Source organism: Pantherophis guttatus, chromosome 7 (assembly GCF_059756535.1).
Source record: "Pantherophis guttatus breed Tessera chromosome 7, ASM5975653v1, whole genome shotgun sequence".
Taxonomy (NCBI): domain Eukaryota; kingdom Metazoa; phylum Chordata; class Lepidosauria; order Squamata; family Colubridae; genus Pantherophis; species Pantherophis guttatus.
This window is the reverse complement of record NC_142069.1, coordinates 410735-529169: the sequence shown is the minus strand read 5'-3', so window position 1 is coordinate 529169 and position 118435 is coordinate 410735. Positions and strand designations below refer to the sequence as shown.

The 118435-nt window shown below is 57.0% G+C and overlaps 6 protein-coding genes across 8 annotated transcripts; 2 read left to right on the top strand and 4 right to left on the bottom strand.

Moving 5' to 3' along the window:
• Nucleotides 1-9088: 9088 nt before the first annotated feature.
• On the bottom strand, nt 9089-13992 carry GARIN1A (golgi associated RAB2 interactor 1A). The gene is made up of 6 exons (XM_034430035.3): nt 13770-13992; nt 13254-13432; nt 12243-12504; nt 10270-10385; nt 9637-9701; nt 9089-9454 (listed from the first exon to the last, which is right to left on the bottom strand). The coding sequence occupies exons 1-6, from the start codon at nt 13947-13949 to the stop codon at nt 9228-9230; spliced, it is 1029 nt and encodes a 342-aa protein (XP_034285926.2). The 5' UTR covers nt 13950-13992; the 3' UTR covers nt 9089-9227.
• Nucleotides 13993-20095: 6103 nt separating this feature from the next.
• IMPDH1 (inosine monophosphate dehydrogenase 1) lies at nt 20096-45686 on the top strand. 3 transcript variants are annotated; one of them, XM_034430076.3, is made up of 15 exons: nt 20096-20374; nt 30214-30312; nt 34151-34199; nt 34570-34671; nt 34840-34914; nt 35174-35380; nt 35679-35766; nt 35923-36122; nt 36757-36847; nt 37815-37910; nt 38451-38594; nt 39079-39223; nt 39571-39714; nt 40604-40687; nt 44969-45686. In XM_034430076.3, the coding sequence occupies exons 1-15, from the start codon at nt 20190-20192 to the stop codon at nt 44988-44990; spliced, it is 1731 nt and encodes a 576-aa protein (XP_034285967.1). In that variant the 5' UTR covers nt 20096-20189; the 3' UTR covers nt 44991-45686. The 3 variants fall into 3 exon arrangements, with proteins under 3 accessions (XP_034285967.1, XP_087729664.1, XP_087729665.1); XM_087873538.1 differs by lacking the exons at nt 20096-20374; nt 30214-30312; nt 34151-34199; nt 34570-34671 and adding an exon at nt 44056-44072 and having other exon boundaries at nt 34728-34914; nt 38337-38594; nt 44969-45063; XM_087873539.1 differs by lacking the exons at nt 20096-20374; nt 30214-30312; nt 34151-34199; nt 34570-34671 and having other exon boundaries at nt 34730-34914; nt 38337-38594.
• Nucleotides 45687-46900: 1214 nt separating this feature from the next.
• On the bottom strand, nt 46901-65218 carry PRRT4 (proline rich transmembrane protein 4). The gene is made up of 6 exons (XM_087873483.1): nt 64829-65218; nt 57773-58395; nt 57117-57540; nt 51706-51830; nt 49992-50128; nt 46901-49288 (listed from the first exon to the last, which is right to left on the bottom strand). Exons 1-6 carry the CDS (start codon nt 64948-64950, stop codon nt 47459-47461), a joined length of 3261 nt encoding a protein of 1086 aa, XP_087729609.1. The 5' UTR covers nt 64951-65218; the 3' UTR covers nt 46901-47458.
• On the bottom strand, nt 53248-55638 carry LOC117672974 (adenylate kinase 8). Its single transcript, XM_034430080.3, has one exon. It carries the CDS (start codon nt 54805-54807, stop codon nt 53368-53370), a length of 1440 nt encoding a protein of 479 aa, XP_034285971.2. The 5' UTR covers nt 54808-55638; the 3' UTR covers nt 53248-53367.
• A 6538-nt stretch (nt 65219-71756) lies between the features above and the next one.
• On the top strand, nt 71757-79660 carry RBM28 (RNA binding motif protein 28). The gene is made up of 18 exons (XM_087873526.1): nt 71757-71996; nt 72099-72248; nt 72352-72431; nt 72544-72619; nt 72975-73067; nt 73813-73887; nt 74330-74432; nt 74625-74761; nt 75358-75430; nt 75673-75782; nt 76011-76084; nt 76191-76326; nt 76543-76607; nt 76833-76994; nt 77560-77694; nt 78043-78117; nt 78420-78742; nt 78909-79660. The coding sequence occupies exons 1-18, from the start codon at nt 71840-71842 to the stop codon at nt 79240-79242; spliced, it is 2358 nt and encodes a 785-aa protein (XP_087729652.1). The 5' UTR covers nt 71757-71839; the 3' UTR covers nt 79243-79660.
• An 8878-nt stretch (nt 79661-88538) lies between these two features.
• LEP (leptin) lies at nt 88539-94055 on the bottom strand. Its single transcript, XM_034430037.2, has 3 exons — nt 93927-94055; nt 91564-91721; nt 88539-90520 (listed from the first exon to the last, which is right to left on the bottom strand). The coding sequence occupies exons 2-3, from the start codon at nt 91705-91707 to the stop codon at nt 90161-90163; spliced, it is 504 nt and encodes a 167-aa protein (XP_034285928.1). The 5' UTR covers nt 91708-91721; nt 93927-94055; the 3' UTR covers nt 88539-90160.
• Nucleotides 94056-118435: the final 24380 nt, after the last annotated feature.

Below are 118435 nucleotides of genomic sequence, written 5' to 3'. Positions count from 1 at the left end.
ATAATGTCACTCTGTAAAGCAATAAACACCACCTATATCCTCAACCTTTCTGTGTGTGGTCACTCAACACCATATGCACCCCACCGTCCTCCTCCACCTTCCCCCAGGAGAGGCGGCCTGCTGGTCAAGCCAGCCCCAGGTGGAGCTTTTCAAAACAAGAGAAATTATTCAGGACAGACAGGGGTGTAGACAGCACAGAAACCTTAAGGGTGGGGTGGGGGGGGGCTCCCACTCTATTTAACCTGTGCAAGGGTGAAGGGGGAGGAGGCATTGTCTATGTGCTGCTTAAACCATCTCTTGCCTGAAAAACTGCCCAACAGACTGAAGTGCTCTTTGGTTCCTCCCAGTGACCCATGTGATTGGGGTCAAGGTCCTGAAGTGCTCTTGTCCTGCCATGATCATCCCCAGTGGAGCCTCCTTCCCCCTGGCTCCTCCAGCATCCTTTCTCTGACTCTGCCCTGCCAAATCGACTCACAGAGGTTCACAAGGCACATCAGCCTCAAAAGCCAACATTCAGGAAGCCAATAGCAGCGCAATGATGATCAATAAAGTCAGACAACTATTTATGGCAGCCTAATCCAAGCAGCTCATCAAAGGCCAGAAGCAGCCATTGCACAGCAATACCAGGGGGGCTGCAAATGGAACATCTGGGAAAGCGTTTCCACAGGGTGGGGGTGGCTGTGAAAAAGCTCTCGCCCGGGGCCCCCAACTTCTCCCTTACTCAGTACGTAAGGTGGTCCCTGGAATCTGGAGAAAGCAGAGGACAAACTGACTCTACCTGGAGGAGCTGATGGTCCTGAAGAAAATATTTGTTCTTTAGCTACTCTTCTCTCCAGCTTCATTGGCGGGGGGAGGGAGTGTCAATATATCAATACATAAAAAGTATATTTAAAAAACCTCTAGGAAGTTTAGCCTTGTGCCCCAAAGGTGCTTTTACAAAAGGCAGCTGGACTTTGTTTTTCCTTGAAGACGTGTCGCTTCTCATCCAAGAAGCTTCTTCAGTTCTGAACTGAGGAAACATCTTCAAGAAGGTCCAGTGGCCTTTTGGAAAAATACCTTTGGGACAACCTTGGCCTGGATGACCAAGAATCTCCATGGACATTTAGCCCTGTGCCTGCTGAGGTCTCTTTGGGACCCCAGTTTGCCTCTCTGAGGATCAGTCCATCTCTTTTTGAAGTTCCATCAACATACCAATCTCCTCTTTGATCACGTTTCTCATGTTATAGAGATGAATTGGTGGGCTAATGTTGTTTATCTTGCCTATCAGCATGTTCTTAACTGAGCTCAAGTTTTTTGTGTGTGCTTCGGATGAAGAGAGACAGAAGGTCTCTGCACTGAAGTTGGCGCAGAAGTTTCTCTCAGACTTTCCTTCTGTAGCTGCCCTCAAGTCTGCCATCAAAGGCTTGGTGGTTTCAAGATAAGGCTCCAAGATGAAGGAATGGCGACTGGCCTGCAAATACCATCACTGGCACCATCATTGCTCCCCCCCCCCCCCCGCAGTTGGCTGTAGCTTCCTTCCAAACATTAGGATGATGAGGCGTTTTCTCTCCCTTCTCAGTTGTGAGAAGATAATGCACCAATACGGCACCTCTCAGCTCTCCAAAATATCAAATTTTGCTGTCTTGTTTTAACCCAGGACTAATCCAGAGAGCCGAAAGCCACCGGATCCCTCAGAATCTTCTCCTTGGGAAGCCAAGATGGTCTCTTGCAGCTGGAAGCAAAGTGCCACTGGTCTTCAGTGCCCCTCAGTCAAACCGTTTCTGCAGGAAGCCTCTACCTGAAGGTATTTGACCTGTGCACAAGATCTCCTGAGCTCAGTCAGCCCCGGGCCATGGAGCAGTCCCAGCAACATCTCCAGAAGGTCTGAAGCAACATCTCTGCCACCTGTTTAGCTTTCTTCCGCTTGTCCCAAAGGTGCTTTCCAAAAAGGCAACTGGACTTTCTTGGTTTTCTTCCTTGAAAATGTTTCGCTTCTCATCCCAGAAGCTTCTTCAGTTCTGAAGAAGACTGAAGAACTGAAGAAGCTCCTGGGATGAGAAGCGAAATGTTTTCATGAAAAAAACCACCGCCAAGTCCAGTTGCCTTTTGAAAAGCACCTTTGGGACACAGCCATGACCCGGAGGACCGAGAGTCTCCCCAGACCATCTTCCACTTCTTTTCTCAGGCTCCCGGGCTGGCCCTCTGCCCGGCTCAGGATGGGTTAACTTTGGGGTCCATTTTAATCACAGAGCAGATGCTGCACCCCCTGCCAAGCCTGACTCGCTGGGGAGGGGGCTTTCTTCCCACAAGGGGGTCTGCAGTAGCTGTTGACCGCCTGAGCCCACTTTGGGCACTTGATTGTGCCCCCTCCCCTTGCAAGGGGTCGACGTGGCTGAGATGGTTCCAGGCTCCAAGATTCAACCCCATGGAATACCTGAACTGCACTATTGCTCAGTCAATTATTTGCCTATCATCCAAGTCATAATAAAGGACAGACATGATACAGGTAGTCCTTGACTTACAACAGTTTGTTTAGTGACCATTTGAAGTTACCACGGCACTGAAGAAAGTGACTTATGACCATTTTTCACACGCATGACCGTTGCAGCATCCCCACGTGGTCACGTGGTCAAAATCCAGAGTCTTGCCAACTGACTCATATTTATGATGGTTGTAGTGTCCTGTGGTCATGTGACCCCCTTGTGTGACCTTCTGACCAGCAAGGTCAATGGGGAAGCCAGATTCATTTAACAACTGAGGCAAGAAAGGTTGTAAAATGGAGCAAAACTCACTTAACAACTATCTCGCTTAGCCACAGAAATGTTGGGCTCAATTGTGTCCGTATGTTGAGGACTACCTGTATATCAAGAATCTTTTTTTTTCCCCAATTTTTTTTTTTTTATTTTTCAAAACACAAAACATAAAATACATCTTTTTAGAGCAGGTGCTTGTTCCGTCATATAATAAGTACAATTATTAAAATTCCCCCAATCAATTTTGTTCCCATTGTTATCCAGTTACATCTTTTTTTAAAAAGAAAAAAGAAAAAAGATCTTATTCTAAACATTTATCATTTAATTACTTCGCCCAACATTCTAGACTATAAACATTCTAAATCTCTATCATTTTAACAATCAATATTTCATATACATTTCTCAATTTAAGACCCATTACACCAAATCTATATTTCACCTCTTCTTGATCACAACTAATATCCAAATCTTATCAAAAATGTATTTCTTAGTAGTTCATATCACTCCAATCTGATTATTTAACTGGTTCACAGTTACATTATTATTCTCCTGTAAAGTTTCTTCCGCTTCCTCCTAATTTTATTTTTTAGCTGGTTCACATCTTGATCTGCTGCTTTCCAGCAAGGTTTACCTCCACTCCTGACCTTCAATTATTTTGGCTGGTTCACAGTATGATTTTTTTTTTTAATTTTTTATTTATTTCTTTATAACAAAATATTTATTCACAATATGATTTTAACTGCACACCAACCTTATCTCCTTCACTCCTCCTATATTTATTTTATAACTGGTTTACAACTTAAATACTGCAGTTGTTTTCCAGCAGCGCTTTCCTCTATATCAAGAATCTTGAGGCTGCATGGAAGCCGCCTAGACCAGACCTTTCCTCCCACCCTGGCCATCCTGGTGCCAGGAGAAGCGCCCCCCCCCCCGCCTCCTGTTCTCCCTCGACCGGCATGGGGAGGCCAGCAGCATCTGGTGCTGCAAACAACATGTGGCCCAGAAGCCTCTTTGGCCCCCGGATCCTCCGTTGATCTTCATTGTCTCTGGTGGAGGCGGCCCAGATGGCCCCGGCTGGCTCTTGTGGGAGCAATTCTAACGATGTCAAATATTCAGAACTTGAAGCAGTCAAAGCTGCTGTTTTGGCTTCCTTCTTCCCTTCAAAAGAGCTGCAACAAACAAATGGTTGTGTGCTCTCCTACTTGTTTTGAACAATGGACGGGGGAGTCGGCAGCTCTTTTGGACAAATCGTCCCCAAAGTTCCATGGAGTTTAATGAGGTTTACTTTCAAGGAAGCCTAAGGAAGGGGGCAGCCCTAGAGCAACAAAACATTGCAATCTTGTTTCAAAAGTCATTTTCTGCAAAATCCCTTCATTCTGGGACCACTGTGGCAGTTTTCCTGGAGACCCTAAATCAGCCTCCCAACCATTGGTCAAAAACACACAACTGCCACCAACTGCCACACCCTGACAAAGCAAGTCAGGGACTCCCTGTAGGCAGGATAAATGTAGAGGCATTCCCAGGGCAGAAACCCCTTCTTGGGGTCCTGACATGAGGCTCGGCCCTCTTGAGGGAAAGGGAGGAAGAGGAAAGGTGGCTGCCCTTTGGACGGCTTCTCTGGGATGAACCCTGGAGGTGCTCCCCGGTGCTTCGGGGCTCACCCTCACACCCCACAAGTGGCAAAGCGCCCCAGAGCCCCTCTCCAGTGTGGGGGGAGGCAGCTGAACAGGAGGGGAGCCAAAAACTCTGCCTTTCCAGCTCTTCCTGACTTGGACAGGAGGGAGATTGGGGGGGCTCTGTGCACAAGAAAAGGGGGAGGGAGATGCACACACACACACACACACACACACCTTTGGCACCGGAACCTGCTGGCAGGAGATGCACCCAGGCCTTTGGCTGCCAGCTCTCCCGTCACATGAAACGCCCGCACTTGGATCCCTGGCAAGAAAACAGGAGGGGGAGAGAAGGGGAGCAGGTGGGGGTCTTTGGGGAGCCACTTCAGCCATGCTCTGCTGCACATCACAATTGCAAGCGCCCCCATTTTTCTTTTCTTTTTCTCTTCCCCTTTCCCCATTGCTTTCATTTGTACTTCTGCATTTCATGTTTTCATAAACTAATAAAATACTCAGACACACAATTGCAAGCGTCCCATCCCATGACATGGTGCTTGGATTTACTTTATGATTTGTCTATTTATGTACTTGTGTCCTGCCTTCATTGGGCTCCTGGGAGGATCGATCCAGCGTCTCTGCTTGCTCCAGAGCGAGGTCCTGCCCTCCTCCCCCGCTGCCCCCACCCCAGAAAGGAGGAAGGAGGTCCGATTCCCCAGCGAAGGGAGCCAGGTCAGGTCTTCCTAGCAGGAAGGCTTTGCTCTCAAGGATAAAATCCATCCAACTTGACTTGGCGGGAGAAGAACAGGAATGCTGCACTCTGAGTTGCCAACTCGCAAAACTTGGGCTCAAAACACAACCAAGAATGTGCAGCACAAACACACCCGGTTTTATCCAGCCAGAGGCTCTTCTTTCTAGGCAACAGTTCTCATCCTTGGCTGCTTTTGGTGGGCGGACTTAGAATGCTGGCTGGGGAATTCTGGGAGTTGAAGTCCAGCCACCTTGGCTGAGAAACACTGTGCCGTGTGACTCCACAACAGCTGGATTCTCGGCACTCTGAAGCCAGGAAGGGTCCAGCTTCAAGATGTGCTGCTTGATTTGGCAGCAGGAACAGCTGGATTGTCTTTGCGGTTTTAATGTGGGACAAGTTCAGCTAAAGCGATTGGTGGATTTTTTCCTTCCTGCTGAGAAGCCAACCCCCACCCCCTCTGCCTGGGGGGAGGGCAGGACACGGTGGGGTGTGGTGGCATGGATAAGTGGAGGTGGGTGCTGGGAACCACCTGCTTAGCCCGCTGCCCATATCCATGCCTTGGTCCATTCTGTCCAGCTACTGCTGAAGATGGGCACAGCCCCTCCTGAAGGAGTCCAAACCCAGCCTGGCTCACTAGCTGCAGGTTCTGGGTGGGGGGAATCCCCTTGTTTGGGATCAGCACAGCTTCCCAAGGCCTAACCCCACCCCCAACCCCAACAGGCCCGACCAGGACTCTCTGTGAGGGCCACACCTGGACTTGATTTGTGATCACAATTAAGGACAACTTTTCCACTGCTAAGCAAGGCATTTCTTCAGTGAGTTTTGCTCCATTTTATGACTTTTCTTGCCACAGTTGTTAAATGAGCCACCGCAGTTGTGAAGTTAGTAACCTGGTTGTTCATTGTCCCCATTGATTTTGCTGGTCAGAAAGTCACAAAAGGGGCTCACAGGACACGGCCACCGCCATAAGTACGAGTCAGCTGCCAAGCGCCTGAATGTTGACCACGTGACCCTAGGGAGGCTGCAGGGTTGCCAGTGCTGTTGTAACTTCGAAAGGTCACTAAATGAATGCTGTTGTAAGTGGAGGACGGATCCCAGACAATCAGGAAAATCAGGAGCAGCAGGAAGCCCTCCCCCTTCCCCAATTCCTCCCTCCCTCCCCTCTTCAGGAAAGAGACCAGGAGGGCAAGTAGAAAGGCCCACCTCGGGGGCTTCGCTCTGGAGCCCTCCTTTAATTGGAAGGAGGCAGGAGCAGGTGTCTATGGGGAGCCTCAGTCATCCAGGTCACGGTTGTCCCACAGATGCTTTTCCAAAAGGCAACTGGACTTTCTCAGTTTTTTCCTTGAAAAGGTTTGGCTTCTCATCCAAGAAGAACTGAAGAAGCTTCTTGGATGAGAAGTGAAACGTCTTCAAGCAAAGAAACCAGAAACATCCAGTTGCCTTTTGGAAAAGCATCTTTGGGAGAGGCAAGAACAAAAATGAGCCAAGTGGCCAGAGGTCCCTGTGTCCCCGAGGGAGAGGCTCACCCCCCCCACCTCCGAATGAAATGCAGTAATTTGGATTTGGATGCTCCACAGCATGTTTGTGCCAAAGTGTGGGAGATAAATGCTCTCCCTCAAAGAGGTGGGGCAGCTTCCCTCAAGCTGATGTGCTCCAGATGTGCTGCTTCAGGATTCTAGGAACTGCACACCAGCAAGCCTGGGGGCACCAGGAGGAAAACAGCCCAACATTAACCCCAGGTGAAAGGTGAGGAGACAGGAACGGGGTGTGGGTTCTGCCCCTGTTGGGAGGGTCCCTGTCCCCATAGATGCCTCTCCAGTAGCAGAGAGGCAGGAGGGGCTGATTAAAGGCTGGTTAAAGGTCTGGAGACTAAAACCTATGAAGAATGGCTGCAGGATTTGGGTCTGGCTAGTCTAGAGAAAAGAAGGACTGGGGTGACATGATAGCAGCATTTCGATATTTGAGGGGCTGCCACAAAGAGGACGGGATAACCTCTTCTCCAAAGCACCTGAAGGCAGGACAAGCAGCAGTGGATGGAAATTAATCAAGGGTTAGGGCTAGGGGGCTGGACTAGAAGACCTTCAAGGTCCCTTCCAGCTCTATTCTGAATCTGAGTTGCTTTCGTGCCAAAGGCATGGAGATTGTCAAGGGAAGGCAGATGGCTCAGCCTGAGACCAAGAGAACATGGGCGGTAAAGGGGCAAATGCTGGAATGCACCGGTCCAGTCACACAACCTGCCTGAGGCATAGAAAGGAGAGATGGAGAAGTGTGGGGGGGTCTATTTCTGAGGCTGCTGAAGAGGTGCCCCCCGCTTCCTCCTCCTCTTCCACCCGGGAGTAGGGTTGGCCCCGCTTGACCCAGCCTGCCACGTCTGGAGATTCCATCCCCAGGACGGGGAGGAAGGCCAGAAAGACGCCTGGAGCAGCTTGTGGGAAGAGCAGAAGAGCAGGAGAAGGGCCCATCCAGATGCCTGAAGGGAGGGAAGTTGCCAGCTGAAGGCTCTGCGTGGCAGTGAGGCAGCCGGGAGAGAAGCCGCAGGCTGAGCTTTCAGGCAGCAGCTGCAGGTGCCAGCTGACCTTGCTGGCCCAGGGGAAGGTCTGCCCCACATGCAGAGGGGCCTGGGAGCGCCTGCCGCCCCTTCCCGAACTGCAAGCCAGGAGGGAGCCAGGGAGCCAACATAGCTGGCATGGGGGGGGGGGTCTGGCTGGGGGGACAGAGGGGGGAGGCTCCCGGTCAGCCAGGACCATCCAGCTCAGCTGCAAAAGCTGGAAAAGGCAGGAAGCTGGAGAGCTTTGCAAAGCCAGAGAATTCTTTTCGGTGCCTGTGCAGACGGGCCGTCCTCTTCAAAGGCAGGAAAACCCTGTTCCTTTCCTCCAGGTGCGTCTTTGGGCTGCCTGCGGTCACTCCGCTGAAGGTGCAGCGGTCAGCCCTGCCCCAGCCTGGTCTCCTAGGAAAGCAAGACTCTCGACTCCATTTGCAGCACTTTTATTCTTTTTATTTCTTTTATTTTTTGAAAAGCCAAGTGGCTACAGTAGATCAAAGCCAGAACTGAGGTTTTGCACACAAAAAAGCTTCCAGTTAACTTTCCCCTTCCTGTTCCACCCCGGCTATCTCCCGCTTGTCCAGTTCACGGTAAACGAAGTGGTTTTGGTAACTCTCCCTGCGAAGGAGGGCTGGCTGCGTCTCGAGCGTTAGGTTCCATTTCCAGGCCCCTGACCTTGGGATGGTGAGCCAGTGTCTCAGGGTGGCACTAAGCTTCCTGAGCTTCTCTCTAACTGCTCTCAAGGCACAGCAGGCAGATGCAAACCCTGGTTTCAACTTTGCCCCCAAACTGGTTTGACCTTCCTTTGGATTACTGGGGGGGGGGGGGAATGAAAGGGAAGGGGGGGACCCTAACCCTCAGGTTCTGGCCATGGGGACTCTTCCAGTCATGGAGAAAGCAGCATCTTGCTCTTCCAGCCACCCTTCCCCAAATTTGGACCCCTTCATCTGTGGGGGTGCCACGCTCAGCCCCTGCCTCCAAAGCCAGGCCCCCTCCTGGCCCCCCCAATCTTCTGGGGGATGCTCTGGATGAAGCCTCCCCATCTGGCTGCAAGAAGCTGCTCGCCACCAACTTCGCCCCCACCCAAAAGCAGACCCTGGAGGGGGGGTTGCCCCCTTGGTGGGCACCTGACACCTGTTCTGGGCAAGTGAGGGACCCCGACACCGAGGTGCTCAGTGGAGGGCCCCAGTCCACTTAGAGGGCTCCCCCTCAACAGTTGATGTATCATTTCCAGGTGATGGGGAGAGGCTGGTAGGAGGAGGGTTAGGGGGGGTATTAGAAGCCCCCCACCCCCTCCCCGCCTTGGCTGTACCCATAGACATCCAGCAGAGTTAGCTGGCCCCGAGTGCATTTCCCTCCCCTCTGGGTGGGGCAGGGCGGGACGGGGGGGGGTCCCTGCTCCCGGCGTCCGCCCCTCCCCGCCTCCTCTGTAAGTGGGCGCCACTCCCGGGTCGGGTCCAGCCGGCAGCTTTATTTATTCCTTTCGCGCTTTGGCCCCGCCAGTCGCTTCTCGTCCCGCTTGGGCTGCTGCTGCGGCGGGTGTCCGGGCGGCCGTGCGCCCCAGCCGGGGTCCCGCCCCGGCCCGGCCCGGCCTATTTCCAGCCGGCGGCGGCGAGGCTGCTGAGGCGGCAGAGAGGCTGCAGCCAGGTGGGCGTCTCCTGCTGCCAGAGGCCGTGGGTCCTCCGGTCCATCCAGGGCGCCAGCTCCACGTCCGAGGCGGCGGGCCGGGCGTCCAGGCGGCACTTTCGCGGCTCGGTCCTGGGCAGCCGGCCCTTGCAGCGGCCGCACACCAGCGGCGGAGGCAGGTCGTAGAAGAGGACTGCCGGGCAGAGGAGGGGCCGGTGGGTGGGTTGGGAAGGGGGCGCCCCCGGGTGGCTGTCTTGTGCCACTGCAGAGGCACTCCCGCCCTTCTGGGGCCGGCATTCGGGCAGGAAAAGCCCCCGCTCCGCCGCCCCCCGCCCGGCTGTCCCGACGCCTGGGTGCCTGGCGGGCAGCGCTCACCTTTAATGTCGCTGGAGAGGCCCGACGTATCCTCCAGGCTCCGCTGCTGCGCTTGGAAGGAGACTCTGGCGCAGGAGGAGAGGCCGGTCAGGAAAGGGACCCTCCGCCCGGCCCGGATTGTGGCGGATTGCCACGGGGGCCTTTCAGGGGGGGGAAGTGAGCCAGCGCTGGCGCTTGCTTCGCTAAACCACGTCCTGGGGGAGGGGGGCTTGCCTCTCACCCAACCCCCCCCCCAGGCCTCCTCCCCAGGAGGGCCCACTCCCACGGCCGGCCCTTCTCTCCTGCCAAGGGGCCCCGTCCCCACCACCACGTCAATTCAGATTAAAGCAAATTTGGTAATAAACACAAGTAGAAGTCTCCGCTAAAAGGGTGTCCTGCTTCTGTTTGGAGACCTCCAGCTCTCAGGGTCAGTGGCGGTCCTCTGAAACCACTCTGGCCCTCCACAGGGCATCCAGCCTGAACCTGCCTTCCAGACCCGGCCTCACAGTCCACCCAGAGGGGCAAGCAAATGATAAGCAGACTTTAGCACAAAGTCAGGAGAGAAGCTGATGCAAATCAGAGGTTTGAGCCTGACCCAAACAGACCGGGCGAGGGGGAGGGGAGGAGGGGTGGCTGGCTGATCTGCCCACTTACCTCCGAGGCTTTTCCAGGTTTTGCTTGGGACTTGGGGAGAAATGGGTGGTGGTGCCCGACACCTTCTTGCCCACTCTCTTGATCACCCCTGCACTCCTTATCACCGTATCAGAGCGCTGTGGGTGGGGAAGAGGCTGGTATTAGATGGAGACCCCCAAATTCCACGAGCCCAGAGAGGAGCAACCAATGCCCTGCTCCCCCAAAGGGCTGCAGATCCCCCGCCCTGCCTGCAATTCCACCCCTGTGAGGTGGAAAGGAAGGTGACAGCCGAGGGTGAGGCTTCTTCACACCATAACTAGCTCCAGCTAAAGTGGGGGGGGGGGTGTGGTCTTGGCTCAGCAGCAGCCAGGACTAGGCTGCCCCATTAGAGAGGTGGGGGGGGGAGTGCTATGATATCCATAGAATATTTGTAGCTCAGGGTTGAACTGTGGGGTTCCTTGGTGCTCTCTGAGCTGGGTGGTTTTCTCGCAGACGATTCATGACCCAATTAAGGAACATCATCAGTGCTTGACGGGAGCAGGGTTTGCTCTCTGTTTACACCCCAATCAAGAAACTACCCACTCAGACAATCAAATGCTAAGCAACAGCCTAATGAAGGAACAACCAAGAACACTTCCAACAACACCAACAGGATAAGTCAGGGATGGCTAACCTTTTTGCCGTCGCGTGCCAAAAACGGGGGGAGGTTGCACACATGCGTGCCCACACCATAATTCAATGTGCCCCACCCCCCACATGCGACCCCCCCCGCTCCCCACGCTTTTGGCAAGTGGCACGGATGGGCCTGGTAGGCCCATTTTTTGGTCTCCCCAGACTCCAGAGGCTTTCTAGAAGTCTGGGGAGGGTGAAAACAGCCTTCCCCACCCCTCCGGAGGCCGAAAATGGATTGTTTGCCGAGTTCCGGTGGGACCGGAAGGCCTGAAAATCAGCTAGCTGGCAGGTGTATGCATGCCGGAACTGAGCTAGGGCAACACTTGCGTGCCCACTGATATGGCTCCGCGTGCCACCCGTGGCACACGTGCCATAGGTTCGCCATCATGGGGATAAGTGGTATATAAAGCAACCCCCACTGCCTGTTTTAGCACTGATGATGTTACGTAGTTGGGTTATGAAAAGTCTGCAAAAAAACCACCAAGCTCAGAGAGTACCAAGGGACACCCCCTCCCCAGAACCAAGCAGCCTTTCAGCGGAGTATTAGTACCACTTTATAAAGCCGTAGTAAGGCCAGACATGGAATCCTGCATCCAGTTTTGGGTCACCACATTACAAAAAAGATGTTGAGACTTTGGAAGAAGTGCAGAGAAGAGCAACTAAGATGATTAAAGGCCTGGAGACAAAAGCATACGAAGAATGGTTGCAGGAATTGAGCATGGCCAGTCTAGAGAAGAGAAGCACTAGGGGTGACATGATAGCATCTTCCAATATCTGAGGGGCTGCCACAGAGAAGAGGGGGTCCGCCTATTCTCCAAAGCACCAGAGGGCAGGAAAAGGAGCAACGGATGGAAACTAACCAAGGAGAGAAGCAACTTGGAATTAAGGAGACATTTCCTAAAAGTGAGGGCAATTAACCAGTGGGACAGACGTTGTAGGTGCTCCATCCCTGGAGGTTTTTAAGAAGAGACTTATCTCAGAGAGGTTATCTGTAGTGGAGTTAAGGTTTCAGTGGGGGAGGTAGTACTTTGAGGATAAGTAGATTAATCTAGTTTATGTTTGATTAAATGAAATACCTTGTATTTTGCTCTGGGAAGTCGGCGGGGGAGGGGGGATGAAGGGAGGAAAGGGTGGGGGGAACGGGGGGGGGAAATTTTTTGTATTTCTTTTTTGTAAAACTTTTCAATAAAAAAAAAAGAAGAGACTGGACAGCCATTTGACTAAAATGGCATGGGGTCTCCTGCTTGAGCAGGGGGTTGGACTAGAAGACCTCCGAGGTCCCTCCCGGCTCTATTCTGACTGGCGTTGAGGGGGCTGCCTACCTCGACCAAGGGCCCGATGCTGGAGACGCTGCTGCTACGGCTGGAGACCAGGCAGTGGTGGATGGGGATGGCCGGGTCCTTGGTGGTGGTGGAGAGGCCATTCTGCAGGATGTTTGTCAGGCGGCTCCAGAGCGCAAAGACGGCCTCTGGGTGATCGTGGTGCAGCTGCAGGTAATACACCGTCTTGGTCACCGTCTGGAGACGCAAAATGCGCTGGGAGGCGCTGTGGACAGAGAGCCGGACGTAGCGGAGGGGGAGCAGCCTGGGCAAAGCAACGGAGGCAGTCAGGGACGGGCTGGGCCAGAGGTTCCGGTAGTGGCGGGCGGGGCTGGGAGGTGGGCAAGACCCCCCTGGGGTGGGCCTGGGGGACTCAAAGTCCAGCAACTCTGGGGAATGCTTGGCTGGGGACAGAGGCTTTGGCTGCCCCTTTTTGCAAGCACCGAACCCCTCCCGAGTCTCAAAAATCGGCTCCCTGCAGCCGGTTTCAGTTTTTTAGATAAAATTCCAGGAAAGGATTCGTGGAATAAACCCTGGGTAAGCATGTCATGCAAACACAGCTGATGTCGGGCATCAGCCCCAGTATGGGTCTGCAGCTGCAGAGGACTTGAGGTGGCCCAAGACGAGGCTCTGGATGGGGTCCACACACCCAGCTCTTGAGTTGCATGTGTGAAGCAACCTGGGATTACACCTGGCCCAGTTCCTCCTCCTCTAGAAGAGCAGATGGAGGGGGGGGCTTTGCACAACATTGGGGGGGGGTCCATTCACATGATCGCACTCCTGTTAGACCAAACTAGCAGGTGGCCATTTCGGACTTGGGGGGCACCCAGTGTTCCCTCAAATGTTGTGGGAATGGTGCTACCACACGACCCCATTCAGGAGGTCCCAAGGAATACTTAGCGGTGGGAAGGTCCCATGAGCCTCTCTGGTGCCAACCTGCTTCCCTTCCTGATCCGGCCCAGGCAGGGACAGGCCCGGCCCAACGTCTCCCTCCTGATCCTGGCCCCACGTCACCTGGTCAGATCCACTTGCGACAGCCGGGGACTGCCAACGTGGACCCTCTGAAGTGGGGCCCGTTGGTTCGCCATCAGGAGCACGTTGGGGAGAGGGAGGCAGGGATCTGAGGAGGTCACTGCCAGAGTCACAATGGTGGGTGTGTGGGTGATGTCCATCCATTTCCCCTTCTTTGTGACCTGTGGGAACCGTTCCCCGCCCACCCGAGACCCCTGAGTTAATTGAAGGGCCAGACCCTTCTTGATTAACCCAGTCAGTCCATTTGTACCAAATCCAGCCGCCCCCCTTGTTCGCACCAGGTAGTGCAGCCGGCGAGGGTACCCTCCTCACTCAGTCCAAGGCTTCCCACTGGCGTGCTCAGCAGAAGGAGTGACCAGTGCGCCACCCTCGCTGCCCAAAGGTGAAGACAGAAGGCTAGGTGGGCATCTTGGGCTCAGCACCCAGCCTAGCCTGCCTCCTAGACCTCTTCAGGACAAGGGGAAGGGATCCTTCTGGTAACCCAGCCACCCCACAAACCTGAATGAAGTTGCTCTCAAAAACCGCTGAGTTGGGGAACAGATTGTAATCTGGGGAACGGATCAGCTGGCAGAGCAGCCCCCCCTCCAAGCCGAGTGTCCTGCCAGCATCTTGGTTGCTGCCAGTGAAGAGCCCTCCAGTCATGGGGCGTGGGGCGGCTGGGCTCAAGGAGCCAGGCATGCCCAGGCCCTCCCTTAGCTGGCCAGGCAGCAGGGGCCAGCACTGACTCAGCGAGGGGGGGGGGAGCTGGCTCAGCAATCCGTGGAACAGGTCAGAGCAGAGCTGTGTGCATCACAGTGGCATTGGGGTGCCACCTGGAAGAAGCTGTGATGTCACACTGGCAGCGGAAGTGCTGGCTCCATTGAGATGGCAGAAGAGCTCAGAGCCCAGTCAGCTGCACTGCACGCTGCCAGCCAGGCATGGATTTGGTTGTCCTTGGAATTCCCCAAGTGGCAGGGAAGGCCGATGGCTCACCGTCCCCCCATCCCGTTAACATGCCCCTAATGCCGTGTGACATTTCATGGGCATCCATAGACATCCTGGCAGTTTGTAAAGGCTGCGTTTACACAACAGGTTAACCCTAAACTCGGATCCATAAAAGATAAATGCTGTGCTTGTAGAACATGGACCATGTTTAAGCTAAGAAGGTGATCAGGTTCAGGACTTATAGAAGCCAGTATGGAAGGGAGCACGAGGATCATCTAGATCGGGGTCCCTAACCCCCGGGCCCCGCTCGCAACCGGGCCAGGGCAGCCAGGGCATGCCCTCACTCTCCCCTCCCCCCCGCCTCGAGTCAGAGAGATTGGAGATCGCTCAGAGAGATGGGGAGTTCTGGGAGTTGAAGTCCACAAGTCTTCAACGTGCCAAGGCTGGAGAGCCCTGATCTAGACCAACCTCAAAAGACCCTTCGTTCAGCTTCTTCTGGCCGAGAGGGCAAACCCACAGCCTCTGTAGGGAGACCACTCCCCTCCCCTTGTAGGTCTTGCCTACAAGGAGTTTCTCTGTAGTTTTGGACAATAACCTATGATTGTTACATCTGGTCTTAATCTGGGGAGGGGGCAAGGTAAATGGTTCAGTTATTGACTGTATATTGTATACTGTATATATGACCCTCCTGCTCAGTGGTTCTGGGTGACTCTCACCTAACCCGGGTGACTGAGAATCTCCATAGACACTGCTGCTCCGGTGGGTTTCCTCATGTCTTGACCCCCGAGCCAGGCTTCATATCCAGTCTCCCTGTCATGGCCCATTCACAGGGTCCACAGACAAGACCTGCGCCTTATAAGAAGACACTCAGAAAACTAAAGAGAGAAAGCATCTATTTCTGTGTGCGGCTAGTCCTCAGTGTTATACTTTGCAGCAACTCACGTTAAAAACCAAATTGCGGGTCCACCCTTCTCCTCCCCTGCCAGACCAGCAGCAAAAGGGCAGGCGGGCTCAGTCGGTGACGACCCAAACCTCACCCGCCTTCTAGGGCAGGGGGGCCAAAGTCTCTTGTCACTAGCAGGAGCAGGCCACGCCTTGTGGGTCCAGACCACCCATGAGACCCTCCCCTCTTCTGGGCAGGGTGCCACCCCCCCTTCCAGCTGCTTTGCGAACGAGTGAGGTGCCCGAGAGTGCCACCCACCAGCCTTTTAAATTTATTTATTCAGTTGATAAAGCCTCCCATCTCAATCAATGATTCCAAAACGTTTTTTTAAATATTTTAAACCCAATCGTGAAAACATTCAAAATAGATGGACACAAGATACTCAGCCGGTTAGCCCTAAAGCCGAGTCACGGGGCCCTCGACCCCTTCTGAGCCACAGGCCCCGGGACACGGCCAGCTTCTGAGAGCCTTACAAAAGGCCAGCGGGGTTGGGCCAAGCCTGATCTCCCTGGGAGCAGGGATCCCAGCAGCCTCCTCCATTCCCTTAAATCTTCACTCTCTCCCTGCCACTAAATACAGGCAGTCCTTGACTTAACAACAGTTTGTTTAGTGACAACGGCCCTGAAAAAAGTGACTGATGGCCATTTTTCACACACAAGACCATTGCCCCATCCCTGTGGTCATGCGATCAAAATTCAAACCCTTGGCAGCTTGCATGTATTTATGAGCCACGGTAGCGCAGTGGTTAGAGTGCAGTACCTGCCGGCTGCCTGCAGTTCAGCAGATCGAATCTCACCAGGCTCAAGGTTGACTCATCCTTCCGTCCTTCCGAGGTGGGTAAAATGAGGAGCCAGATTGTTGGGGTTTGCAAGAGGCTGTGACTCTGTAAAGCGCTTAGAGAGGGCTGGAAAGAGCAGCAAAGCGATATAGAAGTCTAATCTAGTGAAGTACCAGCAGTACGCTGATGACAGTCAGCTCTACATCTCCACCCTGGACCACCCCAATGATGTCCCGGTGCCTGGAGGCCATGTGGATCTGGATGGGGAGAAAACAGACTCAGGCTCAACTCATCCAAGACCGAGTGGCTGTGGTTTCCGGCGTCCCGATATAGTCAGTTGGTGCCATCACTGACTATTGGGGCGAGTCGTTGGCCCCCACGGACAGGGCTCGCAACTTGGGTGTCCTCCTGGACTCACGGCTGTCTTTAGAAGAGCACCTGATGGCTGTGGCCGGGAGGACTTTTCGTCAGGTCTGCCCGATTCGCCAGTTGCGTCCCTTTCTGGATCGGGACTCCTTACACACAGTCACTCATGCCCTCGTCACTTCCTGCCTGGACTATTGTAACGCTCTCTACATGGGGCTCCCCTTGAGGAGTACCCGAAGGCTCCAACTGGTGCAGAGTGTAGCCGCGCGGGTGGTTATGGGAGCGACGTGGCGCTCCCATGTAACACCTCTCCTGCGCAAGCTGCACTGGCTTCCAGTGGTCTTCCGGGTGCGCTTCAAGGTTTTGGTTACCACCTTTAGAGCACTCCATGGCTTAGGACCTGGATACTTACAGGACCGCCTGCTGCCACCAGTAGCCTCTCACCGGCCAGTCTCACACTCTCATAGAGAGGGGCTCCTCAGGATGCCGTCGGCCAAACAGTGTTGGCTGGCGGCCCCCAGGGGGAGAGCCTTCTCTGTGAGGGCACCTGTCATCTGGAATGAGCTCCCCCCGGAGATACCGAGGATCCCGGATTTACTCACCTTCCACCGTGCCCTCAAGACCTTTTTATTCCAACAGGCTGGCCTGGCCTAACTTTCTCTTTTAAATGGCATATGAGAAATTTTAAATTTGTTTTAAATATGGGGATGTTTTTTAATTTGTCTCGGGCCAAATTGTTTAATACGTTTTAAATTTTATAATCTGTGTGTTTTATCTTTTTGGCTGTTCACCGCCCTGAGTCCTTCGGGAGTAGGGCGGTATATAAATCTAATAAAATAAAATAAAATAAAATAAAATAAAATAAAATAAAATAAAATAATAAAATAAAATAATAAAATAAAATAAAATAATAAAATAAAATAAAATAAAATAAAATAAAATAAAATAAAATAAAAAAAAAAGTAAGGGCTATTGCTATTGCTATGGCTATCATGGTCTCAGTGTCCTGGGGGTCACGTGGTCCCCTTTTGTGACCTTTTGATAAAAAAGTCAATGGAGAAGCCAGATTTACTTAACAACTGTGTTACTAACTTAACTGCAATGATTCATTTAATAACTGTGGCAATAAAATGGGGCAAAAATCATTTAACAACTGTCTCGCTTCGCAATTTTGGGCTCAATTGCAGCCATACGTCAAGGCCTACTTGTACCCCAAATCCTCTCCTCCCTGACGACAAGCATTGCTGGCCACCAAGACAGGCAGGCCGGACTTTGAGGAAGGTGAAGCTGAAATAAGGGAAAGGCCTGGAGACCCCAAATGAGCTCCTCCCTGGCTGAAAAGAGGCCGTGGCTGTCCCAGCAGCCCAGACCCCCTACACAAACCTCCTTTTCTCTAACAGTTGAGGGGTTCTCCATGCCCCGTCCAAGTTATCTGGTTCTTCCTGTCTGGCCTCAATATCCTGACCACAAATCAGAGCTCAGGCGGCCATTCATGCTTCTAAAAGGGTTTTTTTGCTGCTCCCTGTTCCCCTCCCTCTGAAGCTGGAATCTGATAAGTGTTGAATTAAATTAAACGGTCAGTTGGTTATTTTTCCTCAGGATGTTCGGAATTATCCAGTTTCCACACCTCCCCTCAGCATCCGTTCTTAAACATTTGCAAATAGAGATCAGAAGATCTGCTGATGCCACCCAAAATGACTTCTCTCTGGCTACCTCCTGAGAACATGGAACCACCAGCAGTTTGGGGGTGCAGGGGGGTCCCTCCTGGGTCGAAAGCCAAGCTAAAGGGACGCTTGCTGAGATGTCTGCAAGTGTGTTCATCCCAAAGCAGTGTTTCTCCATGAAATGGCCAAAAAAAGGATAGCCAACAACGGATAGCCATTCCCCAATTATGTGGCTGAAACGAGAGAGCTCCGGTGCTCCACAAGCCACATTCTGTTTCATTGGGGATGACAAACTAGGTTAAGTCCTGCTTGACTGTTTTGAGAGGCCTGCTCAAGTCTGCCACCTGCTGCAGATCAGCTGCCATCACAGGTGGGAGGTTCTGTGTTGTAACCGCAGGAAGACCAAGAGTTGGGCAGCTCAGGAGTGGGTCCTCGGCTTCCCCCCGTCTTTGGCCAGGCAGAACTACTGGCCCCCAGGTCCTGCTCTTCCCCCTTTGCTCTGGGGATGAGACTGGGGGCTCCGGGTGAGTTCCAGGTCAGCCCTTCAGGGAAGAAGGGCTGCCTTGTCTTGAGGGTCCCACCAGCCAGGCCCAGCAGAGAACCAACCACGGGGAGAGGAACTCAGTCTCTGACTCTTCTCTCCCTTCCCTCGACCTCCCGCATCGTCTGAAGTGTGCAATTTGGTTATGGCCCGTCTCTCGCCCCTGCTTGCCTTTGGCGGAGGGGGGGGGGGCTTCAGGAAGCAGAGCCAGCCTTTTGGCTCCGAACCTTCTCATGGGAATGTGGGTACAGGGGAGGACAAAAAGCCTCCTGATCCTGATGCGGGCTGGGGCTCAGGCAGACCCGGCGGCTGGGGGCTTTCCCAATCCTCACAGTCCGGACATTGACTCCACCTTCTCCCCCCCCCCTTTTTTTTTTTTCTTTTTTTTATGCTGGGCGCCAGGAAAGCCAAACAAGGCTCCTGCGCAGCACCCTGGCCCTCGCCCGCCCCCAAGGCGCAGCTCTCCCAGAAAGCCGCCTTCGATGCCTCGGCCGCCCCATCTGACGAGGGCGCTGAGTGGGGCTCCCGGGCTCCCCTCCTCCCACTTCCACGGCTATGCTGCCGACGGGAATGCTCGGAGCCACGGACGCCGCCGGGCTGCTAGTAGAGCCCAGCGGCCTCCCAACTGGTCCCTGCGTGCCCGCAAACAGGCAGCGGGATCCAGAGATTTGCTGGGGGGTGGGCAGGAGGGACCTGACGGACGGAGGGGGCGTCCGTGTGTCCGGGCAGCCAGCCGACAGGGGCACCGGCACTTCCCGCTCTCCGCCGGCGAGGCGCTTTCGAGGGGGCGGCCACCGGCCGGCATCGGAGTTCTGCTTAGGGGTTGCCCAGGGTTTGCGGGGGGCGGCCAACGTTATTTCAAGCAACGGGTTAGAGGTTTGCTGGGGAGACAGTCCGTTGCGGAGCGCAAGCAAAGGAAGCGAACACACAGTTCCGCCCTTCTTCCCCGGGCAGCCCTACAAGCGCGGGGAGCCCAGAAGGCCCCCACAAAGGGCCCGGATGCTTGGGGGTGAAACGGGGACCCTGGCGACTCTGCCGGCCTCCTGCTGCCTGACCGGGAGGAAGGAGGCAGGCAGAGCCGGAAAGGCAACGGGCGACCTTGGGGCCCTACCGCGAAACGTGGCAAGAGCCAAGAGAAAGCGAAAGGGCGCGCGGGGGCTGACGCGCCCTGGACATCTGCCGTGGGGAGATTTGCTCGGGCATCGAGGGGGCCTTGAGAGCGCCGCGGTCTTGGCTGGGGTGGAAAGAATCAAACATCCGCGGGACGATGAGAAGAAGAAGAACAGGTCCTACAGCAACATTTTTCCCTGCTTCAAAATCGGGCGGGAGGGGGCTCACTCCCTAGGTGACTCGAGAGCCCTCGGGGTTTCCAGGCAAGGAACAGCCTCCGGTGGGAAACGAGCGCCCGAGCTCAGGGCAGAGAGGATTCGCACTTTGTCCATGCTCAGAGGGCTGGCTATGGTTCGCCCCGTCTGGGGCCGGTCTGGCCGGGTCGCCAGCGGTGCTCTAGCCGGACCGAACTGAGCCGGCAGGCAGCCCTCCTCCCTCCATTGCCGGTCCGGGAGGTGGACCGCGGGGCGGGGCGGGGCTGGGCGCGGGCGTGGAAACCCTCCCGGGCGCTCCCGCCCAGCGCCACGCCTGTCGGAGCTCGTCTCCCGCCGCCGCCGCCTGGGCTGCCCGGAGCCGTCGAGTGGCCGTGGCCATGGACGGGCAGGCGGCGATGGCGCCCTACGATTACAGCCTGATCGTGGGGCCCCTGCAAGAACCGGCCAGCCCCAGAACACCGCGCTTCGACTCCGCCGGCTGTGCGCCGCTCCACACCGGGCACCGGACCGCGGCGCAGCGGTACAACGCCCGGCTCTGCCAGGCCGGCCTGGAACCCGAGAGGTGAGCGCAGCCGAGCAAGGGCGGGCGGCGGACGGGACGGGCCCTCCGGGGCCCCTCCAAGGCACGCGGCTCCCGGAGCGAGGGGCGGTGGGTGCGCGTCGGGTCTCGCGGGGGTTCTGCGCCGCCGCTTCCAACCAGGGAGAGCAAGAGAGGCGCTGGCGGCGCTGAAAGCAGCGGTAGCCTCCCAGCCACCCGGCCCGCGCTTGCCCAGCCAGCCCTGCAGAGAATGGCTCTCCCTGGCAGGCCTGGCATCAACGCCTGGTGACGCCTGGGGGGATGGACGGCCTCTGCCGGAGCGGATCTCTCTCTTGGGCATCCGCTGGGCCGAGGAGCTGCCATCTGGGATCACTTTCTCCTCTACTTAAAATATTCGAACTTCACCAGAGATTGGATCCTGCCTTTAAATCGACATTCTGGATTTAGGAAGCATATTATAATCTTCACTATATTTTCCTTGGATGAATGGATCCTCCCTCTTGGGGAGCAGTCTATCTCTGAAGGCCAGCTGCTGTGAAACCGGGAGTGAGTGGCTGCTGTCTCCCTTCCCCCCTCCAGCCTTTTCTGGGCGGAATCCCTTCTTGGGGAGCAGAGGAGACTCCCCCCTTCCCACTCCTTATATTTTGCAGCTCTTGTTGTGAAGGGGGGCAGAAGTCCTCCCCCCTCCCCAAAGGTTCAGCATTAGGCCAAGCAAAGTGGGGCTACAATCGGGTTTGACCATCCTGCCAAAGGGTGTGCGATGCTGTGTTGTAGCCAAGAGAGCTTTGTTTGGTAAATGGATCCAGGAGAGACTGGCTGCTCTCTGGGTGTCTCTCTCTGCATTTCAGGAGCTTCAGGTAAGAGAGGAGGCAGCCCCCCAAATTACACTCTGTTCCGTCATTGTTGAGTGCAGCTTTTGCTCTCCTGAAGAGCTCCAGCAGCTCCTCACCCAGCTCCCTGCCGCAGATAGTGGCCTTGGCAGAGCTGGTCCTGATATGTGACTGCCAGCCTGGCCCCAAACCGGTGGCCCAGAAATCAGGCAGACTAGTGAGCAAGAGGCAGTGCAGCCCCCATGCCTGGGAAGTGTGTTTGTGTGTAGGTGTGAAAGGACAGGATGAGGAGGGGAGAGGCAGGGCCCTTAGGCCTCCTTTCTGCCTGGGGCACTCAGGGGGAGAGGAGCTGGTGAGCTGCTTCGCTCACTCGTGCCTGGACTGCACCTGGTCTCCTTGGAGGGAAGCACCTGCCTGGGGTGGGGAAGCACAAAGAGAGTCAGAGGAATCACAGGGGCAAAAGGAATCTCTCACCTCAAGCCCCCCCCCCCACTTTCTCAGCTGCATGAAGGTTTGGGGTGCAAAAACCAGGGCTGGGGGTGGTGGTGAAGAATCAAGGCTGGTTCAGGTGAGATGTGAGTCCAGGCAGAAGCAGGACTGGTAGTTTACATCAGGATAGGTTTGTCTTGGCAGGTTACCTGAACTAGCAAAGGTGCTTCGTTAGCTGGCTGTGGGATTAACTGTATTGTGCGAGCCCAGCCACGGTGGGTGCAGGTGTGCTTGAAACTCTGGGTCTGCCCACATTGATGGGCCATCCACATGCAGGGCACCAGACTTGGGAGCCCCCTCCTTGCAGCTCAGTGGACCGGGAGGTCCAGGGCCCACTGGCACCCAAACCACACCGTGGCCGGTGCCCCCTTCCTGTTGTGCAAAGGAGCATGACCTGCCTTGAACCCTTTGGATGGGGCAGGGTCAAAATCCCGGCCATCAGTAAACCTTTGCTGGGGTTGTTTGTGCCAGCGTTTGGGCTAACTTGTCCTTTCAGGCTGGACCGAGAGCCAAGCAAACAAACCAGGTGTATTGTTGTGTTTGTAAACTACCAAGAGTCCAGTGGAGGGGCAGCTGCAGACACGGGGGGGGCAGTCTGGGTCAGCAGGCCTGCAGGAGCCCATTGGGCTCACACTGGGGGGAGGGGAATGTCCTCTTTTTCTGCAGTCCTGTGGAGATTGAATTGGGGGTGAACGGAAAACAGCAAAATTGCCATTATTAAACAAACAGATGTATTTGAACAACGTCTGAAATTTTGCTCCCCTTGAAAATCAGCCTAAGAGCAAGTAGGCAGGATTCTGCTCGGAGGCAAGATGGAGGCCTTGGGAGTTAATCCTGGGACGGGGTCTCCAAGCTTGGCCCCTTTTAAGACTTGTGGACTTCAACAGTTCAACTCCCAGAATTCCCAGTTATGCCAAGTTTGGACAGGCAGCAATCCTTAAATGTCAAAACACTTTGGTTTCAAAGAGCTGGTTTGATGAACATTTTTTAAAAAGATTTGCTATCTTGGAATTCCCACAAGGGGGAGGGAGGTTTCCCCTGGAATTGGCTGCAATTAAAAAAAGGCAAGTTTGGTGACTAGTTAGAAACAAGTTGAGTTCCTTTGGCCTATAGAAATATCAGAAGGGGGGCTCTGATCCACCACCACCCCGCAGTGACAGTTGCTCATGCACCAAGCATAGCTCTGCAAACCCCCGCAAGGTGGATTCTGCCCCCCCCCCCCCCGACAACCAATTGTAGCCCTCCTGTGCTGTTGCATGTGTGAATGTGTCCGTTCTGCAAGGGGAGGGCAGGCATTTGATGCTGCTTTTCACCAAAGGCCCACACCCTCAAGCCACATCAAGTCAAGGCCCAAAGGGCGTGGCCTGCCTGGCTGCCCTGGGGGGGGGGGGGAGCTGTTTGGGCCACAGCTTAGGGCCAGGGTACTTACGGGACCGCCTTCTGCCACCAATAGCCTCCCACCGGCCGGTTCGCTCCCACAGAGAGGGCCTCCTCAGGGTGCCGTCGGCCAGACAATGCCGGCTGACGACCCCCAGGAGGAGAGCCTTCTCTGTGGTGGCACCTACCCTATGGAACAATCTACCCCCAGAGATACGAGTGATCTCCGACCTTCGGATTTTTCGTCGGGCCCTAAAAACTTATTTTTTCCAGTTAGCTGGTCTGTCTTGATTTTAGGGTTAGTTTTAAAATTTTAATATTGATTTTAATTGACAAGTTTTAAATTATGGGCCAATTTTATAAATTATTTTAACTTTATTTTAATTGTGATGTTTGTATCGATGTTTTTATCTTGGCTGTTCACCGCCCTGAGTCCGAAAGGAGAAGGGCGGTATAGAAATTTGAATAATAATAATAATAATAATAATAATAGCACCCAACTCCTCAGATCCATGCAGGAGGCGGGGGGGGGGCGCGCGAGAATAATGGCGCACCTAGTTCAGAGTCAGCCAAGCTGCACGTCCAACATTGAAGAAGGGAGAGCGATGTTTTGGGTCTAAGCCCAGAGGGCAGAGCTGCTGAACCCTGCCCTGGCCCAGGCCGCCCCATTAGTAGGCCCATCTCCCTGGTGGAAAGGGACGGGGGTGTTCCGAGAAGGGCCAGGCCTCTCCTGCCATCTCCAGTCTTGAGATCTGGTGATCTCTGTCAATGGCAGGGCCCCAAGAGAAGCGGATCAGTACCCACTGGGGGGGAGGGGGGCATCACAATATAAGTGTTCAATCCAGCCTTGGTTCAGGACCCCAGGAGGCATTTGAAGCTGCTGGTCCCTGTGATTCACACTGTGAACGTCAGACAACAGCCAGACCCAGAAGCAGATGTGCAAAAACACAACCATTTGCACACGAGGGGTGTTGCAGATGCCTTGACCTGACAATGCCCCCCAATTGCCCGTTTGGGCTCCTGCAGATCTCCACCTCTAGCAGTCCTTGCCCGCTGTCCCTTGCACACGTGGCCTGCCCTGGCCTCACCCCGGGCACCTTCCCACGGGCATTGGCTCTGAGCGGCTGGTGGCCCAGCCCTGCCCTGCAAAGCGGCTTCCTCCAGGGGCTATTTCTGCCTCAGGACAGAGAGTGACGTGCAACCGCTAATCCCTAAAGCCCTAAAGGGACCAGCTCAGCCGCAGGGAAGCCCAGGGCAGGAATCGCAGCTCAGCAGGGGGGGAGGGCACTGGGCCCCATTCTTCTGCCTGCCGAGGGTCCGCAGCTGCCCTTGGGAGGCAGTTGGGGGTCCCACCGCTTAGTTGAAATGTGGCAAACGTTGAGATCTTTGCCATCCAAATTTTACAAGCGTCTGTTGTTCCTCCTCCTGGGCTTTGCCAGCTTTTATTTATTTATTTGTCTTCCTAAGCTGCCCGATGCCATCCGCGGCCAGTCAGGGACAGAGACAGAAGCCTGCCCAATTCCCCCCCCCATTAACCCACAGCCCATCTGCTTGGCTTCAAAGCTGAAGCAGCCCTTTTGCAGGCAGCTCTGGGGCTGAGTCTATGAGTCCCCCCAGTCTCTGGGCCCAGGATGCCCCCCTGAACTCAGTGCCCCCCCCAGAAGGGCGGCCTTGGAGCCACATCACTCTGGAGGGCTACACAGCCACCCGGTGCCTCCCTTCCCTGCAACGATGCTACACAAACAGCAGCAGCCGTGGTTGCTGGGCCCCGAGGCTGTTTTGCTGGCTCTGGGGGGTCCCTGGGGGTGTAATTACCCTAGGCAAGTTGTTCAAGGCAACAGGGTGTGTGTGTGTGTGTGTGTGTGTGTGTAGACATGAACTGCTGCCACCTGCAGGCTTTCAGCTAGTGCCTCCCCATCCCCAGCAGGTCAATCCAGCCAAAGCTTTGGTGGGGAAGGTTCAGGAGGGAGGAGAGTGGCCTGGAGATCACGTAGATCCTTTGGAAGTGGGGGGAGGGTTTGTCCCAGGAAAGGAGGGGCAGCCCCAAAGCTCTCCCCAGGGCTTTCCTGGCTGCTGGAGGAAAGGCAGGGCCTGCAGGGGGCTTTGCTGCCAGTTTTCAGCAGCCTCTCAACTGAAGCCCAGGGCTGCACCCAAGGGAGTGCTGGGGGCAGCAACAGCTTCAGCCCCTCCCTCAATGAAAAACAGGGTATGAAAAAAAGACTGTTCAACCTCAGGTGCTCAAAAGGCAGGTGTTTAAAGTTGCCTCAGGAAGGACTCACCTGGATTTCTTTCCTGAGGGCAGAGGGGGCTTAAAGGCCTCTTCCAAGGGAGGGGGAAATGCCTGAGACACCCCCTCCCCTGCATCATCTTTCAAAGGTGATCCTGAGCGTAGACTTACACTGAATACGGAGTCAATATCTGTGATCCTTTTGACCAGCCACGGCCAGCTAAGACCCTCCATGCCCCCTACCCCCAAAACAGACTCTTCTCCAGTTGGTCACTGCTCAGAGTTGTACTGGGAGAGCTGGACTGAGGTTTTCAGCTACACCAGTAGGGGGCAGCAGACACCCAGAGCCCTGCTAATAGTCCTGAGCAGATCAATGTAGGGCAGAGGAAAGGCTGGGGAATTTTGGGAGTTGAAGTCCACAAGTCTTAAAAGTTGTCAGGTTTGGAGTCCTCTGGTAGGGTAGCCCCAAATCAGGAGGAGCCCCATCTTTTTGGACAGAGCAGCTTTCATCTACTGCAGTGAGGATGCCCAGCAGTTGGTCCATCTTGGACGGTCAGGGCTGCTTAAGTGCCTAGCTCCGATTCCGGCCCCAAACCCACCCCTCTTCCTCTCTTCACAGGCCACAGTGACGCAGAACCTTAGCTGGCAAAGACTGCCTTACAAAAGATTACACAAGTACACATTTGATTAAGGAACCCTTTTAATTCTTCCCTTCCTTCCTTTCTCGTGCCTTCAGTATGAAATTTAGCACAGAGCATACCAACCGCCCTCCTCCAGCAAATCACCAGGAATTCTTAAAAATTGGATTGACGCTTAACTCTGGCGATTCCTGGTGGCTTCCTTGATCCCACTGGCAAAGTAGCTGGCCGCTGCCTTCTTCCGCTCATAGCCCTGAGATTCCTGTGGTGTCCCATCCAAGCACAAAGCCTTCTAATAAATTAAAGCAAATTTGCATCCTTGCAGCCTCTGTGTCCTGCCCTTCCCTCCCTCCTTCCCTCCCTCCCTCCCTCACATTGTCCCCTAGTCCAAGTGCTTCATTGGCACTGCTGTTTTGGAAGTATAAACCTCGTCTTTTTTTCAACACAGACCAAAGATTTATGCTGGTCAGAAGGTGATTCATATTTATTTCTCTTCCAGATATTTAACAATTCTCCCATCATCCAGGTCATGGTTATCCTAAATGTGCTCTTCCCAGAAGGCAACTGGACTTTCTTGGGTTTTTTCCTTGAAACTGTTTCACTTCTCATGCAAGAAGCTTCTTCAGTTCTAAATGTTCTAAATAACTTCAGTTAAAACAGAAGCAGCGTCTTGGATGACAAGTGAAAAATGTTCAAAGAAAAAAACAAAGAAAAAACCAAGTTGCTTTTTGGAAAAGCACCTTTGACATGACAATTGATGTTTCTTTCTGTAGGATACATATGGGATAATCTGACAAATATATGGTATTCGTATGTATGCATGTATACGTACATATATACATGTATACATAGCTACCTACCTACGCAGGAACGAATCGTGTTCCTACTAACGTGAAGGGCTATTTCCCATTCCACGGGTTGATTAAATCTTCACCATCCACCAAAGAGGCATTTGAGGCCTAATCAGGAGATGCACTTAATTTTTTGCCATGCAAGAAACCAAACTTCACGGAAGGGGAATTAGAGTCCCTCCTCAGCTGCTGCTCAATCTGTGACCGGGATTTTTCAGCCCAATTTGCTGCTTTTTTGGGATGCCAAATCACAAGATGAAGCAGCAACCCCAACACACAATGAGGAGGGGGAGGAGGAGATGCCAGCAAATTCCAGCCTTGGGGAGCAAACGTGGGGATCCTTCTGAGTGGGGCATCTTTTGAACAGTCCTGAAGCTATCCCCCATCCCCCCCCCCCATTTTGAAGATCCTCAGAGGCCACCAACTTGACCTCAATGGGATAAAGGAGGCCTCTGGGGGCTTCCAGGCTCTCTTGCTCCGGCTTGGAGCCCAACAGTTGGGATGAGCCACTGCAGAGCAGCCTGTTCTGCCAGGACTCAGCCTGGGGCTCCAAGTAGGGGTGGGCGGCTGGGGGTGGGCACCAGGACAGGCTTTGCCTGGGCACAGCAACTCATCAGGGTTTGTGGGCACCAGAGCTCCCTTGGACCACTTGCTCTGCACTCTCCAAAGCAGAGCAGCTGCCACCCACCCACCCTGGGGGCTTTCGTTCAGCCAACCAAGGGGAACTCCGCATTGTCAAACTCCTGGTGTGTTTAGTAACTGTGTGTGTGTGTGTGTGTGTGTGTCGAAGGGGAGGCACAGCTCCCCACTTGCCAATTCCTGGATTTCCAAATTGCTGCCAGCAGTAGGACTAGGCTTCAGGCCAGCAGAGGAACAGGGTCTCTGAGCATGGTCAGAGTGCCTGGCCTTTTCTTGCTGAGGATTTTAAGGCACCCTCGGAGTACAGCCAAGGTCGCCTGCCAGGTTGGGGGGGGGGGTCAGGTCTGTGGGGTGAACCAGCCCTCTTGCTGTGCTGACCTGCTTCCTCCCCAACCCAACTGGGGCCGAGGAATCTCTCGTGCAGAGGCAGGGGGTTCAAAGCAAGAACCTTGGCCGTGGGGCAGCCATGTGGGCCTCGCCCCTCAGCTGCCTGCCTGCCTGCCTGCCTGCCTGCCTAATACAGTCCTCGGTTGTATAAACAAGAGGCATAGAGTCAAGATCACGTGTGTTAGTACTGCCTTACAAAGCCTTAGTAAAGTCACCCCTGGAATCCTGCGTCCAGTTTTGGTCGCCCCGATATAAAAAAGATGTAGAGTCTCCGGAAAGCCTGCAGAGAAGGGCAACTAAGACGATGAGGGGACTGGAGGCTAAAACACACGAAGAATGGCTGCAGGAATCGTGTTTGGCCAGTCTAGAAAAAAGGAGGACGGGGGGGGGGGGAGGTGACATGTATTCCAGAATTTGAGACAAATACTGGCACAAAGAAGAAGGGACGGGGGGTCCACCTTTTCTCCAAAGTACCTGAGGGCAGGACAAGAAGCAAAGGATGGAAACTAACCAAGGAGAGAAGCAACCTGAAATTAAGGAGTTCTTTACTGACAGTGAGGACAATTAATCAGTGGAACAGATGTTGCCTTCAGAAATTGTGGGGACTCCATCACGGGGTTTTTTTAAGAGATTGGACAGTCACTTGTCTGGAATGGTACAGGGTTTCCTGCTTGACCAGGGGGTTGGACTAGAAGATCTCCAAGGTCCCTTCCAACTCTGTTCTGAATTGAATTGAAAACTTCTGGCTCTTCTTCCTGTCCCATTCAGGTGGGAGCCCAGATCAGGGCTGGGCTGGGCTGGGCTGAAGCTTCTCTGCTGGAGTATCCCTCCAGCCGTCCTTCCTCCCATGCCATGCCAAAGTGGCTCCTTCGGCCAAGGGAGTGGCATGGCATGGGCTCCTGTTTTGCCACGCAGGAGCATGATGAGAAATGTGGCGGGTGCCTTAAAAGCACCTGTTCTTTCAAGCAACTCTGCTGGAACTACAGTTCCCAGGATTCAACAGGGCAGCAATGGCCTGCCCAGCCCAGGATTTGGAAAAGGCCCTTTGCTGCCTGTTGCTGCTCTCTGACACCGGCTAGGCCTGCACCCTGGCGAGCGCTTGCTCCCTTCTGCCCCCCCCCCCGAGTGGCACCCGGCCCCAGCCCCAGCCCAGCCGCTCTTGGCTCCACTGTGCGCTCGGCCTTGGCCTTCAGTCCCCTTTGGGGAAGCAAGGCTTCTTTCCCCCCACCCCACCCCCGCCTTTTTCTTGGCAGATGGAGACCCCCACCCTGTGGCAGCTCAGCCCCCCACTCCAGGCACCTCAGTGCCAGCCTTTGCATTCACTGGCCTCAGCCAGGCCTCCCGGAGGGCGTCTCAGCTGGGGGCAAATTGGAATCACGGGGCTGGAAAGGCGGGCAGGCGTTTAATTGAGCCTCGCTATCATGCCCTGGTCAGGAGATCCGGATGAGCTCGTGGGTGGGCACTGCCCATCAGGAAGAGGGGGGTGAGGTCAGCTGGGGTTTGCACCATGAACCCCGAGGTGGAGCACAGGGGGAGAGGCCAGGCCCTGCCCTCCTCCCCTGATCCTGGGCTGCTGGGGCAAAGCATAACCGCTCGGCCCTGCAACCGGAGGGTGGAATGAGGAGGGGGGTTCCTGGGTTTCCCTTCTGGGTTCACTCAAAGGGGCTGCCCAGAAGAATGGGGAAAAACCTGATCAAGGCCAGTCAAAATCACACCCAAAAGTGCATTTGGCCTGGAAAGGGCTCTTCCTCCCCCCCTTTCCTGGGAAGCCTGCCCCCCTGCAGCCACGGGGGGAGTAGCGGGGAAGGGCCCGCAGGAGGAGCCCCAAGGCCGCCTCCCCAAGGAAAGGGGGCAGCTTCAGGGGAGGGGCCGCCTTCGCCCAGCTGATCGGAGGTCGCCGACCGAGCCCCCAGTTCCGGGCAGGAAGCTGGCCGTAAGCAGAGGCAAGCCCCGGTCACGAGCCCCGCTTCCCGGCCGCCCTTGCACGAAGCCCCCGCGGCCGCCCGGAGCTCGCGCCTCTGCAGCCCCGGGCGGGAGCGGCCCCCTCCTTCCTTCCCCGGGCTCAGGTACGGCCGCGGGGGGGGGGTCGCGGGGGGGGCGGGCGCTGCAAGGGACGCCGGGACTGACGCGCCAGCAGGAACTGAGCCGAGCGATGCGCGCGGGAGGCGGCGGGCAGCGGGGCAGCCTTCGCACGGCCCGTCTTCCGGGGGGCGCCGCGCCCAACCGCAGCCCAGGCGGCCGGGTGGGTGGGGGGCGGGGGGGGCGGGCGGAGCGGGGCCGGGTCCTCCTCCGGGGGCGGCCCGAGCAGCCGCGGGGCCAGCGGCGCATCTCCCGAGCCCGGGGAGCCGCCCAGGCGTGGCTGGGGGGGGTCTCAGGCTGACAGCCCCTCCCTCCCTCCTTCCCTCCCTCCCTCCTCCCTGCGCAGCATGGCCGATTACCTGATCAGCGGCGGCACCGGCTACGTCCCCGAGGATGGGCTGACGGCGCAGCAGCTCTTCGCCGTGGCGGACGGGCTCACCTACAAGTAAGCGGCGCCCGGGGCGCGGGCGGGGGTCGCAGGGGGCGGCCGCCCGGGAGGAAGTGGCGGCGCACGTGGCTCTGCCCGGCTGCCTGACGCTCCGGGACTTGGGGGGGAGGGGGCGCTGGGGGGCGCTGGCCTTGCGCGAGCCGGGCAAGGGGCTCCGGGCGCGCACCCGCCTCTCCCCCTGGCAGGGAGCCCTTTGCTGGAGTGGGCAGAAGCTGCCCCCCTTTGCTCAGCTGATGGTGCCTCCCCCCCCCCCACCTCTCCCAGACCTCTAGCTAAGCCGCGGCTGTCGCCTGTTTCTGGGCCGATCCGTGCAGGCAGGCAGCAGGTCAGGGGGTCTCTGCTGGGCTTGTGCAGAAAGGGTGGTGAGCCATAGGAGAACCTCTGGGCCTGGACCGAATCGGGGTGCCCCTTGAGCCTGCTTGGCAGCGCCCTCCTCCCCAGGGGCTGCTTTTCTGCAGGGGGATGCCGTGGCATGAAGGGGCTCTGGCAGAAACCTTGTTTGGGACGGGCTTTTCTCCAGGGCGTCTTGGAAGGCGCCCGGGGCGTTCATGAGGGATGGGGTGCTGCCTACCCCGAAGGTGCTGCTTACAACTGGGTCCAAATGGCTGCTGGTGCAACTGGCCCCCGCCCCGCTGCATACCTGGGGCTGCCTGAGCCTCCTGCCCCTCGGCTGAGGGGTTTAGTGCCTTTTCAAGGGCCAGTGCTCTGAGAGAAGGTGGGGAACCCCAGAATGGGAAGGGGCTTCACAGCCCGCTAGCAGCCTCTTCATGCCGCGATCTGGCATGCCTGAAGCCAGGGCCGGGCAGGTCTCAGCCTGGCTCGCTTTCCTCTTAAGAGGCCCTGCAGGGGCTCCGCAGGCAACAGGGGTGCCTCCTTTGCAGCAAGGAAGGCTGCTCCGATGGGCCCAGCATTGCGTGCCTCAAGGCGGGTTGGGGGGGCTCCTGCAGGGTCAGCACAAAACTATGGAAGTTGGGAGGAGGAGAGAAGCAAGGCAGGACAAGATGCAGGCTGAGCAGCCTCTTAGCTTTGCAGGTAATTGTGCAAACTTTGTGGGAGGGCCTCTCTTTCTTGGCCCTGGTTTTGGGAAGAGAGAAGGACCGAAGGATTTCTCCAAGGGTGAGATGCGGGGAGTGAGAGCACAAAGGGGTGCAGTGTGGTTCTTTCTAACTGGTGCTGCTGATTGTGCTAAATGCCTGCGGCTCCTTTCAGCCCCCGTTCCCTGGTTGGCCTTCACTCTCCAGCTGTTTGGGGGCCACTGCAAAGGCCGAGTCCCTCCTCTACCCCTGGCTGTGCGGGAGCTTCCTTTCCAGGGCACTTTTTCCCCTGTGAAAACTCGGTTTCTCTTTCAGTTCTGCGCTCTCTTCTCAGCCAAACAAGGTTTATAATAAAGCGGAAATTTGTTTTGTTTCTGACACAGAAAACCAACGGTTAAAATGAGCTCCTTCTGAACCGCAAGAGCGGCTGGGTCCAGGGACCGGAGAAGCTGGGGGGCTCCCTTCCTCAGACACGCCCTGCTCTCTTGCATTCCTGAACCTGGCAGGGGGGGCTGCATAGCCCCTTCCCACTCTGCAGTGGCCCATTTGGGCTCACATTCCATGGCTCAACCTCCTACCTTTCTTCAGGAAAAGCCTTCCAATATCTCTGCCAGCCAGCCTGCTTCCGTGTGAGGCTTGTTTACCTAAGTCCTACCAATAAAGTCCCTCCTTAATTGCAGGGTTAAACAACCGCAGAGTTTAACCTGCTGAGCTACCTGGTTGCTTCTTTTCAACAGTGCATTCTGTTAATATTTAATGACTGAGCATTGCCTGCAATCCTTTACGGGACAGGTGAGGCACTGAGGTTTTGAACAAAACAGGGGTTTTGGAAGCCGGCAGGTGGCCTGCCCAGAGCCGCCTCTTTGAGGGAGCTTTTATTCCCTCACTCACACAAGCCTGGGGGTCCGGCAGTCGTCCTGGCGCATGTGGGAAGAGGGCCTGGGCTGGGTCAGGCTTTGTCCCAAATGAAATTGGCATTTGTTTGCGCTTCGTTTGGGCGCCTGCAGAGCCTTGGGGAACGTGGCACTTAAATGCATTTGGTTCCCATTTCAAGGAGAGGATGTGTCCCCACAGGTCAGCTGCTGTTGCAAAGGCTCTGCTGGAGGTTACGGGTGGGGCCTGTGGGCGGGGTTGAGCCAGGCTGGTCAGACGGGGGGAGGGTGTCTCTGCAGGGATAGGGGAGCAGCCCCTTGGTCCCTGCACCAAGGAAGTGTGCCCGTCACCACCAAGTGCCCAGGGAGAAGGCACGGTGCTTTTCTGCCTTAAAGCTGAACACGAGGTCAAATTGAAAAGGGGGCGATGCTGTGTTTTTGGAATTGGGGAGGGGCTTTGGGAAAGCTTCCCCCCAGGTTTGAAAGCCCGCCTTGGATCAACTTTGTTTTCTAACGGAAACCTTGGCAATTTTGATCTAACAGGATTTACAGTTTGTTTTGCCTTGCTGGCATCATCTCTGGTGTATGAACTCTGTGGGACAAAAGTTGAAAAGTTAAATAAAAGTTCAAAGCCCTTTGGGGGTATCCCCAGTTCAGAGGTGTCGCCGCCTTGAATTCCACCCAGTGGATAGAAACCACCGTGGGAAGCAGAAAAGGAGAAATCACAGCCCAGCTGACGGCAATGGCCTAGTTCAAAGCACAGGCTGCGTGGGATAGATGAGCTGAAACAGCCCCCAGCCCTTTACGGCCTTGTAAACTGCACCGCTGCCACTTGTTTCCTGTTTGTGCTACAGGAGAGCAGCTGAACACACACACACACACACACACACACACACACACACACACACACACACACAACAATGTTGGTGATGTCTCTGATTTGGAAAGACTCTGTGGCTGACCAAGAGCCTTGCAGCCTCCTCCACCTCTGCTGCCCACCAGTTTCCGGCTGGGTTCAGGCCAGGTTCCTTTAGGGTGTTGTGACCTTTGGAGGGCTGGCGGTGGAGGTAGTGTGGCCGTCCTGGCCAGGGGTGAAATGCTCCCGGTGGTAGCGATGGCGGCAGGTGGTTCGGAGAGCCGGTAGCAAAAATCCCTGCGCCACCCACCCACCCACCATGCCCAGCTGAGCCACAGGATCATCAGAGGCTGTTTTTTGTTTTTTTTTTTACTTTTAAAAGCATTTTTTCTACAACCTCTTCCAACGAAAAAATGCTTTTAAAAGTAAAAAAAAAAGCCTCTGATGATCACGCAGCTCAGCTGGGATAGTCAGAAGCTTTTCAAAGCATTTTTTTCTGCAACCTCTTGGCCAAAGAGGTGGTAAAAAAAATGCTTTGAAAAGTGACGATCCCAGCTGAGTTGCCTGATCCGCAGAGGCTTTTCAAAGCATTGGAAAAAATGCTTTGAAAAGTTTTTGGAAAAAAAAGTTGGCCACGTCCACCCAGTCACATTACCCCACCTACCAAGCCACGCCCACAGAACCGGTAGTAACAAATTTTACATTTCACCCCTGGTCCTGGCTCTCTTGGTGGCTCTCAGGACCATCAGCCACAGTGTCCCTCTGGCTGGCTTCAGGGCTTGGAGGCTTCTCCTCGCAGTGGTTCCCTCCCTCCGTGGCTGGTGCCCCTTGGTGGGTCCAAGTAGGGAGAGGCTGGGGCCTGACATGCTCTGGATGGATGGATGGATGGATGAGAGAGGAGGGGTCCAGGGCTGCGTTTCATGGCTGTGGAGCTGCCCGGACTGGCCTTTTACAAGGCAATCAACCTTATCAACCGTTGGGCTCCGTGTGGTGCCAGGCGAGGGCTGGTTTGCCTCCCGCTTCCCATTTGGGCTGCATCGGGCATTGGGTGACCTCTGCTTCTCTCCCCACAGTGACTTCCTCATCCTTCCCGGCTTCATCGACTTCACGGCAGATGAAGTGGTGAGTCTGGCAGAGGGCCTCTGGGGGACCCCATCAAAGGGGGAGGGGGGTCACAGCTGTCCTGTTCAGCTCCCTGGCCTTGAGAGCCCCAGCTTGGCTCCCGGGGCAGAAATGGGCTTTGCTCGCCCATCTGCATCCGGCGGGCCGATTGCTCGCGCTTTATCCCAATGCCAGTGAGGTGGGCTCAGATCGGAAGGGCCCAGGACACGGACACACACAGCTTCAGGTCCTCCTGCATCAGCACAGCTCTGCCTTCTCGGCAAGGCTGAACTGGGGGGGCAGCCTGGCTCCCTCCAGTGGAGAGGATTGTGGGGGGCGGGAGACACGCCTGGCTGGCAGAACTCGGAGCTGTGGCCCTCTTTGCTTGCAGGACCTGACCTCCGCCCTGACCCGGAAGATCACCCTGAAGACCCCCCTTATCTCCTCTCCTATGGACACCGTCACCGAGTCAGATATGGCCATTGCCATGGCGGTGAGCCGAGTCCTCTGGGGCTGGTGGGGCGCCTGCTATGGGTCTGCCCAGGGTTGAGCTCCTCCCGGGGCCCCTTTCCATGGGGATGCCAAAGCAGGGGCCAGAGGGCAGAAGGCAGGGCTGGGGTGGCCTCGGGACTTCAGGGCTCCCGCCTCTCTCCCTCTGCAGCTGATGGGAGGCATTGGGATCATCCACCACAACTGCACCCCAGAGTTCCAGGCCAACGAAGTCCGCAAAGTCAAGGTGAGTGGCACTTGGAGCTGTGGAGTCCGGCCTGAGGGCTGGGCTGGGCTGGCTGTGGGGCTGCAGGACCAGCCCAGGGACGCTGGCGGGAGAGGCCGCTCAGATGCCCTGAGGCTGGCCTTGCGTCAGGAGCCCCCTTCCCAGACTTGCCTGCCAGGCTGCCCCGTGGAGGAAGGGCGGGCATGGGAGCAGATCCGAGAACGCGAGTGGGGAGGGGGCAGCTCTACAGAAAAAGCCTCCCCTCTTCCTCGGGCCACAGAAGTTTGAGCAAGGCTTCATCACCGACCCGGTGGTCCTGAGCCCCAGCCACACCGTGGGGGACGTCTTTGAGGCCAAGATCCGGCATGGCTTCTCGGGCATCCCCATCACTGAGACGGGCAAGATGGAGAGCCAACTGGTGGGGATCGTGACCTCGAGGGACATCGACTTCCTCTCTGAGAAGGACTACAACACCCCTCTCAGTGAGGTGAGGCAGCGACCCGCCTTCCCTCCTCCCCCCAAGGGTTCCCGGGGGTCAGAAGCCCTCTGGCAGTGGGGGGAGGGGGGGGCCTAGCAAGAGCCAGCCCCTCCTCTGGGGCAATCGCCCGGCTGGATTGGTGCCCTTGCTGAGCCCAGTTTAGGAGAGGCTGTTCTCTCCCACTTTGCCCCAAAATGCAAACCAGCCTGGTGGCCTGTTCACCCCGTGCCTAAAGCAGCAGCTGCCCTCCTGCCGCCCCAGGGTCTGAGTGGGCCGGCTGAGCCCCTGCCACCCTTCCCTTCTTCAGGTCATGACCAGGCGCAGTGACCTGGTGGTGGCCCCGGCAGGCGTCACCCTCAAAGAGGCCAACGAGATTCTGCAGCGGAGCAAGAAAGGTAGGAGGGGCCGTGAGATGGGGGAGGGTCTTCCTGTGGCCTGCGGGGGGGGGAGGGAGGGGAGGGAGGGAGGGTCCTGCCTGGCCCAGCCAGCTGCAGGGCGGCTCCCTTCCCAGGCCGTGGCCTGACCGAGCGACTGGCCCTCCTGCCCTGCAGGCAAGCTGCCCATCGTGAATGAGGTGGATGAGCTGGTGGCCATCATTGCCCGCACCGACCTGAAGAAGAACCGGGATTACCCACTGGCCTCCAAGGACTCGCGCAAGCAGCTGCTGTGCGGGGCAGCCATTGGCACCCGGGAGGACGACAAGTACCGGCTGGACCTGTTGGTGCAGGCCGGCGTGGACGTGGTAGTGCTGGTGGGTTCGAAGCTGCCCCCCCCCCCGGGCAATTTGGATGGCAGGCTCTGAATGGTGCCCGTATCCTTTGCTCAGCACCCCCAAATTGTGCCCCAAAACAAGGGAAGCCAAAAGGCCGTTTAGAAGCGAAGCTGGCATCCCTGGCAGCAGTGTCTCCACTGAATCCCCCCTCCCAAAAGCAGCCTCTGAGGGCCTAAGCCCCACCCCCCAGGTGAAAGCTAGCCCTGAGTGCCATCAGGAGCCTCTGGAACGCAGACTGAGCTCTGCTCCCACCTGTGAGGTTTACGGAGGTTCCCTTCCGCTGCTCGGGAAGACGAGTCAAGGGCATGGAAGCCCCTGCTGGAGCACCCCCACCCCCCACCCCCATGGCTTCCTGGATTTTGTCTTTAATTTAAGGCCGGCAGAAGTCTGCAGCCGGGATCCTGGTCTGTTTCTCTGGAGGAGAGGGGATTCCCATCCTGGCCCCCTCAGGGCTACGCTTGGCATGGCACCCGAGGGGCTGCTGCCCCCCTGCCCTTAGGTGTCTTTCCTTTGTGGGTCCGCGTGTGGCCAGGCGACCCTGCTTGCCTTGTGCTTATTTGGGGGGCCTAATGGTCCTTTCCTTTCTTTTCCTCCTCCCCCCTCCCCCCCCCAGGACTCATCTCAGGGAAACTCCGTCTACCAAATCAATATGGTCCACTATATCAAGCACAAATCTCCAGAGCTGCAGGTCGTCGGGGGCAATGGTGAGCGCCTGAGGGGGGCATGGCCTTTGGGGTCTCCCTTTGGCCGCAGCCTCCTCTGCTTCCAGGCTGCTTCCCCAGCTGAAGGGGCCCCGCAGGGTCATAACTATGAAGCAGCTGCCAAGCCTCTGAATCTTGATCACGTGACCATGGGGCTGCTGCAAAGGTCGTAACTGTGAAAAATGGTCATAAGTCAATTTGTCAGTGTCGTAACTTTGAATAGTCACTAAACAAACTGTTGTAAGTCAAGGACTAGCTCTACTTACCTGTCACCCTATCGGTGGATAAACCAACCCTCAGATTTTTAACCAAAGTACCATGAAAAATGTGGGCGGCCTTATCCGTGGGTGGCACATTTTTCACAGCGTGTTTTGGTTAAAACTTCAAGGGTCGGCTGATCCGCCGATGGGCTTATAAACAAGTATATGCGGAGTTATCCTTGGAAGACCCTGGCAGAGTTAAAGTTTCCTCCCAAAACCTCCGTTTGTTTAGAAACTTCCCCATGGGAATTCTCACGGTCAGGGGAAAACAACTTGGTATCAGATTTTTTTCTGTCTGCGACTAAAGGTGGATGGACGGACGGATGGGCAGGTGGATGGAGGTAGACAGAACCCAGAGTGGCCTCCTTTGTGTTGGAGGCCATTGTGTACCTTTGGTGCAAGAAGGACGTGCTTTGATTCCAGCATAGAGAGATCGGCTTTTGTGCGTAGCTGTTTCTGGAAGTGGCTCCTAAGAGCTTCCTGGCTCTTTACAGTCAGTGACTTCGCAGAAATTCCTGAATTTACATTTTCTGGCTTTATTTTGCCAGAGGGAGGCAGGCTGGCTGCAAAGTGGAGTTTGGGGGGGGGGGGGGGGGCATCTGTACCAGAAAGGTGCCTTAGTGTGGACCGAGGGCCTTTGGGGGGGAGGGGTTCTTTGTTGCTCAGGGGTCTTATGGGCCCTTCTGCTTTCTGCCCTACGGGATGCACAGTGGTGACAGCTGCCCAGGCCAAGAACCTGATCGATGCTGGCGTGGATGCCCTGCGCGTGGGCATGGGCTGTGGCTCCATCTGCATCACGCAGGAAGGTGAGTCTGGGGTGGGACCCCCAAGGGTGGGCACTCCCTGCCTCGGAGGAAGCAGCTTCTGAATTCTTCGCGGCATCCTGGAGGTGGCTCCTCTGGGCTTAGCCCCCAAACAGCCCTGGTGACCCTCTGGGGTTGGCCTTTGCCCAGCCAGCAAGCGAAAGAGAGAGGCTGTCCCAAATCCCCCGCCCCCCAGCAAAGGCCAGATAGCCCCTTCCTTGGCCTTTACCTCCATACTGGTCTGCCAGTCAGCAGGGCTGGGCGAGGCTGAGTGAAATGCTCAGCCATTCTTGCCGTTGGCACTGGGCCCTGCGGGTGGAGCCTGGAGGTGCACCAGCTGCAGAGTCCCAGGAGCTGGGAAGGTTGGCGCTCCCATGCCCGGAGACTGCAACGCAATCACCCTTTTTTCCTCCTTGGGTCTCCGCTCAGAGCTGCCTGCGCTTTCCTGGCTGCAGCCCGTGGCTCTCTGGAGCTGCCGGGGGGGCCGAGGGCTGGGCCGGACCCTCGGTGGGCCCTTCCTGCCTATGACTCTCCCTCCCTCAGTGATGGCGTGCGGCCGGCCTCAGGGCACCGCAGTCTACAAAGTGGCAGAGTATGCCCGCCGGTTTGGGGTACCTGTGATTGCGGACGGTGGGATCCAGACGGTGGGCCATGTGGTCAAGGCCCTCTCGCTGGGGGCCTCCACAGGTGAGGGGTAGAAAGACCTGAGCCATCGTGGTCCGCGACAGGGAGATCAGTGCTGCCACAATACATTCATGCACATGCATGTTCTCTCATGTTCTGCAAATGGGCATTGCATGCATACCTGCCACCAGAAAGCGTGACTGTTTTGAATGAACTCCTTGAATTTCAGTTGTTTGAAAATGATCTCTGGATCTTTTTTCCCTTGAGCTCTTGATTAATTGCCTCACTTTGGGCCATGAAGCCCCCCACCCACCCTCCAAATCCTCAGCACAGCTCAGAGGGGGCTTCTCACCGCTTCTTCCTCAGTGTCCCTTGAGGCTGACTTGAGAGAGGGTGGCTGGGCCTGGCCCACAATGCCCCCAGGGAGCCCTGCCGGAGGGAGGCTTTGCCTGACACGGTTTCCCCTCCCCTGCCCCCGCCCCGAAGTGACAGGGCCCCCTTGGCTGCCAACCCCAGCCCTACCTCCGGCCCTCTCTTCTTCCCCCAGTCATGATGGGGTCCTTGTTGGCGGCCACCACAGAGGCCCCTGGTGAGTATTTCTTCTCCGACGGAGTGCGGCTGAAGAAGTATCGGGGAATGGGCTCCCTGGACGCCATGGAGAAGAACCGCAGCAGCCAGAAACGCTACTTCAGGTGGGGGGGGTGGAGGGGCAGGAGGTGGGAAGGGGCCCCCATGGCAACAGAGGCTCTCCGAGGCCAGCTGGGCCTTGAGCAGGAGGGGAGAGGCAGGAAAGCCGGGCACAGCGGGAAAAGGAGGGGCTGCCCCAAAAGAGCCCCTGTGAGGGGAGGGGCCTTTGTCAGGTCTGGCAACTCTTCTGCCAGGGCCTGGGGGCTCCAGGTCAGGCAGGGAGGACCCCTGGCTGGCCAAGAGTGCCACAGTCGAGCTGCCGCCATAGGATGGGCGGCTCAGCCCCACTTCTTTTGGGGGGGAGGGGGCTAGACAGACTGCCCTCCAGCATCTCCCCTGCCGTGCCTTGCAGTGAGGGGGACAAGGTGAAGGTGGCACAGGGCGTTTCCGGCTCCATCCAGGACAAGGGCTCCATCCACAAGTTCGTGCCATACCTGATTGCTGGTATCCAGCACGGCTGCCAGGACATTGGCGCCAGAAGCCTCTCCGTTCTGCGGTGAGTCCATGGGGGGGGGGGAGGCTCCCCTCTGGGACCCCGGGGCTCGGTGGGCCGCTTTGGGCGGCAGATGGGAGGGGAGGAAGGGAAGGCGCGAGGGACCGCAGGGCACCCAGGGAGGCAGAGGGGGAGCCTCCTGCAGCAGGAGGCCCTGGCAGGGGCCCTAGCCCAGCAGAGTCCCCAGTGGAAATGCGAGGAGAACGGAGTGGCCTGAAATCCAGACAGCCTCTCTCAGGCCCAGGGAGATCCCCATGGCGCAGCCTCGGCCTGAGAAGGTTGTGCCAAGGCGGCCACTGCGAGGGAGTTCCCGCTTCTTCCTCCCCAGGCTGTCTCTTAGCACCCCTCCTGTAGCCAGCTTCCTTCCTCCTCACCCCGTTTTGCCCCCCCCCCATCCGTACATACGTTGCCAAAGCTCACTGTCCCCCCCCCCAAGGCCTGGGCTCAGGCCCTCGGCTGGGGCTCCCCCTTAGACTGGGCACCATTGATGCACCCCTCTTTCTCTGTCTCTCTCTTTTTCTCTCTCTCTCTTTTCACTTTCTCAGTCTCTCTCTCTCTCTCTCATTCTCTTTCTCTTCACCCTTTCTCATTCTCTTTCTCTGTCTCTTTTTCTTTCTCTCCTCTCTCTCATTTTTTCTTTCTCTCTCTTTTCTCTTTCTCATTCTCTCTCATTCGCTCTTTCATTCTCTCTCCCTTTCTATTTCGCTCTTTCATTTTCTCCCTCCCTCCCTCCCTCCCTCCCTCCCGGCTGGGAAGGTTGAGCCTCTGCTGCAGCCTCTCTCAGACCCCTCAAATATCCCCCCCACCACCATCTGCACTAGGCCCAGAGCTTCTGGTGGACTTAGGGGAGAAGGAAGGCCCCCTAAGCCCCCTCTCCCTTTGCTCTTGCCAGCTCCATGATGTATTCAGGAGAACTAAAGTTTGAGAAGAGGACAATGTCAGCCCAGATTGAGGGGGGAGTCCATGGCCTCCACTCGTAAGTCTCTCTGCTTCTTTGCTGCCCTGAAACCCCCCCCCGCCCCCCTGCTGTGTGCCCCTTGTCGTCGTCCCCCCCCATGTCCAAACCTAGCAGGTCCGGTGCAATGGGTCGCCCTGCCCTTCCGCTTCCCCGGTCTTTCCCTCCCTCTCCCCCCCCCAGCCCAGTATTTATTTATTTATTTATTTTATTAAATTTGTATACCGCCCTACTCCCGAAGGACTCAGGGCGGTGAACAGCCATAAAATAAAACATATAGATACAAAATTTAAAATAGAGATAAAACTAATTAAATAAATTTGGCTGAACCATTTTAAAACCCCAATAATTTAAAACCAAATTTAAAATTCCATTTAAAAGAAGAAAAGTTTAGGTCAGGCCGGCTTGATGGAATAAGAACGTCTTAAGCGCGCGACGGTAGACTCCAAGGCTGTCCTGTCTCCCACCCAAGACGTTCCACCCAGAACATCTGTTGCCAGTTGGTGCCTCTGGGTGCCTCCTCCCCCACTCACCCCTCGTCTGCCCCTCTCTAGGCCAGGGGTTCGTGAGTGGGCAATGGGAGGACCAGAAGGAAAAGTCCCCTTCGGCTTTTGGATGATGTCCAGGCCTTTGCCAGGCTTGAAGGGGGAATAACGCCCCCCCCCCCCCCCCCCAGAAACCCTTGTCTCCCCCTTGTGTGCTTGAGTGGGGAAGGCCTTCTTGGCTACTCGTCCAGATCCCCACTTTGGGACATATGGGGGGGGGGGCTACCGCTTTCCCTTGCCCGGTGCACTCGGCCCTTCTTCCAAGTGGAGCCTGCAAGGGGGCGCCTTCCTCTCGGTTTGCTGGCCAGGGGAAGGCTGAGCTCCCAGGGTCCATCCTGCCAGCTGAGGGCCGAGCAGCCCCTGTGGGTGTCTGCTGCTTTGCGGTGGTTGTGTGGAACGCACACCCCCCGGCTGCAGAGGGATTGTGGGTCTGCATGAGCAACATTGCTTGGGGGGCGCTTGGCCTGAGCCAAGGAAAGAGAGGTGCCCCCTTCCTCCTTCGGCCTGACTGAGCCTTGCCAGAAGAAAAGACCCAGGGGGAGGGGTCTCTTTCAGAAGATGGAGGGGCAGGTAGGAGGGCACCTGCACACCTGGGACGAGCGAGAAGAAGCCTGCCCTTTTCCCCCTCTTCCTCCTCAGCTGGGCCTTATTTGGGGCACTTCACCTGTCTTTGTACCAGCTGTTTAGGTTCTCCGGTCTTCCCCCGTGTCTGAAGAGATCATTCCAGAAGACAGTTCACCCTCCACTTGGCTGTCCGTCAGCCAATCCTTTTCGGGAACGGCTGGCACTCCCCCCCCCCCCCCCGAGCTCCCAGATTCAGGGCTGTCCAGGGCAGAGCCATCTGGCATTCTTAGGTAGCCCTTCAGGCAGCGCCTTTTGGGGCTCGGGAGCCCCAAGGGCAAAGGTCTGTCCCGGGCAGATTCCCTGCGAGGCCCCAGCGCTTCCCCTGCATGCAGAGCTTCCAGGGAGGGACACCCCCTGAGGGTGGGCTCACCTCACCCCACCCAAGGGAGAAAGAGAGAGAGAGAGAGAGACTGGAGGGGTCACACAGGTCTCTTCTTCAGCCGTGCTCAGAAGGGGGCAGAGGTTGGTGTGGGATCAGACTAAAACGGAAGAATTTGAAAACCGGCACAGGGTATCAAAGTGTGCTGGTTTTGAGCCGTGGTGACGCAGTGGTTAAGAGTGCAGGCTGACTCTGTCCACTGCCAGGAGTTCGATCCTGACCGGCTCAAGGTTGACTCAGCCCTCCGTCCTTCTCAGCTCGGTCAAATGAGGACCTGGATTGCTGTGGGCAAGAGGCTGACTCTGTAAAGTGCTATAAAGCAGAGAGGGCTATAAGGCACCGTGGAGCGGCATAGAAGTTTAAGGGCTGTTGCTATTGCTAACTTCCTGCATTTCATGTTTTGTCCTTACTTTACTTTGGGTGAAGTTTTTCTCCCTAACGGCAGAGTAAAAATCTAGGGAACTTTGCCCCAAGGCCTTTTCTCCATATGGGCACTACATATCCCATACCGTGAAGCACATGGACCCCAAAGCCCATCAGGTCCCAGAAGGAGCTTCTTTTCTGCGGTGGGGGGGGGGGGGAGCTCATCTTGCAGAAGGTCTGCACTGGGCCTTCAGCCTGGCTCCCCCGGGCAGCTCCGGGAAGCGCTGCTTGCTTTGACAGTCTTATTTTGGCAGCCAGTTTGGGGGCCAAAGGTGCCGCCAGGCTCAAGCACTTGATGGTGACCCCAGGCTCAAGCTTGGGGGGTGGCGTTTGGAGGGGGAATTGCTGGAAGCCACCTTCCAGCAACTGGATTAGGCAGGTCCTGGCAGGGCAGAGAAATTGGGGTTTGCAGGGAGGGTTTTGCTGGCCGGGCACGGAGACGGTGCTGGCCCTGGTCCCACCTTCCTCCCCGAGTGGAATTGGGGGTGTCTGAGGGGAAGAGAACCGTTACCATTTGTAAAAGGAACCAGCAGCGTTTCCGGTGGCTTGATGGTCGGCCTTTCTGCTCCCCCTTTCTCTGCTGTCTGTAGGAAGAGACCTCGAGAACCCTAAAACGTTTGCATCCTTTGGGGAGCTGTTTGATTATCCCCTCGGTGCTCGAGCTTGCTGCTTGGCTGACACACACACACACCCACTCCCTAGATCTTTGAGGCCTAGGAAGCCCAAAAGAGCTGTGAGGCAGCCCTGTCTTGGGGGCCACATGTGCAAAGGAGCAGGATACGGGTGGGGGTCTTTTTCCTCTTGATCTGTTCCTTTTAGGGGGGTATGGCAATGGGTAAAAGGGGGGAGCTGAGAGAGAGAGACTGACCAAAGTCCCGTCCCCCCCTTAGACTCAAACCTGGCTCTCCCAGCCCTCATCCCACCCCCAGCCAGTAGCTGACCCTGTTTTGGTGACCACTGGAGGTGAGCAGCTCTGAGGCTGTCCTTCCAGGGGGGGCTTTAGAGACCCTCCAGGTGCATGCCAGAGCCCTGCAGGGAAGCCCCAGGGGCCCCGCCCACCCTTTGAGGCACCCCAGGGGCCGAGCTGGCTTGCACAGGCTTTTCCTTGCTCTGTGCTGGTTGGCTTTGGGTTCTGGCGGAGGGGTGCAGGAAGGGTTGGGGGCTTCCCAAGAGGTCCTTGCTCTGGCCTGGGAAAGAAGGGAGGGGGCTGCAGGTCAGGCTGAGAGACTTCTGCTAGTTGGGCAGTGCTGGGGGCCCCCGTGTGTGGTGTAGGCCTGGCAGCTAGCAAGCAGGTCGGTGGCTGGTGTGGGGACGGCGAGGTGGCGGCGGTGGTGGCCTCAAATGAGGGGAACACGTTGACCTTGTCCCTTTCTCTCTCTCTCCCTCCCCCCGCCCCTCCCCCCACTGCCTTCCTGTAGCTTTACGTTTCTGCCATGTAAGTAACTGACTCTGAGCCACTCTGGCTGTGCTAGACGGGGGACAGCGGCACCTCCCGCCCATCCCCACAGGATGGTGGGTTGGGCGCCTTGCACAGCCCATCTCCTCCCTCGCTTGGCCGGCTGCTCTGGGCCAGCACCCCCACCCCCATGTAGGCGGGGTGCCCACCTTCCCCACAGCCCCGGTCTCTGCCATGAGCCCCTCCTGTGGAGAGGGGAGCCGGGGGATGCCATCTGCAGTGGGGGCTGGTGATGTCAGGCGTGCCAGGATGGCCATATCGGGGGGGGGGGGGGGAGAGATGGAGGGAGAGGAAGAAGCTAAGCGGATGCTGTCTTGCCCAGGCCTGATGCCTCCTCTACCCTGAACCTGCCTGGCCAGGGGTGGGCTCCCTTGGCAGGGGCTAAGCCCAAGCTTGCTCCTTGTGATGCCTGGTGCCCCTTGTGGGCCATGGGGGGGGTGTTGGTATCACTGAGGGATGCGAGGGGCTCCCCTATCCTTTTGGGAGGGCTCATGGCTTCTCTTCTTTCCAAGGGAGTGGCCCCTGGTCTTTCTCTTATGGGCTGAGGGTCCGAGACCCGCAAGAGCCCCTTTTCCTAGCTTCTCATACTGACCCTGCGAGCTGCCTCTGCTATACCTCCCCCCACCCTCCTTTTGCTCCCCGCTTGGTTTGGTGTCTCCCTCTCCTCCCCTAGTTCCCTGGTGAGGGTTGGGGGTCCCAGCAAGCCCCTCTGGAGGAGGGCTAGCAAGGGGGCTTGCTTGGCACCCTGGGGTTTCCCTCGGGGCCAGTTCCACCTCGCCCCCCCCCACCGCCTCTCCCTCCTTTGGGGAGACTGATTTCAGGAGAAAAGCTGCCGGACGGGGGCTGATCCTCCTCTCCCCTCTGCCCCCCTGCAGTTACGAGAAGCGGCTGTACTGAGGACAACTTCCAGAGCAGCGGCCAGTGACCGCTCGGGCCCCCCTGCCAGGGGCCACTGCTGAAGCGCACCCACCTCTTCTCTCGCCCCGGTTTGGCTGTGGCCCAAGACTTGCACTTCGGGCTGCCCTGCTGGCGGCACATCAGGCCTCTCACCTGGCGCTGGGGCCATCACCGACTCCATTGGCTGGGCAGAATTGGGGGTGGGGTGGGGTGGATGCCCCTCTTGGCCTTTCCCCTAGTGCCTGGCCTCCAGCCTGCAGGTCTCCTGGTCTCCCCCTCCTGGGTGCAGCCTCTCGCCAAGCAGCTACAGCTGGACCCGGCCTCCAGGGCCTCGGGGTTGGCCCTTGGGTAGCAGCCAGGGAGGAGTTGCTGCCCTCCCACTGGTGTGGGGAGAAAGGGGGTGGGCCCAGGTGGAAGGAGCTGCAAGGGACCAAATCCAGCTGCAAAGGTATGGGGGCAGCCTCTGTCCAAACCCTTCTGGCCAGCCCCTGGCCCTCTTGTGCTGGCTCTCCAGCTCCCACTGCAGCCGCCTCCGTGCTTCTCTGGGGAAGAGGATCTTGGCTATGGGGGGGGGGGGGCAGCTTTCACTCCACCCCACCTGGGATTCCCTCCCAATGCGGTAATCTTTGCGCATGCCAGGGCCCCACGTTGTGTCCTGTATTATTCGTAAATAAAAGCAGCAGAGTGTCATTTCAATGGCTCTGCTGGTTCTTCCGCTGGAATTGGGCTGGGGGGGGGGAAGAAATGAGGTGGGGGACCAGGAGTTAGAGGCTTTAGCCCCGACTCTTGGCCAGATCTCTCTCTCTCACGCACACACGCACACACACAGGGGGAGCCCCTTGCTGCATTCAGCTGGGCTGCCAGGGATAGGGCCTTTGGGGCCCCCATCCAACCTTCCCCCAGCCCAGCATTTGAGTTGATTCATCCCACCTCTTCCGAATGAAGCCCTTGGTGGAGCGGGGGGGGGGGGGTGTCAGAATCTCCTCAATCCGTTTTGATGGTTCGTGTTTTCCTAGGGCCGCCTCCAGTTCTCCATTGGGATAGGGCAATAGGCGCAGAGGGAATACAGTCAGTCTTTGACTTACAACAATTCATTTAGTGACCAAAGTTACAACAGCACTGAAAAAATGGGAGGAGAAATGCAAGTCCGAGTCATAATGACCCCCCCACCTTGGGACTCCCCCCCCCCCCCCAAAGTCAGGACACGGCAGGCCCCACGGATGCTCTTTCGGGGAGAAGCTCTCGGATTGCTTCAGAACCTGACAGCCCCCTCCCCAAATTCCCTCCCAGGGACCTCTATGCCACCCCTGGATGGAAGGGCAGTAAGACCGCCAACTTTCCACCTTCAGGACTGCAGCATCCTCAGCCTGCCCAGCTCTTGTCCCCCCCGGCCAGGCTAGCCCCGTTTCTAGAGAGGCCAGCCGGACCTCAGCAGCCCCCCAGGTGGCCGACCCCAACCTGGCCAGCGCCCTCCAGTCCCATCCTCTGGGCGAGTTAGACGCAGGCAGGAGAAAAAGGCCTTTTCCTCCTGCCTGAATCGGATGGGTTGGGTGGCACTCCGGGCTGTGGGAATTCGGCCTGGTTGGGCCAGCAGTGGCTCAACAGGTGGCAGGAACTAAATCTGAGCCATTGGCATTTTGGGGAGAAAGCAAACCTGGCTGCTACCAACCTCACCTCTTCAGTTTAACCTGCCTTGTCCAAACATTACTGGGGGATGGGGGGGAAGGTGACAAAGGCTGTCCTTTGCCCGTTGGGCCCTGAGGCTGTGCCGGACAAAGCGGGTGCCCAGCTGTTCATGTGAAAGGCCTCAAAGGTGGGTACTCGTGGGGTAGGGGAGGCTCTGAGCTCTAAAAGGGGCGGGACCAGTAGAGGAGCCCTTCCCCCTCCAAGCACAAAGACCAGACAGCCTCTCCATAAAATCCTTTTATTAAAATTCCAGAGCTTCGGTTCCCTTCTGGGGAAGGAGGGAGGATTTGGATTTTCTCCCCCCACCCTCCAAAGAACAGAGTCACCCGCTCTTTTTGCTGGCTTTGAAGATTGGGAAGGGGGGGTCATTTCAGTGCGACCTTGGCTGGCCCCCAGCAAGGAGGGGATGGGGAAGGGGCAACCCTTTTCGCTAGCAGGAGGGGAGGGGGTGGCTGTGCAACGGCAGAACCCCAACCCGTTGCTTCTGTTCCCACAACTTAAGTGAGTCCACTGAAGACCCAGCATCTGTGTTTGCACAGGGAGTAGCTCGGTGAGTTTTAGAAACCGGCCCTTTGTGCAGAGGCAGAATGATGTGGGAAGAGGCAAAGTGTGCCTCCCGCTTGGCCAGAGACCCCTGCCTATCTGTCCCTCACAAGGAGTGAAGCCACTGCACAGCCGCCTGGGAGGGAGGGGCCACCAAGCTGGGCACCCACCCGTAGCAGACCCACAGTGAGCTCAGATCCGAGGCTGGGGCAGGCGTCCATCCTGGGGGTTCCAGGGGGTTATAAATCTATGGTGTCGCTGCCAACACTGACAGCATCGGCCTGCCGGCTAACATCCACCGGCTCCTGTATGCGGGCTGCATCCTCTCTGGGCTGCCCCACCGAGGCCAGGGACTCCTGGTAGTGCTCAGGCGGGCCCCCGGGTGGGTCTCCGGCAGCTGGAGAAGCTGGGAGCCAGCCTGCCTGGCTTGGGGAAGGCCCCGCAGCACTCCTGCTGGGGCTGGAGAGGGAGGAGGGCCGGGTGGCGGCCCCATGGGGTTGCAGAGCAGCCACCCCGTCGTCCTGCGGCTGAACCAGGGCCAGCTCCAGGCAGGAAACGGTGCGGGGCAGGTGGTGCTCGGTGGGCGAGACCAGTGAGAGGATGCTGGAGGCGGAGAAGGCACCGCTGCCCTGGAGGAGCCCTTCGCTGGACAGCGCCTCGTCGATGCTACGACGCAGGTCGATGGGCGAAGGCGGCTGGAAGTCGGCGGTGGGATCCGTTGCCTCCACAGCCAGGCTGAGGACCGACCAGGTGGGTGCAGTGCAGCGGGCATCAAGGGGCCCCTCTGTGGGCACAGCGCACAGCGGGAGGTAGTCAGACTGGCTGCGGACCACCGTGTCACTGCACACAGCCAGTTTCTCATGCTGGGACAGCGCCCAGTGGAGGCTGCTGGGCAGCACTGGGGCTTTGGCAGCGGCCTGGCCTGAATGGAAGGCCAGGCGGTGGCAGCAGGCAGTGGCAGAGCAGCCGCAGGTGAGGTAGAGGCCAAAGGCAGCCAGTGGCAGCCCCACGCCTGCCTCGCACAGCCGGCACGAGAGCTGCAGTGCCCACCAGGGCCAGGGCCCAAAGAGTGCCGGGCTAAGCCCGTAGCCCAGCACGTGCAGCACTGAGTAGGTGTGAAGGCCGGCGCTCAGCAGCCCGAAGGCAGCAGCAGGTGAGGCGGCGCGGGCAGCGCGGCTCCACTGGCGGCCGCTGGCAAAGGAGCCCTGGCAGGCTGGCGGCGGCGGGGCGTTCCGGAGGTCGTAGATCTGGGCCACTTCCCCCCGCACCAAGCAGGAGCAGCCCAGCAGGGTGGCCGAAAGCAGCGCAGCCAGGAGGGCAAAGAGCCCCCGCGAGGCCAGCAGCAGCACTGGCAGCCGCTCGGCAGCCAAGACGGCGCCTGCAGCTGCTGAGAAGTGACCCAACAGCAGCAGGGCCAGAAGGCAGGGTGGGCGGAGGCCAGGGTGTGCTGAGAGCTTGGACCGCGGGCGCCGCAAGAGCAGCAGCAGGGCAGCGGCCAGAGCCGAGGTCAGGCAGGGCAGCGGAAGGTCACGCAATAGCCGCACTGCCAGCGCAGGGAGCCGCTCCGGATGCCGCCCGTCAGCCTGGCCAAAGAGCAGCCCGGCCCGAGCACTGCCAGCCCCCAGTAGCAGCAGGTGAAGCAGGCCCAGCAGGCGGCCCTCGGGGGCAGCCAGGCGGCGACGGCAGGGCAGCGCCAGCAGGGCCAGCAGGGCCAGTGCTGCCAGCAGGGCGAAGAGGGTGCCAGCGCCGTAGACATGACCTTCCCAGGCTGGCCCCCATGCAGCCAGCGCCGCCATCCAGTCCGAGTGCAGGGGCACAAAGAGGGGCCCACCAGGCAGCAGCTGGGGTGTGCCGGGTTCTGGCCGAGGGGAGCCGCAGGCGTCGGGCCGGTCGGGCAGGCAGGCGGGCAGCACCATGAATGCCTCCTCACTGCCTGGCGGGGCTGTGGGGCTGCCACTGGACTCCAATGGTCCTGGGGAGAGAAGACAGGAGGGAGGGTTAAGCCCGGACGGGAAGGGCTGCTCCTGCCCCGATGGCAGCCGATGACAAGCAACCTTCCCTCTGTCTTCCTAGATCTGGCCTGCCCTCTGAGGGCACAGCTGAGGTCCAGAAATTGTGCACCAACTGCATGGTATGGGCAAGGCTGGCAATGGGGCTTCTCTTCCCTCCTTATTCAGATGTTAATTAATTGAAACAGTTCTTTGCTTCCTTCGGTTTCCTGATTCTCAGCAGCTTCATGCCAAAGTGCCCTGCCCCTTTGCACCTGCAACACCACCACACGCCCATTGCCATCCTTCTGTCCTCCAGACCTCTGGGCTCTCCTAGCTTGGCTGCCACTCAGCAGCCACCCTTTTTCTCCTGAGGTATGGGGCAGTAGTGGTTTTCACTTACCTTCGCTATCGGTTCGGAACTGTGAGTGCGCGCATGTGCACCCGTTCACTTTGCTCATGTGCAGTGCTTCTGTGCATGGGAGAACCTTCTGCACATGCACAGAGCATCCGTGATGATGTCCAGGCAGTGGGTGGAGCCTCCCGCCGCTACCGGTTCACCTGAACTGGGGTGAACCGGTAGAAACCCACCACTGGTGTGGGGAGGGGGACCCAAGGCTGGGAGAAGCTGCCTTGGGCTGCCCGGGCTGCCCAAGGAACAGGGAGGTTCTCCAACCCAGTCACGATGTAGCACTGCAGCCCCAGGACCAGAAGCAGCCAGACTGACAGATCACTAGTGAGCAGGAGGACTGGGGAGGGGGGGGCTCCTCCTGCTCCCACCCACTCCAGGGCTGCGATCCATCAGCTGGGCTGAAGCACCCGGAAGAGAAGAGGGTGAGCAGAAAGGAAACACCCTGAGGAAGATCCACTTTGGGGGCTGCACAGTAAAGGCAGTGGCACTGCTGGTGACCCAGAAATAGCCTGTGGGGCAGGTAAATCATAAAGGAGCAGGCAAAAGAGCAGGCCTCCCTGCAGTGGCCAAAGGCTTGGCTGTGCAAAACTCCCGGTGAGTAGAAGCCACTGAGAACCCTCTGTTAATGACGCAGGCGCTTAGGATTCTGGGGGAGGCACTGCAGGATAGCAGTCTCTTTTCCTGCCATGCAGGGCTGTATACATTGGATTAGGATGATGATGATGATAGATAGATAGATAGATAGATAGATAGATAGATAGATAGATGAATGAGAGAGAGGGAGAGGGAGAAAATAAGTAAGTAAGAGACAATAGCAATAGCCCTTATATACTGTTTAGAGCCCTCTCTACACAGTTTACAGAGTCGGCCTGCCCTCAACAATCCAAGTCCTCATTTTACAGACCTTGGAAGGATGGAAGGCTGAGTCAACCTTGAGCTGCTCAGAATTGAACTCCTGAACAGAACAAGGCTGGCTTCAGTTAAGTGTGTTGTGCGAATGCCACCAAACCCATTTTCCTTCTGCAATTTAAGAGATTGTAAGAAAAAAACGAAGCAGGAGAGGCAGCCTGTCTCGGTGGTGAAACACCCTCCCCCCATTTCCCTTTTCCTTTCCCCAGAAATGCTTGTTGCCCAAATCCCAAGTACCAGCGGCTCCCACGTGCCGCGGCTTTTGGGCATTGAGGGCCCGGGTGCAAGGCAGGGGGGATGGGGGACCTTCCCGAGAGAAACCCCCCCAATCTACATGAATATAAACGCAGGAGGAGGGGAAGCCCATTCACCCTTGCAAGATGATGTTACCGCAAGCAGTCCTTGAAGTACAACCGTTATTGAGGCCACAATTACAATCGCAAGCCACAACGGTCATTAAGCAGGTCATCATATGACTGTCCTCGGTTTTACCATGGTTTTTTTGCAATGGTGGTTAAGCGGCTAGAAAGCAAAGGCGGCCTTTTTAAGCGAGCCCATCGTTCCCTACGGGCCATTCATTGACGGAGACCGGAAGCTAACAGTGGTTTCCGGGAAAAACATCCTAAATTGTGGTCACGTGACTATGGGTCGCCACAAACACTATAAACACCTGCCGGTTGCCCACTGACCCAAATGTGGTCACATGATCACAGGGGAGAGGAGAGGATCGTAAATCTAGGCAGTCCTTGACTTAACGACCACAACTGACCCCAAAATTTCCTTTGCTAAGATAAATGAGTTTTGCTCCACTTTATGACCTTTCTTCCCCAAGATATTAAGTGAATCACTGCAGTGCTTCAGTCAGTAACATGGTTGTTAAGTGAATACAATGGCTTCCCCATTGACTTGGCTTCTCAGAAGGTCACAAAAGGGGATCACGTGACTCCAGGCCACCACAACTGTCATAAATGTGAGCCAGTGGCCGAGCATCTGAATTTTGATCATGTGACCTCAGGGATGCTGCAACGGTCGTCGTGAAGTTCTTTTTCCAACGCTGTTGTAATGTCGAAAGGTCATTAAACAAAATGTTGTAAGTCAAGGACTGCTGTACTTTGCATACAGGTTTATCTCCCTAGAAGGGGGTCTTCCCTGGAGCCTCTTCCCTGGTCTGATTTGCCTGGTGGGGCTGGCAGGGTCTCTGCGGTCTCCTGCCTTTGACGGGGTTGAGCCAGAGGACCTCTGGGTTCCTTCTCGTCCTGGGATTCTACGATCTCTGGGCTGAGGTCGCCAGCTCTACCGTCACTGCAGGGGACGAACAAGTGAGCAACCTGACAAAGGGACTGGCTCTTGTGAAGGCTGCTGCCCCAAGAAAGCTGCCCCCTCTTGGGGCTTTTGTGAAAGGGTGACGGAACCGGCGGGGTGGGATCGAGAGCCATCTGGAGGGACGCCCAGGCTGCCCTCTCTGTGCCCTCCAGGGTGCCGCATCTTCCACTTCGCTCCAATATCGCAATAGTGCGCCTGGGCAGCATCCTTCCCCGTTTCGGGAGAGACTCCTGGTTTGGCCGAGGCACCTGGCTGAGAGGCCCATCCAGCCTCCTTTGCCGGCTCTCCGAAGGGAGAAACATGGTTTGGACGCTCAGATCTCCTGAAGGCACCTCCGGCCTTCAAGAGCTCAGCCTCAGGACCCTCGTCCTGGGCAGCAGCCGGTCAGGGAGATCCAGCAGGGACCGTCCCAGGCCAGTAGATCCTCTGGCATTAAGTGGGTGCCACGTAAAGGATGGAGAGGCTGGAGCCAAGGAATCTTCCCGGCTACCTTCAGGTGGAAGGTCAGCCGGGAGGCTTCCAAGAGGAGACTGGACGGCCATTTGTCCAGAATGGTGTGTAGGGTCTCCTGTTTGAACAGGGGGCTGGGCTACTAGAAGACCTCCAAGGTCCCTTATTGGGAGATGGGGGAAAGCGGAACAAGGGGCCCACCCAGGGCCATCTGCAGAAGCCCAAGGGCCCTCAAAAGCATCCAGCCCCCACCCCCCCAAGATTTGAGGGCAAAGCAAACCCTCCGTTATTGGAACAGATGCCCTGGAGTGGACAGGCAGAAGAGGAGGGCCACCCTAAAATGCCTTCCGGCCTCCCTCCGGTTGGCCTGAGAATTCCACACCAGCCAGCCAAATGGGGAAAGCTCGGCTCTCCCCAAGGACAAGTCCACGCTTATCTCTGTGGCTGCCAGTGGCTGCATCAGCACAGCCTAACTGAGGAGACATGGCAAATTTGGAAAACCACTCCAGCTTTTCTGTGGTTACCTGCCCCTCCCTCTACAAAATTAGGAAAGGGGGCTGGGGGGCAGAGAGGATGGCAAGGATAGTCCGATGCTCCCTGCTGTGATTCGGCCCTATTCCTTCCCCATCAACTGGACAGAGACCGCCCCACCTGGACCAGCCTGTGCTGAAGGGCAGGTGCCCATTTCTTGGGCCCATCCTTTGAGGTTTCAGGGGAGAGATGTGACTAATTTCTAGGGCAGGTATCCAAAACGCCGCTATGAGCCACATGGAGGGTAGAGGAAGGGTCCTAAGGCAGGCAGGCAGAACGAGGCTCCCTTCTGTCCCCCCAGCCTGCTGCCAAGTGACAGAGATGGGCACCAAGAGCAGTGACTTGCAGGAGCCGGGCATCATGGCGGACCCAGGGCAAGGCATTTCTTAAACAAGAAACAGAGATGGCTTCCACATGAAAGCAAAATATTTTTATTCTCTCATTAGCGCTAAACACACTACCCTCCCCGCACCGGCCATGCTGCTTGCTGCCAGGGCGGTGCTGGCAAAGCCATGGGGGGGGCACCTCTCAGCCCTTACAGCTTGCAGAGGGGCAAGGGCTTGACCAGGCAGCTCTCGATGTACTCGAAGACGGTGTAAGGGTCCTGGTCGGCGTTGAGGCAGATGGAGTCCTCGTAGTGCTCCTCTAGGTCGGGCAGCTGGTGGCTGTAGATGTCCGTCTTCCGCTCCACCTGGAGGGGGTTGTCCTTGGGGTGGCGGCGCAGGCGCTGGTGGACTTCCTCCTCCACAGGTGGCTTGTAGATGGTGTGGTATCTCTCCCCGGTAAAAGGGTCGGTGGCACGCTGGCAGAGGCGCTGCAGCCCCACCTCGGTGGGCAGGTTGAGGAAGAAGACTCGGTTGGGCTCGACGCCAATCTGCTGGAAGAGCAGCGCCTGGTCCACATCCCGAGGGAAGCCGTGGAGCACCCAGCCGTAGGTGCGGCAGTCAGCCTGTTCCAGCCGCTCCTGGAGGACGTGCAAAGCGATGTTGTCGTTCACGGGGTACCCCCTTTCAAAAAAGGGCTTGATGAATTCGCCCACGCCCATGTTCCCGGCCATTTTCTCCCGCAGGAGGTCCCCGAAGGCAATGTTGACCACCCCGTATTTCTGGGAGAGCAGAGCTGCCTGCAGGCTTTTGCCGCTGCCCGGGGGCCCCAGGAGCAAAATGCGGGGAGTGAAGGGGGCGTTGGAGCGTGGACGGCTCTGTACAAAATTTAGTGCTTGGGCAAAGACGTCAACACAGGGCTGGTCGGCGTTGATAGCCTTGTGGCAATCCTGGTAGGTCTGGATGATGCCGGGCATGTTGCGGTGGTTCTCCAGAAGCCGCCGAGCAGTGGCTTGCTCTGAGGTGTCTTCCGGCTTCACCAAGCGCTTCTGTACGGTGAAGTCGACTGGCCAGTCAAAGGTGGTGTGGTAGACCTCCTGGGTGAAGGGGTCCACACGCTTCCCCAGGTTCCTCTCGATTAGCACGGTGTCTGGGGCGTAAAGGACCACGAGGTGCCGGGGGAGGACACCCAGGGTCTGGAGCTCCAGGGCCTGCTTCCTGGTCTGGGGGAAGCCATCCACCACCCACCCCAAGGTCTCACAGTCCACATCACTCATGCGTTCCTGCAGAAGATGAACCCATAGCTCATCGGGGATCTTCTCCCCACGTGCTTGGTACGCCGCGGCCTCCCTGGCCCTCTTCAGCAGCTTGCTACACACGAGCTCCTTGGGGCAAAGATACGTTGCACTGAGGTGCTTACAAATCCAGCGGGCGATGGTGGTCTTCCCAGAAGCCGGGGGCCCCACAATGAAGACCTTGGGCACTTCCTCATTGTTCTTCTTGAGATGTTCTATCATGAAGTCAATGGGGTTGGCCGGCCGGGACACGAGGAGAGCTTCCACCAGGCCCTGCATGACCTGGAAGATATTGTGCTTTTCAGCATAGATCCCCATCTCTGGGGGGATCTGGTGGGGCTTGCTGGTAGCATCCATCTCTAAGGGTTGGAGAGTGCCCAGTAAAGCAGGTTCTTAAACAGACTTTGCGTTCCGAGGTTGCCAGGCGCTTCTGATGATGGAAGCAGCCCGTAGAACCTTCAGTCACATCTGTCCAGTTGAGTCAGAGAACATTCTCCCCCATGGGAGTGGCCCCCACCAAGAGAGCCCAGGGAACTTGAGGGAGACCTTAGGGGACCTTCCTCCCTCGAAGGTCACCTAAGAGGCCAGAGCAAGGACAATTCTGGTCTGCCTCATCCTCCGCATTTTTCACTTTTGCTTCCCGGCACTCAAGAAGCCTCTGCTCAGAAGAAGACAAACGCCCGGCTGCCTAGAAGCTCTCCTCCCCTTGGAGCAGCCACGTAGGGGCTGCCATCCTCCATCAGGCTGCTCACGAGACAGCTCCTACCTGCAGTGACAGGGTTGCAGGTGGCACTCCTCTGCCAGCTCTAGGCACCTAAGTGGCACCGGCTGCCTGTTTTGAAGTTGATGTCCCTTGGCACCCATCGTCCAGGATGAGGAGGGCTCTTGTGGAGCTCAGGAGAAGGGCAGCTGCTTCCTTCGGTGGGTGACGTGCCCGCTTGACTGTTAGGAGGCTGCATGCCAGGTGGTGCCTCACTTGCTATTTCCTTGGACCAGGCTGTTTTCATGGGTTGTGGGTTCTTATATCGCCTTGGCATGTATTGTTCCCTGCCCAGAGTGATGCGCTTAAGATGGGCAGCTGTCTCTACCTTCTAAATAAACAAACATCAGTCTTCCTGCAGGCCTTGCCCACCTGGCCTTCTGGTGACCAGGGTTGTTGGTGCTGATGCCGAAGAGGCTTTGGATTGCGGTTCCCCTGCCCTGCATCGGACCCCCTTTCATGCACACACAAGCAGAACCCACCCAGGTTTTTTTACTACTGGTTCTGTGGGCATGGCTTATTTTGTGGGCGTGTCTTGGTGGGGGTAATGTGACTGGGTGGGCGTGGCCAACTTTTTTTTTTTTACTTTTAAAAGCATTTTTTTCTGCAACCTTAAGAGGTTGCAGAAAAAAATGCTTTTAAAAGCCTCTGACGATCTCAGCTGAGCTGCACGATCATCAGAGGCTTTTTTTTTTTTTTTTTACTTTTAAAAGCATTTTTTCGGCCAAAGAGGTTGTAGAGAAAATGCTTTTAAAAGTTAAAAAAAAAAAGCCGCTGATGAGGTGGGCGGGGTAAGCGACCGGCAACCCGGCCGGGGACTGGTTTGGGGGCGTGGCCAGCCAATGTTATTACTGGTTCTCCAAACTACTACAAATTTTTACTACCGGTTCTTGCGAACCGGTGCGAACCAGGAGCAACCCACCACTGAACCCACCCCACTCCAGTGTTGTTGCATAGAAGGGCCGCAACAATCCAGGGGCATGAAACCCCAGAACCTCCTGAGCCTGCACGCTTGAGAATTCAGATCCAGCATTCTGAAGCTTTCAAATTCTGCTCTCACCTGAAGCCCCCCGGGGATTCTGTGCTGCCTGGACATTCTTCCTGAGGAAATTCCTGCATGGCCAGCAGCCCCCCCTCTATCCCCCTCCCCCAACCACAGAGGTGCAAAGCCACTGAGGGGCAGGAAATCAAGGTGCATTTGCTTGGCTACCCAGCAAAATCTTCTTACAATGGTTCCTGGAAATGTAAAAAGCATGAAGGGACATTTTGTCATGTAGTTATGAAAAATCAATGATGATCCAGAGTTTTAAAAACTGGCCAGCAGAATTCCTCTTCCTAAGACTTTCGGACAGTCAGTCAGAAGAGGCAATGCCTGGATGCAGCCAGGTTATTATGTGCAAAAAGTCAGAAGGCAAAAATACCCACAATAGAGGAATGGAGGGTGAAGAACTTGCAGAAATGGTTACATCGACATCTTTCTTTATTTTTATAACAGACCAGGAGCCTTTTACGGACTTTTTGCTAAAAATGAGTAAAAATGAACTTGCAATTTGTGGAATTGCTGAAGAATAAAAGTTGAATACAGGACAAGGACCCACATTATTAATTCAGAACCAAGGAAGTGGCTGTAAGCATGTCTGTAACTGCTTTAAAGAAGATCAGAACTTCCTTCTTTAACGGTTAATTTTTTCCTTTGCTTTCTATTGTCTTCTTTCCTGTCTTCCTTCCTTCCTTCCTTCCTTCCTTCCTTCCTTCCTTCCTTCCTTCCTACCTACCTACCTACCTACCTACCATTATCCCTGTATCTTTTGACTTTGGAAAAAAATATTTGAATTGAAATTATTTTTAAAAATCTCAGCAAATCTGAAGACCACTTTTGGGAAGCCTCCCTGATCTTTGAAGTCACCCAAGGTCTGATTTCCAGGCCAAGGAAGGTTTCCAGGGAGCCCCTGGAGGAAGAGGGCCCCTGGGGGGTGCCCCAGAGGCCCCTCGGGTGATCCACCATCCAAGGGGGAGACCAACCTTGCTACCATCTCCCATCTGGGGTCCTGCTGTGTTGCTGGAGAACTTCCTTGACCAGCCCCCCCCCCTTCCCCACCCAGGAGCCTCTTCCTCCAAGCAGGGCAAGACTGACAGCCAGGAGGAGCCCCACCAAAGAAGCAAAGGGGGGGAGCGGCTAGGGTTGCCTGGCCCCCCAGTTATGCTGTTACCTGGCTCCGGGGTCCCTTCAGCAGTGGAGAGGAGGTCCTCGGGTTCTTCCTCGGGGCTTCCCGTGACATTCCACTCTGGGGGCTTCCACAGCTCAGGAGGCAGAGTGAAGCCAAACAGACCTGTTAAAGGACCAAGGCGGGGCCGGGATGAGAAGGGGCCTGGGGTCCTCCCTCCCGGGGGACTTGGCCAGAGACTCTGCCCACTTCTTCTCCCTCTCGTCAAGACCTTCCGGGGCCTGGTGGGGGTCCAGCCATTCCCGCAGGGACCCTCGCTGGCAGCCCCAAAGCTGGATCTGGCGGGCGCCGGCTCTTGGCCTCTCCCCCCCCCCCCGCGGTCTTCAGCAATACTCACCGGGCGCCCCTCCTTGGCCGGCCATCCCCAAGGCGTCGGCCAGGACAGGGAGGAGACTGCCGCCGCCGCCGCCGAGCCCCGCGCCCGGCTCCTGGCCCAGCCCGGCGCTCAGGCCGATGTCCACCTGGAACTCGAGCTGGCTGCTGTGCTCCCGTGGCCGGAGGGGGGTCGCGGAGGCCCGGGGAGCCGCAGGGGCGCGTGGCGAGGAGGAGCCATTGCTCGCGCCGGCCGTGGGAGCAGCGAGCGGCTCTTCAGCCGGCCCGGCGCCCGCGGAGCTTCCCGCGGCCCCGGCTGGGGAGTGAGCGGAGGCGTCCGGCTGGCCGCGGGGCGGGGGCGGCCTGGTGGCGGCTCTCGCGGGCCCTTCGGGGGGCTGCCCCTTCCCCTGGCTGCGCACCTTCACCTGGACGTTGAGCCCCAGGTTCAGGCGCAAGGCGGGGGCTTCGCTGTGGCTGGGCAGCAGGGGGGAGGGGCCGGGGCTCTGCGGGTCCGGCCCGGACTCATTCTGGGCGGGGGGCGGGGGCATTGCCGAGCCCGGCGGCGGGGACAGGCCCAGCAGCAGCAGCAGCAGCAGCAGGAAGCCCCACATTGGCCTCGGTGTGAGTCTCGCCGCCGGCAGGAAGCACCTGGGGAGGGAAGGGGAGAAGGTCAGGCGGAGCTGAGGTCCCCGAGGAAGCGTCGGCTATCTAGTCGTCTCCTGCTCAGCTTCCAAGTCCTTGCCTGGGTAGAAGCTCCCTCTGGAGAGCGAGGAGGGGCCCACCGACTCAGAGCCAGCAGCCGCCCCAAATGCCTCCTGGAGTTGTGGCTCCTTCCTTCCTTCCCCAGGGCTTTGCCCCGTGTTGCTCTTGGGAAGGTTCCACCCAACTTCGGACAGAGCAAGGACGGTCCCCAGGACCTCAGCCAGGGAGGAAAGAGTTAAATCCTCTCCTGCCCATGTTTCCTCCTGATAAATGCACCCCACACATTTTATGCACATTTGAAAACCTGCAAGTCAAATGCAAAACCAGCCGAGCCCACAGATGAGATGAAATAATGACAGTTAGCCTGCTCAGCACAATGGGAGTCCTCAAAATTGAGCCCCGTCCCAGGGCTACGGGCGGAGGAGCCTCTCTGGCGGCCATCACCACAAGGAAGGCGCTGCAGACGCCGCCTTCCCCTGGCCAGCAACGGGCAAATGGGCAAGGACCAGGCCTGGGTGGCACTCGGTGCACTGGGCAAGCGGCGCTAGTGAGTAACGCAAAAGGAATGAAACCAGGACACAAATTGGGGCTGTGGAGCAGGAGGAGGCGGAGGAGATGCACAAGCGGGTCGAGATCTTACACCAATAGCAAACACGTAGGAAGCGTAGGGGCTCTGCACACCCGCAAGAGAAATGCCGTTCCCAGGTCAAAACCTGTGTCAGCCACATCCTACAGGCACAGCAGCATGGCGGATCTTCCCCTCGTCCAACTCTGGCAATTGTACACCTGTCACCTGAAGCACCTCAAGGGGAGCCATTTTGGTCTGACAAAACCCCCAAGTTGCCCCCCCTCCGGCTGCTCTCACACAGCAGGATCCTATTCTGCAAGGGGGCCGATGCTCAGGGCCACTTTGGGACGGAGGGAGGGAGGGAGGGAGGGAGGGAGGGAGGGACGGAGGGCGTCCACCCCGAAGCCAGGCTGCTCTCACCTGGCCAGAGAAACCTCCTCCTCCTAGAGCAGAGGTGGTGAACCTTTTACTTACCAAGTGCCAAGCAGGAACACGCTTCACACCCTGTGCATGCTCACTTGCCATCCGTGGTAACACGCGGCCCCTCCCCATGTGCTGTGCGCACAAATGCACCATCTGCACATGCACAAAGGCTTTGTGCATTAGCACTAGCGCACTAGCGCATGCTGCGCATGCAACCGCACCATATCAGCATGCGCACAGCTTTTGCGTGCGCAATGCATGTGCGCAAACACTGCGCATGTGTGCACAATCGCACGTGCTTGCGTAAATATGCTGCTTGCGCAGGAGAGCTTCGAAGACCAGCTGGGTCCCCTGAATTGCACGCATGTGCTCCAGAGGCCTGAACACCAGCTGGGGCGCGCGCATGCGCAGTTTCGGGTAAGCTTGGCAAAGGCTCGCGTGCCATAGGTTCGCCGACATGGTTCTAGAGCAAGGGGCAGCCCCCAGCCCCCCTTGTGTCCCCCAGCACTGAGGGACCCAGGTGAGCTGTCAGAGGAGATCCTGCAAGCCCAACAGGGACGCAGCCCGTGTGAGAAACGTGAGAAAAAGACGGGCAGAGCGAGACACACGAGAAGCGACACTTTCGGCTCGGGCGTCCAGAGCAGCTCCTGCAGCAAGGGCAGATGAGGCGTGAATTCTCCTGAGCCTGGCACGTGCCCTCCCCGCTGGAGGGAGCCGCTTTGTGACAGCCTTTTGCAACTGGGATGAAGTGAGCTGAGAGGGGGAAGACCACCCACCAAGGGGGCCAAGGCCACCCCGGCAGCCTGCAACGGCCTGGGTCAGAGTGGCTGGGAGCTTGGGGGAAGAGCTGAGCATCATGCCAGTTGGAAAAGGCCATAGGAGGAAGTGCCAGCCTCTGGCGCCCCCCATGTGGCTCCCCAGGGAGACCCTCTGGCCCTTCTTGGAGGGCGTCAACCGAGATGCCGGCCAGGAGCACCTTTAAGAAGGGGGCATAGAGTGACCTTTCTCCAGCCTCTGAACCATCTGGTGCTTCAGTTCTCTCTGGGGAAGGGACACCCCCCACCCCATTGGGAGGTGGGAACTAAGTATAGATAGTCCTCAACTTACAACCATTCATTTAGTGACCGTTCAAAGTTACAACCACACTGAAAAAAGTGACTTATGACCGTTTTTCACCCTTACGATCTGGATGGGGGGGGCGTCCTGGGATCAGGGTGCAGGCTCCCCCAGGCTCTCCAGTCAGTTGGGCTGGTCTGCCTTGAGAGAAAATTCTTCCCTATAACTAGCCCCCCTCCCCCACCCACCCAGGCCACCAAATAGCAAAGTAGTCCCAGCCAGCCCCCCCACTACCCACCCATGGACAGAGGAAGGGAGAGGAAGGCTGTCTTCGTCTCGCCCCAGAACTTCCCTCCATTGATGGAGATGAACTCCCGTGAGCCTCCATCACTGAGGACGGGGGGCGGGGGGGGAGGGCTGGGCCCCTCTTGCTTACTCCCTGCATTTAAGCTGCCTGGGCCCCTTCCTTCCCCAAGTGGTCTCTTTTTCTTCTTCTCCCATCAGTGGCTTTCTCTGGGGCCTTTGGGACAGAAGGACCCCACGGCTGCCTCTGGACCTGCGGGACCACTCTGCCCAGATCTGGGATGCCCAGTGAGGAAGTAGGTCTCGTGGCCCACCTCGTCTTTCAGGAGGCAAAGAAACGGGGGCATCAGCCAGCCTTGGGCACTCCCGTGCTCAGAAGCCCCCTCTCCGGGATGTCACAGCAGCTCAGCCGAGCCATGTGAAGCGATGGGCTCCAATGCCAGCTGGCATCTCCTCCGCCTTCCTCTCCGGGCACTGGTGGCCGACAGATGAAGAGGCAGGAGCCAATGGAGCTGACAGCCCAGCCCAAAAGGAGCTGCTCTTGCCAGACCTGGATGCCTTGTGGGCATGCTGCTTCCAGGCGGGCACCAAGGAAGCCTCTTCTGCTGTGTGCCCTATGAGGTTGTGTGGCAACTCCATTGCCGGTGCCAACCGTTTAACACCTCAGCGTCTGCAAAGACTGGAAGTCTGGCATGGGCCCAAAGGCAGTGTCAGTTTTGACTAATTGATTGATTGACAGAATAACAGAGTTGGAAGGGACCTTGGAGGTCTTCTAGCCCAACCCCCCCTCTCGAGCACAAGACCCTGTAGGATACCACTCCAGACAAATGGCTGCCCAGCCTCTTCTTGGAAATCTCCAGTGTTGGAGCACCCACAACCTCTGGAGGGAAGCTGTTTCATTGGTTAATTATTCTGACAGGAAATTCCTCCTTAGTTCCTGGTGGCTTCTCTCCTTGGTTAGTTTCCACCCATCGCTCCTTGTCCTGCCCCCCTCAGGGGCTTTGGAGAATTGCTTGACCCCCAAATCTTCTTTGTGGCAGCCCCTGAGATCCTGGAAGGCTGCTATCCTGTCTCCCCTGGTCCTTCTCTTCACTAAACAAGACCTACCCAGTTCCTGCAACTGCAGGCAGCTTCTTTCCCAGCACAGACCTGGGTGCGGTGGGCTCTTATCCAAGGTGCCCCCCTGCCCCCCCCCATGGTTGCAGCTGAAGAGCCTTTTGGGGGGCTGAGCCGGAGGGTCTGTGGGCTTATGGCTCCACGGCTGCCTACAGGTAAGTCGGAGGTGGGTTTCTACCGGTTTGCCCAAATTGAGGCGCCCACCGCCCAGACATCATCCCAGACGATCTGCGCATACACAAAGCGCCGCGCGTGAGCGAAGTGAGCGCGCCCTCACAGTTCCGAACCGGTAGCAAAGGTAAGTGAAAACCACTGCTGTAGGTAGTCCTTGACTTACAGCAGCTCATTTAGTGACGGTTCAAATTACAACATCACTGAAAAAAGTGACTTATGCCCATTTTTCACACTTACGACTGCTGCAGCATCCCCATGGTCACATGACCAACATCCTGATGCTTGGCAATTGTCTCATATTTAAGGCGGCCCTCTGGGGGAGGGTCACGTGATCCCCTTTTGTGACCTTCTGACAAGCAAAGTCAGTAGGGAAGCCAGATTCACTTAACAACCATGTTGCTAACTTAACAACTGCAGTGATTCACTTAAGAACTGTGGCAAGAAAGGTCGTAAAATGGGACAAAACTCACTTAATGAACATCTAACTTAGCAATAGAAATTTGGGGCTCAATTGTGGTCGTAAGTCAAGGACCGCCAGTATCTCAGAAATGGAGTTAATGCCATTTACTTCTTTCTTGCTTCGCATGCATGTTGAGTCACATGCTGCTCAAAGAAATGGAAGTCATAGAAGCTGCTAAGCCACAGAAAAGTTAAAAAACTGACCAAGATTGATACAGGGCTCACACAAATCAATACATTTGATTATTGAATTATCCCCTTTTTGGGGGTTACCCAACAAGCTGAATGCCCCACTGAGGTTAACCATCTAATTTCACTCTGGCTGAACAGGTAAACCCCGGGTGGCTTCACACGGCGGCCTGCCTCCCACTGCATCTTAAAACCCGGTTTGCATCCCCACAACCACCCAATCCCGCTTGGCCTCGTTAAGTGCGTTGCCAAGACCCACAAAATGTGCTAAGCCAGCATTGCAAAAAACAGAAAGGAGGGAGCTGGAAAGCATCTCATCTGATGGGGTGAAGGCAGCTGCCTCGTTTTCCCAGACCCGGTGGTGAGGTCGTGCAACCTGTCTGGTGCGACTCAACCAGACCCCCATCAATAACCCATCAGTGGAGCATCTCAGTCACTGGGAGATGGGTGGGGTCCCAGAATTTCCCAGCCAGGGTCTCCCTAGAGATCATCTAAACATCTGCATAAGAGCATCAGACCCATCTAGTCCAGCTGTTGGGTCACTTGTTGGCCATGCTGGACTGGAGGTCAACAGCCTCCCCCCGGCGCCCCCCCAGACTATCTCCCCACCCCAGTTTAGCTCCATTTGTCTCCTGTGCCCCAATCAGCCAGTCTGGGCTTCTGGGAGGTGATTGTGACTCCAAATGGATTCTCTAACCCCAGCCAGGACTGCAGAGTGGGGGGTCCCCCAATATCCATGCCCCCAGGCCTTGGCTCGGACTCTGGAGAGGGAGAAACAACCACCGAGGCCCAACTGCCTACGAGCCCTTTCCATCATCCAAATCAGCTTGGAGGATAGCCCCTGGCAGCAGATCCCCTTTCCTCCTGCTAGCCCCACATTGAACTGACCCAGATGACCTCGGGGTCTAACAGGCTGATCTGTCATCTTTTCCTCCACCAGCCTGATTCTACAGAAGCAGCCCAAGGGTCTTTGATGAAAGCCCCCAATGAATAAGTCCCTCAAGGAGGGAAGGAGCTCTGCTGACTGAGGGGGGGGCGGACAACGATCCAGCAGGCCTAGCTTATCTGAGGCTTCAGCCTGAAGGAAGGGCAGCCCCTGCCTGAGCTCCGTCTGATCCAAAGGAGAAGGGCCAAGGTCAAAAAACGGGTCCCCAGGAACGCAACGTCAGCAGCCAGATGGAGGGCCAGAAGGACCCCTTTAGCTTCAGCCCCTCCCTCAGAAAATGTGATGCTGCCTCTTCCTCCCAAACGGTGGGTGAGAGGGATAGCATGGCAGTTGCATTGCATCGCTCTCCACGCACAGAGTGCTTTTCAATTGCCAGAGTTGCTCCCCCACCCAAAGTATATGAGCCCTTCTTCACCAGGAGGCCAAAGGGAGGGGAGGGGAATGCCTACCCACAGCCCCTCTGCTATTAAAACTATGCAGCTCAGGAACATCCCTGCCTCACTTTCCTTGGGGCTCCTGGGGGGGATCCCAAAGGGAGGTGATTGGGGGAGGCAGCCCAGCTGCTACTTCTCCAGCCCCCCCCCCCCCCGCCCACTTCTGACAAGAGTCTCTCCTCTAGCCAGGTTTGCCTTTCCGCTGATCGGATCCCTTGAAGACCTCCGGGGGTCTTCAGCCCAAAGGCTGGCTCTGAGACTTCCTGGGGGTTTTATCCGCCTCTCACCTGGGCCTGATCCCGGGAGCCTCTCCGAGACCGGCCACTAGCTCCTCCCCCACGACAACCTCGTCGGTGGAGTTGCGGAGTGGGGGGGGGCAGACGCCCCCGGGGCTTCTTAACCTGGCCCTTCCTGGGGGGGGGAGGGGGTTGCTGCTCCACAGAGAAGTCATCGCAACTCCTTTCCGCGATGCGCTGCGGTTCCACAGCGACCTCCCGCAATCTGGCGTCTCCCGAGGTCCGGGGAGGAGGGGGACGCAGCTCGACTTTTTGCTCCGGAATCCGGACCGCCAAACGCAGCAGGCGCACAGGATCCGGACCTCCTCCTCCCGCAGGAGACCCAACGGAGGGAGCCAGGAGGGGCCTCACGCCAGCCGGCCAAGGGACATCGTGCCCCCCCCCACCGAAGCCAACGAACGACGCCGCAGCCCACCTGGGAGGCTCACTTCCCGCAGCGACAGAGGGAGTTTCGGCCGGTCCCGAAAGCCGCAAAAGCAAGCGGGGGCTTCGGAGGGTCGAGAGCAGCTCGGAGGACCCGCAGGGAAGGCGCCGCATCGTCCGGGGGCAGCCGCGGAGCAGAAGGAAGCCGCGCAGGGAAAGCAGCGGCGGGGAAGGAGAACTCGCCCACGCGCGCGCATTGCCCGCCGCCTCGCCCGACAGCGAGACCCACGCGCGCACCCTCTGTCCTCGGGGCCCGGGGCCCGCCTCGCCTGCTCCCCCGGGGCCAGGGCGCGGGCTGAGAGCGGCCCCCGAGGAAAGGCTCCCCGTCGCCCCCGTCGAGGCGCGGCCAGGGGGACTCAGCAGCGCCGTCGGGGCCCGAGGACGCGGCAGGCCCGGAAGTGCTCACCTGGCCCGGCCCGGCCGGGCTGCCCTGACCAGCAGCGGCCCCAGCGCGGCTCCTTCCCTCGCCTCCTTCCGCAGCAGCCCAGTTGGCGCCGCGGCGAAGCAGCAGGGCGAGCAGCCCGAGTGACAAGCGGCTGCAGCGGCGACTCCTCCCCGTTTGCCGTCGGAGGGATGCGCCCGGCGCCCGCCCCTTCCCCCTTCCCCTGCCCACGGGGAGGCGGGAGCCGCTTCGGATTCGGGGCGCATCCAGGCGGCCGCCGCTGATGGCACGCGCGGACCTCCCCCAGGCGGAGCGGAGCGGAGGCGGCGGAGGCCCCCGCCCGTATGGTGCCAGCACAGTGGCTGCCAAGCCGCCCGCCATCCTGGGGACACCTGCTGGCAAGTCCTGGCCGGCGAGGGTGATCTGAGCCCCTCGAGACCCCCTCCTGCACTCCTCTGCCTCGGCTAGGGGTGCCTCCCAGCCCAGGACCTGGCTCAGCTGGGCAGCCCAGCAGGAGGGGCCCCGGAGGCCCCTGGCCCTCTGCCTGGAAGGCGGGGAAGGGGCTTAAGGGGACTCCAGCAGCAGGATGCTCTGGTCCCGTCAGCGGAGGCTGCTGGGATAGGATGGGTTTGGTCTGATCTAATGGGGCAGCCAGGCTCCCTTCAGCTGCAGGCCTCCACTCAAAGTGCCTCCGCACCCCACCAGCCTGGGCACTCAGGCTGGCCTACACTGCAGGGCTGCTGTTGAGCAGATGCTGTCAGCCCTTCCACCATGGGCAGCTCCTGATGTCAGCCAGTCCGTGGCTGAGACACAGACCCACAAACGTGCCCAGACAATACAACTACAACTAAGTTTGCAGATCCGTAGTGGACCTAAAGCCTGGGAAATGGAGACAATCAAGCCCAGTCACCCCATCAACACTGGCAGGGCACCCCCCCCTCCCTCGCAGCCCAGCAGATGCTACCTAGCCTGGCAAGGAAATCTCTGGGAGGCAACTCCATGGCTCAGCAGCTCCAAGGGCCAGAGAAATTCACCCAGCAGGTAGGCCTCACCCAGGGTTGGCATGTGGCAGCTGCCGCCCTGGGTCCTGGCAGCTGTCCCTGGGATTCCAGTGATGGAACAGGAGCCCCTCGGCCTGGAAGGAATGGCTAAACTTGAACCATGGCCTGGAATCCACAATCAAATGCCAGGCTCCAGAAGGCACTGACCACCATGGCATTCCCCTGGCCCCTCTAGGCAGAAGAAGGCACCTGGCCCGGAGGTGCTTCAGGCAGACCATGTGGAGCTCAAGGTCTCCCTGAACCTCTCTGCCCGTGTTCCTATTGCCCATGGGCTTGGGTCTGAGCGGAGGTGAGTGGGGACTCCTGGCACCTTTCCAACTCAGCCCAGGGCAGGGGGAAGTTGAAGGCCAAGGAGGGAAGGTCTCAAATCGGAAGTGGTGCTAACAGGGAGGTGGACATGCAGGTCACTGGCCAACAGCAGCACCCACAACAGGGGACCTGGGGAAAAAGAGAGCCACACAGGCCCAGAGCCTCCAGCGGGGGTTACCTGGAAAGGTTGCAGGCAGAAGTTTGATTCCTGAGCTGGCTAAGCTCCCTGAGCGTCTTCCAGCCAGGCTGGGCCAGCCCAGATCCTTGCAAGCCCCTCTGCTTGTAGGAGCATCCAGGCCAGATTCAAGCGGCCTGCTTTCTTGGCAGCAGAGCCCCTCGCACAGCTCTCCTGTCACAGAGGCTGGAGGCCTGCTATTTGGGGCGCCTTCTCCCTTCATCTCTGTCCCTAGTTGCTTCTCCAGGTGAGGGCAGTGGGAGATGGGCAGCTCCGCTTGTCCTGAAAGCAGCAGCCCCTGCCAGCCAGCAGAGGGAGGGAGGGAGGAAGCATTTCCCTCCTCCTCCTCCTCCTCCTCCTCACATCCTGCTCTCCAGCCCCCACCCTTGCTGGCCATGGCTTCCAGAGGCAGCAACCATCAACTGCCTGATGCAGACCTGATGGGGCTCAGGACAACTCTCCACGGGGTCACGGTGGATGCAGACCACCAGTAGCCGATGCATCACTGATGGGAAAGGACCCCCCTGGGATTCTCTCATCTGATGAAAGGATGAGTAAAGGTCCTTCTCAGGTCCTTGGGATCTAATCCCTCCTGTGGCTGCTGCTGTTGGCCAGTGACCCCCATGTCCACCTCCCTCTTACGACCACTTCTGGCTCGAGGCCTCCCGCCCTCCCTGGGCTGAGTCAGAAAGGTGCCAGGAGAGCTCACTCACTTCTGCTCAGAGCCCTGGGAAATGGGGCTGAGGGAGAGAGGCTCAGGAAGCCCCACGAGATCTGCCTGAAGCCCCTTTGGGCCAGATGCCTTCCCCCACCAAAGGATCCTGGGACAGGAAGAGGGCATGGAAGCCGCTCAGCCTCTGTCCGAGCACCAGAACCTCCCTCCCTCCCTTCTCCCTTTCAGCCAGTCTGCCATCCTGCTTCATCAGACCGTCATGCCCCATCCTGACCTTGGAAGGAAGGAAGGAGAGAGAGAGAGAGAGCGCAGGTGAGCCCCTACCAACCCTGCAAAAGAATCCCTTCCTCTCTGATCCCCTTCTGGCTACTGCGTCCGCACAGCTTCTGGGCCCCCGACTGAGGGGCTGCGGGCACTGCCAGCGCGCTCAGCCTCACAGCCTCTCCTGCTGGGTTGGTCAGAGACCTGATGGGCTCTTCCACACACCTGCTTGCTACAGGGAAGCCACCTGGCTCCTTGTTCTGTGGGACGCAGGAACATGTAAGCCTAACCCTCCGCCCTCTTTCCTTGCTCTGTATCGAGGCCAGCATCGGCCAGTAGAGGCAGAGTTGCGTGTTTTGTGTATAATGTTCCATTGTATGTGGCGTGCACCTCCTCTCCCACCGACTGTGGCCTTTGCTCTCTGGTGGCTGCCCCCTCCCCACGGCCAGTACAGAGTCTTTTGCTCCGAAGCCCAACAGAGGCTTCCTTTGCAAGGTATTTCCTGAGGCCTAACAAGCAGTCCTCTTCTTACAACTGTTCGTTTAGTGACCAAAGTTACAGTGTTACTGAAAAAAGTGACTTTGCAGCATCCCCAGGGTCACGTGATCCAAATTCAGAGGCTTGGCAATTGGCTCATATTTATGACGGTTTCAGTGTCCTGGGGTCACGTGATCCCCTTTAGCGACCTTCTGACAAGCAATCAATGGGAGGGCCAGATTCACTTAGCAACTGAAGTGATTTACTTAACAACCGTGGCAAGAAAGGTTATGAAATGGGGCAAAATTCACTTAACAACTATCTCGCTTAGCAAGGGAAATGTTGGGCTCAATTGTGGCTGTAAGTCGAGGACTATCTGTATACGCCTAATATATAACAGGAGGCTCTGAGTATTATAGAACAGGGCAAAGCCTTCAGTTGGGGGGCAGTCAGTGGGGCAGCTGCTTTAACCACACTGCCCCCACCTGTTGTCCTAGGCGTCACTGTGGTGAGGCTCCGGTGGCATTTTGCCTCCTCTGATGCCAAGGGGTTCTCTGGTGCCAGGCCCACTTATGCTGCTGCTGGGGTCCTGGGTGGCTGGTGGCGCCCGCAAGAGTTCTGCCCCACCTCCCTTCCGAATCAGGGCCAAGGGCTGGGGGAAGAAATTGGGGGGAGGGATGCATGAAAAGGGGGCGGGGCAGGGAATCAGGGGAAGGCAGCAGGTGCCGAGGGCGTCCCTGCACAAACGGCAACACACAAGGGCGTTGTGGTGGTTGAGCAGCTGTGCAGGTGCTTGACGTGTGTTTGAAGATGCTTGCAGCTGTTCACCCCAAAAGGGGCTGGGCGGAGGGGCAGCTGGGGCAGTGATGGTCACAGCCTTGGGGACTCCTCTTCCTTGAACCCGAGGAAGCTGCTGCAGCCATGAAGGGTGGCCGGGCTCTAGGAGAGGGGGGATACGGCCAGGGCAGCCCACTGGGGAGCGGGGGACAGGTTCAAAGACAAGGCTTGAGGAGGCTGAGAGGTCAAGGAGGGTCAAGGCTTCAATTCTCTCTCGAGAAAGAGGTAAGCAAGCCAAGGAGAGCCTGGGGGGCCCTTCTGCCCCCTCCCCCCTTGTGGCATTCTGGATTGGCAGGCAATTCAGAGCCATTTTGGGAGCCAGCCAGCCACAAGGACACTTCTGCCCCCAGAGCTAAGTGGGGAAGCACAGGATGGCACCAGTTCAACATCTGCCAGGAGCAGACGGTGGGCAAGGCCAGGTTGGGGCCATTTCTGTTCGTACCCATTTCATGTATTCTTAATCATGTTTATACTTTTATCTGTTATATATGCTTGACAAAATAAATAAATAAATAAATTGTGCAGGCGGGCACAGGGTATATGTGCTCCCCCACAACCCATGTTGCTTAGTAACTGGTTTCACAAGACTCTGCTGCCCTCTGGTGGACGCTGCTGAGGCTGGCAGCAAGCTCTGCCTCCCTCCGGCCCCCTTCTGAAGCTGCCCATCTTGAGCGTCTGTTCCCAGCCAGATTCCAGGCAGATGGCAACCCAGCAGGAGCTCAGTTAGAGCCCCAGATTGGCAATCCAGTCAAACAGATACAGGCACCAGGGTGGTTTTGCAACGGAGCCATCCCTGCTGCCCACCTTGTCTCTGACTCATTCTCTGCAGCAAATCAGCAGCTGAGGCTCTTCCACAACTTTAAAAATGGCCAAGATGGGGAGGGTGTTTTCAGAAGACACCAATCCTCCTTAGAGGACAACGTGGGAGGAGGAAGGCCATAGCTGAGTCCTTGTGTACACAGGACAAGATCCGGGGTCCCAGCTGCACATGAGCCGGCAGGGGGATGCAGCATCTAAGAAGCCAAATACCATTAAGCAGAAGCACTGCAGCCAGACGGGCAATAGTTCCATTGGCCTTCGGGAGGGTCCAGTCTCTCTTCTCCAGTTTGGCCACTAGACTTAAAAGAGACGATCAGGAACTTGAACACCAACCCTGCGAGGAAGCCTTAAAGGAGCTGGGAGGCTGAACCTGCCCAAGAGGGGGCGGGAGAGAGGAGGGTCTGCAAACATCTGAGGGCTGTGTTGGGCAAAAGGATGCAGATTCTTCTCCATGGAAACTGAGAGAAAAAGAATCAGTCAGTCCAAATGAAAAGGAGGCCGATTCGGTGCAGCGTCAGAGATTTCTGTGGTGCAAAAGCTGTAAATTAGCACCACCTTCTGCCGGAACGGTGGCTTCCCACTCATCAAATGCTTTCCGAAGTGTGTTGATTGACTGTCAAGGATTGTTTGGATGACCTTTAAGTGCCTTTCCAACTCACACTTTGTATGAACCAGTGAGGTCAATGTTGGCAGCACTCATCTCTCTGTCCCTGGATAAATGGACGGCCACACTAAACACTGCAGGGGGAGGGGTGACATCAGATTAACTTACCAATAGAAAGAACACTCCACTCCACTGGAAGCTTTTCCCCTAACAAAATTGCCGGCTTCTAATTTTAAAAAAATCTGGCATTGTTTCATACAGCAAAAGGGATGTAAACAATTATGGCTACCCACAAATATATGAGGAAAGGAAGGGCTGGAGGAGGCATGAGCCAGCCGTGTGCTGCAGCTGCTAAAACAGCTAATGTGATCTTGGGCTGCACCAACAGAGGTAAAACATTGAGATCCCAGGAAGGGATCCGTGCTCCACGCTGCCCTGGTCAGATTAGCCCTGGAATACTGTGACCGGTTCTGGTCCCCACAATAAAAGGAGGACCCTGAGGACCTGGAAAGAGGGCAGAGAAGATGGGGAGGGTCTTGGGAGCTAAAGACCCTACGAAGAAGAAGAACCGGGTATCTTTAGCCTCCAGAAGAGGAAGGCCTCCCAGCAGTCTTCCCAGCCTTGAAGGGCTGCCCCAGGGAAGGCGGTGGGGCTGTTGTTTTCTTCTACTTTTATTTATTCAATGTTTATGCCGTCCATCTCTCCTATGGGGTGATCCTGGAGATCTTCTCCAGAGCTCCTGAGGGCAGGACAAGACCCACCCTGGCAGAGAGAGACCCCAGCTCAAAATCCGGGAGAATCCCTTGGCTCTGGGGGTTCAACCCCACAATCCGTTGTCTGGGGTGGTCTGAGGATCCTTGTGCCGGCAGAGGGCTGGGCTAGATGACCCCCGAGGTCTCTCCCAACCCTAGAAGTCTCACACGCACAAAGGAGCCAGAGAGAAGGGCCACTTGGACTCGGTCCGGGCAACGGTTGGGGGAAAAAATGCTGTTTTTGCAGCGTGGCCCACGAGACCCCTCCGCCCCCGGCCTCCTGGCTGACCCCCCTCCCCCCGTTTCCCACATGCGCGTGGGGGGGGGGGAACCAGCCGGGCTGGAAGCGGAGCAGCCCCCGCTTGAACCCCGGACCTGCCAGGCGGAGACCCCTCCCCACCCGCACCGCCTAGCAGGGCTTGCGAGCCGGGGAGTCCTAGGCTCCGCCCCTCCCGACAGGCCCCTCCCCACTCGGGCCGGTCAAGGGAGCCCCGCCCCCCAGGCTGCCTGCTTCGAAGCCTTCCGCGAACGAGGGCCCGCCTTCCCCGGGCATGCGTACTCGCGCCCCCCGGCAGTGGCGCTCTTCCCCGTCGCGCCTGGAGGGGGCGCCCGCACTTCCGGCAGGCCCGCCCTCCGTTTCCGGGAGGCGCTAGATGGCGGCGCCCGTGCGGCGCGCGTGTCTCCCGGGCGGCGGGATGGGGCGGACGGTGCTGGTGCGGGGGCTGCCTCCCTCGGCCCGCGCCGCCGACCTGGAGGGCGAGTTCGGGCAGGCGGGGCCGGTGCGGCGGGCGGTGGCCGTGACGGCGCCCGGTGAGCGAGGGGAGGGGAGGGGAGGGTTGGGGGGGAGGGGGGGAGGGGGGGGCGGGGGGCCCTCCTGGTCCGGGGCCTGACGGGGCGGCGTGGTCGTTGCAGGGGGCGAGGCGTGCACCGGGATAGGCTTCGTCAGCTTCTCCCTGCCGGAGGACGCGCAGCGGGCCCTGCGCGAGATCCGCACCTTCGGCGGCCGCCGGGTCAGCCTGGCGTTGGCGCGGCCCAAGAAGAGGCGGAAGGCGGGAGGCGGAGGTGAGCGGGGGCCTCGGTCCCTTCTGGGGGGGGGAGGGTCTCCCCGGGCCGCCTTCCTCCCCCTCACCCGCCCTCCCTCTCCCTCTCCCTCTCCCTCTCCCAGAGGCCGCCCCCGAGGCCCCCCGGCCAGCGCAGGAGCCCCCCAAGAAGGCCCGGCTGATCGTCCGCAACCTCAGCTTCAAGGTAGGAAGGCGGCGGCTGCCCTGGGCGGGTTTGGGGCGACCGCACCGCTTCTTCTCCCCGCCCCCCGCGCTCTTGGCCCTTGAATCCCTTTGGCCTTGTCGGTTCCTCCCAGTGCACGGAAGACGACCTGAAGAGCGCCTTTGCCCCCTTCGGGACGGTCCTGGAAGCCTCCCTGCCCAGGAAGCCCGGTAGGTGTGCCGGGAGGGAGGGAGGGAGGAGGTCCGGGGGCCCCTGCGGGACAAGAGCTCCTTCGAGGCATGAAGGCTTTTGCTGGACCGTCTTTGTTTGGCTCATCTTACATGGACCAGCTTTAATATATTAACATTTCACCTCGATTCGTTTTTACTAATATGAAGGTTGAAAAGATCTGTGTTGGGTGGGGGAATGCAGGAGACTCCCTGCTCTGGGTGAGGGGCTGCTTTGCCCCCATCCCTTTGCTGGGCAGAAGCTGTAGCTCCTGGGATGCAGGGAAGCAGCCGGCCTGGGGAAGGTGTGAATGCAGGACGTAAGGGGGGGCTTCTGGCCTCGATCTTTGCCTTCCAGATGGAAAGCTCCGTGGCTTTGCCTTCGTGCAGTTCAGGAATGTCCTGGAAGCGGGAAAAGCCCTGAAGGGGATGAACATGAAGGAGATCAAAGGTGAGTCCCTGCTCAGGATTTGGGTGGGTGTCCGTCATCTCGTGCTGAGGTGCTCCCAGAGGGGCAGGAAGGGGACCAGCTGCGGCTCAGCAGATGCCAGCCTTGGGGGAAGAATTTGCCCACTTCCTGCGCACGCCGTCTTCGTTTCCGTGCAGGCCTGAGGATCAGCAGCACGAAGGTGTCCTGGATAAAAGGAACTCAGGCTAAATACTGAACGACAGTGCTTTATGGGAAGGAGGAAAGCCATGGTTTTTACAGAAGTTGGGGGCTGCAGGACGGAAATTCCTGGGGAAGCTGGACAGGTTCTTGTCCCTGTCCCTGAGCAAGTTCGATGGTTAGGCCAAATGGGAGGGGCGGCATCCCTGATTGAGGAGGGAAAGCTGGGCTTTCCCTTGGGCCATGCTGTGAGGACTTGCAAAGGGCTTTGCCTGCTGCAGAGGAGGGTCAGTGTGAGTTTGTGGGCAAGGGGGGGGGAGATGGTGATGACCCTGGTCACAGGAAAGGGGGCAGTAGTCTCCGTGGAATCTGCTTCCTCCACTGCAGTGGCACTTGCCATCTTGCTGAAGCTTGGCAGCTAAGTAGGGCAGCCGTTAAGGTGGTTGAAGGCCTGTCAGGGTTTTAAAAGCAGGCAACAGGTGGACAACCTTTTGGTCCTCCCGTGTAAGCGTCGCCTGGCTCTGGGGCCTCTCGCCCTGTATTATCCCCCACTTCCAGCCAGCCTCAGCGGTCTCCTTACTCTCTGCAGAGCGCCCGGTGGCTGTGGATTGGGCTGTGGCCCGGGAGAAGTACCAGGCTGCGCAGGCAGAAGGCGTCCCTGCTGGTGAGTGGCCATCTCGTGTGAATTCGGGAGGGACGGGGGGCGGGAGGAGGAATTTGTTCTGCTCTTCCATTCTTCATGCATGTTGCTGTGACCAAATAAGCCCCATTCTGATTTGGCCCACAATTTTTTTTTTTTTTTTAAATTTGATTTATATGCCGCCCTTCTCCGGAGACTCAGGGCGGCTTACAATGTGCTCAGCAATAGCCTTCATCCTTTTGTATATTTATTCAAAGTCAGCTCATTGCCCCCACAACTGGGTCCTCAGTTTACCTACCTTAGAAAGGATGGAAGGCTGAGTCAACCTTGAGCCTTGGTGAGATTCGAACCTGCAGTAATTGCAGGCAGCTGGTCTTAATAACCAGCTTAATAACAGGGTGCCTTAGACCACTGTACTACCAAGGCTCTTACACAGTGTCTCTTTACGTCCTTTGTCTGTGCTCAGAGAAGAAAGTTGGGGCAGAGAAGAAAGCCCAGCCAGAAGTTGTGGATGGGAGTGAAGGAAAACGAGGGAGGCCAGAGGCTACTGCGCCAGGAAAGCCCAGCAGGTAAGCCTCAGGGGGAGCCTGGGGGGGCCTCGTGGCAGAAGCGTGAGTGCTTGTGGTCAGCCGGGGCTGCCTTCTCGAGGGCAGTGGGCAGTTGCAGCTTCCTCTCCTCGCCCAAAGCCAGTGCATCCCCCCTGGCTTTGCCCCCCAGAAACACTCGCTTGCTGATCCCTTCTGACTGGCCTCTCCTCCTAGGGACCCTCAGCCTCCAACTCCCCCTGTGGAGAGCGAGGACGAAGATCAGGAGGTCAGCTCTAGGGACCAGGAGGAGGAACCGTACGAGGCTGGGAGTTCTGATGGGGAAGATGAGGAGGAGGAAGAAGGAGGAGGAGGAGGAGCAGGTTGGTTGGTTCAGATGCTTTGGGGGGACAGGGTGAGGGGGGCCTGCACAGGTAGAATCAGCCAAGACTTGAAGCAGCAGGAGACCACCCTGTAGAGGTAGTCCTCGACTTATGACCACAATGGAGCCCAAAATTTCCATTGCTAAGCAAGACAGTTGTGCGTTTTGCCCTATTTTGCGACCCTTCTGGATCATGTGATCACAGGGATGATGCAATGGTTGTAGGTGTGAAAAATGGTTATAAGTCACTTTTTTCAGTGCCATTGTAACTCTGAACAGTTCCAAGTCAGGGATTCCCTATATTAGGCTGACAGGGGGTCCTTCAAGGCGATTCCACCCTTGCTGGGGTTTTCCTAGTTATCCTGTTCGATGGCTTTCCAGAGACTTCTTCCTCCTAGGGGCCACTTTGCCAAAACTGGCTCACCTACCAGCCTCCCTTGTCCAACTCAGGTGCTGGGGGGGGGGGGGGGGGGGCAGTCAGGCCTCTGGAGAGTCCCAGGGGGAGGAGGGGTGATATCTGCACCCCAGCCATTTCTATGGCTTTCTCGCTCACTTGCTTGTTGAGTCTCATGTTCCTCCCTCTCGTTGCAGGGGAGGACCCTGCCCCAAAGCAGAAGCAGCACCACTCTGATGTCGCAGAGGGCCGGACTGTCTTCCTCAGGTGGGTCCAAGGGGCGGCCTGGGGGGCCTAGCGTCCTCCTCGAGGGTTGCTGTGCTGCAGCCCCAAAGGGCCTTCTGTCTGGGGGGAGCCCCCGGGAGGCTGCTGCCCTGCACCCCCTGGCCACGCTTGGCAGCAGCACAGAAACTACCAGTTAGACCTGGCGGCCGTCTCCCTCCAGCCGCCCAGGGGGGGCGGTGTCAGAACACATGTGGAGGGAGTTGTTTCTGCTCTCCCCCCCACAGGAACTTGTCTTTTGACACGGAAGAGGAAGAGCTGGGGGAGCTTCTGGAGCAGTTCGGGGACCTGAAATATGTCCGGATTGTGTTGCACCCCGAGACAGAACACTCCAAAGGTGAGTGGGGCTTGCAGACCCCATCCCCTCACCTGGCCATAGGGAAGGCCCCCACACTCCTTCGGTTCCCCATTCCCCTGTGGGAGACCTAGAGGAAAAATAAGGGCCAAAATGGATCTTTTCCTTGCGCCCCCCCCCCCCCCCCACCTGCAGGGCAATTCAGAAGCCCCCTTCATCCTTTCCTGCCTGCCTTCCTCCAATGCCCCCCCCCCCTTTTGCCCTCCTCAGGCTGCGCCTTTGCCCAGTTTGCCACCCAGGCAGCTGCCCAGAAATGCCTGCAAACAGCGAAGGAGGAGACTGAGGTGAGAGCAGAACCCTATGGAGCGATGAGGGGCGGTGGCCCCATTTGAACTCAGAGGAGCCCCTTCGTGGGGTGCCTCCCTCTCACCTTGTTTTTCTCCCTGCAAGGGTCAGGGGCTTCACCTGGGGGGCCGCCGTCTCCGGGTGGACCTGGCTGTCAGCCGTGAGGAAGCCCAGCAGCTGCGAAGCCCAAAGACCCCCAAGCCCACCGGCACACGCAACCTCTACCTGGCCCGGGAAGGCTGTGAGTGGGTCCCCTCCTCGTCCCCAGGGCTCCTGGGCCCCCAGCCCTGCCAGGGGAAGAGAAGCCTGATGCCAGGCAAAAGACAGAGCTCTCTGGGGACTGCGAGGTTGACCCTCTGGCCGGCCTCTGGCCAGCTGCAGCTCCAGCGCAGCCCCTTCCTTCCCCCCCCCCCCCCCCGGCCCTCTGGCTGGCCTCACCTTCCCTTTCCTTCTGCAGTGATCCGGGCTGGCACGAAAGCAGCCGAGGGGGTCAGTGCTGCTGACATGGCCAAAAGGGCCCGGGTGAGTGCCCCCCCCCGTGCCAGTTTGGGAGGGGAGTGAGCATCAGTCCCCATGGCTGTTGAGGGCCTGTGGGCAGCCTTCCCGAAGTGCCCAGGAAGACTCTCGGGGGCTCTGAAAGCCGGCCTCGCTCTTGAGAGTTTGGGGTGGGCGGAGGGAGGCCGGGTGGTCCGGGGGAAGGGTTGCACAGACGGGCAGAGCTCTGACGGGGTTCTCCCCCCCGTGCAGTTCGAAGAGCTGAAGCGGCAGAAGCTGAGGGACCAGAACGTCTTTGTGTCCCAGACGAGGCTCTGCGTCCATAACCTGCCCAAGAGTGTGGATGGTGCCGCTCTGAGGAAGGTCATGCTGCAGGCAGCGGGTGGCGGCACGCCTGGTGCCAGGATCACGGAGGTCAGCCTCTGCCCCGGCCCCTCCGGGGAGCTCGCCCTTCTGCTGCCAGGACGGGGTCTGGCCATGACCCAGGACCCTTCTCCCGGGGGGTTGGCAGGAGCTGCAGAGCCACAGGGCTGCTTCCTGAGCCCAAGAAACCGGGGCTCAGCCGGAGGGAAGGAAGGAAGGAAGGCGGCCGGTGCTCCGGAGCTGTGCAGGCTGAGAGTGGAGGTCCCTGGGCTCCTTTCCCCACCCACCCCTTGCCTCTTCTCCGCTTCTGCAGGGCAGGAGTGGGGGGGGGGGCCACTCCACGCCTGAGCCAGGGGCCCGGGAGGGGGCTGAGCTGAGCCTTTCTCTGCAATCCCAGAGGCTCATTGTGGTCGTGTGATGTCCCAGGTTTCAGGTGGATTGCGAAGCAGAACCTTCCCTGCAGCATCTCAGGGCTCCCCTTGGTCCTTCTGGGTGGGCAAAGCCCCTTGTGTGCCGAGGATGAGCCTTCGGGCTCCAGAATTGAACTTTGGGTGGGTCCGGTCGGCCTCTAGCGGGTGCCCGACTGTTGCCTCCCTCTTCCCCCCCCCCCCCCCAGTGCCGGGTGATGCGGGAGCTGAAGGGTCGGGGCCAGTCTCTGGGCTATGCCTTTGTGGAGTTCCAGCAGCCCCAGCATGCCCTGCTTGCCCTGCGCCAGGTCAACAACAACCCCCAGCTCTTCGGAGACCAGAAGGTGAGTGTCTTCCCTGCCCGGTCAAGGGAAGACCCCGGCTGAGCTCAGCTTCTCCGGAGACCCAGCGGCAGCACTGCAGGGCCCAGCAGGCTGCCTGGGGTCCATGAAGCCCCCCTACCCTTCCTCCTTGAGGCTCCCACGCCCATCTGGCCATCCCAAGACTCGGGATGGGCCATTTGCGGCGGGAAGCGAGGCTGGAGGGGACTGGGCCTGTGGGTCTCTGCCCACCCCGTGGAAGGATCCAGGCAGGGAATAGGAGGGAGGCCACCCCTTGAGCAGGAGCGCAGAAGTCTGGGTGCCCCTTGGCATCTGCCTCGGGGCCCAAGACGGGGCTGTTTCTCTTCCCAGCGGCCTATTGTGGAGTTCTCCCTGGAGGACAGGCGGAAACTGAAGCTGAAGGAGCAGCGTGCTGAACGCAGCCTGGTAGGGCATCGGGGGGGACCCTCCCACGGCTGCAGGGATGAAGCCATCTCCCGGGCAGGAACCAGCCCCCCTTCTGCTGGCTCCTTGGAGTGCCCCCAGGGGTCCGGGGTGTGGGGTCCCTCAGGTTTGCGTCCTGAGCTGCTGGAAGAATAAAGGGAGTCCGGCTGCACCACCCAAAGGGAGAGACAGGCCCTGCGAGGGCTGCGAGATGAGCTTGAGGCTGGCCTGTCGTGCAGAGGTTGCTCGCCCTGCTGAGGGGGAGGGGGGGCTGGCTGCCAGGTGACACTTTTCTCCTCGTGCAGCAAAAGCTGAGGCAGAAGCAAGCAGCTGCCGGGCCAGCAAGTCAGGAGCCATCGCCCGGCACCAGCCAGCCGGGGGCCCCTCAGAAGCCACCCAAGGGCTGGAAGAAGGCCCCAGGGGCCAAAGGAAAGCCTCAGGCTCCACCACAGCACAGTGGCCAGAAGAGGAAGCGGCCTGGGCCCTCGCCGAGCCTTCAGACCACTGAAGGAGCCGCCTCCTGGTCAGGCTTCCAGACCCACAAGGAGCAGGAGACGGTGGAGCTGCCCAACGGCACAAAGCGGCGGAGGGTCCTGGCCCTTCCCTCTCACTGGGGACCCAAAATCAGGTAAAGGCAGCCGTGGAGGGAGCTCCTGGGTCCCTGGCGTGGCCAGAGGAGATCCTGCACACAGACCCTTGCTCTGCCACTTAGACGGGAGCTTGGAGGGCCCCCCGGGGGACGAAAATCCCCTGGTGCTGCTCCCTGGACTGAGGGGGGGGCTCTCTCCCGGCAGGAATCGCGACAAGGGCAAAGCGAAGGGGACCCCTCCCAAGAAGAAGAAGGCGGGGCCCAGAGAGCGGAAGGCGCCCAGAACTGCCCCCCAGGTGAGTCGGTGGGGTCTCCTCCCATGCAGAGCCCACCTGCCACTGTGCAGTGCCCCCACCCCCCACCCCCGGCCTTCTGAGCCTGATCCCCGTGCTTGTCCTCAGGGCCCCCAAAAGAAGCGGGCTGGACAGGGCCGGGCGGAGGTTCGCTTCGAGCAGCTGGTGGAGCGATACAAGCAGCGGATCCTGGGGGCTGGCAAGGCCGCCCTGCAGCTCAAGAGGAGCAAGTGGTTCGAGAACTGAGTCGCCCCTCCCCAAGGAAGAGAGACACCCCCAGCTGGGTGGGGCTGCCGGGAGGCCGAGTCCTGCCCTTGGGGGGAGAGGAGAGGAGGAGGCTCGCCCAGGCCCAGGTTCCTCGGATGTGACACGGGGGGCAGACAGGCAGGGTGAAGAGCCCCCTGGGGCCCTGGAAATGCTGGGGTCTCTGGAGAAGCAAGGCAGCCGCCTGCTGTGGCCAGACCATCCTTGCCGTGAGGAGGGGCAGTGGGGGGGGAGGGTGTTGGCCCTTCCTCCGCGCTTAGCTCCAAACGTGCAGAAGGGAGTCCCGGCAACACAGCCTCTGGTGGAAGAGGCACAGGAAGGAGAGCGGCTGCTGGGAGGAGGAGAAGGAGAAAGCGGCTCCCATCGTTTCTTTGGCATCTTTCAATAAATGACTTTCTGAGAATTGTGGTTGCTGGGAATCTCCTCCTAGGCCTGGATCACAGGATCCCTTTCCTGTCAGGGGTGGTGGTGGGGGTTTAGGGTTAGAGTAAAATCCTGCTAACGAGGCAGTGGGCTTCTGGTTCGGAAGTTCTACCACGGGGCATTAGAGAGAACCTCCCAAAATCCACTTTGATGCTCTTAACAGAAAAACAATTGGAAGGGACCTTGGAGGTCTTCTAGTCCAACCCGCTGCTCAAGCAGGAGACCATATACCATTCCCCACAAATGGCTGTCCAGTCTCTTAAAAACCTCCAGTGAGGGAGCCCCACAACGTCTGAAGGCAACTTCTGTTCCACTGATTTTGAACTATCTGGGAATTTCTCCTTAGATCCAGGTTGCTTCTCTCTTGGATTAGTCTCTATCCGTTGCTTCTTGTCCTGCCCTCAGGGGCTTTGGAGAATAGGTGGCCCTCCTTTTTGGGGGGGCAGCCCCTGAGGTATTGGAAGACTGTCGGCCCTAGTCCTTCTTGTCATTAAACTAGCCATGCCCAGTTCCAGCAACCGTTGTTTCTATGTTTTAGCCTCCAATCCCCTAGTCCTCTTTGTTGCTCTTCTCTGCACTCTTTCTACGGTCTCAAAAACTTTTGAATATTGTGATCAAAGCTAGATGCTGTAATGCAGAGGCCTTCAAACCTGGCAGCTTTAAGACTTGTGGACAACTCCTAGAATTCTCCAGCCAGCTATCCTGGGAGTTGAAGTCCACAAGTCTTAAAGCTGCCAAGTTTGAAGGCCTCTGCTCTAATGGGATGTTAAATTCCTTTTGGGGGCACCTTTACCAATCTCCCAGTGGACACCCCCCCCCATTCACAACCCAGTTTCCCAAACGCGTCTTGTTGGGGAGAAACATGGTTTAATGTGTCTGGACTAGAGGGTTCCGTTTTGGAGCCCAAGGTGGGCGGGCTGGGTAGTTTTTAGCAATCCAGGTGATGTTTGGCCTTAACCAGGCCTCACACTGAGCCTTACAGGTTCTGTTGTTGAGTGAATCTGGTTTCCCCAATTTTGTGACTTTGTCAGAAGGTCTCAAAAAAGGATCACATGACCCTGAGACGCTGCGACCGTCATAAATACGAATGGGTTGCCAACTGTCTGAATTTTGATCATGTGACCATGGGGAGGCTGCAACGGTCATAAGTGTGAAAAATGGTCATAAGTCACTTTTTTCAGTGATGTAACTTTAAACAGTCACTAAATGAACCGTTGTAAGTGGAGGACTCCTTGTAGAGAAAGCCCTCCTGTCTTTTCAAATCCTTTGGAGGAGACCCCTCTAGTCCTCAGATGTCCTCAGAATGCCTGGGACTACAAAGCTCATCCCAGAAAGCCTGCCTTGGCCAGGCCCCATCCTCAGATTGGCTTGGAAGAGGCGGGGCCCTGCAGCCGTCCTGGGGTGGGGTGGGGCTCTGTGGGATCGGTAGACTTGGCCGTTCGGGGTCTGGCTTGGCTCCCTCAGCATCGGCCACAAGGGCAGCCCTACCTGAGCTGGTTTGAGCCTGAGCCGCCCCCCCCCCTCCCGGTCTTCCCTGCCAGTGATCCCAGCCAGCCAACTGAGGAGGGAGGGCCATGGGGGGGGGAGGGTGAAGTGCGCGGCGGCTCTGCTTTGGCCCGGCTGCCTCTGGGGGACCAAGCCAAGTCTTGCAAAATGCCAGTCAGCCGCCTAAGATCCTCCGAGCAGGAAGCCTCTGGAAAGAGGGACTCCGGGAAACGGTGTCAACAGATGAGCTCACAGACAGCCCCAAGGACAGTTGTGTGGGGAGCTGTTTCCACCGCTGAAGGCTGCAGTTGGAGCCAGCGGTCTGAATGGCTGCTCCATCCAGGCTGGGGGCCACCTGGGCTCCCTGTGGCAGTCGAGGGCTGGCTTAAGCTGCAGGATCAGGGCAACCTCCTGCCTCTCGGCTGCTTGTGCTCCCCCAAGTCCTCTGACCCCCTTGGCCTGTTGGGGGGGGGAGGGAGGGGTATGTACTTTTGCAGGGTGGTGTCATTCCTGTGGCTCTTTCTTGCATCCCGGAAGCACTTTCTGGCCTTTTGGGGACCCCTCCTGGCTCGCCCGCTCTCTTCCTTCACTTACACTGTCCTTCAGTCTGGGCTCCTGGCTAGCGCACCCTTTGCCCTGCCTCCTCTCCACTTGGGGCAGGGCCCCAGGGAAGTCCCCTTCCTTACTTAGCAAGTGATGGAAGCCGTAGCCATGGGAGGCTGGGACCGAGAGGGCCATCATCCTTTGCAGATGTCCTGAATTCTGGAGGTTCGTGCAGAGGAGCGTGTGGGTCTGGCCCGCTGCCTGCTGGAACCCCTTCTGTTGCAGGCGGCTCATCTTCATAATGCAAAACTGAAGCCCAGCTTGCCTTCCCCCCCCTTCCCGGCGCCAGGGAAATGAGTGCAGAGCCAGCCCCATGACCTGACTGCCCCCTTCCCCAGAGTCTCCCACTGCCTGCCCCGCACTTCCTCGTGCAAGTAGTACTTCCCTTTCCCACAGCTCCTGCCCGCCATGCTGCTGGGCATTCCTGCCATCTAAGGCCAGACCCAGGTGTCCTGGGGCTGCAGGGGAGCAGGCTGGCTGCAGGAGGTGCCCGACGGGGGGGCAACCGGAGCCTCCTTCCGCACGAAGTTTCCCGGGGGGGGGGGGGGGGGGGGGCTGACCTCTGAAGACAGGCCCAATTGGAGTGCCAAACAGGAGGAAAGCCACCTCCATTCCTCTCTACTAAGTGGGACCTTCTGCCAACCTGCATAATTTGGAGCCAAGCATCTGGTTTTGGCCTGGAGGCTGAAGCAAGGCAAATGCAGACCAGAGAGCGAGGGAAGTGGTGCCATGTGATGATGGGCTGGCTGGCTGCCACCGCCACCACAAACTCTCTGATGGTGAGAGGAACAAACCACCGCCTGGCATCTGGAGACGGGCAGCTCTGGGGATGTTGTTGACTTAGCTGGAGCACCCCCCAATGCCCCTCCATGGGCTGGAGGCCTTCTTCTAGGCGGCGGTTGGGCCGGTGCTAGGCACATGAGCACCTGCAGGTCTCCCTGGGGCCTCTGGGCAAGAGGTGGACATGTGCCCACCAGGGCTCCATCAGTCACATGCCAGCCGCACAGCAGCCCCTCCTAGCCGCGGGGGCCACTGGGGTAGGCAGGTTGAGGCGAAATTTCCCTGGGTGGGTGTCTGCATCGTTGGCAAGCTGAGTTGGGGGTCCAGGCCCTGCCTATTTCTGCTGGCAGTTTCTTTTGAGCTTGTTGCTGGACGTGATCCAGTGGAGGATATCAGGCTGGAATTCTTCAGGGCAGGAAGCTCTGGGGCGAATTTGAACCTGTGGAATGGGTGCCTGGCTGAGCAGCCCCCCCCCCCGGGCCTTGCCTTTGATCGCAGTTCAGGGCTTGCCCATTGAAAAGCAGAAGCTGGAGAGAATCCCTGCAGCCTCCTGGAGCCCCTTCCTGGGCTGGCTGTCCCTTTGGGCAGGCCAGGCTAAGGGGCTGACAAAGCAGAAGTCTTGCTGGGCCCCCAAGGGACACAGAGCTCCCCTTGCTGTGGGGCAGAGACAGCCTGGGTCTGCCCCACAGGCCAGTGGCCCAGGAAGTCCAAGAAAGGAAACTGAAAATTGCCCCTTTGGAGTGGAGAGAGAAGCCGGGATTTATGCTGACCCCTGGAGGGAGAGCGCAGTGGGGCTGCCTGGCCTGCAGGGACAACTGCAGAAGGCCTGATGGGGGGAAGACCAGGGGTGGGAGGCTGAGGGGGCAGGAATTCCCAAAAGGGAGATTTATGGAAACATGGACACTCGAAAGCCCTCCCAAATTGAGGAAACAGACTTTTGCAGGGACCAGGCACTGAAGTCTCATGGCAGGTTTATCCTGCTTGGTTAAGCCATGCGAGGTGCTGCCTGAGACTGGCATGCAGATTTGCAGTTAACAGATGGTGGCACGTGAGCAGCTTATGCCCGGTGCCTTTTTTTTCTGGCAGAATCTGTGCCTGGCCCTGGGAAGTTGCAGCCAGAGGTCTGGCAGCCATTTGTCAGACCTCCTGAATGCCAGGGACCTCCCTGCCCTCCTGCCCAACTGAGTCACTGCAGAACTGAGAGAGAGTGGCACAGCACCCAGGGCTGAAGGCCGACTGGCAGCTTCCTGGCCAGGGGGAGCCAACCTCAACCTCTTTGGGCTGCCGATGTCTCCATGTACCAAGGAGGCTCCGGGGTGCCATGTCCTTCCCAGCCCCAAATAGAGAGTTGGATGGGGTCCAGGTTCCGCCCTCCCCACCCAGGTGGGTCCCCAGGCACATTTGCCCAGCCTCTGCAAATGTGGGGGACGATGGTCCTGCCACTGGGCAGCGCTGAAACCTCAGCACCCTGCTGGATGGCTTGTGGGCAAAGTAAACTCAGGCACCAACATGCTCGGCCATCTGACTTCCCTCCTTTTGAGCTCTTAGGCACCACCTGGGAGATGCCACAGCAAGCCACCCAAAGCCCCCCTCCCACCCACCCGCCACCAACTCAGGCACGTTCAACCCCACTTCTGAGTTTGGCAGCTCTTGGAGGTGGCTGCTGGTGGAAGCATCTCCGTGCAGGCGGGGAGGGGGGGAGGAGAACAGGGGGGGCAGGCTGAACAGAAGCAGTCCTGCTCTGCGCCACGTCACCAGCAGTGCTGCTGTGGCTGCTTGGGGCCAGGGAGCCGTTGGCTGGGCCTCCGCCAGGTGATCCACCTGGGGAAAGCAGCCAAGGCGGGGCAGCCCCAGGCCGCCGCCTCTTGGGAGGGGCTTCCCTCCATCACCGGCTGCTCTGCCTTGGCCGGCAGCCAGCCGAAGCGCTCTTGGCGAGGGCCTGGGTTAGCTGCCTCTGCGCTTGGCGTATCCTCTGTTGACCTGGGTTGCTGGGGAGACACGCGAACTGTGTCTCAACGACAGCCGGCTGATGTCATCCTGGCCTGCAGGGGCCCAGCTTGCTCGCCATGGGGCCCCCAAGCAGAGTCCTCACCAAGGGAGGGTAGCCCTTGCGAGGAGTCCACGCAGGGCTCCTAGCACACAACCCTACTGCTCCTGGAGCCAATGGGTGCCCTGCCCTTGCGTGGCTCCTCTCCCAACTGGGCCCCACCAGAGGTGAGGCTGTGCCACCACCTGTGGCAGCTGCGGCTTTGATCACCGCCTTGGAAGGCATTTGTGGCCCAATCTGTGTGCTGGGAAGGTGGTGGGAGGGATTCAGGCAGGGGTCAGAGAGAACTTTGGTCAGGCTCCGGCTGCTGAGAAGCTCCCGTAAATGCCGCAGCAGGCCGTCTCCTTCAGCAACCCAGCAATCTCTTCTCGGGGCCCGCCCTGCAGTGCAAGCCTTCGATGGCAGCAGGGGTGGGCAGGGGGCCTCTCAGGGCTGCATCCTGGCCTAAGAGCTTTTGGCTTGGAGAAGGGGATCAGAGGGGAACTCTTTACATGGTCAGACAATACAAAGCTGGAGGAGATCGCCAAGGCCTCAGAAGATCAGCTCAAGATCCAAAGAGCCCTCGATAGGCTTGGACCTTGCAGTTCAATGGTGACAAAGGCAAGAGTCTGCCCTTAGGTAGGAGAAATCAGATGGACAGGAACAAGGTCGGAGGCCCTCAGCGGTAGTACTTGAGATGGGTCCCAACCTCTTGGTAGGCCTCCGACGGGTGGTGTGAGCCAGCCGTGTGTTGCAGCTGCCAAAGGAGCCAATGCAATCCTGGGCTGCATCAAGGAGAGGCAAAGGATGGCTTCACAGGAGCAGCTGTGGGCTCAGATCACTCCAGAATTACCCTGTTCAGATCGAGCCCCCACAGTGGAAGGAGGCTGAGGAACTGGGAATGGGGCAGAGCAGAGCCACTAGGATCACAGCTAAATCCTGCAGAGACCTGGCCATCTTTAACCTCCAGAAGAGGGACCTCCCAGCAGTCTTCCCAGCCTTGAAGGACTGCCCCAGGGAAGGCAGTGGGCCTCCCGTTTTTCTCCAGAACCTCCGAGGGCAGGACAGGAGCCACCCTGGCAGAGAGGGGCCCCAGCTCAAAAGCAGGGAGAATTTCCTGACTCCCGGGGGCCACAAAGCAGAGGAAGAGCTGCCTCCTGGAGTCGGGGGCTCTTATCTCTAGAGGTTTCCAAGCAAAGACTGTGCGGCCCTTTGTCTGGGATGTCTTGAGGATTCCTACTCTGGGTGGAGGGTTGGACTAGAGAACCTCTCAGGTCCTTCACACCCTTGGGATTGTATGATAATTCCACGTTTCTGTCCAGACCGATCCTGAACCATCTCAATGACATGCCTAGCAGCTTCAATCCCATAAGGCACTGAGATTGGCTTAGCCTCCTGTGTATAGCTACTCCCAGGAGTTAGCTTAGTGTATTGTGCGAACCACAAAATAGGTGGATTCTGGGTCCAGGTTAGGCATGTTTTGCACAGCCTGGAGCACCTTCCTTTGTCCGTGTGCACGCACACCTCACAGGGTGGGGGGCCTGTACCCCACAAGGGAGGCGCTAGCAGCCGGGGGTTCTCCTTTCCCCCAGGTGCACATCTGTCCTGAAGTGGCCTCTTGCAGCGACGTGAAGAGTGGGGCTGGCTCCCCCCCCCCCCTGCCAGCCACGCAGGGAGGTTACAGGAGGACGAGGGTGGGTGCGGCTGCCTTGGATTGCTGCCCGCCCCCGGCCCTCCTGCCTGCCTTCCCTTGCAAGGGAGAGAGCCCCCTCCTCCTAGGGGTGCAGAGGCGCCTCTCCGGCTGAGCCCCCTGCTCTTTGCCAAGTCAGCACGGAGGAGGAGGGGGCCAGATTGATGGGCTGGGGGCTGGGAGGCCCCCAGCCCCGCTTTCTGCAGGCCCTCTGCCAAGGCACATGGCCCGGAAGCCCAAAGGGGGGCACAGAAGGCGAAGCTCCAGCCGGCAAGCGAGGGGCTCTGTGCTCGCGTGTCGTTCACCTGGGGCTGGAAGACTTAATTAAAGGAAAGAGGATCATAGTTCACAAGGAGTCCTCAAAAGATCTGTCACGTTTTAAACTTGATCTTTTTAAAAAAAAAAAAATTCCCCAAATGTTCTGGTTTTCCAGCTAAAAGAACACCTTCTATGAACTCGGGTAATAAAAAGGAAGCCACCCAGGCGAAGGGGAAGCAGGAAGGGCTCCAATCTCAGCTCTGACTGGGCTGGGCAGCTTGTGTCCGCTGAACAGGAAGGCTGAACCAGGCACTCAGCAGATGTCAAGCAGGCCTGTGAGGCAGGGACAAGCCAGGACCCCCAAGCCCCAAACTCCTTTTGAAGCAGTTGGGAGGGGACACGGGGCTGAGGCCGAAACTGGTCCTGGCCGAGGCTGACCTGGGGAGGCTTCCTTCACCCCCGTGACCATCCTAGTTAATAATTTGGTGATGGCTGCTTCTCAGGGAGCAGCTTCCATGCTTTCTCCACTTGTTTCCTACTGACCCGTCCAGTGTTGCACTTGAAGGAGTCCAAGGTCACTCGAGGCTTCCTGACCTCAGCTTCACATCTTCACAACGTTCCCTTGTCCTCACAAGAAGCCCACTGGGTCAATGGGGAAGGGGGCCAGGGGTTGTGGGGAAGTTGTGGAGCACCAGAAATTGTTCTCCTGGGGAAGTTGAAGTTCAGGGTGAAAGCCGATTCGGTCCTATGGGCTGCCTCCCTCAACCCTCCAGGGCTCAGCTCCACCTGCCTGCCCTCTGGGAAAGGGGCAAGAGAGAGACGGGCTGGGCTCAGCAATCTTTTGTGCAGATGCAAAGAGAGAGTTATTTGGCAATAGAGGTGGCTTATACATTGGATGGATGGATGGATGGATGGATGGATGGGAGTGTGGGTGGGTGGGTGGGGGTGGATAGATGGATGGATCAGTCAATCAATCATTGAATCAATCAATCAATGGATGGATGGATGGGTGGGTGGGTGGGTGGTAGAGAAAAGGCCATTTATTATCTCCTCGCCTTTTTCTGTGGAATTTCTATGTTTGCTATAGCATGGTTAATACTGGGAAGTATTGCCAAAACGGCGTAAGCAGGAGGCTCATTAGAAGCAGGCCATGTAGATAGAAATGTCGGTCCTCCTGGGAGCCTGTGGAGAAGGACAGCTTGGAAGAAGACCCAACAAGGGAGTATTGACCGCCAGGACAGATGGATCTCATGGCAATGGTGTCCAGTGGAAAAGCCCAGGAGTAGGTGCCAAAACTCTTGGCCAGACTGGGTGGACTAGCCAAGCCCAGTGGGAAGCATAGGAGTGGAGAAGAGCCTTGGGAGCCACCCTTGATCAAGCTGCAATTGACGCCTGCGTGGCCAATGGGGTAGTGGCTGGGAGGAGGGTCCAGGTGCCTGGCCTGTGAAGCATGTTGAGTTTGGAAGATAAATGTTGCAAAGCTCCTTGGAGTGAAATGAGGTGGCCAGTAGCACCAAGACTCTCATTGCAATGCAGGGAGTAACAAACTCAATAAAATTCAGCAAAAGGCAGTTTGACCTTGGAAGGCAAAACCTGGCATTTGTCCTGCCCCAGCAAAGAGGCCTCTGGGAGGGGCAGGGAGGGAAGGGCTCTGCTTCTCAGCATCAGCAGTGCTCTTGCAGCCAGGGGAGGGTCTGAAGATGATGACCCCCACCCAAGAAGGAAGGCCCACTTAAGCATTGAACCATCTGGTTCTTACAAAATATGGAGAAGGCTTTCTCTCCATTCCTCTCCCTCCCTCCTAGACACAGGCACTGGTTGGGAATGATGGGAGTTGAAGTTGTACCCATCAGTAATCCCACCACTGAAAAAGCCCACCAGGGATCAATTTGGCACCCTCCCCCCAGGAAGTCCTTTGGTTTCCCAGCACAGCTGCCCAAGCCCCTGGAAACAGCCCCCTCTCAACTTGTGGGAGCATCTCCCTGCCCAGCCAAAGAAGGGAAGCAACAGAAATTTAGAAGGTTTGTTTATAAAACATAAATAGTCTTCCAGGTATATAAAGAAAACCACCAGCGTGGAAAATAAACCAACGGAAATAAATAAAAAGGCCACTTGTTTTTTACAGGAGAAAAGAAGGGCTTCGTTGGGTGGGTCCCCCACCCATCCCCAAGGCCCACTCCCCCGCGCCGAATAATTCCCCTCTCCCCCTGCTGGAAGCGCAGGCCTAAGAACCGCAGCGGGCCTGACTTTGGCTGTTCGCGTTCGGGTGGGCGCACGGGCAGCATCGCCCAGAACTAAGCGCCTGTGGCGGTCTACTTAAGGGGCGGGGGGCGGCGCCTGCAAGCCCGACCGCGCGAAAAGCTCTTTGTGCGCCGTCCCAGCGAAGGCCAACCCCCAGTTGTTTTATCTTGTGAACCAGACTTTTCAAAGGTGCGGAGTGGCTGCCAGGGAAAGCCTTTCACTCCCCCCCCCGCCCCGCCCGCTGAAAATCCGCCCTGTTGAGAGGCACACAGGGCGAAGGCGCCCCGGATGGCTGCAAAAACTCCCGGGCCCGTCGCCAGGGAGTCTCCTCCTTGCTTGCCGTGACTGAAGGCGCATCCCCGTGACTTATTCTGGATCGAGTCTTCTGGATTCGGCTTTCCACGACCGGCCTGCAACGTTTTGCTAACCCAGCGCCTTTTCCTGCCGGTCTCTCCAGCACGGCCAGCACGGCTTGGCTCCCCCCGGCTGCCGCAAGTGGCCCGAGAAAGAGGGGCTGAGCCACCGCCTCCCCTGGCGCCCCTGGCCATCTTCTCAAGTCCTCGGTCCTGGCCGCATCCAAAAGGGAGCTGCGATGCCAGTCTGGGGACAAAGGAGGAGCCGGCAGGGGAAATCCTCTCGTTGTGGGTGTTGACTCAAACGGCGAGCGAGCCAAGAGCCAAAGGCCCACGCAGGTCTGTCTTTGAGGGAGGAGGGGAGGCGTCCCTTTGATCTCGGGGGCCAGGAATGCAGCCACCACACTGAGGCGGGGAAGGGAAACGCAGCTCCAGCCCGGAAGCTTTGTTTGGAAAGATACCCAATCCAAGGAGGTAAACCCCACCCGCTCCGCCCCCTGGAATCTCAGGGAGCCCTGCCCTGCCCTACCCCACCCACCACCCACCCCGCTCAGGCGTGGCTGAGGGCTGCCTCGGCAAAGCCCAGATGTTCTGAGCTCTGCGTTCGCTCCGGAGCCCGGCCAGGCCCACAAAGCCGGGTTCTGCCCAGAGGTTCTGTCCCGCCAGCCTCCGTCCAGGTGTTTCTCCTCCCATAATCCTCCGCTGCCTGCTTGCCTGGGATGAGATCCAGGGTGGCCCTCTGGGCAACAAGCCTTGCACGCGGAGACCCCTCCTCCCGAGACATTCCACCCTTGGAAGCAGGAGGTCCTTGCTACACGTTTCATCACAAACTCGCCCACCACCATCCCCCCACCACCAATATTCAGTAATTCTCTACCCCACAACCGAGAAAATCCACCCTGGGATTTGGCCACCAGGCAAACAGCAAGGGGGCAGGAAGAATCTGCCAACCAGGCTTGGGTGCCTAATGCAAGTCAAGGCCCCCAGTTTTGCTGCAGGGGTGTCGCCTGCTGGACTGCCCCTCTCGTCAAGGCAGCCCCCCTAACAGTTGTGCACGTGGTCGAGATGCTTGGTGATGCTCTGCAGGCACTTCTGGAGGCGGTCCAGGGTCACCACCGCCGCGGTGTAGGGAGAGACGGCCAGGCGCTCGGTCAGGTTCTGCAGGGCGTCCGAGCGGGCGGGCCTGTGGGGAGGGCAGCCCAGGTGAGAGCCCAGCAGCTGCAAGAGGCTCTGGAGGTTCTCCACGTCGTGGGAGATCTGGACGACGGGGGCCTCCAGGGGCAGGTTGGAGAGGACTTGGTGGAAGAGCTCCAGAGCCTCGTCCATGGCCTCCAGGCTCTGCACCGGTAGCTCCCCGGGGATGAAGTCCAGACCGTTGATCTTCAGGCTCAGCGGAGGGAACTACCGAGAGACAGGGAAGCTGCCGGTGAGTCAAAGCAGAGTCTGTGCACACACCGCCCAACAGAGTTGGAAAGGGCCAACCAGGCTCAGGGCAGGAGCGCAAACGAAGCACCCCCAGGAAATGGCTGTCTGGCTTCTGCTTGAACTCAGACCCCACCCCACCTCCACTGGGCCCCCCGGCAGCTTCTCCTCCCGTTAAGAAGCGTCTTCTGGCTCTTCCGTCTGAATGGAGCTGCCTGCAGTTGGCATCCCCCCTTCGGGCTGGCGCTGGGCAAGAGGTCGTGACACAAACCCCTCTTCACCTTCCCTCTCCAAGGCCGGCTGGGGCTGCTTCTTTGGGAACACAGCCTTAACTCCGGCCCCCTCCACGAGGCCCTTTAGCCCCGCGGGGGGGGGGGGGGCTGGCTGCACCGTCAGCCTACTCGAGCGCTCTCCTCCCCGTGGCTTGGACGGGGCGGGGCGCGCTACCTCAGGGCTCCTCCTCCCGCTGTATCCTCAGAGCAATGATGAGGCAATTGAAAATTCCCAGCGCTGACCTAATTTAGGTGACTGCCTCCCTTCCACACCCCGTCCCCTCCCGTGTGGGTGTGGAAAGACGAGTTATGGTATAACGGTTTCTTGTGCAGCCGCCACGTCTTGTGGCGAAGATGCTCAACCGGCCCAGGACACCGGCTGGGCTTGGCCCGAATGAGCTGTTTTGCTCCGCGGTGTGAAAGCAACGCGGGTCTGCCTGCAGTTGGGTGGCCTTGGGGTGCTCGGGCCTCGCCCAGCCCACTTCCACAAGGAAGGCGGGCAGCCAGAGAGCGCGGGCAGGAGAAGCTGCTGTGTCTCTGCGTGTGTAAAGCCTGCCAAGGCTCCGTGGCCTTCCCAGCCGCCCCAGGAACTCCCAAGCGGGCTCAGAAGCAAGTCGAGCAGTGGGGCTGCAGTTGGGGTCAGCATGGGACGCCGAAGGGAGGGCGGTCTCTGGGCAGGCAGGGGATGCAGGGCAAGCCCAACCTGGCAAGAGGGGAGCCCCCCGACGGCTGACAAGGAGCCCCTCTTACCTGGTGCTCCTGGATCCTGGCAACGATCGTCCTGGTGAGGCTTTTAGTGTCGGCAATCACCTTGTCGATTTTCACAGACCGGCTGTAGAAGAGGGGCAGCCAGACCCACAGAAACCCATACACAGAAATGCTGGGGGAGCGCATCTTCCCCTTGAGCCCTGCACTGGGGAAAATGGGGGCCAATTATGAGGGGGGGGGCTGCTAGAGGGAGGAGGGTGAGGGGATGAGAGAGGAAGAAGGGGGGCAGATGGCAACCCTGCCCTATCCGAGGCCAGTGCAAGCAGGGCGTTTAGGGCAGCAGAGAACGGGGTGGGGGAGCTGCGTGGCTGAATTATTTGCCAAAGACGAGTCACACTAAAAACAAGTAAAAAGGCGCATTTGTCTTGCGGGGTGGGGTGGGGGAGATTTCCACTGTCCGACAGGACTGTAATGCTCAGGTGAGCCCGTGAAGTTTTCTTTCCTGTCGGGCTGCAAACTCCCCGCCCGCCCCCCCCTTCAAACCGCTCTTCCCTAGAATCCACCCAGCCCGAGATTTCATTCCTCCACCCAAAGCCCCATCGAGTCCGGGGCTGCCCTGGCACGGGGCGTGCAGAGAACAGCCTGGCATCGCTTTCCTGCAGAAACGGGCGTTTCTCCGCTTCCCAGGAGCGGCAGAGGCGGAGGGCGGCTTGTGGCAAAGCCGCTGCGTGGGAGATCAGGGCTATGCCCAGCAGGGGCCACACCAACGGCTGCCCTGCCTTGCCCTCACCTCCTGCGCCGGGCTGAGGGCCGCGATGCATCTGGGCCCCTCCCAGACAGCCCGGCTCTTGGGAGCCCAATCAGGGCAGGCCTGCCCTGCCAGTCCCGGTGCCCTCTGAAGTGGTGCGCGCTTAATGAGCCCCGCCGCCGACGGTTGGGACAAGTTCCGTCACCTCGCCGGCAACGGCAAGCAGAGGCAGCGCCTCCCGGGGCCCGTGGCCATCCAGCTGCTCTCGACTCATCCCCGTTACATAACCGGGGAGCAGCAGGGAGACTCCAGGCAGCCGCAGCGCCCAGCCCAGGCAGGCAGGAAGGGCAAAGCGGTCGGAGACCCCCGCCAGGCCAGCGGGACAGAAGGACCAGCTCCTGCTGGCCAACCGTGGGGGCGGGAGGCTTCCTGGGGAATTGGCTTGGAGATCCGCCTGGTGGCTGAGCAAGAGCCTGCCCGGGCCCCCGGCGGGGGCAGGCTGGTCGCCCTTTAAGCAGACTGGGGAAGCCCAAGCTGTCGTGCGGCCCAAGCCTACTGCCCAGCTGGCTGACCCCTAGAAAAATGAAAGCCCCCAAACCCCTCAGTAGGCTCACCCGAGCTGGCCTTTGGGACATTGAGCCCCCTCCCCCCATCACAATACGTGGGCGGGGCGGGGGAAGTGTGCTTGCAGGTGGTCCAGGAAAAGCCCAATGGGCAGGTAGGCAGCCCCTCTGAGAATTCCTCCTGGACCCTCCCTCTGCCCATCCCGAGAGCAGCAAAGCTGCCAGCTTTGACCACTCACGACCACCTGGGCACTTCAGCCCTATCCAGCCCTAAGGAAGGGTGGGTGGGTTGAGGGAAATGCTGCTCAGTCGCAGATGGGGGGAGGGATTGCCCATGCACCGGCTTCTTGATGGGACCCGCGTTGAGACTGGGGGCTTCACAAGTCCTGGCACTGCTCCAGCTTTGCGACCCCGGCAGGGCCGATGCCGGGCTTCTCCGGACACTCTCTCACCCAAGAAGGGGCTGCTTGTCTGGAGCAGATGCAGGCCCCAGCCCTCCCGCTGAGAAGCGCCCCCCCCCCCACCGCCCCGAGTGATGAAATCTTGGCGTCCCGGTTTTGCTGCGGCTGCCTCTCTGGCTCCAGCGCGCGCGCCAAGCTTGGCCCCTGGCCTTGTCCCCCGCGGACGAGAGCTGGGCCGTCGGGCTGGCGGGATGCCTGGGAAAGGCATCCTGGCCTGGCGGTGTTCTCACGACACGCTTCCCCGAATCAGGGAATGACCCCGCGGTGGCATTCTCACAGTGAGCGGAACTCGGCTAGTTTTAGGATGGTTTGCCTTTGCGGCTTAGAGCGTTGTGCGAACCCAGCCCCAGGCCTTATTCTGTATTTCCAGGGATTGGGCGAACCCCGAAATTGGTTTCAGACTGCCATGGACTATGAGTCTCCCCTTGGCAAGGCCAGGTTCCGTAACCATGAGGCACCTGGAAGCACGGCGGGAAGAGCTGGAAGAAGGTGAGCACATGCTCAGAGGCACTCTTCCCGGCAGCCAAACGACCGCAAAGAATCCAGCCCACCACCCGCTCCCCTCTTTCCCCGCTCCCGCCGCGAGGAACCTCACTGCCCAGCGCATCACTTGCTCTGGAGGGCACAGCTCACCTCCGCCCGCGGTGCTGCTTCGCGCTTCCGTCCCGGCCTCTGAGGCTCCATCGCAGCCGCGACCCTTTTATAAGTGCGGCGTTGCACAACGCGCAGCCGGCCGCGACTCGGCTTTGCCCGGCCCTGCCCGTCCCGTCCCTGCCCTGCCCTGCCCGGCTCCTCCCTCCTCCCTCCCTTTTCCCCTCCCTCGCTCCCTCCCCCATGCTCCAGGGCCCCGCCACCCCGGCAGGAGGGACCCACCCCGGAGACTCCCTCGGCTTAAAGGCTGGGGGAGCCGGCTTTTAGGGACATCTCTGCCCCCTCCCTAAGCACAGACCGGGGGGCGATTTCTGGCCCGGCTGATTGGGAAACGATCGGGAGATGGGCGCGAGTGGAGGGGGAGCATTTCGCATTGCCCCGCGCGCCTTCGACTTTTGGCTAGAATGGATTTGGCCCGGCGACGTCCTCCGCGCGCCCTCCGGTCGCCCTCTGTTCGCCATCCCCACTCCGCAGACTAAGCCAAGAGCAGTGTTACGGGCAGATCCTGGGTTAAAAAGCCGGTTTACCCGGACCGCTAGACTCCGCTGGCATCTGGGGGCTCAGCGCCAGGGACAGCCCTACCAAGGGGCACGGGAGCTGACCTCCTTCCGGAGGCGCTAAGCAGCCCCTGGGGCTGGCGCTGGCTGCCGAAACCCAGCGGGCGTCTCTGCTGGAGTTGGTCTCCCGGTTCTGCTTGCGACCGAGCAAAGGGACAGTTCAGGAAAAACAAGGAGGCGGCCCAGGTTCTCCAGGCCCTCCCCGTCCAGTCTCCCACTAAGCGGCCTCTGCGCTTGGACCGGCTGCAGAAGGGCCCCCTTTGAGCGCGGAGAGGCGTCGGAAGCGGCGGTGCATTCGTGGGGAGGAAGGGCCGCGCCGTCGGGGCTCCCTAAGAGACTCAACCCTGGGAAGTCAGACGGCCCAGGCGCTCAGGCGGCGGTCGGACGGGTCCTCCGGCGAAGAAGACCCCAGCGAGCGAAAGGGAGAGGCCACTTCCCCGCCGGTGTTTTTCCTCCCACTTCCGAAGGAGCTTGAGAAGACCCTGAGCAGAGGGAAGACTTCTCGGCCAAACTGGCTCCCCCCTGCCAGGACCCCTCTCGGGTGCTTAGGAGCCCGGCCGCCCAAAGGGAGAGCGCGATTCTTTGGAGAGGGGCGCGCAGCTGGACGAGGCCAGGCGATTCGCTTTAGAACCGGCCGAGTCTTGCAAGGTCCACCCAGACGAACGGGAGCTATGCAGTCCCTTCCCCGGGGCTTCCCGGGAAAGCTGTCCTAAGTCCGGGTGGGATCCGTAGAGCAGGGGTGAGTCGCCCAGGAGGGTCGCCCAAGGACCGCTCGGCACAAAGGGAGGGAGGAAGGGAGGGGCTCTTCCGGTTCTGGGTCCATCTTTCCCCGGGGGGCGTCGGGGGTGGAGCGTCTCCTCTCCCCATTTACCCTGTGTGCCCTTCGGCAGCCCCATCCCTTTTCTGTCCCGCGCCCCCCAGTCCCTCCCTTGCCCGGGAAGGCGGGGGAACTCGACTCCCCCTCTTTAGCAGATGAGACCTGAGGCGGCGAGACCTCAGATAACCGCACCGCAGAGCCTTCAGACCCGAATTTAACACCTCTGGCTCGAAAGACCGACGCGGGAATTCCCTTCCCTACCGCCTCCCCCCCCCCCCACCTTTCCCTCGCTCGACTCTAAAGAGGGAGCCAGTTCCTCGCCGACCTTTATCGGGGAAGGAGGAAAGGCTGGGCGGGTGGAGAAGGGGATACTAGCGGCAAGGGAGGCGGATAAAAGCTTATTTTAACGAAACTCCGTCCTCCTCGACTTTTAAACCATCCCGGGCGGGCTGCGTGGGGAGCGCCGGTTTCCCTTCAGAGAAAGTGATCTTCCCTTCCGATGAAGAGGGATCCAGGGGAAGCTGGTGTCGAGGGCTGAGAGGTCCTAAGGTGCCCTTTCCGCTTATCGGGGTGTTCTGCTTATTTCTCACACCTGGGGGTGGGGCGGGAGGGCGCAGCGGCCAGTTTCTGCCCAAATGGCGATTGTCCCGGGACAGTCTCCGCACATTCGAGCGACCTTCCAAGAGTTGCATATTAAGGTACCCGACCGATACTCAGGAATCCGCTCAGCGCGGTTCAAAGGGGATTAGGGACTGGAGGGTAAAACATAGGAACAAGGGTTGAGGGAACTGGGTATGTCTAATTTAATAAGGAGAAGGACCAGGGGGGACAGGATAGGAGTCTTTCAATACTTGAGGGGCTGCCCCAAAGAAGGTGGGGGTCAAGCGATTCTCCAGAGCACCTGAAGGCAGGTCAAGAAAGGTTACCACCTTTAAAGCGCTCCATGGCATTGGACCTGGATACCTTCGAGACCGTCTTCTCGGCCAGTTCGCTCCCACAGAGAGGGTCTCCTCAGGGTGCCATCGGCCAAATTATGTCGGCTGGCGACACCCAGGGGGAGGGCCTTCTCTGTGGGAGCCCCTGCCCTTTGGAATGATCTGTCCCCAGAAATTCGTAAAATCTCTGATCTCCGTGTGTTTCGCTGTGCCCTCAAAACCATGTTGTTCCGCCAGGCTGGGCTATCAATGTAAAGATTTTAATTAGTTTTAAATGGGATTTTAAATTTGGGGTTTTATACATTGGGCCTATTATTTAATAATTTTAATAATTTTTAAATTTTGTCTGTCTTTGTCACCCTGAGTCCTTCGGGAGAAGGGCGATATAGAAATAAAATTAATAAATTAATAATAAATAAATAAAAGAAGCCACGGATGGAAATGAACAAAGGAGAGAAACAACCAGGAACTAAGGAGAAACTTCCTAACAGTAAGAACAATTAATCAGTGGAACAGAAGTTGCCTCCAGAAGTTGTGAATGCTCCAACACTGGAGGTTCTGAAGAAGAGGTTGAGAAAGAGCCATTTGTCCAGAATGATATAGGTATAGATATAGATATAGTCTATCTATATCTATATCTATACCTATAGCAGGGGGTGGACTGGGTCCCTTCCGACTCGGTCATTCTGTTCAATGCAGGCATTGAGTCTCGCTCCCAGGCGCTGATGGCGCAAAAGGGATGTAAACAATTACAGCTACCCACAAATATATGAGGAAAGGAAGGGCTGGAGGAGGCATGAGCCAGCCGTGTGCGGCAGCTGCTAAAACAGCTAATGTGATCTTGGGCTGCACCAACAGAGGTAAAACATTGAGATCCCAGGAAGGGATCCGTGCTCCACGCTGCCCTGGTCAGATTAGCCCTGGAATACTGTGACCGGTTCTGGTCCCCACAATAAAAGGAGGACCCTGAGGACCTGGAAAGAGGGCAGAGAAGATGGGGAGGGTCTTGGGAGCTAAAGACCCTACGAAGAAGAAGAACCAGGTATCTTTAGCCTCCAGAAGAGGAAGGCCTCCCAGCAGTCTTCCCAGCCTTGAAGGGCTGCCCCAGGGAAGGCGGTGGGGCTGTTGTTTTCTTCTACTTTTATTTATTCAATGTTTATGCCGTCCATCTCTCCTATGGGGTGATCCTGGAGATCTTCTCCAGAGCTCCTGAGGGCAGGACAAGACCCAGCAGGCGGATCCAGAGAGACTTCTGAACTTGAAATAAGGAGGAAATGCCTGACTCAGAGAGCTATTGAGGCACGGAGCAGCCTGCCTGGCTGCTCCATCCCTGGAGGTTTCCAAGAAAAGATGGGAAGGGCATTTTGTTTCCAAGGTCCCTTCAATTCCAGGTTCCTTGGCTTATTTTCTGATTTAAATACAGCTCCCTCCAGAAAGGTTACTTACAACAGAATAGATCTATAGGAGAAAAAAATAATGGCTCCTCCCCCATTCATAAATTACTGACGAAGACAAAGGACATCTCCAGAGTATGGAAGAAAAGTTGCAGGAGAGATCTGAAAAAGGACCGGCCTAACCTGAGCCCTCTTTGCATGACAGGCTTGGCACGTGTGTCCGTGTCTGTGTGTGAGGGCAGGGAGAGAACAGTTGGGCTGTGCTAACATACAACAATGTCCTCCCCCACTCCCCCCCCCCCCCAAGAGTTGTTGGGCTCCATCCCTGGAGGCTTTCAAGCAAAGGCTGGGCAGCCACTTCTCTGGGGGCCTCTGAGGAGTTGGCCTAGAGGGGCCCTGGGTCCCTTCCAGCCTCCAATTCTTCAGCCCCCCCCATACAGCACTTCCTTCGGGCTCCTCTGCCCACCTGCTCCTTCCCTTCACTGGAAATCCTTCCTCCTCCTCCTCCTCCTCCTCCTCCTCCTCCTCCTCCTCCTCCTCCTCCTCCGAATGAAATCCGAGGATGCTCCCCGTCTGGCCCTCTGCAGATGAGAGAGCAGCTCTGCCCCATCTGGACTATGAGACCATTTCAGCTATTGGGAAGGGGTCCCTGCCCCTCCTCAGGGCTGCACATCCCAGACCCCCCCCCTTCCTCCTCCCCGGCAGGCCAGTCCAAGAGCTTGGGGGCCAGAGAACAGCCCACAGCCGGTTAGGAGGCCCCACCTCCCTCCCAGGGCCTGGCGCAGGAACTGGGTTTTCTCGTCCAGCCAGTTTGTCTTGTGTGAAAAGCCTGGGACTGCTCTGGGTGCAACAGGGCACCCCTGTTCCTGCCTCCTGAGGGCCTGGACTGGTTGGGCACGATGGATGTTCCAGTCCAAGCTCAGCCTTTGACTGAAGGGTTCCACTTCAGGGCCCCTCCTCTTTTCCCCTGGTCCAGTAGCCGGTGGGGTGGCTTTCCTCTTTCAGACCCTGGGGGTCAGGAGGGGGTCCCTCAGTCAGCTTCAGGATGATAGCCGGATGTTTGGGATCCAGTGAGCCTGCCAAAGGGAGCTGTGGAGCTTGAGGTCAGCAGAGCCAGCTGAGCTGCTGCTTGGCTCCCTGTCCAGGACAAACCTCTCTGGCTCCCCCGCTTCCCATGAAGGGCCACCCGGTCGCCCCGCTCAGCCAGCGGAGCAGCCGTGGCAGCCTCAACTTGCCCTTCTCTTCCTGGGCAGGGGGGCCACGGGGAACCTGCGTGGGCAGCCTGGGTTTGAGCTGCTGCTTGGATGGCCCCCAGCCCATCTGCCCTGGGCTCATTTCCTTTTCTTTCACAAACCCTCAAGAGCCCGAAGGCTTTTTTTTCTTCCCTTCCCTCTCACCTGTACATTCTGTCTTCATAGCAACCCCATTAGGCTGGAAAACAATGGCTTGCCCAGAGTGGCTTCACAGCCAGATGGGGATTTGAACCCAGATCCAAGTTGAACACTAATTCTGCACAAACCAGCATTTATTTATTTATTTATTTTATTTGTTTGTTTGTTTGTTTATTTATTTGACACCCAGTCAATCAGCCCTCAACAAAGTACAACTCTCCACATCTGTAATCTGGGGCTAAAAACAAACAGCTACGCCACATTTAAAAGTAAGCCCACACTTAATGATGAGCTATACAAAAATGGGGAATAATATTTGAATCCAATAAAATGAATTGCTTAGATGAGCAATCTAGCCCAGGGGCCTGATGGCATAGCTGGGTCTTCAGCCGGGAGGGGTCTATATATGGAAACAAGGTATTTGGGGGGTGGGGGAACTAAGATGTTGAGAATAGCTAATGAAGGGATACCTGGAACGTCCCGTGCTGTTTCCAGGCCTTGAACCTCAAAGGGTGTGAACCAGCACCTAGACCCCGGCTGGTAGTTAGTGAAGCTCTTGAAGGAGAAGGGCTGTGTGGGTTTTATGGCTGGCTTGAGATGAACCCAAAGCTTTCTGGACAGGTTGTGGCTTCCAAATGCTCTTCAAGGGCAGCCCCATGTAGAGTGCATGGCAGTAGTCCACTTGAAAGGCAATTGAGGGGTGAGCGACAGGGGAAGAAAGGCCAAGAAAGGTCACCGTTTGTGGACAAGAAGGAGATCCTGTGAGCCACAGCTGCTCCCTGCTCTCCAGCGGAACTTTGAGTCTTAAGTCGATTCCAAATTACAAGCCTGTTTTGGGATATTGAAACCCCTTCAAACTGCAAGGGTGGCATAAGCCAATCTTTGAACCCAGAGCCACCCCCTCTTTCTGCCTTCCTTAGAGAAGTCCCACCAGCCTACATTTGCACGGGAGCCCTGCAAAACTAAAAGAAAGCTTCCAGGTTTAAAAGGGATTTTGAGGGATTAAACGGGTCCTTTCTCCACAAGTGTTAAGGCACCTGGGCTAGAACCCGGGAGAGTCTAGTCCCATCAGAGGCATCAAGTTGGTTAGATGACCTGGGCCAGTCACTTAGTTGGGCCTAGGAAGGAAGAACTGGCAAGTCCTTTGAAAAAAATGCTGCTCAGAAAACAGTAGGGAGGGGCTGCCAGGTGTAAAAAGAAAACTTGAAGGCACAACTTTGGGTCCCCCTCCTCTTGTCCAAGGGCCAAAATACAAGTTCAGAAGCGGCTGTCAGCCCTTCATGCTCAAGTGGGATCTCACCAGCGATGGACAATTGCAGGAACGTGTGGTTTACCAGCGCCATCTAGAGGCCAGATGTGTTGTCCTGCTGAGAGGCCTGAGAAGGTTCCTTCATCCAGTAGCTCTCAAAAAGGCCGCCAGCTTTTGCTCTCCTGGCTTCAATTGAAATGGCAAAGCCCTTGAAGATGCAGTGCGCAAGAGGGGCCTGAGGTCAGCACACTTTTCTGAAACCCAATTCCCATAAACATATGAAGCTCCCTTCTAGTACTGAGGGTGTTACTTAGTTGGGTAACACGAGCTGGGGTGGTGCAGTGGTTAGAGCACACATTGTAGGCTGACTCTGCCCACTGCCAGGAGTTCAATCCTGACTGGCTCAAGGTTGACTCAGCCTTCCATCCTTCCAACGTCTTTTTAGAGGAGGTAATAACATAATAAAATTATTTATATTTGTTGTGATGAAGGTTAGGAGTCATTCCTTTGTATATTTGTGGTTTTATTTGCATATTCTTACTTTTATTTCTATTGTTTTTTTGCTTCTATTATGTATGTCTTTCCAACGTTTTCCTTTTTTTTAATTTGTTCTATTTTGCCATCTTTATTTCAGTGTGTATTAGTTTTACTCTCTTTTTATGACTCTGTAATCCCTTGATTTGGGTAGAGTCGGAGCAACTGAATGGAGCTGAGCATTTACTGGCCGGATGCCCTTCCTGACGCCCACATGCAGTTTACAGCAGATTTTTTTTCTTTGCATCCTAGGAAAGAAACATCTGCTGCTACCTAGGATTGAACTCTCAACCTTCCAAGTGGGAAGTGAATGTCTTCACCACTAGGCCATCACACTGCTCTGTGTATTAATTTTACTATTGTAATTATAATGTTGAATAAAATGAATTGATAAAGAATATAACAAGGTCAACATTGTAGCTGTTTTTAAAAGGTACTGTGGTGCCATACAAAGACCAGGATTTTTTTTCTCACATCACTCACTTCAGCTAAACATGATCCCAGGAGCTGGCAAACAGGTCACTCGCCCAGCACAATTATCAGCAAGAACGAGGGTGATCCAATCTGTTCAGAAGGCAAAATAAACTGTCAGTTGCAATTCAACATTCTGCATAATCTGCTGTTATCTTTGGCAGGATTGTCTTTGAAGAAATAAAGCTGACAGCTATTTTGTTCCCTCTCCCAGCCAGTGCTTGCTTGGAATGGAGAGATCTGAAAGAGGGAAGACCCCATCAGCCTCACCCAGCAGTCCCAGACCGGTATTGGAGGTGGGTCACCTGCCCCAAAGGGATCTTCTCTCGGCCTTGAAGAGCTCCCAGTCCAAGAGGAAAGAAAGCCCTCCATTGACGCGGCTATGGCCTCCCCTACAGAGGAGCATATCTCATGCCAGAGGGCAGGGGGCTGCACCTTGGCCTTTGGGGAATTCTTTGCATCAGGAAAGAAGGGGACAATCTTATCTGAGGGGCAGCTGAAACCTGTGGAGCACATCATGCATTTCAATAAGGCTGTGCATCCCAGGCCCAGGCCCTTTCATGTGGGCTTCCAGAGCTTTGTGGGGACATGATCAGGCTGAGTACAGAGGCAAGCATGGCAGCTCCAGGACAAAAGAAAGGACCATTTAGTGGCCTTCTGCCCAATTAAAACAATTGTCTTTACAGGTAACATGAATCCTAAAGTCAGGATGCTACATCAAGATTCTGCCCATCAGGGAAGCCTCATAAGTCTTCCACAAGCAGGACTTTCTCTTGTAGACCAATAAGACCACTCATGAAGTACATTGCTGGAACTGGCCCCATATCTTTTTCATATTAGCTTCAGGGGTTCAGGGGTTCCTTCTGCGGATAAGCCCTGCCAGGAGTGGGCTGATGAAGGAATGACTGAGAACCTTGAACTCCATTGGTTAGAAAGACTGTTAAAGGCTGTTTCCATCCACTGAGGGGATCTTGCTGACCAGACCAAAAGTCAGTATGATCCAGCATTGAAGTTGGGGGCTTGGAAAGTGGCAAGGGGCCATGCCTTGTTGTAACCCTGAACGTGTGTGCAGAATCAGGGTAATTAGCAGTAGGTGGGCAGCTGCATTTTGGGCTCTCTGCTGTTTTCAAGTGGTCTTCAAAGACATTTCATGGAAAGATTTTGTGGTGGGTCATCCAGAGCTGAGCAAAGCCTCTCCTGGCTCATGTAGAAGTCCAGGAGGACTGATCCCCCCCACCCTCCGCAGGTTATGGATCTGCTTCCTCAGGAACAGTCTCAGAACCCTTAGAGAAGGATTCTCCAAACTTGGCAACTTTAAGATTTGTGGACATCAACTCTGGCTGGCTGGGGAATTCTAGGAGCTGGTCCACCAATCTTAAAGCTGCCAAGTTTGGTGAGCTCTGCCTTAGTAGCAACACTGGAGCCAGCAGAGCACAGCCACTCCTTCTCACTCGCTTGGATTTCTCTCACCTCAGTTGCCGTCCAGTAGTTACCAGTTCTAGATCAGTCTATCCTACACTCAGCGCTGAGCAAGACAAATGCAGGAAATGCTGCACTGGGGCCCTTTTGCCGAGGTGAGTCTGGGTCTCTGGCTTGGTTCCCAGAAGATCCAACACGGTCATTCCATCAGGTGTCCGCTGGGTGTCGCTCTTGCTCCAGCTGTAGAGTCAAGCCCCTTCCCGGGTCTCTTGGCTTGGCAAAGGGAGCATCCTTGGAACTTGAGAGATGAATGACGGGTTTACGATCGTGGCAAAAGCTTCCACGGGGAACAACGGCGGCCGCATCATTTCGGAGGCACCGAGGAGCCAGTGGCGGAGGAAAACGCGCACACGCAACCACCTTCTTGGGCCCTGCAAATCCAGGCTGAGGCGCATCACTCTGGCTCTGAGACGATCCCCTCAGGGCCCTGGCTGACCGAAGGCTGCGGGGAAAGGCAGCCTCGGGGCGGCTTCTCTTTAGTGCGCGTGCGCGTGTGTGATGCTTCCCACCGCGCTCAACCCAAATCTTCCCCAAAGGGAAGCGCTCTTCCGAAGTCGTTCGCAGCCTGGTCTTTGTTTCCCGGCTTCCGAGGCAGCATTTGACACACACACATACCTCAGCTGAAATGCTCAGGTAAGTGTGGGTCCCTTACAACCCCCCCCCACACCCCGTTCCAGGGCTGCTGGAGCGATCCAGGTTCTTCCCTTCGTCCACGGAGCGCCTCTCCGGCGGTCCTCGGCTTCCCTGCCCGACGTTGGCTCAGACGGCTGGCGGGAGGCACCGGCGGGAGGCACCTTATGCTTGGGGGCCCTTCTTCCTCTTTCCCACCGCAGCGGTCCCTCGGTCGGGCCAGCCCTCACAGCGCATCTCTGGGCCACGGCTGTCCCCGCGCATCTCGGAGACGGCGCCTGGAACGGCGCTTCTCTCCAGACCAGGGTGGGGTGGGGAGGGGAGGGGAGGCGGAGCGAGGCAGCGGGACCGGGCAGACTGGCTGCTCAGTTTGGTCCACAGATACCCCTAGGCAGACTCTCCTCTTTTGGCCCAAATCTTTCTTGAAACGGACCAGCTTTATCCGGCTGCCTCCACCCACCCTCTGCTCCAAAGAGCGGCCGGGGCTGAGAAAGAGGGAGGGGCCGGGTGGGAGACCCCCAGCCCTTCTCCAGAAGAGGCCCGAGGGAGGGGGTCCCAGCCCTCCAGCGCAGCCGGGCGATCTGATCCTCCGCGCGTTGTTGGGAGCGGCTGAGGCTCGAGAAAGCGCGGAGCTGGAAAGGCGGCCCAAGGGCGGGGGAACCGAGCCGAGGATTTGCCTCTGAGCGTTGGAGCCTACAATTCAGGTGGGATAAATGGGATGAAATTTTTATTACGCTCGCAGACCAGCGTAATGGAGAGGATAATTCGGTAAGTGCCTCGTTCGCTCTCCACGGAAAACCGCTTTCATGGGAAAGCGAGAAACTGGGGGAAGCCCAGAGCAGCCGGAGCGGCTTTCAGCGGTGCGTGGGAAGGGAGGGAAGGGGGCTCCAAAGGCGTTCGCTGGCCTTCAGCCTTGGCACAATGTCAGACGCTCTTCGTCCAAAGAGCCTGGAGAGGGACTGTTTCTCCTGGATCCCTCCCGCCGAATTACCCCGCTGGGCGGAGGGGACCTCGTCCTGCCAGCAAGGGGGGGAGCGGGTTCGTCTGCCGGGTCACCAAAGTTTGGAGTGGAAAGCTGCGAGCATCTGGAGCAGCTTCCGAGGGATGTCCCAGGGAAACTTCCTTGGCTGTTGAGGAATACCGGCGTAGCCGATCCCGGGGAGAGTCATCCCTCCCACCCCAAAAACTGCCTCCATTTGTACGTGCTCAGGTTGTCGTCTGAATGCTCCTCCTTTCTCCCTGCCCAGGTGGAGCCCAGGGAAGTGCTCAGGTGCCTTTCTCAGAAGCTCCTCCAGCCATGGGGACGAGGGTCCTTGCAGCTCTCGGGTCTCCTCCTTGGCTGGAAATGGCAAGGTGACTTCTGGAGATGGGAGCTGGAGAGAAACATACATCCTCCGTGTAGGATGCCCTCGCAAGCAAGTCCCGGGGGTGGCAGATGGTCAGGAAGCAGCAGGTGGCTTATTTGCTTGACAGTTGGGAGCACCTGGGGCCCCCTCAGCTTCATCTCCTGGCTGGTTCATCAAGCATCTAGACTGGAACCAGCCTGGAGAAGACATTCCCACACAAACCAATCAGGGAGAATATTTGTAGTCCAGGGTTGAAATGAAGGGTCCTTCATGCTCTCTGAGCTTGGCAGTTTTCTTGCAGCCATTTCTTGCTCAGCACTGATGAGGTTACCTAGATGGGTAACAAAACGTCTGCAAGAAAGCCACCAAGCTCAGAAAGTACCAAAGACCCTTCATTGACACACTTGTGTGTCTCTGTTGAGGGATGGGATTTGCCCTGTCCTCATCCTTTGATGCAAGAGGGCAGGCAAAGGGTGGGATGTGGAGAGCTGAAACGGAGGGAGGCCGACACCTGCCCCGCCTTTTCCCAAGGGATGGGCCCTGTGTTGCTCACTTCTGGCAGGGCGCCTCCTAAGGGCACCACGGAGGGCAGAGGGAAGGCACAGCCTCTGACCAAGGACAGCCACCCACAGAGCCCGACTCCTTGCCCTCCTGCTGTTTTCCATCAGCTGCGGCTCCACTGGCTGGCCTCCTTCCTCCTCTGTGCCAGCCTTTGTTTTTGGCAGTTTCAAAGAGTCATTTCATTCAGTTTGTTTGAATCAAACGGGAATAAATTTCCCCTTTCCCCCCAGTGAATATTCAGCACATGGAGCAACATCAGAGCCCAGCTAGATAAAAAAAAAAAAAAACACAGAACGGAAAAGGACTCGGCTTCCATCTCAAATGCCATCACTGTAGCAACTGCGGGGGCTCAGAGGCAACCAAGGCTGTGGTCTGGGGAGGGGGGAGTGGCTGCTCCTGTCAGCCACTTTCCCTGGCTTTTCCTAGGAAAAAGGAAGAGGGGGAGGGGGCTTCTTGGGAGGCTGGATGGGGGAGCTGAGGGGCTGCTTTCCTCATCCTCTCCGTGGCCCGGCAATTTGTCCCTCAACGGGGGAATCAGCAAAGGCCTTGGCTTCACCATTTCATTTGTGCACCAATAAAAACAGCCTAATGAAGTCCACGGCTATTAAAGGCTATGACAGACAAATGGGGTTGAAAAGGCCTAATCAGAGAGTCTATTTCATTTAAACCATCTCTGGCCTGGGCTGTTTTCTTGCAGAGGTTTCACTTCCTAGCCAGGTAACTCCTCCACTGCTTCTCTCTCCGGCTCCAGCTGTGCAGGCCTCACTCGGCCCAACCTCAAGAGCAGCAGCATGGCCAGCTCCTCAGTTCACCAGTTGCAGTCAAAAACACGCCACTCATGTTTGGGTCTGGTTTCTGCTCTTCTAGTTATTTTTCACAGCAAAGGCTCCCGCTGATCCCCTTGGAGGGCCAGACATGCTTTCCAAGAGTACAGAAAAGGTAAATGTGGAAAGGGCCCCTGAGGGACAAACTCTTTGGGCTCCAAGCCAACACGGCTGCCTGCTTCTATTCTCTTGGCTTCTGGCTGAGGTTAACTGGATCGAAGAGGGGCAGCCAATGTTGGTGCCTCTCAACAAAGGCTCAACTGTTCTCACTGGAGCCCCTCCCTGTTGCAGGATGTGACCCCAGAGCCAGAGATCCATGAGCATTCACCAGATGCTGAGTCATCTCTTGCATGGCGGGGGGGGGGGAGACCCTTTGAAGGAAGGGGGGGGGGCTCTGCATAATTTTGGTTTCAGCCAGGCTGAGGCCCAAGAGAAGGAAATGCTGTGCCAGTTGGAAGAAGCCCTCTTGCTACTCTAATAAGGAGAGCCCCACATTTTGGGAGGACACTAAACTGCCCACCCCTGAATATAAAGTTCATGTGATGGCTGCCATCCTCACACCTGCCCAGGTGGTGCACGCAGGGCCTTCTCATACAGCCTCCTCCACGGCACCCCCTCCCGGCCACTGCCCAATGCCAACCTCTGCGAAGGAGCAGAGAGAAGTGGAAATCCATGGTTGTGATCCAACCTCTGTTACTCTGCTTTGCCACCTCTTACACAAGGTGGGGTCTGCCAACCTTTGACCTGGAGCACTTTTCATACCAGCTGCTACTTTTGAGGCCAGTTTTCTCCAAATCAGGGGGTCCCAAAGCTGCTTTTTTCAAACAGTCAGCTGGGCCTTTGGGACAACCTGGATGGCTGAGAATCTCCACAGGTATCCAGACAAGGTAGTGCAGCCCCCTCCTTTTTATTAGGGAAGAAGGTGCGCATTGGTGGTCTTCCGTTTCAACCACATCCTGAACTAAGCGGGCATCCAGGTTTTCACCTGGGGAAGACGAGAGGAGTTGTCATCAGCCTCTTCTGCTTCAGCAGGACTCCAGGATGTGCCTGGAGCTCTTTGGAGCCCACCCCGCTCGGTGCAAGGCCTTAGCAGCCGCATCTTTCCCTAGCGTTTCACGGCTGCTTCGAGCCATTAGAGCTGAAAGGGAGGGATTAATCCCAGGCTGCTCTCGGAGAAAAGCAGACGGGATTAATCTCCTGCAGGCCATTGTGACACATGCGGCGCTTGACGTTTCGCAGATAAAATTGCTCAGATTCACACTGAGCTCAATGTGGCTTGGACAAAATCTAATGAGGTGGCCGGCAACGTCTCGCAAAGCGATCTGGCCCTTGTTGCAGCTGGTGGTTGTTGAGGCGAGAGGCTTCTCCACAGCGGAGGTCTCCCGCCTGCAGGCGGCTGGCCCAGGCCCTGCCCGGCTCCTTCAGACAGCTGAGACGGGAGGGAGGGAGGGGGCTTGAAAGAGGCAGGGGGCCTCTTTGAGTCTTCCTCTTCTGCATAGTGAGCGTAGCAGAGCTTCAAGTGGACAGCAGCCTGGATGGAGTGGATCCTTGGCCTTTATGGTTTATTGGTCGCCACGATATAAAAAAGATGTTGAGACTCTAAAAGGAGTGCAGAGAGGAGGGACTGGAGGACTTAGTGAAAAGGACTAGGGGGTAAATACTGCATTCCAGTATTTGAGGGGCTGCCACAAAGAAGAGGGGGTCAAGCTATTCTCCAAAGCACCTGAGGGTAGAACAAGAAGCAACGGGTGGAAACTAACTGAGGAGAGAAGCAACCTGGAATTAAGGAGAAATTTCCTGACAGTGAGAACAATTAAGCCGTGGAACAGAAGTTTTTTTCTTGTGAAAAAGTTTTTTATTCCCCCCCCCTCATAAACATATCTTAAATGTACAGTTTCTTATCTAACATACATATTTCCTTTTAACTTTCATACTAATACAACCTTCATCCTAAACAATTTAAGTATATTCGGGGTTGCTCTTCTACCATTTCATCTCCCTTCTTTTACCACAATCCTTCTTCTCCCTCTCCTGTCCTCTCTTTCCTTTCCCTCCCTTCTTCCATCTACTCTTCTACTTTCCTCCTCTCCTTCCCCTTCTTTTCCCCCACACCTCCCTTCTTCCTCCCTCCTAACCTTCTCTCCTACTCTTGTTGCCGTGGAACAGAAGTTGTGGGTGCTCCCCATACAGGAGGTTTTGGAGAAGAGACTGGACAGCCACTTATCTGAAATGGAATAGGGCAGAGATGGCTAGCCTTTTTGCCATCATGTGCCAAAAGCGGGGGATGTGCACGTGACATCCCCACTGCTCCCCCTGCTTTTGGCACGTGATGGCATGGTGGGCCCAGTAGGCCCGTTTTTCACCCTCCCCAGGCTCCAGAGCCTTTCTTGGAGCCTGGGGAGAGCAAAAATGCCCCCCCCCGGAAGCCCTTCGGAGGCTGGAAACAGCCTGTTTCCTGACTTCCGGTGGGCCTGGAAGGCCTGAAAATCAGCGGGCCAGCGTGCACATGTGCACTGGAGCTGAGCTAGGGCAACGCTCGCGTGCCCACAGATATGGCTCTGCATGCCACCTGTTGTCAACGTTCCAGAAAACCCCCGACTCCCAGTAAAGACGCAGAAGCAGGCATTTTCCAAAGTTCTCTTTACTAGAAATAGGTAAACTGGCACATCTGGAAAATCCCGAATTTGAAAAGCCCGGGCTTTCCTTCAGTAATACAAAGCTCCCAAAGCCACCCCCTTTCTCCTCAATCGATCACATGCTCCAATCACAGTCCGTTCCACCTCAACCCAGCACCTGACCCTCCTCCTCCAGATCCTGGATCACCCTGACCTTGACCCACGGGTGAAATCTATAATTTTTTGCTACCGGTTCCGTGGGCGTGGCTTAATTAGTGGGTGGGGCTTGGTGGTAAGGTGACTGGGAGGGCGTGGCTTGTTCAGGTGGGCGTGGCCAAGTCAATGTCACTTCTTTGCCCTTTTTTAACCTACAAAACACAACATAACACAACACAACTGGCTCACCCACAATGTAAAAGCAGCTGTGCTAGACCCAACCTCACACAGCCACAAAAAGCCCAAAAAACCAACTTTCACACTTTACACACACAAAATTCCACATACAGCTTTGTGAGATTTTGTGTGTTTGTGTAGTTCGAGTGAAACACTACAGAAACACACTAAATCTCAGAAAGCTGCACAAATATTATTTTATTTTAATTTATTTTTATTTTTATATAAAAGCAGCTAAATTTAAAACTTCCTAAACTTTAAATGGCTAGGTTTAAAAAAAGAACAACTAAAAACCCCCCGAATTAACTATTTTTTTAAAGCTCCCAAAGGGGGAAAAAACTTACCCAATAGAACAGAGGTCTCCAACCTTGGCAACTTTGAGACTTGTAGACTTCAACTCCCAGAATTCCTCATCCAGCTTTGCTTTGCTGGCTGAGGAATTCTGGGAGTTGAAGTCCACAACTCCCTGCCTGCTTGATTGCAGGCAGGGAGATTCAGTTGCTTGCTGATGCAGTGGATTGCACGGATTACAGCAAGGTGTTGCGACCAGCAGCTAAGGTAAGCAAGCTCTGAGGGGGAGGTCAGAGCCATTTAAAAGAAAAAAAGTTTTTTCTTTTACATGGCTCTGGCAATCCAAAACTGAGTTGCCTGATTAGCAGGCAACTCAGCTGGGATCGTCAGAGCTTGGCTGGTCAGAGCCATTTAAAAGAGAAAAATGCCTTTGATGATCACGTGGCTCAGCTGGGCATGGGGGGCGGGGGCAGGTATTTTTGCTACCGGTTCTCCGAACTGCCCACCACCATCGCTACCTACTCGCCCGAGCCGGTCCAAACCGGGAGCATTTCACCCCTGCTTTGACCGATGGGAAGAACGCTATTATGTCTACTAATTCCCCTCTCCTAAATCCCTCCTCCTACTCTCCCACACATGAGGAGGTGGCAGCACTGAAGCTTCCAGCCTAATATGGCTTCCAAGGCTGACACCTGTGGCACGCGTGCCATAGGTTCACCATCACAGGAATAGGGTTTCCTTCCTGAGCAGGGAGTTGGACTAGAAGACCTCCAAGGTCCCTTCCAACTCTGTTATTCTATTCTGTTATTTCAGAGTGTCGGCTCACCATTGGTCAGAAGCTGCCTGGCACTCTGGTGGATGACCTTCTTCAAGATTTGGATGGTGGGAATGTGACCTTCCTCATCCTAGTAGATCTCTTTGTGGTCTTTAATTGGCCAGGGTACGTTCCTGAGCAATCTGCAAGGACGGGCACCACATCCTGATGGCTCCACTCCTTTTGGAGCTGATAGAGGAGCAAAGCAGCCAACCTCCCTGCTTGCTCTGGAGTGTTGGTGATACGTCATTTCACACCTCTGTGCCATGCAGGAGATGCCACGGAGGTCCCATTCCAGAGTCTGGAAGCTCTGGGAGACTAGAAGAGCAAAGATGGAGCTTGAACCCATTTCTGCTTCAGCTCCAGAGTGCCGACTCTGGACTCCCCTGAAGCATCTCCATGACTTGGCAGCCCTACTAGGAGAGTAAATGGAGGTTGTGGCCATGGGGGTCTTTGCTCACATCTGGGAACTACGTGGGGCTCTTTTTGGCCACATTGGGTCTTGCCCACATCCCTTTGGGCTTGCGTACTGCAGCACGATCTCCTTGAAGGCCACCGGGGACGGCATCTGGCCCAGATGCTTCAACGATCCAGGCCCCGTTTTGTCTACCACTACATTTCCGTGCTTTGCCTGCAGAGATCTGCAGGGGTTGTCCCCTTTTCCCCAAGGGAACCTCCCCCCAAAGAGCTTGCCATTCTATGCAGCCTTCTGGAGAAGGGAGGCGGGAGCCTGGAGGATCTCCTTCTTGATGGCAGCTCCCTCCCCATGGACCAGGCACTGCCCAAGCTCAGTCTTGTCCCCATGACATTCCTGAGGGTCAGAAGCTGTGTCCCATGGGGCATTTGGCCATGAAGTGAGGGTCAGTTCACCCTTGTGGGTTTTTAGGATGACTTGTTTTTACATTTTGGCCTTAAACAGGGGGTTGTTTTGAATTAGTAAAATGGTTTTCCCTAGCATAGTTTGAATCTTTTCTATTGTACATTGAGTCTGATGAGACTCCAATATTGTTTGTAACAAATCGGCCAATAAATAAATGATGGCAGCACTCACACCAAGGGGCTGACTTGACGGTAGGCAAGAGCCCCGGACATCACTAGGGAAAAAAGGTCCTACTTGTCCCCTCTCTCCCCCCCCCATCCAAGTGCCCTATTGGAGAAGGGCCTTGGCGGCTGCCCAGTCCAAGAGGATCCCTGAGGCGTGGGCGGTGGGGGGCTGTCTCAGACTCCCTCCAGGCCTTTCCCAGCATTTTAATTGAACCTTTCTCCTTCTTCCAGTGCGGCCTCCCTTGGGTGGGTGGACCAAGGCAGATGCTGTGGAGCCCTTGAACCTTTCCTCTGGAGAAGGCCAGAAAATCCCTGAATTTGGCTTGTTGGTCATTTCCCCCTCCCCCCATGCCTTCCTGGTGCCTGATGGGCTCTGGAGTGCAATGCCGGGGCTGGGGCCCTGCTGCTCCCAGCTGAGCAGAGGGAGAGGCAGGCTGTGCAGCCACCAGCTTCTCCCCGCCCCATCCAAGGCATTCTTGCCCAGAGAGCAGCCGAGCCTGAAATTTCCTGGCCAGGCCATTTATCAAGCATTACCTTCCACGCACAGCTGCAACCTCTTTTCTGAAGGGTGAGAAACTCTTTCGCTCCCCTTCGGTCGCTTGTTTCCAAAATGCCAGCTCCGATTATTCTCAGCCGCCAGAAAGCAGCTGCTGGCAGTAGGGAGGACTCACCTGTCCAGGAGAAACCAGGAGGCCTCTGGGGATGGGGGGGGCAGGAGAGTCACCCTCCCTTCTCAGCAGCCCAGGGGCACTTTCCCACGCGGACAGGCAGCGAGGGACCCCTTCACACCCTCGGCTTCAGCTGCATTTTCAGGAATTCTGGGACTGGAAAGCTCAGCTAAAGAGAATTCTACCCCCCCCCCCCCATGTGTGTGTGTACCTGGCAACTCAGTTCCTCTTTCTGGTTCAAAACCCTCCCGCCTATTGCTGCTTGCCCAGTTCCAAGGACCAGCAAGCCCCATCTATTGCCCTCTTGCCCTCTGGCCACTTGCAAATCCTTCTTATGCATCAACATCTCTGGGTATCCCAGAACTTATGGTAGACAGCAGAAATTCCTTAAATGCAGTGAAGCTGGTGCTTCTCTGCAGGTTTGGCAATTCCTCCTTTGATCGCATTTTGGGGTTGCTTGCGCCAAAGCTTATGGGGTCCTTCTTTGGCCTTTCTGACTGCCCGCCAGAGTCTCCCTCTCCGTTCTTCCCAGAGAGGCCAGGAGTTACAGGGAAGGGCGGAGGTGGCGCCCCCAGTCCCAGCTATTCCCGTGCAGTTTTGAAAGAGGGACCCAATAGGAAGCCTGAAGCTAACGAAATGCAATGATAATCATAGAAGTAACTTTAGGTGTATCTCCATCACGAGCAATCTCCCGCAACTGCTTCATTATTTGTTCATTTATTCTGCATTTATTTACTGGGCTTTGGGCTGCTGCGCCTGCAGATGGCTCCGAGCAGCGCAGATCCCCATCTCTGCCTTGGGTTGGAAGGGACGCAGCCGTCTGAAGCCTGCAATGCTTTATCTTGTACAAAGAACATTATTTTAGGATGGGAAGAACGTCCCGATTAAGGTGGTACATTTCATTCAGAAACCAACATGATACAAATGTTACCTGCGGCTTTTGAATTCTGGTATAAATGGAAACTGCCAAGTGGGGCTCAAGCGCCAACCGCAGCCCCACCATCAGTGCACCCTCCCAGCAGCCTCTCTTTCCCCTGGGCAGCAGCCCATCATCCCACCTGTGACAAAGGGGCTTGCTTGTCTCTTGAGCCGCTGGTCTTTGGGGAGCCGGGGGCTGTTCGGGGGCAGCTGGTGCTCTAGAGAAGCATCCTCCGTCCTGCACCGGCGTTACCGTCCGAGACCTTTGAGGCGGGTGACCTACCTCAAAGCCCCCTGGCGCTTCTTGTCCGATGACGTGATCCCTCGCAAATACTTTTTGGGGTAAGGGCTTCCTGGCTACTTATTGGAGGAACAGCAAGCCCAGACCGCAAAAAGATCCGAGAGAGAAAGTCTCCAAATCCATCCAGGCGAAGGAGGAGGCAGGGGAGCCTTTGCTCTGGGAGCTCTCACCTTCATTGCTCCCAACTCCCCAGAGGCTTCACGGTTGCTTCTCTGTGGAAGGTCCAGCTCTTCCTGGAGGGGGTCAGGAGCGGCCTGCCCTGCCCATGACCTGCTTCCTGCCCCTCCTCGTCAGCTATGCCTCCAAATGAGAAGCTTCACCTCTGCTTGGAAATGCAAACTCTCTTCGCAGAGGGGTGTGTGTGTCGTGTTCCCTTCACGTCTCTATCAAGTTACAAAGTCCCCTGCCAAGATTGACAAGAGAAAGAGGAGGGCAGAACTGCCCTGCTGGACGAGTCTCCTGGGGAACATGACGGGTGCCTGAAGGCCAGGGTGGCCTCCTACTGGGCCTAATCAGAGAGGCTTCGTCTGGCCAATCTGCTCCACGGGAGCTCCAGGTAGACGGCAGCAGAACCCAACGGTGGTGCTTTCCTGCTTCAGACCCAGCTTGTGGCTAATGAGCCTCATGTCCGTCAGAAGCTTATAAACGCCCTTTACCAGTTGAGGCTCTTCCTCCAGCCCCAGTGACCTGTACTTCCTGTCCTGAAGGCTTCAGTTTTCTCCTCCCGCAAATCAGTGGCCAGCAACGGGGCTCAAGGGTTGTGGCTGAAACGATGAAGATGCTCAGGCTCGTTCTCACTGTCTTTGAGGCTGATGTCCTTGGGCCTCGATGGCCGGGGACTCGCAACCCTTTGCTTCGCATGACCTGCAAGAGAGAGGCAGATGTTACGGGAGGCATCACTGGCAAAACCCAATGAGATCTTAGGACATCCTGCAGTTGCTAGAAGAGCCCTCACCCTGGGAGATGTTCTCAGACTGCCTGAGTGGGGTTGTGGAATTGCAAAACAACTTTGAGCCGACCCTAGCCGAGAATTCTGTCTGAGTTAGAGGGAGGACTGGAAAGAAGGGACAGCCGGCTGTCCAAACTCATGAGCAGAGAAACAGGTTCTGCTCAGAAGTCTGGAGGTCTTAACCCCCTTTCCTGGGCCTGGTTTCCAGCCGCAGGCCCCCAGGGGACCAGGCAGGGCCCTCCAGCCCTGGGCTGATGTTCTTCCCAGTTTGCTTTGGAGGGCAGGTCCTGCTCTGCCTTTCCCTCCAGCAGTTTGGCAAATGGGCTGTTAATTCTGCTTTTTGACATTTATTCCTCTTTTGAGGCCGAGCTGTGGAAGGGAGACTTTGCCATCTTCAATGTCCTAATAATCACAGATTAATCGTTTGATTTAGCACCAAATCGTGGCTCCCCCAGACCCTACGGGAGTCCTCTCACTTCTCACAAAGCGGCTTTCCCTGCTCAACTCTGCGAAGCGCCCAAGAACTGAAGAGAGGCTGCTGTCAGAAGCCTCCTGAGCTTCTGTCACAACCGCAGACTGACGATCTAGTGCTCTCCCTCACCACCTGGACCCCCAGGGAGAAACACGACGTAGTGCCGGCTACAAGTTGTCGAAAGCAAGCTGTCAGCGCCTGAGTGAGTCCCATCCCCGGCCGGCCCTGCCGTACCGTGACAGCCATGTGAGCCTGCAGAGTCAAGCAGCAGCCAGCGAACTGCCCTCCGGAGGCTTCAAATGCACAGTCGATGCGGTGACCCCTGGCCTTGTCCAGCTTCCCTCAGCTCAGCCCAGGAGAGAGGCCAGACTCAGACACCCACCCCCCCCAAAGTTGGAGCAGCTTCTGTGGGCTGCACTCGCCTCCCAGTTTCCGGGAACCCGGATCTTCTTCAATCTGAAAATGGTGCAGCTGTCCTGAAATAAATCAACCAGAATAGAGATGGAAGGGACCCTGGAGGTCTTCTAGTCCAACCACCTGCTCAAGCAGGAGACCCTAGACCAGAGGTCCTCAAACTTTTTAAATAGGGGGCCAACTCACGGTCCCTCAGACTGTTGGAGGGCCAGACCAGCTGGGTGGGCATAGCTAGGTGGTCATGTGACTGGGTGGACGTGGCTACTTTAGCAGTCCATTAAACAATGCACACAACTAAACTTTAATTTTTTTTGCTCCTGGGGGTGTTTTATTTGCTTTGGTTTGACTTTTCTTTTTACTAGATCACTTTTTCAGTTGTTTAGGAGTCTAGTGGTCCACTTCAGGAAAGTCAGTTTTGCAGCAATTCTTCTCAGCCCCAAGGAGCTTACAATCAGCAAGTCTCTCTCTCTCTCTCTCATCTCTTGTCTCTCTCTCTCCTTCCCTCTCTCTCTCTATCTTCTGAAGGCAGGGAAGGTGAAAAACGGTGTGTGGTGACGCCACAGGAAGCCTCCATGTGCTCCGTTTCTGGCCTGCAGAGTGCTACTGGAAGTGCACCCCATTTTTCACCTCTCCTGCCTCCAGAAGCACTCTGCAGGCCAAAAATGTTGGCCTTACCTTCCAGTTCCAGCCCGTGGGGCTCGCAAAGCCAAGTCCTGCGCTCGGCCGAAGGGTGGGTGGGTGGGGTGATGTGGATGGGGCAGCCTTGTGGTCCTTGGCGGGCCGAATTAATGGCTTCAGCGGGCTGTATGTGGCCCATGGGGCGTAGTTTGAGGACCCCTGCCGTAGACAATCTCAGACAGATGGCTGTCCAGTCTTTTCTTAAAAACCTCCAGTGCTCTTAAATTGCTGTTAAGTGAAATATTTGTTAGGTGAGTTTTGCCCCATCTTATGACATTTCTTGCCACAGTTGTTAAGTGAATCACTGTGTCGACCCTGAAATGACATATGTGTAGCCATTTTATATTGTCTATTCTTTTCTTAGCTTCTAGGGCTAGGGCTAGGGCTAGGGCTAGGGTAGTAAAGGAATTGAGTTCCTTCACGCTCACCACTCTCTAGCTGTTGAGAGGGGCTTATAGATAAAAGGGAAATGTAATGTCTAGGTGGCATTCCTTCCAGGGTGGATTCTAAATTTTTTTACTACCGGTTCTGTGGGTATGGCTTATTTTGTGGGCGTGGCTTGATGGTCATGTGACAATTCTTTAGGATTTAGCAGAGGTACTGGTCTACCAGGCTTTTAAGTCCTTGCAGAGCTGTACCGGTCTGCCCATTTATTTTTGCAGGCACCAGTCTACTCATTTGTTTTTGGAGGCACCTGTCTACCACCACACTGCCTTTTAACACTGATCAGCTGTAGGGCGGCCCTTTGAAGCCCCGCGGCAAGAGTTTAAACAGCTTTTTCCTTCTAGCCAATCAGCTGGGACTCAGGAGGCAGCAATAGATCAGGGGGGTGGGGCCAAATAAAAGGTAAGAATAATGCGGGGTGGGTGGGGGGCGGGGTGGCAGAACCGGTTTGGTGACATCATATCATCACCGCTACCAGCTCAGCGGAACTGGGCGGAACCGGGCGGAACCCACCACTGATTCCTTCCCTTGGGAGCAGAGAAGATGCCTGCCTGCAGCTGGAGGAAGGTGGAGTTTGGAGTCACTGGACTGATGGTCTAAGGGTTGATTGGAGATTGTGACTCGGGGAGGATGTTTCTGTTTTTTGCTTTTTAATTGGGTGTAATTCCGGATCCGGGTCAGAGTCGGAATTGCACCACATCCTTAAATAAATAAATAATAATTTTATTTCTATACCGCCCTTCTCCCGAAGGACTCAGGGCGGTGTACAGCCTATTTAAAAACACAAGACAAAACAGCAATTAAAATTTAAAATGATTAAATAAATTTGGCTCAATTAAAACCCCAGAAATTTAAAATACCCCAATTTAAAACTATTATGTTGATAGCCCGGCCTGGTGGAACAACAGGGTCTTCAGTGCGCAGCGAAACACCCGGAGGTCAGAGATCTTACGTATTTCCGGGAGCAGTTCGTTCCACAGGGCTGGGGCTCCCACAGAGAAGGCCCTGCCCCTGGGTGTCGCCAGCCAACATAACTTGGCCGATGGCACCCTGAGGAGACCCTCTCTGTGGAAGCGGACTGGTCGGTGGGAGGCTATTGGTGGCAGAAGACGGTCTCGGAGGTACCCGGGTCCTATGCCATGGAGCGCTTTAAAGGTTGTAACCAGCACCTTGAATCGCACCCGGAAGACCACTGGGAGCCAGTGCAGCTCGCGCAGGAGGGGTGTCACATGGGCACAACGAGTTGCGTCCATAACCACCCCCGCAGCCGCATTCTGGACCAGCTGGAGCCTCCGAGTGCTCTTCAAGGGGAGCCCCATGTAGAGAGCATTACAATAGTCCAACCGGGACTATTGCCAATTTGATATGTTCCTAATAAATAGACTCTAATAGAAAATGGATGCCTTGGATTTTATTTCATGGGACATCTTACTCGGAAGTTGTTAAATTAGTAACAGGGTTGCTAAGTGAATCCGGCTTCCCCAGTGACTTTGCTTGTCAGATAGTTGGAAAAGGGGATCACGTGACCCCAGGACACTGCAACCATCATAAATATGTGTCAGAGTATGAATATTCATGGACTGGAATAAATCAGCCAATGGGAAGGCATAGCAACTAAATAGCCAATTGGGAACTGAGACAGATTGGAGCCAGGGTGTGTCTTAATCTGCAGTTTCTGAGTCTGTGCAGAGAATTGAAACTGAAACTAAGCGGTCTGAACTTGTCTGCTGCTCTGCTCTGCTGAAATGAAAACTGTTCTCTGCTATTGGTATTGTATATATATTCTTATATATAAAGAAATTTCTTATTTAAATAAATCCTGCTGAATCAGTTTATCAGTGTGTGCTTCTGGATTTGATTTTGCAAGAAACTCTGACAATATGAACCAGCTGCCAAGCTTCTGAATTTTGATCCCATGATCATGGGGATGCTATATAGGTTGTAATTGTGAAAAATGGTCATAAGTCAGATTTTCCAGTGCTGTTGTAACTTTGAACAATCACTAAATGAACTGTTGTAAATTGAGGACTACCTGTAGTGATTCAGCCAGAACAGAGTGGGGCCTAAGGAAGATGGGAAGCATTGAGCGGACAAAAGTCCCAAGGACTAAAGAAGCAAGGAAATCAAATGGAGCCTTAAATATGGGTGTCTTATTCCCCAAATCAAGTGGCATTTCATTTTGGGCTCCACTGAACTAATAATTAGGGTTTCAGCAAGTATTTGAAGAGGACTTGATATGCAACACAGTTAACCAATTTTGCAACTGCCCATTTGAATTAAAAATTCAGTGCTGATTGGTGAA

Coding starts and splice junctions, on each gene's coding strand:
- GARIN1A (XM_034430035.3), bottom strand. CDS start 13,949: ATGCCTGGCTCCTTGAGCCCAGCCGCCCCACGCCCCATGACTGGAGGG. Junction 12,505..13,253: donor TCGCAAGTGGATCTGACCAG/GTGACGTGGGGC, acceptor TGCTTTGCCCAG/GCTGCTCCCCCTCCGCTACG. Junction 9,455..9,636: donor CCTCTCCAGCGACATTAAAG/GTGAGCGCTGCC, acceptor TCTGCCCGGCAG/TCCTCTTCTACGACCTGCCT.
- IMPDH1 (XM_034430076.3), top strand. CDS start 20,190: ATGGACGGGCAGGCGGCGATGGCGCCCTACGATTACAGCCTGATCGTG. Junction 35,381..35,678: donor ACAACACCCCTCTCAGTGAG/GTGAGGCAGCGA, acceptor TCCCTTCTTCAG/GTCATGACCAGGCGCAGTGA. Junction 36,123..36,756: donor GCGTGGACGTGGTAGTGCTG/GTGGGTTCGAAG, acceptor TCCCCCCCCCAG/GACTCATCTCAGGGAAACTC.
- LOC117672974 (XM_034430080.3), bottom strand. CDS start 54,807: ATGGATGCTACCAGCAAGCCCCACCAGATCCCCCCAGAGATGGGGATC.
- PRRT4 (XM_087873483.1), bottom strand. CDS start 64,950: ATGCGGCGCCTTCCCTGCGGGTCCTCCGAGCTGCTCTCGACCCTCCGA. Junction 50,129..51,705: donor GACCCTGCCAGCCCCACCAG/GCAAATCAGACC, acceptor CCTGCCCCACAG/GCTATTTCTGGGTCACCAGC. Junction 49,289..49,991: donor TGATGGATCGCAGCCCTGGA/GTGGGTGGGAGC, acceptor GGCCAGATCTAG/GAAGACAGAGGGAAGGTTGC.
- RBM28 (XM_087873526.1), top strand. CDS start 71,840: ATGGCGGCGCCCGTGCGGCGCGCGTGTCTCCCGGGCGGCGGGATGGGG. Junction 72,432..72,543: donor TCCGCAACCTCAGCTTCAAG/GTAGGAAGGCGG, acceptor GGTTCCTCCCAG/TGCACGGAAGACGACCTGAA. Junction 76,608..76,832: donor ACATGGCCAAAAGGGCCCGG/GTGAGTGCCCCC, acceptor CCCCCCGTGCAG/TTCGAAGAGCTGAAGCGGCA.
- LEP (XM_034430037.2), bottom strand. CDS start 91,707: ATGCGCTCCCCCAGCATTTCTGTGTATGGGTTTCTGTGGGTCTGGCTG. Junction 90,521..91,563: donor CCAGGATCCAGGAGCACCAG/GTAAGAGGGGCT, acceptor GTCTCTCGGTAG/TTCCCTCCGCTGAGCCTGAA.